Genomic DNA, 129,972 nt, shown 5'->3' on the forward strand with positions numbered 1-129,972 from the left:
TAGATGAATAAATGTTGGTTAAAGTTTCCTCTTAAGAGAGCTAGTCAAACCTGTCTTCTGAACTTCACCTAGTCAGTCCCAGAAACGGGAGCCAGGGATGAGCAAAGCAGGGCCCTAAGCAGAGTGAGCTACTAAGTAGTCGGCTTGACCTTTGCCATGAACACATATGTCATTGCATAAAAGGGGGGAATATAAAATACATACCACATTGTTGAGGCTAGTTGAATAGTGGGGAGAACTAGGAATGGTGTTTGCAGAACAAGAGAACTTATATTTTGCTCTTTTTACACCTGTATTACTCAATATTTTAAAATGAAAGTTCATTTATCTATTACTTGTATAACTCTTTAATAAAAAACATAAAGGACTACATTTATGATGTTTTGTGCAACATGAAACCTCAGTGTTCCAGACTAGGAGAATTAGTCTCACTTCTGTCACAATTTTTGAATATCAATTCCTTCATCAGAAACAGGAACAGGAGAGATTCTGTACCCAATTTATAGGACTGTTCTGAGGAAAAAATGAGATAAAGAAAATAAAAGTTCTTTGAGGACGTCCCTAGTGGTCCAGTGGTTAAGAATCTACCTGCCAATGCAGGGGACACGGGTTCAAGCCCTGGTCTGGGATGATTCCACATGCCGCGGAGCAACTAAGCCTGTGCGCTACAACTACTGAAGCCCACGCGCCTAGAGCCCATGCTCCACAAAAAGAGAAGCCACCACAATGACAAGCCCACGCACCACAACAAAGAGTAGCCCCCACTCGCCGCAACTAGAGAAAGCCCGCGTGCAGCTACGAAGACCCAGCGCAACCATAAATAAATAAATAAATAAATAAGTTCTTTGGGGAAAAAAATGGAACACCCTTGATAGATGTAAGATATCATTATTATACCCTAAAACTTGCCAGAATTCATTTATTCATTCAATAAATCTTTTCTTTTTTAGAGAATGCCACTGTTCTATGCACTGGGGTAAGATTTCATCACTGCTCTCAAGGAGGAACTCAGAGGCCACAACCACAGGGCATGATGATAAGAAAACAATCAAAAGACTTCCACTCTTCCCTGAAAATTTTGTGATGGAAATCAACTATATTAAGGATTTTTACCTAGTTTAACCAGAGAGAGCATCAACAAGACCACAAAAGGCTACCACGTTTATTGAGCCAAATTAAAAAATGGAAATTTTGATAAGAACAGGCATACCATCAAATATCAGTCTTTCTTAAGACAAAATTAAGTAAAGTTTGTCTGATTGCCATAAAATGGTTACAGAAGGATAGCTCTGTGACAAATGACACTTGGGACAGAATAAGTTATTATCTTGAGCTACCATCAAATTCACACTCTCTGGGTGAGTGGTAGTGGATTGGACACCATCATTTTCTTAAAATTATTTGTTAAGTAACTGACATGATAATGAGGCAAAAACTATAGAACAAGATATCAAACTACGGAGAGGTGATGGAGGAGGGGGGAACCTTTTTTTTACTAGACATACTTTTGTATATTAATTTTTATGAGCATTTAATTAAATAAAACTACAACAAAGAAAAACATAAGTTAAAATCAAGAAGATAGATAGATAGATAGATAGATCTCCAATAGGTGGCTTTTCCTAATTAACCTAAATCCCTAAACCTCAACCCACGGACAAAACATTTTCTCTCTGAGCTTACAATCAACAACTCGCTCGCTCATAGCCAAGAAAAACAAATGTCTAAGACAGTATTGGTTAAAGTTTCCTCTTAAGAGAGCTAGTCAACCTGTCTTCTGAACTTCACCTAGTCCCAAAAATGGGAGTCAGGGATGAGCAAAGCAGGACCCCCAAGCAGAATGAGCCACAGAGGAGTCAGCTTGACCTCTGCCATCAGCAACCTTAACTTGCCATGGCCAGGCAGGTCAGAAGAGGGCTTAGAGTCCTTGAGTCCACAACAATCAGAGACTGTGGGCAGGAGCGGAGAAAAGCCAAGCAGAGGAACAATCAGAGACTGTGGGCAGGAGCGGAGAAAAGCCAAGCAGAGGAGAGGAGAATGAGGGCAGACCCCACCCTGCATTCACTCCCCCGCCACCGCAAACATCACCAAAGAATGAAGGGGTGTATGATGATTTGTTTGTCCTTGCAACTGCCTCACATTTTCCCCCTGAAAGAGATGCATAATGGTTTAAAAGCAAAGTGGGAAAGAATGGGAACAATCTGATAGAACACATACTTCTCTCCCTACTTTGTTTCATCTCTAGCCCCCAACTACTAGGTGAGTGCTGGGACTGGGGAGTGATGGGCAGCCCCATCTGCAGCTATTCTGAGCTGCCTAACCTACTGGCAATCCCAGCTGGGTATAATCCAAGTCACCTAGTTTATTTCTTCTCCCTCTTTGTCTATTCCACATTCTCCTGATTTGTTACCCTCATTTTTTTCCCATAATGTCCTTGCACTTAGAAGAAGTGTTGACGAATTTATGGTTGCCAAAGGAGATACTGTGGTGGGAGGGATAAATTAGGAGTTTGGGACTAACGTATACACACTGCTATACGTAAAATAGATAAACAAAAGGGACCTACTGTATAGCACAGGGAACTATAGTCCATATATTGTAATGACCTATAATGGAAAAGAATCTGAAAAAATCTGAATCACTTTGCTATACACCTGAAACACAACATTGTAAATTAACCATACTTCAATTTTTTTAATGGTTTTTAAAAAAAAAAAGGGTCGGAGAAAGAAGACTTTGAGGAAAGAATAGTGGAGAGAAGAGTCATGAGATTTACAGGGTTGAGGTTAGCCTCTTCCTATTTTCTGGTTAATTTTCCCACTTAAACAGACTTTACCTTGGGGTAAGTATCCCTTTACTCCCAATGTGAGGCTCACAGAATGCAGTGGGGAGGCGTGGGGGGCTGGTTAGGACATCTAGAATCAACCTTCTAAGCCACCTTCCTGCCAAGTGTGTGCCTTTTTGCTCCAGACTGGCTCACTATCTTCCCAACAAGTTCACTGCTTCAACAGTGGGACCAAGACAGGGCACTTTCTGACTGGATGGGGGCATGTGTTTGGGGAGAGAGGGTGTTGAGTGTAACCCTGGAAAACTGGGGCCCTCACCTCTTTCAAAAACAATCAAATAGTGCTCATTGAGACCACAACAACAAAGTAATTGGCACACCCAGAAAGAGAGGAAGCACTGAAAGTCCCTCTCAGCCTTGGGACTCAGCGATCAGAATCATAGAAACATAGATGAGAGGGCCAAAGAGGGTCTCGAGGTCATTATTCAGTGCCCACCCTGCCCTGGGCCCCCCCTTCACAGGTGAGGACACCAAGGCTTCCCACTGAGACCTTCAGACTCCTGAAAACGCTCATCTGCACCAAAGCCAAACAAGCGAGTAGTTGCGTCCATCCATCGAAGTGTCAATGATCCTTTGCAGGTATCGGTAAAGTTTCCAAATCTAGTCCCTTGGAACCTTCAATACAGTGAATAAAACCACGAGGCACTACATCACTTTGTTTATTGCTTTTTTCACAGCTCATACTGGCATCTGTTCGCCCAGGATTATGTGAGGCCTAATGTTCATGGAGCTGGAGTGTACAGTGAAATAAATGGGGTTTCAGCTAATTAAGTGCTGGCGCAAAGCTGAGGTGTTTGAAAAATCTCAAAATCCATCTATTACCAGCCAGTCCCAGAGCCAAGAGCTGCTGCTGTTATATGACACAATAAAAGAGATGCTGTGTGAATTTTAAATATTATATTGAACATAAGTAATTAGAATATCTAGCTATTTTCTAAGGCAGAAATATCTAGCAGCTAATGTGCAGAAAGCTTTGCAGATGTTCGCAAACTGCAGAAATGTCAATTTGCTTTTAAGTTCCTTTTAAGCAATTTTTTTACTCTAAAGAAGTAAACATTTATAACTGTGAATAAATCGTTTGTGGTTTGGGCAAATGTTTAGGAATATTCAATAAGCCATCCATATAAATATTCAGTTATGGAGATAATTTGATTTAAATAGATGGTATTTTCAATAAATAAACATTGTTCAACATGAATAAACATTTTAAACAACCAGCAAGCATCAAAACCCAGCTGATGTTTCATGCAAATCTTTGGAAAACATTTTATTTAGCAGCTCTTCTTAGACACACCACACATTGTCGATGATTCTTTCAGACTCATTATCTGGACCATTTGCATGAAAGCAGCACCTTCTCTTTTACAGCACCATCATTTTATTATGATCTTTTCTTCTTTGCAAAATCACCGTGTCACACAGCTGGTGTGTTGTGTGGTGTGGTGATGTCCAAAGTTATGAGCACGACCACAGGAACCAGAGTGAATTCAAACTCTCTCCTCCATTTACAACTCTGTGACCTTGAATGGTTTAATCTTGCTCACCCTCCATATCATCATTTTTTAAATGGAAATAATACCCTCCTCAGAGGAATGAGGATTAAGTAAGTTCATATTAAGTAAAATGCCCAACAAACACTCTATAAACTTACATACTATCACTTTATATGATTTTATAGAAATTGAATATTCTCTCTGGATCATTTAAAACAGACTTTGCGCGCCCATCGTTTGAGCCTGCCACTATTTTCCTACGCTGATGTTGAGAATGCAGATCAGTGCAACATTCTTAGAGACCAATAGGGCAATAGCTATCAAAATTTGAAATGCACATTTCCTTTCAGCCAGCAGCCCTGCTCCTGGAAATTTATGAATCACTAGTTAATTAGCAAATGTATTACCAGGTCGATGTCCCAGGATGTTCACTGCTGCATTTTTGTAAGAACAAAATAAGGGAGCAACTGTAATGTCCATCAATAAATAAATTACCAGGAATGCCCACTTATAAGACTTGTCACAATGAAAATTTTACCTTTGTACATTTGATTATTGGATTATCATTGTCTTTCTTCCTGTGAGGAGAGAACACTTGTTCCCCCTTTTAAAGTTTCCTTCCAGGGACTGCCCTGGCAGTCCAGTGATTAAGACTTCCACTGCAGGGGGCATGGGTTCCATTGTTGGTCAGGAAACTAAGATCCCACGTGCCACTCAGTGCAGCCAAAAAAATAAAGTTTCCTTCCATAGGAGAGAGCCCCGTGAGTGATACACTGGTGACCTCTCTCTGCCCAACTATGCACTCAACTCAAGGAGGTAGAGTAACACATGCGATTGGTAAACCTGGGGAGAATAACCAGACATGCTCTGCTCAGCATCTCCCTTTTACCATGTGGAACAGGAACTCTCTTCTGCTCCTTCCCAGTGTTGTACTGTCCTCCAACACGGAAAGCCTACTCCAGACCAGCCCTGCCTATGACTGGATGCATACAGCTGGGTTTAGCATGGATTTTGCCAACCCCTATAATTTTTTTGTATATTTATTTATTTATTTTTGGCTGCACTGGGTCTTCGTTGCTGCATGCGCGCTTTCTCTAGTTGCGGCGAGTAGGGGCTACTCTTTGTTGCGGCGCGCGGACTTCTTATTGCGGTGGCCTCTCCCATTGCGGAGCATGGGTTCTAGGCGCACAGGCTCAGTAGTTGTGGCACGTGGGCTTCAGCAGTTGTGGCTCGCGGGCTCTAGAGCGCAGGCTCAGTAGTAGTGGCGCACGGGCTTAGTTGCTCTGCGGCACGTGGGATCTTCCCAGACCAGGGCTCAAACCCGTGTCCCCTGCATTGGCAGGCGGATTCTTGACCACTGCACCACCAGGGAAGCCCCATGCTCTTCCTTCTAATCAGGATGCCTCCCTGCCTCCCCAGTCACCAATTGTGCCATATGATTTTGGATAGATCACATAACTGCTTGGAACTTCAGTCTTCATACCTAGAAAATGAAGATTAGATGATCCTTCAGGTCTCTTTGAGATATAAAAGTCATATCTTTCTATCTTATCCCATTCATTTGATGACTTCCAACAACGATGCCAAAATCCATCAGCTCAGGTGAAGGCACTAACACAGGTGCCCTCAGGTTTTTACCTTACAACTGAGCCACTTAAGACGCAGCCTCTGGAAACACACTGAATCTAAAAGCAAAGCCTCCTACACTTAATAAATCCTTGTTGAACTTCAGCATGAGACCAAAGAGAGAGGTATTGATGCTGGAGCTGTAAAGTACCTAAAAAAATACAGATCTAGCCCATTATGTGTCCTCTTGTTCACATCTTCTCTTAGCTGTCACCCAGCCTGGTCAGATAAATATATCTCTTTTTATCTTTCCAAATACATCAATCCCTTTCTTTCCTGAATCATTTTTGTTGCTTTCCTCAGAGCCTTCCCCATTCTGTCTCTGCCCTTCCAATACTTAATGTCAAGGCCATTCACAGGGTAGGAAGTAGGGGGACCACGGAAGCAATAGAGGGGGTGGGCCCATAGAGACAAGTAGCAGTCAGTGAGGTGGCAACACTCCCTGAGCATTCACTGTGCCCTGAAGCCTGCAGGACACCCAGGAGTCAGATGGGCAGAGCTGGCAACTGCCGAAGAGATGGATTTGAGGGCCTGAAGTAAAGTCTCCTACTCACAAATAGCTAGCCCGGGTTCCAATCCCACCTTCATCATGAACTAAGTATGTGTAACCTTGTACAAATTATTCCTTAACCATTCCACTCTTCAGTTTCCTTGTTTAAAGAGTAATAATGAAATACTAAGTGAAGTAAGTCAGACAGAGAAAGACAAATGTCATATGATATCAATTATATGCAGAATCTTAAAAATGATACAAATGAACTTACTTACAAAACAGAAACAGACTCACAGACTTAGAGAACAAACTATGGTTACCAGCAGGGAAGGGTGGAGTGGGGGGAAAGATAGACTGGGAATTTGGGATTGACATGTACACACTGCTATATTTAAAATAGATAACCAACAAAGACCTACTGTACAGTACAGGGAACTCTGCTCAATATTCTGTAATAACCTAAATGGGAAAAAAAATTGAAGAAGAATAGATATGTGTATATGTGTAACTGAATCACTTTGCTGTGCACCTGAAACTAACACAACATTGTTAATCAACTATACTCCAATACGAATTTTAAATTTTTTTTAAAAATAAGGATAATGTAATACATCCTACTTCACAAGGCTGTTGTGAGGCTTAAATGAAATAATACACATGAAACGCTTTGAACAGTACCCAGCATGTAGAAAGTGCTCAATAAATGTGAGCTGTTGTCTATTATCTTCCATAGTGCCTGAAAGTCTACCACTAAAGACTTATTCTTTGGGATTAAGGAGGGAATCTGGTCTGGCTGCTAGTCCTATTCTTTTCATAGTCTCAGGTTAAGAAGTCCAGTTACACTCCTGCTTTGTTCTGTGAGGAGTGAGACTCCTGCCTTGGGCCTGTCGTTGTATCCCTGCCTTCGTAATCTATCCAATGTCCAATTCCATATCACCAACGCCATATCTTTAGTCACCTTCTCATGACTAAACTCCAGCTCCTGAAATGCAGACCCATGGATAGAGCTCTGCCAGGTATGAAGTAGCCATTCAATTCATATTAGTTGATTGACCAGCTACCTTCTGCTGGTCTCCTTGAAGCTGACCTGGAGTAGTGCCCTGTGTGCTCCCTCCACCTGCCCTCAGTTGTTGCTTGCTCACTCCCCACCCCAGAGCCCTCCTGCCATCCTCCATGAGCAGACTGGTCCAAAACATCAGCCAACCACTACTCTTTTTCCATTTTCTTGGCTGATTAAACCAGATTATTACATCTCTGAGGGTTCTCCTCCAGAGCACACAGTTCCATGATTGTCCTGCTCTAAAATGCCACCTCTCCAGGCTCAGGCAACAAGGATCCACTGGGTACACTTATCAATGTGTACCCAGCTTTCTCCACCCTCTGCACTACCTTCTGCAGAGCTCCGTCCCAAAGAGAGTCCCCCTCATTCCAGCCAGGACCTGGAATCCCAAACCAAGTCTCCTAGAATCACTGTCAAGTGCACGAGGAAAGTTAGGACTATGGGAAAGCAGGCCGCCTAGAGCAAAGGGTTCAAGACAAGAAAGGAGGGTAAAATTAGGCTGGAAAAGTAGGATGGGGCCAAATCAAGGAGGGCCTTAAAAGGAGGCAGGCAAGTCTAAACTGGAGACTGGCATGATGTGAATGGTGCTTCAGGAGGGGGTCATGGCCCAGGTACACTTGTGCTAGGATAAGAAAATTTGAAGGTGAGAGGACCAGGGAGGGGAACACAGATCCCTTTGAAAGTAAGCAGAAAGGTAGACCATTGTTCCAAGGGAAAAAGAAACCCACACATATTGAACAATTTGCATAATATTTCAGAGGGTTGCAGACCTTTAAAGACCATCCACAGGACTCTCTGGGGCATCCATGAACTCCAGGTTAAAATCTCTGGAATAGAATCTTACAGCCAACTAGAATCTGGCATACTCACTCAAATAGCGGTGTTTAAGGAAAAAAAAAAAAATCTTTAATTCCTGGTCAGAGAAAACAGGAACCTGGATAAGCATGGTACTAAAGGAAAGGACAACAGAGTGAATTCCAGCCCAGTTAAGAAGGGACAAAAATGTTTTTTTTGTTTTTTAGTTTTTAGATTTGGGAAATGAAGAAAAGGGAAGTTTGAACATTTCTAATCTACGTGATCAGGTGCATGATGGTATATCCAAATGAGAGAGGGTGTCAGTTTTTTGTTGATTTGATTTTTTCCATTGCGGGGGAGGGTAGTGAAGTTTGATTTGTTCATTCAACACACGTTAATAAAGTGCCCAAGATGTGCTTGGCCCTGGGAACATCAACAAGGCAGAGTCCTGCTCTCATGGAGCTTACACTGCAATGGGAAGACAGGCCCAGAACAATGGCACCACGGAGGTTGCTGGAGGGCCCGGGCAGCTTGCACAAAGTGAGGGGAGCATGTGGGGCCCACAGTCTGCTTGGGGAAATCAGGTGCTTGAGATGAAACCTGAAGAGAGCTTAGAGCTTTACCAAATTGAATGAGGGCTGGTATTAGACAGCCCTAAAGTTTCAACAGGAAGAACTACACGTTACGCTTTCCCACGACCCAACAGCCCACATGTCCTTTCTTTTACCTTCTTGGCCAGGTGTTGCCTATAGGAGATGGGAGGGAAAGAGTCTGATTAAATATAAGAAAGATCACTTGGCAGCTGAGGGGAGGAGCGGATAGCAGGAAAAGATCTGAGATACCAAGGGGGTGGGGGCAGGAACAGTAAGGAAGTTGTATTCCTGAACCTACATTCCAAGCTGTTTCCTTCACTGATGAGATAGAGGAAAATAACAAAATCTGCAAATCCAGACTAGCACAGCCAGGGCTCCAAATGGATCTACCTTTGGGGAATAGTAAAATCACCCTGCAGGGAGCCCAAGGAGCTGGAGCCTTTGAACTGGGTTTAACAGCAATGAAGCCAGATTTTCTTCTGTTCTGCAGCTGTGTTAGCCTCTGTGATCTCTGAATAAATCAAAGAATTTTTCCTCAAGAAGGAAGCCTTCCACGGCTGGTTTCTTGGGAGCCTTGAATGCTGTGCTTTGGCAGGTATGTGACAGCCCAGCAGGGAATCCTGGAGCTTTGAGCAGGCCTGACAGTCACTCACGAGGCAGGCCACAGAGCTTTAGAAATCTTCTAGATACGAATGAACTTAGTTACAAAACAGAGATAGACTCACAGACATAGAAAACAAAGTTATGGTTATCAAAGGGGATAGTGGGGGCCTGGGGAGGGAGGGATAAATTAGGAGTTTGGGATTAACATGTACACACTACTATATATAAAACAGATTAAAAAAAAGGACCTACTGTATAGCAAGGGAACTATATTCAATATCTTGTAATAACCTATCTATAATGGAAAAGAATCAGAAAAAAATAGAAAAATATATATATAAATATACACACACACACACACACACACACAAATCTCCTTCTAAAGGAGAAAGCAGAGGGGCCTAAACTTAGAGACGAGAGGCAATGGATCTGGATGGGAGGTGATAAGTACCAGACATTTTTAGAAAATAGATAGACTGATTAATTGGGAGTGTAGAAGCAAAGTAAAAGAAGGAATTGAGAATGATGCCCAGATTTCTTACCCAGGGAACGCGGGCTTTGATAGTTCTCTTCACTGACATAACGAGTGGTGGGCATTCCAGGGAGGTGAGGTGGGGATGGGGGTTGCTGGAAGGAGAGAGAATGAGCTCAGTTCTGTTTTGAAGTACTGTTGTTTGTGTACCTTGGGACGATATAACAAAAATACATTGACTGTATAAGCCCAGAGTTCAGGAGAGTAGTTTAGTCTCGACACAGAGAGTTTGGGAACAACAGCACGTAAGTGGTAAGCAATATCATGAGCATAGATGAGACTGCCCAAAAAGAAGATATAGTATAAGAACACAGGAGGCTGAGAGGAGGCCCCTGGGGAAAACCATATTGAGGACTAACTGGAGGAGACTGAGTAAAAAGAAGACAGCTAGACTAACCAGGAGAATAGTGTCAAGGAAATTAAGGGAAGGATTTCAAGAATGGAGTGGTCCAAAAGGTCAAATGTCTCATAAAGGTCAAATAAAATGTCAACCAAAATGTGTCTATTGGATCTAACAACTGGGAAATCATTGGTAACCTTTTCAAGATGGGGGCGGAAAGCAGAGTACTGAGGATTGAAGAGTAATTGAAGGTGAGGCAGTGTAGACAGCCCCTTCATGAGACTAGACCGAGCAGGGAAGGAGAGAGATGGGGGTGGGGAGGGGAATATCTAGAAGTAGAGCTGGGTCATCAGCAGATGTTCTTTTGTTGTCAAAGTTCTCTAATGGGAAAGATTTGAAAGTGGTTTTATTCTGCAGGGAAGAGCCAATGAAGAGGAAGAGGACACAAATATGGAAAATAGAAGGTAAATTTGACAGATTAAAGTCTTGGAGGGGATCAGAGAGGTAGCACTTCAGCTCTCAGATGAGCCTTGGATAGGAACAACTCATCATCAAAGCATGATGACGGGAGATAAAGACTGTGCCCATGCAGACAAATGTGTACATGGGAGCAATTATTATCTGTCTTCTTCCTGGAACATATTAAATAAGACTGTCCACAGAAAATGAGGGAGTTGGAGTAGAGATGGGCGCCTAGGAAGAGTGGGAGAGGGTTGGAGGAAATGTTAAAGGATTGTACACTCCACTGATATTGGATGCTATAAACCTACATCTACACCAGTACCCATGTAGTGTGACCGTCTCCAGTATCTTTCAGAAACCCAAGTTCTGGAGAAGGAGAATCTCAGAAGTGAAAAAGATATGAGTTGGTGGTTTGCAGGCAAGATGTAGTAGATGGACATGGGGACAAAGGAAGCAAGGATGCCAGCAAGAGAGAGACTGAAGGATGAGACACATCATGGAATTTCATCAGGAAGGATAAAGAAATGAAACCATGAAGGGGCTAACAACTTGGGAGAAGAGTTGGGGAGTAAGCAACTGGAGATTACACAAAGAGAGAAAGCAGGTGGCATTTCATGTCCATGTTAAAGGAAATGTGAAAAGGTGGGTCTTATATTTAATGGTATGGGACATTACCAAAGTGTTCCAATTGTGATTATCCTACCTGGGGAAATGGAATAGAAGCAAAGGTCAAGAGTGTCTATGAACTGCAAATACTTTTTTTTTTTTTTTTTTGCGGTACGCGGGCCTCTCACTGTTGTGGCCTCTCCCGTTGCGGAGCACAGGCTCCGGATGCACAGGCTCAGCGGCCATGGCTCACAGGCCCAGCTGCTCCGCGGCATGTGGGATCTTCCCGGACCGGGGCACGAACCCGTGTCCCCTGCATCAGCAGGCGGACTCTCAACCACTGCGCCACCAGGGAAGCCTGCAAATACTGCTTTAAAAAAGTAAAAGCAACCTTGTATTCATCCAAAACTGCTAACTGCAAGAGATATGCCTGTTACTGGCATTGTTATATAAAAAGCTAGAGGCAGGAAGTGTGTCTGAAGTGACAATCTGGGGAAGACAGATCAATAAGAAGCAAAATCCTGCTTCAGACAAGAGTTGCAAGCAAGACCTCTGAGAAAAATTGCAACTTTTGTCATAGGTCTTGGTTGCAACTCTATAGCAAGACTGGTCAAGGACCATAGCTGCTGAGGTGTGGAGCTAGCTTTTTTGGATAACAGGTTGAAACATTACTCAATTCATAATTTCCTCAGTAATAGGCCAAAGTCATGGCCCAAGAAGGGTGATCTCTCTTAACACTGTGAGTGTAATCTACTTTGAGACCTCGCTCTCTTCCCTTCCTCCCCTTTCCCACCTGTGCCTTTCACTGGCCAAAAGCAGCCAGAAGCCAAATAGAAAGGCCATCGAGGAAGGACACACCAGTCAGCCTCCTAGGACAGAGATAAGGAAGGAGAGGCGTGAAGAGTGGATCTGGCGAAGAAATGAAAAACATCCAGCAGATTTAACAAGGATTAGGAACAGCTGTGGTAATACCCCAGCATGTGTCTTTAGCTCAAAGACACTGGTTTAAAGAAATAGGTCTGACTTAGCACGCAGACTGGGACTAGACTAGAAGCCAGAAACCAAACCACAGGAAATTCAACATGTAGACAGGTTTTGTTTGGCCAATAAAGCATGTGTATATATGTTTTCAAATCAAAGAAAGCACATGGGGGCTTCCCTGGTGGCGCAGTGGTTGAGAGTCCGCCTGCTGATGCAGGGGACACGGGTTCGTGCCCCGGCCAGGAAGATCCCACGTGCCGCGGCGCGGCTGGGCCCATGAGCCATGGCCGCTGAGCCTGTGCTTCCAGAGCCTGTGCTCCACAACGGGAGAGGCCACAACAGTGAGAGGCCCGCGTACCAAAAAAAAGAAAGCACACATTTCCAAGTGTTTTCAAATCAGGAGATATCACATAGAAATATAATTTCTGGCTTTTCTTTAAAAATTGGAAGATCCAGCAACATCAGACCCATTTCCTAGATGGTAACACTCAGCTGGAGCTAACTGCAGCCCCTTTAGACAGGGCATGCCTTTTCCAAATTTCCTCAGGCATCACCACCTTCTCTTCCATGCCTAACACTGAGATCCAAGGCAAGTTTTCAGCCTGGAGGTGTCAATCAGTATTAGGCTTGCAGGGGTGTCTTCTTTCTTTGTTTTAACTTTGCAATATTTTTTTCTTCCAGCTTTATTGATACAACAGACATACAAAAAGATAAAAATTAAACTTAAGAGGCTTCCCTGGTGGTGCAGTGGTTAAAAATCCACCTGCCAATGCAGAGGACATAGAGCTCATGCTCGGCAACAAGAGATGCCACCGCAATGAGCAGCCCGCGCACCACAACGAAGAGTAGCCCCCGCTCGCCGCAACTAGAGAAAGCCCATGCGCAGCAACGAAGACCCAACGCAGCCAAAAATAAATAAATAAATTTAAACTTGAGATATAACTGACACAGAGCACTGTGTAAGTTTAAGGTAAACAGGGGTGTTTACTTATAGTAGAAAAGCACTTTTCTGGATTTACAGGCATCCCCTGCTTTTCAAAAGTTCGCTTTTCACCAATTCACTTTATGAAAGACCTACGTTAGTACCTGTTTCACCAACCGAAAGAAATCAGAAAAGGATTTTCGCTTTTACAAAAAAAAGACAAAAAGCAAAAATAGTGTTCAGCATTTGTTTTGCAGCAAGCTTTTACAGATCAGCGCGCAGCCCAAGCAGCAAGAATGGCCCCACCAAACTCCCTCCCCAGGAACTACATTCAGCATCTCAGCATTAGGCCACCATAGCTTTGAGCTGTGTCTGTAAGAATCGGTGTTTTCTCTCCATTTATTTTGTGCATCCGTTAGCAAAGTGTGTCCTAAGGTAATTGCTTCTTTACGTCTTTCAGCTTACAAAAGGTTTCATAGGAACTCTCTACTTTTGGATAGGGGGGAAAACCTGTAAGTCTATACCAAAGTAGGAAAACAAAAGATACACCAAGAGGGCAGAAGTTTTCCTGAAAAATGGAAGAGAACACTTTCCTTATGGAAGGGAAGAGGGTTCCTACAGTGTTTTAATATGCACACAAAGCGTTTCTGCATCAAAAAAAACCATAAATCAACAGACCATTTTTCTTTCATCCTGCCCACTTCACTCAATTATGTTACCTGCCTGGAACTATGTAGGCAATGCAGCTTGAGATTCTGGACTAGAGCCATGCAGGTGGAAAGCAGAAAAATCATCTAAATTTCATGTCACTAACCCACAATATTCTTTATACTTATTGCTATTCCCTACCACTGATGTTCAATCTCCAAATATCTCTGAGCCAATAAGCTTCCCACCATCACCTCTGTCCTCCGAGTAACTAGGGGCATCTTGATCTCAAAGGTTTTGCAGCATTGCAAGGTGGGGACATCCTCTAGGCAGGTAGAAAAATGGTACCAGTGAGGTGAAGATAATGGTTGAAGATATGAGAGTACATGAGTTCACTTAGTTAAAGCAGTGTGGAAAGAAAAGTGCAGAGGTCAAGATGTAAGAGGCACAAATAACTAAAAAGTGAGGAGAGGCAATTCAAGTAGAGGAAATTCCGTACAAGTAACTGGTTAACCAAGTGATGGAAGAGCTGAGAAGCTAAATGGGCAATGAGGCAACACAGAGATTAGCAATGCCACGAAGTTTTTGCCACCCCTGGGCCTGACAGAACAAAAGAAGGAGATGGTGATGCCAGAAACCAGGACTTCTGGTGGGAAGGAGAACAGTGGCAGAGGCTGCCTTCCCGAGCTGGGACTACAGGAAAAGGGCACAGTCCACCGAGCCGGAAATGACAGAGACTGAACCACTGCCCAAGAAACCACCTTAGCCTCCTGCCAGTTCCTTCCATGGACCAGACCTACTCAGAAAGGTAGGTCTGATACAGACAGAGCAGGGAAAGAGTAGAGAATGAATCTGGGAGCAACCACAAATAACTAGGCGGAAATCAGACTATGGAGGATTCAAAAGGAATTGAGGAATAAGAAACAGAAGCAGCAAATGTAGACCACACATTTGTCGTTTGTGCTGTTTCAGTGTTAACTTTGTCCTGTTTACATTCTTATATTCCTGAGATTTGGGGGAAACTAAATATTCCTAAAAGCTGACTTTAAAAGCTCCATTTCAAGTTATTTTTCCCCAGATGGAATAGCTTTTCCTCAGGTTTCTCCTTCCTCCTTTTCTGCTGAAACTTATAACCGCTTTGTTAACTTGTAATTCCTTTTCTTCAAGAATATTAATGAAGATAATAAATAATTGTATGATTCTCTCCAATAACATCCTGAGTTGCCTCTGTGTATAAGCTATTTTTACACAATTTTTAACTCTTCTGCAATCAAGAATTCAGCAGCAGGATGCTGTTCTTGTTACTTTGCAATTACAAAGGAGTAAATCCACTCATCTGAGAGCCAGCCAGCCTGTGATTTAAAATAACATCTCAGTAGAAGCTAGGGCCCCTCCCCTATTGGTGAGATGAGGTTTTCCATTTCAATCGTATGAATAGCTTATAGATACTCTATACCCATCAAGTTATATGTTCCTAAATCAGGTGATTACTGTTTTAATCATATGGTCAGTGAAACAAACTCTGGTTGATTTAAGAGAGCAAGACATTACAGGGAGACAGAATAAGACCATGACCTAGAGCTTTTTTTTTTTTTTTTTTTTTTTTGCAGTACCTGGGCCTCTCACTGTTGTGGCATCTCCCATTGCGGAGCACAGGCTCCAGACACGCAGGCTCAGCGGCCATGGCTCACGGGCCCAGCTGCTCCGTGGCATGTGGGATCTTCTCGGACCAGGTCACGAACCCGTGTCCCCTGCATCGGCAGGCGGATTCTCAACCACCGCGCCACCAGGGAAGCCCCCGTAGAGCTTTTTAAAAACCTAGATCTGACTTCGGATTTCCTCATCTGAAAATTTAGAATAATCATTGATGCTCCAACTACCTCAGAGAGGTTTTGGAAAGTCAAATGAGATTAGTTGAGTATTCCTTAAAAAGTGCAAAATAAAAATATATCCACAGAGCCAGAATGCCTGGGGTCCTAATACAATCCCACCACTTCCTGGTCATGTGAACTTGAGCAAATTATTCAACTTCTCTGTGTCTCAATTTTCTCATCTATAAAATGGAAAAAGTAGGAGGGCTCTCATCATGGCTTGTAACTAATGACTGGCTGAGGTGAGGGTACAAAAGCTCTGCTCCCTTCCTAACAATGAGACAAGGTACCGTTTACACTCCAGAGCCCGCAGGCATCAGTCTGAGACCACACTTCACCTGAAATCCCATTCGTGTGTAGCACTTTCTCTTTTCTTATTCTGCTTCCCTCTCTCCCTTACCAGTTTTCCTTAGAACATGCTCTTAATAAATCTCATGCACACAGATTGCTTCTGCAGGCTCTGCTTTTATAGAACCCAAACTAAGTCAGTACTACTCAAACAGAGTAGTTGGTAATACAAGTAGAGCACTTGAAACAGTGCCTGGCATGTAGCAATTTCTCAATAAGACTGAGCAGAAAATGGGCCAGGAAACATGGTGATATGATGATTGCAATAATGACGTTACAAAACCCCTGGCTTGCAGTTAACATGTATGGAAATTAAAAGTCATCCCTCTTGCAGTAATGCCATTTGCAGCAACATGGATGGATCTGGAGATTATCATAGTAAGTGAAGTAAGTCAGGAAGAGAAAGACAAATCATATAGGATAGACGTAGAGAACAGACTTGTGGCTGTGGGGCAGGGTGGGGAAGGGATGGATTGGGAGTTTGGAAAAGAATATGTATGAATATATGAAAAAGAATATATATATGTACATATAACTGAATCACTTTGCTGTACAGCAGAAATTAACACAGCATTATAAATCAACTATACTTCAATAAAATTTTTTTAAAGAAAAGACATCCCTCTATCCTAACAACAAATAAAAAGCTGAACAAACGGAAAAAATCAACAACTCAACTAAGATCTGTCAGAAGTGAGGTCACAAGGTAACACCCCTAAAACTGGAGAGACAGACAGATATAGAGAATTACACCTTTTTGGAGCAGAAACCCACAAGCAGAAAGCTCCATAGAAAGCAGTGCTGAGGGAAGAAAACCAGACCTGTAATTGACAAATTGCTGGAGGCTCAGTGTGGACAAATCTGAGAGATAAAAACTCCAGGAGGACCCAGTTATGGTGCGGGGGTTGGGGGGAGCGGTGGAGGGGAGAGGGGAATTTTGTGAGTTTTACCTCCAGGAGCTCTACCAGGTTCTCACAGTGAAGACAGGGGGGGAAAAAAATCCCGTTGTGCGGCGGCTTCCCTGGTGGCGCAGTGGTTGGGAGTCCGCCTGCCAATGCAGGGGACACAGGTTCGTGCCCCGGTTTGGGAAGATCCCACATGCCGCGGAGCGGCTGGGCCCATGAGCCATGGCCGCTGAGCTTGCGCGTCCTGAGCCTGTGCTCCGCGACGGGAGAGGCCACAACAGTGAGAAGCCCGCGTACCGCAAAACAAAAAAACAAAACAAAACAAAAAAAAACAGTTAAAAAATCCCCTGGTGCTTCCTGCAAGGGGAGGGGAAAAGTAACCATTCTGAAATAACCAGAGCATCCTGATCTGCTTAACAGGGCCTGCCCTCAAGACAGACTTTTACCGGATCCTAAATTATTGGGGTTTTATCAGAGCCTAACTAACCCTGCAGAAGGGAGATGCCCAACTCTACTCCCCTCTGCCCATCCGGTCCCACCTAAGGTAGTGAGAGTGGAGGCACTTGTGAAGTTCACAGTCCTTGAGGCACAGGCTCACTAAAAACTGATGCATAGTCAGAGGACTATAGAACACTTCCTCTCCCCTTCCCTCACACCTGACCAACACATCACTGAAGGACTGCTTACTGGAATTCCTTTTACCCAATACATCACATCCAACTTTCAATAAAAAGTTACAAGGCATGGACCTAGAGATTGTCAGACTGAGTGAAGTAAGTCAGAGAAAGAGAAATATCATATGATATCACTTATATGCGGAATTTAAAAAAAATGATACAAATGAACTTATTTACAAAACAGAAACAGACTCAGAGAACAAACTTATGGTTACCTGGGGGGAAGGGTAGGGGGAAAGGATAGTTAGGGAGCTTGGGATTGACAAAAAAAAATTGTATATCACTATATTGTACACCTGTGACATATAATATTGTACATCAACTGTACATCAATAAAAAAGAAAGAAAAAAGTTACAAGGCATACTAAAAGGCAAAAAACACAGTTTGAAGAGAGAAAGCAAGTATTAGAACCAAACTTAGATATGGCAAAGATGTTGGAATGATTAAGTGGGAACTTAAAACAACTATGATTGGGAATTCCCTGGTGGTCCAGACTCGGTGCTTTCACTCCTGGGGCCCAGGTTCGATCCCTGGTCAGGGAACTAAGATCCTGCAAGCTGTGTGGCCCCTGGTGGAAAAAAAAAAAATTAATATATCAAGGGCTCTAATGGAGATTGAGTTTAATTTCTCTCTGGGTGTGGACTGGACTTATTGGATCACATCTATTGAATAGATTAAAGCAAAAGTGATAGGATGTCTCTTCCAAGAGTAGGTTATACAAAGACTGGAGTTTCCATCTGGGGTGCTCTCACTCCCTCCCTCTTCGTCCTGGGTCCCTTACTATGGGGGAAGCCCTATGAAAAGGCTCACATGACAAGGAGCTGTAGCTCCTGCCAACAGCCCCGAGACACCTTGGAAGTGGACCCTCCAGCCCTCCACATGGTTACAGCCCTGGCTGACCACTTAAGTGCAACCTCACAAGAGACCGCAAGCCAGTGTCTGGATTCCTGACCCACAGAAACTGTGACCTAAGAAATGTGTGTTGTTTTAAGCTGCCAAATCTAAAGCAATTTGTTACACAATAATCGATAACAATGTGGAAAGATAATAAAATTCCAGATATCAATGGTTTGGTTTTAGAATAAGGGAGAAACCCCAAGACTATGAACAAAATGGGATGGACTGGAAATGGGGTTACCTGTGTGTATGCAGGGCATCAGAAAACAAAACTGCAGAACTAAAATGTCACCATGCTGATATGGAAAAAGCCAAAATAAGTATCATGAACTACAGCAAACTCAGTGATGAAACCAGATCCCTAAGCTCACTGAGGTGGCTCTGTTCCTGAGGGAGCATTGCCAGTAGAAACTCAGTCTCTTTAAAACAAATGCAAAGTGCCATTATGAAGGAGAGAGTGAAAACAGAAAGGCCTTTCCTTGGGGAAAGAGAGCAAAGGCAAATAATCAGGTTTTTTTGTGTTTTTTTTTTTAAAGAATCAAGAATGAATGCTTTACTCTTCTGCTAGTACAAGGGGTATCAGATAATTCAAACTCTTTGTATTCAGAGTTGCTCTTTCTGGTCACCTGAATATATATTAATAAGATGTTCATGTGAATTCAGTCTTAACTGGAAGGATTTCAAAAAAACTTTCCAAAGTCATTATACATGAATAGAGTCCCCAGAAATTTTTCCACAGAGTTCAGCTTTTCCAAGGCAGCTCTGTAGCTTCTTTCCCGAAGTTTCCTTTACTGTAAAGTGCTGCACAAATAGAAAAGGGGAATTCCTTTCAGCAGCCACATTTCCCAAAGAAGACTGTCTCTCAGCCACTGTCAACTCCTCAGTCATGTCAGACCTTTTATTAGTAGGAAATGCTTCTCTCCAACATTTGCCGTCTCTGATTATAACAATAACAATATCCCCATGCTTTCAACACACCAGCCCACCTCCTTTCCTCACCTGTGGCTTGCATTATTATTTCTGCCTTCTCTCGGGCTGCTCTCAGAGTTTCCTTTTACTCCCTCTCTGCCTCCTTTCACCTGGGACATATTTCCCCCCAGTAAACGCTTCAGCCATGTTTTTGAGGAAACCACCATGGAGTCATTCTGTTTTCATTTTCCCAAGAATAGCTGCCTGCTGAGTGAGAACTCATCCTCCACTGGGCTGTGGCCCTACAAGTCGGCTCTGAATTGTCTGGGCCAGTGCAGTCCGGGACTACCCATGGACCAGGGATACGGGAATTCTGAACACCTTCTCCTTTTCCTAAGGCACTGGCTTCCTCAGTTTTCTAAATCCAGGATGTTTTATCTCCCGCGAACCTGGCCTGCACCCCTTTTCCATGGAGGGACTGTTGGTGGTTCAGAACATGGACTTCAGAACCAGTTGGGTCACCCAGAGTAAGTGACCCAACCTCTGTCATGAGAGCTTCATTTCTCATGAGGATCATGTTAGCTGCCTGCCAAGGTCACAGGTCAGCGTGAAATGAGACCACGTACAGAGTGTTTACAAGTGTGCCAGGCACACAGCAGGGCTTCAGCAATGCAGACTGTTAAGCTACCATTGCTATTCACAAGGTTTCATTCAATTCCTCTTCCAAGCTATCCTAGCCTCTTGTCCCCAACAGCCCTTTCCTCTCCTCACCCCCACTTCCTTCCTTCCTGCTGATCCCAGTAGGACCCAGCAGGGCCTCCCTCCTCTGCAAAGTAACCCTGCTACACCGTCCTACGATGCTGTCTTCCTCATTGAGTGCCCACAGCCCTTGTCTCTGCCCCTCGTGGGGAAGCGGTCCTGTGCTTCCTTGTGCTGTTCATTACCTTTCTATGTGTGGTGTCATTTAACCCAAGCAGGCTTTATTTGCTGACACGGTGGATTGTTATAAATATTTTACCAGACCTCCAGCCAGGCCCAGTAATGGAGATGCTGAATTTTAAAACAAGGTAAGTAAATACCAATGAATAACACTGCAAAGGGAAAGGTTGGCCAAATTTAGGGTCCAACAGTGAGCCTAGTTTTCCTCACAGCTTCTTTTATACCTTCTAGAGCTGTTCTTATTAATAAAGATATAGTTCCTACACAGATTTATCAGTAAAATTATCAGTAATGGAAATAACATAGACTTGTGTTCTGCAAAGGTGGTGAGAGGATTCTACAGTTTAAAAAAGTGATTAAAGTCACTAGATTCTAATTAAGGTAAGGTCAACTGGCTGGAAATTACAAAATGTACACCTGGGAGTCTCGATCTTTAAAAGCAGAGAAAGATTGGGGGAAAGTTAGTAAAGTTGCTGAAAAAGAGAGCTGTCTATAAACATCAAGGAGGGGTAGCCAGAAAGAGAGAGAGAGAAGCCCCACCATGTAATCTGTGCCCAAGATCCAGGAATGGATTTCCATCAGCCCTTACAATCTGGGGGCACCCTCTAGAGAGGAGACACATCCCTTTGTCTCTCTTCCTGGCCCTGACCAAAGAGATTAATACGGGGTGTTCTCAAAGTCAATATTAAAAGGAGACCAAGGGTGATTTCATGGGTCACCCAAGGAAATCTCTCCCCACTTGTTTGCTAATTCCCGAAAAGTCCTTTCTGCTATAAGTAGAGATTGAGGCTGAATATGTGAACACTGTTCCACACATTGATGAATAATCCACAGATGCAAACAATGCTAAGCCATGCTTTCTGGGTTTTATTGAGAAGGAAGGAATCAAAAAGACCAGTGAGAAATGAGACCCCAAAAGTGCGTCAACTAGCTTTGAACTTCAAACAAAGCCAAAGAGAATTTGTGTACCAGCATCGTCTCCACCAGGTATACTGGTATGTTTGCAGGAAGTTTTGTTGGCTAAGATATTTTGTGACTCTAGTAAAGTTGTGGACCCATGTGGGCCAGCCCTGGAACTATACCACCATCAAACAAGTACTGTGTTTAGTAGTAAAAATAAGTTTAAAGGGATTTCCTCCAATTCCTCAAATAGTATGGACTGAATTGTATTCCCCCCACAAAATTCATAGGTTGAAGCCCTGAGCCCCAATAGGATTGTATTTGGAGAAAGGGCCTTTAAGGAGGTAATTAAGGTTAAATGAGGTCGTAAGGGTGGGGCTCCAATCCAACAGGACTGGTGGCCTCCTAAGAAAAAGGGACACCAGGAGTGCAGGCACACACAGAGAAAAGGACAGGTGAGGGCACAACAGGGAGGCACCGTTTGCAAGCCAGGAGGAGAGACCTCCCCGCAAACCAACCCTGCTGGCTCCTTGATCTAGGGATTCCAGCCTCCAGAACTGTGAAAAAATAAATTTTTCTTGTTGAAGCCACCAGTCTGAGGTATTGTTATGGCAATCCAAGCAGACGAATACAAGGGTCTAGTTTATAAACACACACACACACACACACACACACACACACACACACACACACACACACACACACACACACACACACACACACACACACACACACACACACACACACACACACACACACACCCTCCCCAGGGAGGTGGATACAGAACCCAAGCTGACCCTTGCAGAATTCTTTTGATGGGCTCCAGGATGCAGGATGGAAAGTCCACAGATACTCTCACATTAGTAATGTTTGCCCCATCCCAACACAGTCATTAAAATAGAAAGAAGATTTCTTCCTGGGGCATTCATACATACAGGTTAACAAACACTTATTATGCACCCACGATGCCACACCCTAGGACCTGGGATACAAAGATGGAAGATGTCTGCCTTCAAGGATCTCACAGCAGGCTCACCAAGCACCGGAACTGAGGCCACTGGAACTGACTGCTCCTTCCTGGTCACCCTCTGCCCACCCTGGCACGGGGATGCAGACTGTGCCCCGGAACTCTGGTCTTACAGACCCCAGCTCTCTGGATGGATTGGGCCTGGGCAACTTTTCTATCTTGTCTACCCCTAAAATATTATTACCTCTGCGAGTGTTTAGATTTGCCTATATTTCAAAGGGATCCCCCAGGCTCCTCATTTGCAGTTTTTTGTATTTTCAGAAAACGGAATGGTGACTGGGAAGAGCCCAGTTCCAGGCTCCCCACTTCAAATCGAGGACACTGCCTGTCCCAGTCTCCACTGTAGATAAATGGAGACGACAATGCCTCAACATTCTGTGAGGATTTAAAGAAACGTGTATATTTAAGTGCAAAGCTATGTAAATAAAAGGTAGTAATAATAACTGTCATGTATGAACTGTTTGCTAGGCACCAGAGACTGAGGTCAATCCTCACAATAACCATAACAATAGCAACTCTGTGACGTGAGTTCCATTGTAATCTTCATTTTTACTAATAAGGAAAGTGAGACTTAATGAAGCTCTATATGTAGGCTAAGGTCATAGGGGTGATGATTGGAAGCTTGGTGACTGAAGAGTTCTACGCACCCATTACCCTATTACATTCTCCCGTGGTTGCAGAACTTTTAATCAATTGTCTTAGGTATTTAAGTCATTTGCATTTGCAACTTAGTATCATAATTTAAAGGAGTTCATGCACACTTTACAGGTGGGACCATGAGGAGGTGAAGCCTAAGTAACAGGATAACCATTAGAAGGGCTGGGAAGACACTCCTCATCCAGGCTTCTGCCAACTCCATGCTTCTAATACACCTCCCACCCTGCATCACTCTTTAAAGACTAATGCATGAAGTTGGTCACAATAATTGAGTTTCTGGCATAAGGGATATTTTCCTGATTTTTTTAACCTTAAAAATTGTTCCTCTTACGAACTAGTGGTTACCAGTGGGGAGAGGGAAGAGGGGAGGGGCAATATAAGGATGGGGATTAAAAAGCACAAACTGTTACGTATAAAATAAGCTACAAGGATATACTGATCAACAGGAAATATACCCAATATTTTATAATAACTATAAATGGAGTATAACCTTCAAAAATTGTGAATCACTATATTGCACACCTGTAACTTATTTAATATTGTATAGCAACTCTACTTCAATAAAAGAAAAAAATTTTTCCTCTTAAAAAACAGAGTAGACTGGTGGTTACCAGGAAGTGGGAGTGGGAGAAATGGAGAGATATTGGCTAAAGGGTACAAACTCTCAGTTATAATATTAACAAGTTCTGGGGATGGTGATGCATGGATGGTACAGCATGGTGATCATACATTGAATGTTGTTAAGAAAGTAGACCTTAAGTGATCTCACCACCAAAAAAGGGGGTAATTACGTGACGGGGTGTTTCTGAGATGGAGGTGTTAGCTCATGCTATGGTAAGTGGTAATCATTTTGTATTCATATCAATACACTGCAAACAAACATACACAATGTTATATGTCAATTATATATCAATAAAGCTGGAAAAAAATTGTTCCTCTTAAACCATCACATTCAACTACCTCTTTTCTACCATTCAGACAGGTAAACAGGAATTTCACTTTTTTAAAATTGAAGACAGGGTTTAGCTTCTCTCTGCAACTCCACATAAAGCCTTTTAACTGTGAGATTACTCTGCCATCTAGCTACCTAAGCCTATACAGCTGTTCATGATACTCTCCTGGGGCATATTAGGGCTAAACACTGCTTTGTTTTAAAATGCATTGTTTTAGATCACTTAACAACTGTTCAATCATCACACACACACACACACACACACACACACACACACACACGGCAGTAACAGGAAACATGATGTCTCCTCAACAGGAAGAAGTCCTTGTCAGAAAGATCAATCTACAATGTGGTGAGAGAGAACTGAGCCACTTGAGATTTCTGCTTAAAAAAAAAAAAAAAATTAATGGAACAGCATTCCTTCTTTTCAAGCATCTAGAATGCAGATTTTAAGACTTAAAGTGAGTGAAGTTAACGTGAAAGGCCAACATATAAAACACCAAGCATCCATCTGTTGACTAAATCTTATAAATTTAGTTGAAAAGAGAATGTGTTTTCTGTAGTCTGTGTATGTTCTATAACAGCATTTTCTATAAACTTGCTACCCATAAGCTACTATAGGGGAACAGAATTTGCCACCCCAAAATGTATCCCTTCGGAATATTTTAAGCTGGTTATTTTGTAAAAGACAGCAGATGTGGGAAACACTCTGAAAACCAAGTAGGAGTTAATCTTTTGTAAGAAACATTTACATTTGCAAGGGAAATCTCCAGTTGTAAGGCTATCTCCCTCTCCATATACCTAGTGGAGGAGGAGTGCTGGGCTGCACCCCACAGGCCTGCAAGCCTTATAGCTGCCCAGCCACAAGACCAAAGAAAGAGCCCAAAGACAGCAGCAGAGACGTCAATGGTTTAGTGGATAGGGAATCTTACAAGTCTGAAGCAAAAGGTCCTGGAGCGACACTACTGCAGACAGAAGACAGGACATACCCAGCAATCTTCACTACTCAGAGGAGAAGGAGGCTACCGTTTATAGGGGATATTGACCTCAGGTTGGTTCATCAGTTACCAGGGAAACCAGTGGCTAGGGCAGGAAGCAACCACGGAGGCAATTATTGATTAAGCTCTGTAATTAAGAGGATTGGATAGTCATGTGAATGAAGCAGGGACTGGTTGAACAGGAGCTGTACAGACAGCAAGACAACAGCCACCTTGAGTGGCCTGACCATACGAGGAGGATGGCCAAATCTCTAGAAATTCTTATCAATGGAGAAGGCAGTGACTTCAATCTGCATCATAACTTACCCTTGTTTACTGTGCTTTTCCAGGGAACCTCTCGTAACTGACTGTCCCCACCCTCAACATCCTCCTTTGTCTTTAGCTGAGGAAGGTGTTTAGGGTGAGGGCTTCAGCCATTTTGATGAGTTACTCAGTTTTCCTGGATCTCTCCCAGGTATACATGTTATTAAACTTTTGTTTGATTTCTCCTGTTAATCTGTCCCATGTCAATTTTAATTCTTACACCAGTCAGAAGATCCTGTAAGGGTAGAGGAAAATTTCTTCCTCCCCAAGAAGTTGGCGACTCTGGTGTGATACAACTTTACTGGCTGGACACTACTTGCCCCAAAGCTGTTGCAGTTAAGAGATCCAGAGACACCTGACAAAAGCCAGCAGAAGGTGAAAATTCTTACCATGTCACTCAGTCTCCCAAATCTTTGCCTTAGGGTCTGTTGGAAATGAGAGTGGTAAGAGTTTTTCACTCTTCTAAAATTAGATTAGCAGAAGAAAATATTTGTGGGGCTAGCTCCTTGGACTCAGCAACTCTTGGTTTAAAATTTGGAAGAGTGCTCTTGGTTTGTTGTTCTTTTCGTCCCAGAGATGGTCACCATTTTTCTTCATCTCTGTCTTTTGTGTCCTTTGTCATAAGGAGGAAAACCGTTGATCTGATTAGGTTTTTCTTTTACCCCATTCTGTCCTGAGAGCTTGGCTTATTGACCAGTGAGAAAACTCCCTCTCATCTCTGCCATCCTGAAGGTGCACACAGATACCAGTGTGCATTTGGCAGCCAGTTCAATGGACTGGAATTCGGAACATCTCTTTGTCTGGCAATGCCAGCTCTCAGGGAAGTTCGTTACAAGGAGATTCAGTCCATAAGCATCCTTTGTCATCTCAACCTTCATTGCTCTATTAGTGATACAACGAAAATTTTTACTTTTGTAACCAAACCAAACTTACATCCACTAGCCCACCACGTAGCAAAGCCAGTTAACTGACACCAGGTTGGGTGAAGTAAAGTACAGCATTTATTGCAGGGCCCAGAAAGGAGTACAAGCATCTCATGCTCAAAAGACCCAAACTCCCTGATGGCTTTCAGGGAAGGGTTTTTAAAGGCAACATTTGTAGGGAGTGCTGCACGGTGCATGACCTTCTTCTGATTGGTTAGTGCTGAGGTAACAGGGTGATTTTCAGGAATCTTAATCATCTGGGGACTCCCTGCTTGTATGCTTTTGGTCAGCATGTTGTCACCATACTCCATCTAGGTGGGGTCTTAGTTCCTGCAGAACAACTCAAAGATATATGTCAGATTGTTACATATATCCCTGAGGGGGAACTAGGATTCTGTTATGTTGCTGAACTATTATCATTACTTTTCTTGCTTAACTGCTCTTCCTTTCTTTCTGCATTCCCTCACTTTCCTAATTAGTAACTACTTATGCCTGCTCTTTAGAACTCAGGGAAGGTCTAGAAGACTAAAGCCTTTTTCTATAAACAAAAAACATGGGACATGGAGAGGCTTTTGGATCTGGGAGGGCCCCGAAGGATCCTCCTCAGTTTCATTTTCTTAGATAACTTTTGGGAGTGAACTCTCTGGATCTTGTGAAGGCTACACCCTTTGCACTCTCCTGTGGGGATGCCTCTTGCGTCTTACTGGTTTGAGTCCCTATTAAGATCCTACTAGTAGTCAATCTAGTAGCCAATCGTCAGATGATGGATCCTATAAATTGGAAAAACTTCTAAATTGGTAAAATTTTTAGAGAACTCTCATCATAAACAGCTGTTTTATTGGTACTTAGGGAAAGATCAAGTTAAAAGGTAAATACAAAGAAATATAACAGCTAACCCTAAGAAATCCCTCGGTTTAAAAAAAAAAGAGTTTGTGAAGGCTTATTGAATTTGCAGTCTCAGCCTCCCCTCATGGGTCTCACAGATGCTAATAAAAATATTAGGTTAATTAACAAGAGAATAGGAAGAAGCTGAGGAGAAAATCAAGCGACTCTTCCCAACAAGGTGGAAATTTTTTAAAAGGGTAGTAAGAAATAAGATCAGTAAAGCAAATATTAAAAGTGGTGGAATAAAGGAGAATAGAAAGGGAAGAGTCACAGGACTCATTCCAGCAGGACAGCAATCTTTAGATGGTTATTAAGAAATGGAGTAAATAAAATGGACATTGATGGGATTAAAACAAAGGTTTTAATACAGCACTACCTAAGATTGGATGAGCCAAAGGTATGCCATTTTGTCCCCCAACATTAAAGGGCCCCCTAACAATTCGACCCTATTTAGCCTAGTTTGGAGAAATTTTAAAAGCTGAAGACAAAAATTACTCTAAGAAACCTGACCAGCAATTGCTTGGGACAACAGACCAAATAATCAGGTTAAAAACTGACAAAAGGGGCTTACCTGGTGGCACAGTGGTTAAAAATCCGCCCGCCAATGCAGGGGACACAGGTTTGAGCCCTGGTCCAGGAAGATCCCACATGCCGCGGAGCAACTAAGCCCGTGCGCCACAACTATTCAGCCTGTGCTCTAGAGCCTGTGAGCCACAACTACTGAGCCCACGTGCTGCAACTACTGAAGTCTGAGCTCCTAGAGCCCATGCTCCCCAACAAGAGAAGCCACTGCAACGAGAAGCCCGCGCACCACAACGAAAAGGAGCCCCCGCTCGCCGCAACTAGAGAAAGCCCGTGCACAGCAACGAAGATGCAACGCAGCCAATAAATAAATAAATACAGATAAATTTTAAAAGATGAAACAAAATAAAATTCACTCACACACACACACACACACACACACACACACAGATTGACAAAAGGGCCTGATCCCTTGGCTTGACCCCTCAAGGATAGAATGGCTTAGGGATTAAGAGGAAAAGTTTCTGGGACCCCTTGTAAGGCTGAGACTTGTTGATGGAGTCCTAATGGAGACTATGGTTAGAGGTGTAAGAGTTCATGCAACTGAGGTGAAAGTTTATAAGAAAATTGGTGTGTTTGAATGGGCTTCATGTAAGGTGGTTGCATCTCTTTTGCCTGATTGTATTGCGGGAATAGACATTGTGTCTAGCTGGTATTGCCTGGTATTGTAAGACGGCATATAAATCCACCCTTCAGGCATTGTTAATTAAACATGCTAAAAGGAGCCAGTAGGGTCACCTGAAACCACAGAATGTGAGGTTGAAAGTGGGGCCTGATATTCGGGGACTAATAGAAGCAATAATGGAAGGTTTTTGCCCCTAAGATAGATTGGTCTGGGGTTAATTTATGCACTCAGAAAGAGGCCCTTTGCCAAATTTTCATTTAGGAAGTAGACTTACTATAACAATGCTTATGCTGTTTCCGAGAGTAAGTTATCTTTCATTAGAAGATGAAAGAGTGAGTGCATTTTAAGTTTAATTCTTTATAGCTAAAAGCACAAACTTAACTGGTCTCACTGGTCAGATTTCCTTAGAAGGTAGTTTTGTGTGACTAAGAACTGGCCAGAGTATTTTCAGGCTGGTATGATTTCTCTCTTTCTTTTAGAACTAAGTATTTTATCTTTAAATTGACATTTTTGTTTATATATGCTGAAGTTGGAAAAACTAATCTATGTGTATGTAATGTTTATTTTTTACTTGAAAAAAGTTTGAAAGGATGAAGACCAAAGCCAATTTATTAAAGTGTTTTTGGTCATTAAAAAAAAAAAAAGAGGGCCTTTGTTGAACACCTTGTGCAGGCTTTTGAAAGACATGATAGATTAAACCCTGAAGTTCTAGAACATAGAAATCTTTTTATTTCCATTTAACTTGGAAATCTCCCTGATATAAAGAAGCAAATTAAAGAACATGTAGTTGGACAGATCAGCCTGTTTATATCATTTAGATGGCAACCCTAAGGAATTAAAAACAGCTGTCCTTGTTTTACTACTCTAGTCTTTACTGGACCAGAGGTATGGCCTCCTAAACCAATTCAAAGCTCACCAATCCTTTCTACCACTCCCAACCTTCCCTATTTATCTTAAGATGCTTGTAAGTACTGAAAAAAAAAAAAAAAAAAATCTGCCCTTACAGGAACAGAAGTCCTGGGAGGAACTTGAATTTCTTTCCCCATGCCTTTGATATGTAAATGTTCTACCTAGTCTTCTCCAGGAACTCTTACCTACACAATCCCTTTAAAATGCAAATTTCATAAAGATAACTTATCAAAAGGAAAAACACAAGGGCTTCACTGGTGGCGCAGTGGTTGAGAGTCCGCCTGCCGATGCAGAAGACACGGGTTCGTGCCCTGGTCCGGGAGGATCCCACATGCCGCGGAGCGGCTGGGCCCGTGAGCCCTGGCCGCTGAGCCTGCGCGTCCGGAGCCTGTGCTCTGCAACGAGAGAGGCCACAACAGTGAGAGGCCCGCATACCGAAAAAAAAAAAAAAAAAAAAAGGAAAAACACAAAAGGGGAAAAAGTCATTTGGAACTTGGCTTGTCAAACAAATATAAATCTCAAGTGTCTTCCCCACAAATAGTAATAAAAAGGGTGTTAGCTATCTGAACAGGTGACCTTGTTTTGTTCTATCTGTCAGAAACCCAATTTGAATCCAACCTCTTTTGTAACTGCTAGGTTTGGTGTTTTTGTACCTGATTCATGGCCAAAATGTTAGAATGGGAGCTATGGTGTTTCTGTGTCTGTGTGTTTGTATGCGTCTATGTATTGTGTCTATATATTGTGTCCAACATATGTGTGTGTTGTGGATGTGTGGTATTGCTAAAATTAATTTGTAAAAGAGCTGTATCTAATTGGCTTAAAGAAAATTAAGCACTTATATAAATTCTCAGAAATATAATAGAAACTGACCCAAACGAATTTCAGATTCACTTGATCTGAGAAAATGTATTAAACTAGTTTAAGTTTGTTGGCTTAATTAATACAGAGATGTCTTTAGAGTCATCAACATTAAGTGTAATACTTTTATTATACCTAAGTTTACTGAAAATCAAGTAAGTTCATGTTATCTGTTACAAAATTTTTCAGCAAGAAAAATAACCTTGTATGATGAAACTTTCATAAGTAAATAAATGTCAATGGGATAAGAGTTTTTAGGTGAACTCATTAAGAGTAACTATGTTTTATGGTATGTCTACTTAAAATCGTTTCTCTAAGTCTTTTTGGTAACTTGAAACTTCAGAGTTTTGCTAAGTTAAATGATGGAAATTCATTGAATGTTTAGATCATTTACAAATAAGGTAAAATACTGAAACATTAATTTAATTGCTAAACAAGTCTAAGTTACCTACTTTTGACTTTTTATTAGAGAAAAGCTAAAGATATTTAGGTTTATTAAATACATGTCATGTACCACATTGAAAAAAAAATTATGCTATGAGGAAATGTATGTTTCTAGAAGTTATGTACCCGTAAGTTTGACAACCAAAAAAAATACTGGTATAACAAAGTTCACAATTGGCTTCTTAGTTTTCACTAGATATTAAGGTTTTTAAAGGTTAAGAATTCTAATTAACATATGTAACTAAAACTACTAAAATTAATAAGGAAAACATCTTTGTATGCAGGAGATGTTTTTAAGGTACAAGAAATGGAAATGCATTTTGTTAAGGCAAAAGAAAGTAATTTTGTCCTAAAAAGAGGTTGGGGGTGAAGGGAGAGAGAGAGAGAGAACATGCATAGGACAAAATCTGAATGTAAAAAGGGAAGTTATAGAAGGTTTGTGGAAAAGCAACACTGAGAAGAGTTTTATGTGTGGTCAGGACTGGCTAGGATTAGAATGAGTTTAATTGGTTGGATGAATCCTAATATTAAAAGTAAGCTGGGGCTTCCCTGGTGGCACAGTGGTTGGGAGTCCGCCTGCCGATGCAGGGGACGCGGGTTCTTGCCCTGGTCCGGGAAGATCCCACATGCCGCAGAGCTGCTGGGCCCGTGCATGGCCGCTGAGCCTGCGCGTCCGGAGCCTGTGCTCCGCAATGGGAGAGGCCACAGCGGTGAGAGGCCCACGTACCGCGAAAAAAAAAAAAAGCTGGTGCAAAATTAGAATTTAGTTAAGAGGGCAGAGTTTTCTTGAAATATTGATCTGCTTTTGATAACAGATTGTAAAGTTTCTTTCCCTTTTAAACCTGTTTTAACTTTCTGCATTTGCCTTGGAAATCTTAGTAACACTTTGGTTAAGAGAATAAGTATTGTTTCACAGTGACCTATAATATTTGGTATGTTAAATTACATGGAAAGCATTGTCAAATGAATGATGATAAACCTTCTCAGATTATACTGTATGGGTAAATATTATTAATAAAATGTTCTAGAAATTATATGAAATTCCTAAAATTTGGATATGTCCTGGTATAATATGTCATAATTCTAGTTATTATCTTAAAATGCTGTATGTTGCAGAAATAACCAAATTTCGTTATCAACTGCATTCTAATCAGATCTTTAACCATGCCATTTTAAGACTTCATCATTTATAAACAGTTATTGTTTTACTCTGATGCTTCTGCAAAAATGTGTCATCTTCAAGAAGATTCATAGAACTTTTTGACAAATATAGGCTTCTGATAACCTTTAGGGCATACCACCCAACTGGGTAAGATATTACAGAACTTTAATGGAAAATCTGATGACTTCATAAAACTGCTAACAAAAGTTCAAGATCAACAAGAATTAATCATATGGGACTGAATAAACTGATGAGGATGATTATAATTTTTATGACTTTTTGTTTGAAACATTGCTGATGTTTCCAGATTTAAGGAAAATTTTTTCTTCTCTCTTGAGCTAACTATAACTTAGAGCAATTTGGTAAAGTATACCCTTGTGAACAAATATGAAACAATTATCTTTTTTCTCCCTACCTGATCCCTCCAAAATTCTTATTTTCATGGGAATATAGTTATTTGCATAAGTTCAATCAGAATCTATTCTCCTTATAAGAGCATACAATTGGAAACATTAGCTATAATACCAAGGCTTTGACTGGAATGTCATATTTGAGAGAGACGTGTGTCAACTAAAAAAATAAAATAAAAAAAGCATAACAAAAATTTGAGAATTCTTTTTTATTCAAGGACATTACTGAGGACTATAGCCCAGGAAGGCAGCCTCTCAGAGGCTTACCTCTGAGGAACAGTTCCAAAGAGGCAAGGGAGGAGCTAGGATATATAGGAGTTTACTTAACATCCCTTTGTTCTTTGTCTGCAGGGCAGTATAATTAAGACCTTAAACTTTGAAGTCAGATAGCCTAAATTCAAATCCCAACTCTACCTCTAAGCAATTGATCTAACTTGTCTGAGCCTCAAATTTCCTTATGTGTAAAATGGAAAAATAAGCTATTCCCTCTCAGAGATTTTGTGAGGAGTTAAAAGTTTTTGGCAGAGAAAAATGGATACTAAACCCTCAACAAATGATCATGTTATTATTATCATCTAAATTTATTTTATATAAAACATAATATCTTACAATAATAAATAGGGTAAGAATTGAACCTGAAGACATTGTGATTCAAGATACAAAAAAAAAAAAAAAAAAGCTGTCATTACATTTGAGACCCACACTGCCCCTCATTCATAAGGTTTCCTCTAAGGTCTAAGCATCACTTCTTATTGTTGCTATTCCCAAGAGCACTGAAACCTTACTGTCACCATAGAAAGAAAAAATTAAGAATACCAGAATTCCAGCTCCATTTCCCACCAAGAGACTGAATTCACAAGGACTACTGGCTCAGAGCTACTGGCTACCAGATCATCTCTGAAGGAACTATAAAGGGAAAAACATCAAAATACAGATAATATTTTGAGAAACCCTTGGGGAGATAGAGGGATGCCTTGAAATGGGGGTGGGGAGGTGGGCAGAGACAGCTTATACAAAGGGAGAAAGTAGTCCCATTCAGCTGTAAGAAGGATAAATAGAGAAAGAGCTGTTGGAGTTTATAGAAGAAGGGAAAAAGAACTCTCCTACTCTCCTAGGTTCAGTGGCAGGGACCTGCAATCAAACTGATAAAAGATGTATTAAGAAGAGGAAAAAAACAGGTTAATTATATACATACACCCAGGAGTTCATGAAGAAGAATGTGGCTCAAGGAAATGGCCAAAATTTGGGGGCTTATGTATTACCTTCAGCTATTTTTGTTTTTGTTTGTTTGTTTTTTTGCCCACACCACACGGCTTGTGGGATTTTAGTTCCCCAACCAGGGATCGAACCCAGGCCCTTGGCACTGAGAGTGTGCAGTCTTAACCACTGGATTGCCAGGGAATCCCGAAAATGTATTTTTTGACTTGGAGGAAAGTTGGGGGGTAAATTATAGGATGGTGATCAGGAAATGTATATTAAGTCAGGGTTTTCTCATACTCTTGGATTGGAAGAATTAATATTGTTAAAATGGCCACTCTACTAAAAGCAATCTACAGGTTTAATGTGATCCCTATCAAATTACCCATGACATTTTTCACGGAACTAGAACAAATAGTCCTAAAATTTATATGGAACAATAAAAGACCCAGAATTGCCAAATCCTGAGGAAAAAGAACAAAGCAGGAGGCATAACCCTCCCAGACTTCAGACAATATTACAAAGCTACAATAATCAAAACAGCATGGTATTGGCACAAAAACAGACATACGGATCAATGGAACAGAACAGAGAGCCCAGAAATAAACCCACACACCTATGGTCAATTAATCTTCAACAAAGGAGGCAAGAATATACAATGGGAAAAAGACAGTCTTTTCAGCAAGTGTTGCTGGGAAAGTTGGAGAGCCACATGAAAATTAATGAAGTTAGAACACATCTTCACACCATGCACAAATATAAACTCAAAATGGCTTAAAGATTTAAATATAAGACATGACACAACAAAACTCCTAGAAGAGAACATAGGCAAAACATTCTCTGACATAAATTGTACCAATGTATCCTTAGGTCAGTCTCCCAAGGCAATAGAAATAAAAGCAAACATAAACAAATCCCTAATCAAACTTGTAAGTTTTGCACAGCAAAGGAAACCATAAGCAAAATGACAAGACAACCTATGGACTGGGAGAAAATATTTGCAAATGATACGACTGACAAGGGCTTAATTTCCAAAATATACAAACAGCCCATACAACCCAACTGAAAAATGGGCAGAAGACCTAAATAGACATTTCTCCAAAAAAGACATACAGTTGGCCAATAGGCACATGAAAAGATACTCAACATCGCTAATTACCAGAGAAATGCAAATCAAAACTACAATGAGGTACCACCTCACACCAGTCAGAATGGCCATCATTAAAATGTCTACAAATAATAAATGTTAGGGAGGGTGTGGAGAAAAGGGAACCCTCCTACACTGTTGGTGGGAATGTAAATTGCTGCAGCCACTATGAAAACACTATGCAGGTTCCTCAAAAAACTAAAAACAAGAGTTGCTATATGATCCACCAATCCCACTCTTGGGCATATGCCCAAAACTATAATTCAAAAAGATACATGCACCCCTACATTCATAGCAGCACTACTTACAATAGCCAAGACATGGAAACAACCTAAATGTCCATTGACTGATGAATGGATAAAGAAGATATGGTACATATGTATATACACACACACACACACACACACACACATATATATATATACCATATATATACACACACACATAAATATATATATACCATACTTATGGTATCCATTATATCACATACACACACACACACACACACACACACACACATATACACACACTGGAATACTACTCAGCCATAAAAAAGAATAAAATAATGCAGTTTGCAGCAACATGGATGGACCTAGAGATTATCATCCTAAGCGAAGTCAGAAAGAGAAAGACAAATACCATATGATATCACATATATGTGGAATCTAAAATACAACACAAATGAACCTATCTACAAAACAAAAGCAGACTCACAGACATAAAGAACAGACTTGTGGTTGCCAAGGGAAGGGGCGGGGAGGGAAGGATTGGGAGTTTGGGATTAGCAGATACAAACTATTATATATCCAACGGATAGACAACAAGGTCCTATTGTATGGCACAGGGAACTATATTCAATATCCTGTGATGAACCATATGGAAAAGAATATGAAAAAGAATATATATATATATATATATATATGGCTGAATCACTTTGCTGTACAGAAGAAATTAACACAACATTGTAAAGCAGCTATACTTCAATAAAAATTTTTTAAATATAAAGTAGATTAAATTCCTGAAAACATAAAAAATTTAAAAATAAAGTAAAGGGCTTCCCTGGTGGCACAGTGGTTAAGAATCCGCCTGTCAATGCAGGGGACACGGGTTCAAACCCTGGCCCGGGAAGATCCCACATGCCGCAGAGCAACTAAGCCCGTGCGCCATAACTACTGAGCCTGCACTCTAGAGCCCGCGAGCCACAACTACTGAGGCCACGTGCCACATCTACTGAAGCCCGTGTGCCTAGAGCCCCTGCTCCGCAACAATAGAAGCCACCGCAATGGGAAGCCCGCACACCGCAACGAAGAGCGGCCCCTGCTCGCTGCAACTAGAGAAAGCCGTGCACAGCAACGAAGAACCAAAGCAGCCAAAAATAAATAAAATAAATAAATTTATAAAAATAAAAATAAAGTAAAATATAACACAAATGAACTTATCTACAAAACAGAAACAGATTCACAGACATAGAGAACAGGCTTGTGGTGGCCAAGGGGCGGGGGGGAGGGGGGGGAAAGGATTGGGAGTTTGGGTTTAGCAGATGCAATTACATATAGAATGGATAAACAGCAAAGTCCTACTGTGTAGCACAGGGAACTATATTCAATATCCTGTAATAAACCATAATGGGAAAAAAAAAAAAAAAACCAAGTGCTTTTCTTTTTATTTATTTATTTGGCTGCGTCGGGTCTTAGTTGTGGCACGCAGGATCTTTGTTGTAGTGCACAGGCTCTTCGTTGAGGCACACAGGCTTCTCTCTAGTTGTGGCGCGCGGGCTCCAGAGCGTGCAGTTTCAGTAGTTGCGGCGCGTGGGCTTAGTTGCCCCGCTGCATGTGGGATCTTAGTTTCCCGGCCAGGGATTGAACCTGTGTCCCCTGCATTGGAAGGCAGATTCTTAACCACTGAACCACCATGGAAGCCTCAAAAAAACCAAGGGTTTTTAAGTAAGGTGTGTTATGCAGATTTAAGTCAATGCCTTGGCCATTGATTAAGAGTTGTTAAGAGTCTTCCTCCTCCTTCCTAGTATGAGAAAGGGAGATACCTTTACAAATAGAAATTTCCTCTGTAAGTGTAAATTTTCCTTACAAAAGGGAAACTTATGCTCTCTTTTCAGAGCTTCTCCTGTGTCTGCTGTTTCTCAAGATAATCAGCTCAAAATAATCCTTACGCCAAAGAAGCATATTCTGGGTGGCATATTCTGGTCCCTTTTGAATTCTATTCTTGCTTCCACACCCACCTCCGTGGAAACCTAGAGGCCAGGATGCAGGTATCCTCAGAGTTAGAATCAGGTGGCACAGAAGTCCCACATAAGTCCGGAGCTGAGAAAAATGGGTAGAGCCTCACCAGCTTTGGTGAGTCTGTATATGCATGTATATTACACCATACTACAATATGGTGGTGTGTTAGCCACTTAACTCTAGTATAAAGGTTACATGACAAGAATATCCAAAATAACTATAGCTACAATAAGTTGCTAATGAATACACAATAAAAATGAAGTAAACTGTGAAATTAAAAACAAAAAGTGGGGAGAGTAAAAGGGTAGAGGTTTTAGATGGGACTGTAGTTGTCAGCTTAAGATAGACTGTTAGATCTATAAGATATTTTGTGTAAGCCTCGCAGTAACCACAAAGCAAAAACCTATAATAGATTCATGAAAGATAAAGAGAAGGGAGGGACTTCCTTGGTGGCACAGTGGTTAAGAATCCGCCTGCCAATGCAGAGGACACAGGTTCGATCCCTGGTCTGGGAAGATCCTACATGCTGTGGAGCAACTAACCCCATGCGCCACAACTACTGAGCCTGTGTTCTAGAGCCTGCGAGTCACAACTATTGAGCCCATGTCCCACAGTACTGAGCCTACGCTCTAGAGCCCACAAGTCACAACTACTGAGCCCACACACTGCAACTACTGAAGCCCGTGCACTCTAGGGTACATGTGCCGTAACTACTGAGCCTGCACACTGCAACTACTGAAGCCTGTGCACCTAGAGCCCATGCTCCACAACAAGAGAAGCCACCGCAATAAGAAGCTGGTGCACCGCAACGAAGAGTAACCCCCACTCACCGCAAATAGAGAAAGCCTGCACAGAGCAAAGAAGACCCAATGCAGCCCAAAAAATATATATATAAAGAAAAGGGAATCAAAGCCTACCACTATGGAAAATCATCAATTCACAAAGGAACACAGTAAGAGAGGATGAAAGAAACAAGGGAGCTACAAAACAGGCAGAAAACCATTAAGATGGCATTAGTAACTTCTTACCTATCAATAAATAATGTAAATGAGTTAAATTCTCTTATCAAAAGGCATTGAGTGACTGGATGGAGCATAAAACAAGATGCAACTATATGTTGCCTACAGGTGACTCATTTCAGCTTTAAGGACACACAAAGGCTCAAAATGAAGAAATGGAAAAAGATATTCCATGCAAGTAGAAACTAAAATAGAACAGGGGTAGCTATACTTATATCATACAAAATTGACTTTAAGCCAAAAACAGTAACGAGACAAAGGTTTGGATTGTGGAGAGAGAGCTCTGTCGGCCCTCAGGTTCCCACAGGAGCTCTCCCTCCAGGCCGTGAAGATCAACCAGCACTCTCTCTGCAGCTCTTCTTGTCTTTGTAAGCACCTGCCAGCAGCCAGTGGAATGAAACCAGAACCCCTTCGGAAGCCCCACTGCCTGTCTCCTGCATAGAGCCTCCCTTCTGGGACACTACAGTTCCCTGAAAATCAAGTGCATCCTCAATACCAGCTCCAGGCTCTGTGAGACCTTAGAGTATGTATGGCAGCTGCAGAGTGAAGAACTACTTCTTAGAGAAGTGCACCACGATCTGCAGTGGAAAGGAACCAGGACCTGGGGCCTGAGAGGGCCTGGCACCTGTGCTTTTCCGAGATGCTGAAGTCCAAGGAAGCCCCACATAGGGATAGGCTATGGCTGCTTTCTGAAATAGCTCAGCCTCCTCCTCTGCTCTCTTTTCAACACTACCCTCCTCAGAGGAACTCTGCCTCTGTCATTCTCCCCATGGGCTTACTTGTTTTAGCTCTGTCTTATCCAGTAGACTCTAAGCATCATGACAGCAAGAACTGTGTACATTCATTTTTTTCATCACTATATCCCTAGTACTTAGCACAGTTACTGGCACAAGTGAGACAGTTCATAAATATTTGTGAAATGAATGAATGAATGCATGAGCATATCTTCTCTTCACTGGACTATAGAGTTATAGATTTGAAGCCAGGACTCTCTAACCCTAGCACTCATCCTCACTGCATCCTCCATCCCACCATCACTAGGTTCTTTGGGGGTGTCAGCAGTGGAATTTTTGGCAACCAGTTCTGAGCATCAGTGGTGACAGGGGTATTTTCACTAAAGAAGCTCCCCACCCCACAGTAACATAAGACATTTTCTTATCTGTAGCTTCAGACTCTCTGACCTTATATATAAATAAAATAATCTTTTAATTTAAAAAAGAGAAATACAAAGGTCATTATATAATGATAAAGGAGTCAATTCATCAAGTATAACAGTATTAAATATATACACACCCAACACTGGAGCATCTAAATATATTAAGCAAATACTAACAGATCTGAAAGGAGAAATAGACAACAATACAATAATAGTAAGAGACTTCAATACCCCACTTTCAACAATGGATAGATAATCCAGACAGAAAATCAACAAGGAAACATTGGACTTGAACCATACTGTAGACCAAATAGACCTAACAGATATATCCAGAACATTTCATTCAACAGCAACAGAACATACATTCTTCTCAAACACACAGAACAATGAAAATAGGATGCTGGTCTCCAGAAAAAGCATGACCTGTTCAGCTGCACAAGGCACTCATTCCATAGTGCTTTGATATTGTGCTCCCTAGAGCAGCAGTGCTCACAGAGCCAAAACACTCTTCAAGCCCCTGGAGCCATGGCCATTCCAACTCTGGGTGACTCTTCGATGGACCAACAGAAATGAGATGTGTGCTCCTAGTGTGTCCAGCCTCCTCTTGAGTCCTCAGATGCCTAGACTTGTATCAAGTCCCCAGTCTTTAAGGGCCCTGTACCACCCAAAACCATGCACAGTCAACTATCTGTGCACTTTTACACGTTAACTCATTGGATACTTGCAATACTTCTTTAAAGTAAATATAATCATTGTTTATTTTCTAGATGAAGTTATTGTCTTCTAGAATGACCCACATTTCACTGACATTTTATTATAAAAACAACTGCCCCATTAGTGTGTTTAAATGTAAGAGTGGGAATCTTTCACTAGGACAGTAAGGATTATTTTGGGTGATTAGACAACAGTATAAACCAGCTATTCTCCTCATAAATATAAATCAAAGAAAGAGAAGCTGAACTTCCAAGACCAAGAAAGGAGAGATTTTGAGAATATTCTTGCCAGGAGGTTGCCAAAGCTAGATAAGATGCTGATCTATCCTATTTTACAGGCTCTCAAGAAATGAGCCTCACAAACTGTACCTCCCAACTCCTCTCTCTCTCCACCTCTCTCCATCTCTGCCTCTCTCTCTTCCTCACCTCTTGGGAGGGCTCAGCTTCAGTTTTGCCCAAAGGCGGAGGAATTATATGACCTAGTAGCTCCAGGCAGGCCCAAGGATTCTTCTCTTGGCTCAGGCATCCAAATGGTACAATTAGGCCTCAAAACCTAGCACCCTATTCAATTATAACAAGGCAGAGGCTACGCACTTAAGGGCCAATTTCTATCAAGAAGTTTTACAGACGTTGCCTCATTTTCCCACATAGCATTGCACTAAAAAAGGTAGGAAGTAAACAGTATCTGGCAGGTGGCCTGGGGACTCCCCTAGTGTGGCTAGCATCTGAAATGAGGGCAGCCTAGTTGTGGACTATGACTTTTAACTTCTGGGGTCTGTGCTAACTCCAGTAGTTAGTGCCAGAATTAAATTTCAGCACACCAGTCGGTAACAGAATACTTTCAAATTATTGTTTATTACTTTTATAAGCTTTTTTTCCACTGCTTAATTGGTATATTTTTGTGTTTGTGAAAATTACTTGAGTAACTTGTGGGGCAATGGAACACACCATAAATATTTTCTAATAAAACTAATGAAAAATTTTTTTCATTTAACAGCCTTTAACCTAGTGACAGGGTTTTCAGGAACAAATTTAAGTCATTAAAAAGGGATAAGGTTATTTAGAAAATCTATAATGAAGGACCCACATGATTTGCTCCCTTGGTAATAAAGAAGCTAGGATACTCAGGAATCAGATAATAAAGACTCCTGTCCAAGGAGAAAACTTTAAAGGAAATTGTGTTTAAGGAGATTACCTACCCCAAAAGTTCCAAATATGAATTCATTTTCCCCTTTCCTTTCATGACTGACTGAATACATCATCTGTGCTAGATGTCCCCAGTTAATCTTTGTGAATGGTAATACAAGTTAATTAGCATCAAAGGAAAAACAGATACACGTTATCAAAAATGGGCTTTATGGTTTGTGAAAAAGAGAACGCAAGGTAAGCCAGGCTCAGTCTATGAAATTCAACTAACTAGATTGCCAAGAAACAGGTTCCATTTCTTATTTTATGCCTTTATTGATTTGCCTGTGCTGCCATGAATGATATCACTCTGTCAACTAGTCCTTTATTATGTAATCTTTTTATTATTTAGGAAATAAAACAAAACCTCCTTTAGCATTAACATATTGGGATATTATTCTTTATGGGCAACTGTTAATAATTTTAGTAACCTACATATCTTTGGTTCCCTGGATAAAGGCTTATTGATTTTTCTAGCTCCTGCTATTAATTCTTGATGTTTGGCAGTGGAGGCTCAGGTAGTCCACACAGGGGAGCTGTTTACACAATCAGCATAATTATTATTGGGTTGTATAATGTGCATGAGGCTACTGGTACTTAACACTCTTTACAACTTTATTAAGCAAAGCTGTTTTTTCCTTTCATTGCTGCAACGTCTAAAACCATAAACATACCTACAATGATCCTATTCTGAAACCTGGATTATACACAGCAAGAAGTTACAAAGCAGCTTCTGAACATGTACCTGTCCTAAAATGTGTTCAAAGAGACTACTGTTATCCTGCATTACTGGCCTTGGAACCACTGTCATATATAAGGAGAAAGAAGGCATGATTTTTCTCTTAACACTAGCTTCTCTCCCCCACTCTCCAGGTACCTCTTCACTCTCCTCCCTTTCGTTAGGATCTTAGCAACTCTAGTCACAGTCCTTGTCAATAGAAATTCACTCCTCCCTTTCCTTTTGTTAACACTGTTATGTTCTAGGGTTAACTGAATTAGTAAAGGTTTTACAGTAATACAGCTGAGTGGCAGTCTGAGCAACAAAGTGAGTTGACCAAGGACATCAAAGCACTGATCAGGAGTCACTCAGAAAAGCTCAAAAAAGGTCAACATCATCACCCCTTAGATTCCAGTTGAATCTCATGGTTGAGCACCTAAGGGGGTATTTAAATTCTGCAAAATAGTTCAAGACAGTGCTTTAGGCTAGTCTTTACCATTGAAACAGAATTGGGAGACTTTACAACTAATTTGTTATCTTTGCTATTGTTACTCCTCTTGCCTGACAAGTTTGTCCTTTTGTTCTCCTAAGATCATTATTACTGAGACCTGTTCAAGGACAAGCACTGTGGCCAGGCTTAGATCACAAAATGGTTTAAGCCAAAAATGGCTTCTCTTATGTCAAGAAAGCCGATTGGTGCTCTTTCTCTGGGGATCCCCCTACCCTACCTGCTTACAAAATGAGTCCAGGAAAGTGACCAATGGTAGACATCCCAAGGTGAAGGGAATGTTGGTCATTTTCACCAAGAGCATAGCTTCTTTTTTTTTTTTTTTTTTTTTTTTTGTGGTACGCGGGCCTCTCACTGTTGTGGCCTCTCCCGTTGCGGAGCACAGGCTCTGGACGAGCAGGCTCAGCGGCCACGGCTCACGGGCCCAGCCGTTCCGCGGCTTGTGGGATCTTCACGGACCGGGGCATGAACCCGTGTCCCCTGCATCGGCAGGCGGACTCTCAACCACTTGTGCCACCAGGGAAGCCCAGAGCATAGCTTCTTGAAATGCATCCTTTGAACTCTTAGGATGGGGTTCAGTTGAGGACCACGGCAGCCATTTCCAGAGCCAGAGATGTTTTAGTCCTTGCCCAAAGATCAGTGGTTCTGAAACAATTCAGGCAGGTAGGGATCTCTTCGTAAACAAATAAGGTGTTTAGGGGATAAGGGGACTAATAGGAACAATGTGGGGGGTTAGGGGGTGAAGGGAAAGGGGGGCACTGTGGTTCTACAGGTCTTCAATTCATCTGTCAGGGAATCCAGCATTTGTTTATAGGACTCAGAAGGTCAAGTCTGGAATCAGCTCAAGGGAGTGGTCACCATTGACATACATAATAGGCTGAATTTAACTTGTTTGAATTATTTTCTCATTAACCAAATGACTTTAAATTTAAATTATATAATTAGCCCATCTAGATTAAACTTTTCACTTCCAATCTCAATTCCTTTAAAGCTCTTATAGACAGAGGACACCTGGAACTAGCACAGCCAATAGTCTAATCTAGTCTAATATTTGGCCCCTATATAGCTTTGATTGCTACACACATATATACTCAGCAATATCAAAAAACTGAGCCTTTAATTTTCTAGATTAACCCTTGAGAAACATCTAGCAGCTCAGCCTTACCTTCCTTTTTTTCCCTTTTTCAATTTTTGTGGATACTGAGGAAATTCAAACACCTTGTTTTACCCTTCTTAGTCACACCACTAGAAGGTGTGACTACCTCCTACCTTTTGCTCTGCCTGCCCCAAAGCCCAATTCTCTAAGGCACCAATTATTAAAGATAGTTTTCAACAAGAACTACATCTCAGACAGAGCAGGTTGATTTAAAATTGTCAGGGGCATTAGCCATGTAGATAGCTGTTGAAGGCCAGGGTCTCTGGTCTTTCTGAAATGGTAAAAGAGGGCTCATAAAAAGTGAAGAAGCACTGATGCCCAAACAAATTAAAGACATTACCAAATCTGTTCATTCATTCATTATGTTTTTACCATGTGCCTGCCTTATGAAACATGCTATGCCAGGCACTGTCAGGATCTAGATGGAGTGGAATTCAGAGAACACCAGAGATGGCTCTTAAATCAGGTCCTATAAGGAACAGTTGAAATAATCAGTAATGGTTAGCCTGAAATAAGAAAATTCCAGAAGAACATGACAGTCCTCATGCCTAAATAACCTTTTTTCTTGCAGAAAAGAGATTAGACTTGTTTTGTATAGGACCACATAGAATTAATATCAATGGATAGAAATCAGTGGAAGGAAATAGCAAGAAGAACTTGCTATCAGAGCAATCTAAAAATAGAATGAGCTGTGTGGGGAAGAGCAGAAACCTAATTAGCAAAGTTGGTACCTGGGTCACTATACACTGCATCACTGGATATCCCACCCCTAAACAAATCTTAATCTGACTGTTTCAAAGCAAATCATCTGTAATTCTATTACCCAAAGGTAATCACTGATGACATACTGGCATGTTTCCTTGTTTCTTCTGTGCACTTTTTTAACATAGTGAAATTGTACCATATATACAATTTCCCATTTTTATTGAAAATTATTTCTCTGGGCTATTTTGTAGACTACCAATATTTACCAAAGCTTTCTCTAATTGTTGTACATTTAGAATTTAATGGTAGGAGCAGTTCTCAAGACATTCTACTTGGTGGTTTGAATCTCAATTACTGTGCTTTCTTTTTAAAGTTATTCTTTGTGTCTCAGGTGCCTCATCTGTAAATGGGGATTATACCTCAGAGTCGTATTAAAGGAGCTAATTCAAGTAAAACACTGTAACGGGGAAGAGCCAAATCTGACATGTTGGATCTGTTTCTTCCACTTTAATCTTTGCTTTCCTTTGCTTTTGTTCACTAAAAGGATACTGTCTATACACAGTGGCCTGCCTTGGGGAACACTGCCCTCTGCCTGAACGTTAAGCCAAAGTGCCTTTGTTCGGGGAAACATCCTGACCCTGTCCACCTGTGGATGGCTGCAAGAAAGAAGAAATGAACACATCCCCTCCCCGGGGCTGGGCATTCCAGGGGACATTGCAAATCTTATGGCCTTTTTACTTTACTTCCTCATCTCCTCCCCTCTCTGTTCTATAAAAGAAACTGGCACCCAAACCCAAAAAAACTACACGATGGTTTTTTGGAGACATTAGTCTGCCATCTTCTCGTTCTGCCGGCTTTCCGAAGAAAGTTCGTCTCCCGATTTACTGGCCTGTCGTGCAGCGAGCAGAGCGAGCTTGGACTCCGTAATAGCACTAAGAAAGTGCCTGACATACAGCATTCACTCAAAAATTTTACCAACTACAGGTAAAAGACTAAAAGTCTGTAAAGAAAAATTGTGAAAGACTTCAAAATGGACCAAAAGGTTACTGGCTATTTTTCATGAAACTTAAAGCTGTCTAGTAGAATCTTGGGGTGAGGAAACCTGAGCCTTTTGTTTGAGCTATTTTACAACTCTCCAAGTTATACATAAATGGTACTTGTCCATGGACACGCAAATTCTGTCTGGTGGATAACTTGACTTCCCTCCCCTGCTGAAAAAGCCAGTTTTACATTTATTTATAAATTCATTTCAATATCCTTGATTCACCTATTAAATGTGATGTTTTGAATTCTCCCTTGAACTGGTAGAAAAATCTTACTGGTTTCATGAATGAGCTAAATAAAATCTCAACAGGTCCTTTAACAGGTCCCATTCAGCCCTAATTCAGTAAGTCAACCTAAGACTATACACTCTATGCTTCAAAGGTTGTTTAAACCTCTTATAAAATCTATCATATTTTGCCATCAACATTATTGAGCTTGAGATTCCCTGGTGGTGCAGTGGTTAAGAATCCACCTGCCAACACAGGGGTCCAAGCCCTGGTCCCGGAAGATCCCACATGCCCATCAACTAAGCCCATGCACCACAACTACTGAACCTGTGCTCTAGAGCCTGTGAGCCACAACTACTGAAGCCCGCACCCCTAGAGCCTCTGCTCTGCAACAAGAGAAGCCACCGCGATGAGAAACCCATGCACTGCAACAAAGAGTAGCCCCCGCACGCCACAGCTAGAGAAAGTCCATGCACAGCAAATAAGACCCAACACAGCCAAAAGTAAAATAAATTTATAAAAAACAAAACATTATTGAGCTTTACTAGGGAATTTAATTCAGCTCTTCAACAATTCAGGACCTACTATTAATATACAAGGTATCATGCTACATGCTGTGGTAATTATGAAAATAGTAGTGCTTGCCATCATGTAATTATCTTTGGGGACAAGACGTACAGTGTTCCAACCTTACAGTGTGTTGTGGGTATTAAGAATATTAGCATTGACGTCAGACTCGAGTTCCAGTCTAGTTTCTAACTTGTAAAGACTGCAGAAATTGCTTAATCTCTAAGCCTTAGTTTCCTCAGCTATGTAATGAGGATAATATCCATAGAAAAGCACTGAGACTTAAAAAAGATAATACACATAACACACTTAGCAAAACGTCTGGCACATACATTTTAAAATAGAATCTTTAGCAGTAAGTTATTCAGCCACTAATAGGGAAGACCAACTGTACACACCAGCCTTCATACCCACCACACACACACGCACGCGCGCGGAAGGGACTGGCTAGGGAATTCCACACATTCCCTCAACCAATGCATAATTCTTACAGGTGCATTTACCCAGGACTATCCCACTAGAGCAGTGTCCATCTCTTCCCCAAAACTCTCAAACACATACCAGACCTTATTTTCCTAAACCATTATGAGTAAGCCTCTTTTTTTCACCTAAAAAACTTTTACAACTGCTCAGCTGGCACCGCTTCTCACCCACCCACTCTTAACTACATCAGAAAACTCCCACATCCTCAACCTCCTCTACCAAAATTCTATCCATCTCCTCTTCCTGTTTAAAACCTAGCTGTTCCCTAAAGACACTTCCCCAGCAACACTATGTTAAAAAAACAAAAAAACAGCAACTTCATGGGAGGTCCACCATAGAATTATCATGTACTCCTGGGATTCAGGGTCAGTAGAGGTGAATTTACCATGAAGCTCTTGAGACCTAAGCTTCAGTGTCCCTAGCTTTCATGAGCTCCTTTTAAGGTTCTTAAACTAGCAATGTGTTGCACTGTTTTTGAAAATTTCGCAGCTAATTTAACCAGTCAGTTAAGATGCTTTTTTTCCACTCCAGCTTCCATTGGCACACTTTCTCTCCTGTTGGATGACATTGTAACCACCAATTTTAAGAGGCAGTTACAGTTGATCACGTCCTGCTTGGCTTCTAGTATGCCACTTTTTGGTCCTCCTTCTTGTCTACTTTGTTGAATCCTCATCTTCCCACCTGTCCCTGGAATAACCCAGAACAGTCTTCTCCATGTATTATTCAATCCTTAGACTTTAGGGCTTAGATCTCATCCAGTCACAAGGATGAGATCCACAAATAGCAGCTATTATTCATACTGAGGACAACCAGTTGAATCTCCAGTCCCAAGCTCCTGTCAACTCCAGATAAATGCCTACTTCACAGCTCCACGTGAATGTCTAATAAGCATTTTGAATTTAATATGCCATAAGCTGAACTTTTTCTTTCCTAAAACAACTTCTCAGTCCTAGCTCAAGAGTAACTCTACCCTTCCAGTTGCTCAGGCCAAAACCCTTGGAGTCATCCTTTGCTCTCCCACAACTAATCTTTCAGCAAATCCGGTCTTCTTCCTCTTCAAGAGGTCACTGTGACTACCTCAACTACTCTTATCCTAGCCCAAGCCAAGATCATTTGCCTAAAATATTCCAATGTTTCCCTGTCTCTACCCTTGACCCACTAAGATCTACTTTTGCTCACAAGACCCATTTTACTTTTAATCACTCCCCACCCCACCCCTTCCACATACAAATAATTGAGAAATTTACAAGTTTTACTAATTATACCAAAAGCTAGGACTGCCACCACCAGGTAAATGCTCAGAGCAGGTTTTAGTGCTAGCCTTCTTTCTCAAAATCAATTTTCAATAGTTTTAATTTCACTGCCCAGCTCACTGTAGCCAGTCAACTACTCAAAAGACAATCTGTCTCAGGTTATATGCTGGATGCTCCTATATATAGTGGGCACTTCATGGAACAGAAGATGTTAAGTATAAAAATAAAACTGGGATTTATCAGAGTCCAGCAAGAATACTTTTATATACCTTAAGGAAAATAAGACACATACTGTGAAGACGAATCCACTGAAGATAATTTTTAAAAGATTTCTATGAACAATGGGCTATTACATTCACATGAAAAACATTCATAACTGAAGTTTTAAAATTTTTATTTTATATACAAAGAGTTAGTATTGTTTCTGAGGAAGGTAGATATGCGTGATGACCCATTCAAGAAGTTCACACTTAGTCCAACTGCAAAAAAAAAAAGGCAGATAGGAAATGAATTAATGCATAATGCTTTAAATATCCATTTCATTCTCAGGGAAAAAAATGGTTCATTATAGAATGAGGTTTACACTGGAAATCTGACCACCCCAACTAGTTAGGGAGATCTAAAGAACTTAAATATTTACCAAAATCTCAACAATTATATTTTAGACAGTGAATTTTAATACTGGTATACCCACTTCTACCATCAAAGACATTTCCCGCTAGAAAAACACTGCTACATAAAATGATCTTTACCAAAAGCTCAGGATGGTCATTAAGTAGGCAGCAAATTCTAACACTATTCTAAGGAGCCGTTCACAAATGAACTCATTTAATCTTAACCTCTGAAAAATGGGACACAAAATTACCGGGCTTAGGGCCATTGTCTGATCTACTACCTCCAACTAAGTTATTTGAACTTCCACAAAGTAACACTGAACATACTCTTAACTATTTGGTCAAAGCCAAAAGTTTAAGATACTTTGCTCCTGTCACAGAAACCTCACGTTAAACAACTTATATCCACTGTAACACTAAAACATAAGGACACCTAATTTTAACAGATACGTTCTACCCGATATTTTTGAGCTCTAACTATGAATAAAAAGGTAGTGACTGTTATTTTGTATCTCAAAAGGCCAGTAAGAAATTAGTTTTCACTTCTAGCATTTAAGCGATTTTTAGGAGCCAAGAAAGCTTCATATATACATTAATTTCTACAACAACCCTGCCATTTATTTTTCACAGGCAAAAACTTAGCTTTAAGTGACTTGACCAAAGTCACACGACTAGGATTCAGATCTCTGAATCCTAAAAAGGTCTACCTGGCCCCAAACCTCAAACTCATTCCACTGCACGGCCCTATCCAACATTTCAGGGCAGCGGACAACGTATGTATTCTGCTAAAATTAGCTAGATACGATTAGAGATTTAGTACTTAATTGTTCCTGAAAAGTAATTTTATGCAACATTATACATAGCACCTAAAACTGTCAGAAGTGGGTAAAAAGGAATGAGAAAGTCTACTTTTAAGGCCTTCACCTCCCCCCATTCTATTAACGTGACTGCCAAAACTCTCAACAGTGTCATCCGCTACCAAGGAAGGGCCCTGCTAACTACAAGAGGAAAGCGGCGTTGGTCAAATGCCCACACCACGAACTACCCGCTCGTCGACCCGTCACGGACACAGGAGAGCACGGCGTCGGCGGCCGTACCTTAATGAAGCCGATGTCCTTCGCGTACTGGCGGAAACACTGGCGGCACATATTGAGGCCGTATTTCCGGATCAGACCGTGCCGGTTTGAGCAGACGCGGCTGCAAGGAAAGAGATGGCGTTACCGCAAGTCGCAGAAAGCAAAGTATTCGGCACTCGGGAGGCCACCATCCGCACTGCCTGCCGGTCTCCACAGACCCATCACAGGCCTGTAATGGCGGCAGACACAACTACGATTCCGTCTCCCCACGCCGCGCCGCCCGCGGGCTCCTCCACGGTACATTTCAAGCAGCGTCGCGCCCCAGAGCAACCCTTCCCTGAAGCTACATTCTGTTTCTCACCAAGAACGAGAACCCTGGCCGAATTTTCTCGGATGGCTCCAGTAAAGCTGCTGGTGCCCCATGTTGCTTTCTCGGCTGCAACAAGGCAAAAGGAAAGACGGAACGCACGCAGGCGCTCTTCAAAATTTTGAGACAGCTTACCCAGAAGGCAGTGCTGACAAAGGACGCGTGCGCAGTGTGGCTACGCTGTTTCGCGGCTGTGAAGAGGAAGCTTGGAAATAATCTAGGCGGGCACAGCCGATGACGTCACCACACCTCAGCCTCTAGTTTTCTCTTTCGCGGTCTGCGCTCGCCGGGCGCGGTGGCGCGCGCCTGTAGTCCCAGCTACTCGGGAGGCTGAGGCAGGAGGATCGCTTGAGCCCAGGAGTTCTGGGCTGTAGTGCGCTATGCCGATCGGGTGTCCGCACTAAGTTCGGCATCAATATGGTGACCTCCCGGGAGCGGGGGACCACCAGGTTGCCTAAGGAGGGGTGAACCGGCCCAGGTCGGAAACGGAGCAGGTCAAAACTCCCGTGCTGATCAGTAGTGGGATCGCGCCTGTGAATAGCCACTGCACTCCAGCCTGGGCAACATAGCGAGACCCCGTCTCTTTTGAACCCCCCAGAAATGAATGAGTTTTGAACCCTCTAGAAATAAATGATGTCACTAACAGTCTCTTCATCATCGTCTGAACGTTTTACAGTCTTTTAATTAAAATTTTACACTTGGAAAAAGGACTTTTGCCTTAACTCAGTACTGACACCTACTGGGGTAAAATTACAAAATAACTTAAAATCAACTGTAATAACTAGGAGCCAACGGTAGGAGTTCCCGTTTTGTGAGACAAAATACGTTTTCAAACTTTTTTTAATTGACACACTGCTCCTAGAAATGCACCTACACCATTCCAGAAGAATGACACGAGACTTAGTGTGTTTAATTTAATATTTAAATGTAGTTAGTTAAGTTTAAAGTAAGAAACAAGTAAATGCCCAATATATGTTGCTTTGACCAGATGATTTGGTAATAAAATAACTAGTGAAAACCAAATGCCATCTAATAATCTGAAAAATGTCCCTAAAATCCACATGGTTATTTATAATGTCTTTAGATAAACCTAAAATTGTACATGGCTCTGATATCAAAGCTTTAACTAGATCTATAAAATGTACCACAGGGTGCAATAATGCAGGAAACTTTACACAGGAACTCTTCTTTGTTGTTGTTTTTTGTTTTTGATTGTTTTTGGTCGAAAACAAGATGATGAAGGAAGGAGTCAAGCCAGAGATTTAAAAACCAGATATGACTTGATGCTGCCCTCAAAACAAATATAGTGAGGAAAATAGGATTATCTCAGAGCCCTGCCTTCCAGTTTCAACTTTTACGACTCAGTGATATGTATACAACTAAGTTAGTAGGACAATTGCATTAGATGATACATGTGCTCATAGAACACAAAAGGAGCAAAGAAGAAAGAGATTAATTCCAGTGTGATGTTCATTTGAGGGGCCTTTGAAATAGACCTTAAGTGAAGAGTGGGGTTTTTACAGGCAGCACTTGATGGAAGGGAATGCATAGTGAGAGGAAGAGTTTGAGCCCAAGAATGGAGTTGGAAAAAGCTTGGAGAGGATGAACAACCTTGTGTAACTAGAGAGGAGGATGCACAAAAGACCTAGTGATAGATGACTGAAAGGGTATTTTAAATTAAAGCCTGATTGTGAAGGGTCCAATGTCAAGCTTCTACAGTTTGCCTGGAATTTATATCAGTCGTAGATGTGTAGTTTCCAAAATCCATGTGCTTCTCCAAAGCTAATCAAACATTTGCCCACCTATAGCCTTCTCAGGCCTTTCCCAACTGGTCTCCGTAATTTTTAAAAGATTACAATGGTTCTGAGATCAATTCCATAAATATTTTCAATCCTCTGGGCCAAAAGAAGTGAACTCATTTAAAAGTGGGGGGAAGAAAAGACAAACAAGAAGCAATTAGTTACACTTGAACAGTAACAATCTCTTAAACTATCTTGACATTCAAGTACTTCTTAATGTTTATTCTGGTCTTGAAAGTTACTCTTCTTGACGGAGATATTACAAAACTGCAGTTGAGAAGCTGTACTTCCTGCTCAGTCCTAAGATAATGTAGCACTATCTATCTCCACCAACGGAATTTTCAATTTCTTTTTCAGTAAAAAATATGAGCATACAATTTTAAAAGTCCATTTTAACCCAATGTTTGTAAAGAGCTTTTAGCTTAATCCTATACTCTTCTTACAGATTCCTATTACTCTTCTGCATTTGGCTTTTAAATTCTTCTTTTAAAACATATTTCCCTCTAATATAATACATACTGAGTTCTCTTTCTTTCTTTCTTTTCCTTCTTTCTGTCTTTCTTTCTTTTTTTCTTTCTTAAATACAATGAAATACAAAGAAGAAGAAATGTGCTATAATCTCCTAGCCCAGATAACCCCTATTAATATTTTCTTTTGGAAAAAAATAAAAGTAATACTTATAAGACTGAAACATTCTAATGGGACAGAGTATAGATATTATTTTTGAATTTAAGCACATTGGAATGATCTGCATGTTAAGACACCATTATTCAGATATCTCCTATTTTCTTCCTTAAATTATTCTCAAAATTATTTGTGATTCTACATCCATAATTTGTCATCTAAAGACCTACATCTCTCTTGAGCTATCTTCAATTTCAGAACATATACATATATATCCATTTCAACAGATGTTGATATTTTAATTAATTGTATACTCTAAAGCAAAACACAGATACATAAAGTATATTTTTTAACTTTTTATTTTATATTGGAGTACAGTTGATTAACAATGTTGTTATACATAAAGTATATTTTTAAAAGTAAGTTTTTATCCAACCCAGACCCCTATTTCTCCAGTCTCCTTGTCCAAACCCACATGTTATCAGGATCTTTAAAGAAATAAGTGTAGCTATCTATTTACCTATCTACTCATCCACTCACAGAAGTATATGTGCATATCTATGCATGTATACATACATACGTATAAATGTGTCCATATACATACATTTGTATTTATATATAGTTACTACATCTCTTTTCATTTATACAAACAGAAGCATACCATACCCAATGGTATGATTCTGTTCGTACAGATAGATCATATCTGTTTGTACAGATAAATCATACAAGTAGATCATAAAGCATCTTAGAAGAGTATAAATGCTATGGAGAAATATATAGCAAAAATAGGGAATGAAGTGAAATTGGAACATCTTTGAACATTCCTTTGCATACTTAAATTATATCTATATCTATATAGTATATCTATATTATAAAGTATGTCTGTAAAATAAAATTCTGGAAATGGGACTGTGAGGCAAAAGAACGTGAACTTTTAAATTTTTGATAGAGATTACCAATTTGCAGTCTATAGAAATCATAACAATTCAACCAAATACCCATAGAAAATATCTGTTTTTCCACACTCCCCCAACAGTGTGAATTAGCAAACTTTTTTATATTTGTCCTTCTGATAGCCTAAAAATGGCAAGTGTTGTTTCAACTTGAATTTCGATGCTGCAGAACATGTTTTGCTATGTTTATAAGCCAGCCAGGTATCTTTATCTGAGAACTTCTCCTTCCAGTCTACAACCCGCTTTGGTAATGTGTTGCTGGGCTGTAGTTTGTATATTTGTAAATATTTACATGGAAGAAAATTAGCCCTTTGACTTTTCATGTTGGTTGCAAAGTTATTCTAGTCACTACAATACCAGATTCTTATTAATTTCTATGTTTATGTTCCATGTATTCTTCCATGCAAAAAGTTTTAAAGTTTATGTATGAAAATTTATCAAATTGTTAGGTCACTACTTTTAGGTTTTCTGTCAAAATTCTAAACACGTTCTACTGTGTTTTCTTGTTGTACTGTTACATTTTTGGTTTTCATTTTAAATCTTGAATCCACCTAAAATTTATATCACCGTCCCCCAGGAGTAAGGGAGAAATCCAGTTTCCCTCCCTCCCAAATGGCTAGCTACTCACTCTAACTCAAGAAATATTAACCAAATGCATAATCATAGGTAAACTTACTCTATTCTGGCACAATGTAGGCTCTCATAAACATTTGTTGAATGAATATTTAGATAGTCATTTACTCATTCGTTCTTTCTACAAATATGCATTGAGTACCTACTATATGTGAACACTATGCTAGATCTTGCATGTAACAGTAGTGACTCAGAACGTGTCCAGGAAGCTTGCAGTCTAGAGGTAAAGACAGGCATTAAATAAGTAATCATATAGCGATTATTCTGGACAAGATAACCTAAGATTCCTCTTGCTGTGAACACCCAAACTTGCTAGAAGAAATGTGGTATGTTTTAAAATGCAGAGTTGGCGGCTGAGGGGCGGGGCGGGGGCAAGCGTGGCTTCTTTGCTTCATTGTGCCCTAGCGACGCCCGGGCACCGCGCGGGCCGCCGGCACCATGAAGATCTGGGCTTCGGAGCACGTCTTTGACCACCCATGGGAAACTGTTAAAACAGCTGCAATGCAGAAATACCCAAACCCTGTGAACCCGAGTGTGGTTGGAGTCGATGCATTGGACAGACACACAGATCCCTCTGGAAAGCTGCACAACCATAGACTTCTCAGCACAGAGTGGGGACAGCCTTCCATTGTGAAATCTCTTATTGGTGCAGCAAGAACCAAAACATATGTGCAAGAACATTCTGTAGTGGATCCCGTAGAGAAAACAATGGAAATTAAATCTACTAATATCTCATTTACAAATATGGTTTCAGTAGATGAGAGACATACAAACCACTGCCTCAAGACCCAGAAAAAAACTGTTTTTACTCAAGAAGCCATAATTACCGTGAAAGGAGTCAGTCTCGGCAGTTAACCTCGAAGCACTGATGGCAAGTACGATACCGTTAAATGCTAATAAAGGCTGAGAAGCAATGGAGTGGGTAATACATAAATTAAATGCTGAAATTGAGGGATTGACGGCTTCGGCAAGAGGGAGCATAAGGACACCAACAGCGGCAGCAGCATTTGTGAAGAAATGATAATGAAAGTTGATAAACAACACCCAGTTCCCCAGGTCTCTACAAGCTGGCAGTATACTTATTTGTTATTTTAAAAAATTACAGGGCTTCCCTGGTTGCGCAGTGGTTGAGAGTCCGCCTGCCGATGCAGGGGACACGGGTTCGAGCCCTGGTCCGGGAAGATCCCACATGCCGCAGAGCAACTAAACCCGGGCGCCACAAGTACTGATCCTGCCCTCTAGGGCCCGCGAGCCACAGCTACTGAGCCCACGCGCCCCCAACTACTGAAGCCTGTGCGCGTAGAGCCGGTGCTCCGCAACAAGAGAAGCCACCGCAATGAGAAGCTGGTCGACACAACTAGAGAAAGCCTGCGCGCAGCAACGAAGACCCAACGCAGCCAAAAATAAATAAAATATATAAATTTTTAAGAATAAATAAATAAATAAAAATACAACTATATTTTCGGTAGAATTTTTTTTTTGGATAAGCTGAAGAAAGACTATGTGACTTGATCAAAACCAAGAGGTGCAGTGTTTCTAAATAAAAGGGATCGGCTGAAATTAGTGTTGTTTGAAATGACTGCCTGATTTTGAGGATTCCAGTATTTATGTGAAAATTTAACAGTTTTTGAAAAGTACTTGAAAATTGATATTGGCTGATTAAACCTCCTTAAGGTAGAATTTTAAAGCTTTTCACGCATTGGAACTCTACCTAGTTTTGGGCCAACCCCAGAACCAAGCAGAGCCACCTCTTACATACCCACGACTCCCCTGCTGCAATAAACTTGTAGACCTTGCATGAGGGAACTCACTTTTAAAGGAGAAACTGTATAGTTTTAAAAAGACATTGATTGTATAAAATAATTTGCTCTGCTATAAACCACCATTAAAATCACAATATTTTAATTTGGTACTTAACATTTTTGGAGTAAAAACTATCACGAAAGTAATAAATGACACCAACAAAAATATACTTTATTGTGTTAAAGAGTACTGTATTGATTTGCCAAAGTTTTGTAACTTAGGAAAGGTATTACCTTCCTTGGATTCGTACTTTATGACTTAGTATGCTGTATCGTTGGCTGGTTATGTTAACTAAAAAAGTCATTGCCAGAATTTTGCAGCACTCTAAAGTTAAACAGAAGAACAGCTGTTCACATCTTTTAGCATTTCACATTTGCCTAACTTATAAATTGCCATGTGTCAAAATCATGGTTCTGAAATTGCTAAAGCATGATATGCCAGGTTATTTGAATCTAATTACTTTTTGAAGTTAATTACGACCACAAAACATCTTTTTTTACGTGAAGAGCTGTACATCATTTGAAATTACTCAAATGATGTCTTGCTCTGAAGCATAAATTCCAGGGACTTGATGTTTTTAATAATACTGTGTCACTGCGGGGATGGGGGCCGTGGAGAAGAAAAAAGAATAATAGGGTGAAAAAAAGCATTGACCTAAACTAACCAGTAGGTGAATTGCTTTGCAGCTTTTATTTATGGGAAATCCTTGCTTTGGATGCCAGAGGGCAGCTGCAATCTGAAAACTAATCCAGTAAATGTATTTTGTTTTGTATTTTGTAGCAGGCAATTAATTATCCACCACTAAATAAATAAGAATATATTTGATACTGGGAATTGTTGCATACAGAGTATTTTTGTTAGAAGGTGATGAGCTCTTGCCTTTATTTCACAGTACTTAAAGTGATAAACTTCTAGTCAGGTTTCCTATAAAAGAAACCAGTTAATATATGTACATAAACCACAAAAATAGTATAACAAACTATTGGAAAATTATTGTTTTTCTACTTAAAATATTGTTTAGCTTGAGACTTCTTAGGACATTAGTAAAAGCAAGTTAAAGCCAATAAGATTTTTGATTTTTTTGGTAACCGGAGATGGTTTTTACAATTAAAATAACATTTCAACTAAACAAAACATTGCTAAATATTGATATTTAATAAGTTGCCTTGTATAATTTCTGAAAATTATACTTGTTCTGAAAAGTGTAAGAATATCCTAATGATAAAGATTTCTAAACAAAATTTTATCCTGTTTGATTTTTTACTCTGATCTAATGACAAAATTCTATAAATTTTCATTTTCCAGTGTAGTTACTTTTAGTTAAGTAGCTAGTAGTTAATGGCTTTTACCTGTTAAAATATAAATAACATAGCAAGCATGTGAGAGGACTAAACTGGAATAAAGTGTTCATGGGTTAGAATTAGACTCGGACTATGGAGTATATTATCCTATTTAATATTAAAGATGGATCTTATATGAATTAAGAAAAACCTTCCTGTTAATAAAAGCTTCCTTTTAACTAAAAATAAATAAATAAAATGCAGAGTTGAGCTCCAGGGAATCCCAAAGATCAGGAACTAAGAGGGAACTGAAAACCATAGAGACTCCTCTGGGGAGATTTGTCCATCTAGGTAATAGGACCTGGATTCTGAGGGGAAAAGAGACAAGGCTTTGGGTAACTGTATTTAATTAAATTGTGGAGTGGAAATCCATGAAGATTTTGGGGAAGAATTAAGCACAACATATGAGACTTAAGTTCTAGCACTATTTGTTCGAACAATGACTATCTATGAGGTCACAGGCAAATCCCTTTACTCTTTTCAGCTTCCATTCCCCTCGTATAAAATGAGAGAACTAAATTAGAATATCTGTAAGTTATGTTTCAGCTCAACATTTTAGGGTTCTGTGAAGAGAGACACCTTTGAAAATTTAATTTGGCAACAGTGTGGATGGTGGATTATTGTATTAGCCTCGTAACTGGTATTGCTGCCTCTAGGCTTTCTTTAACTGCAAATTAATCCCTTCACTGACCTTTCTTAAACAGGTCTAAATTTTATCCCCTGCTTGAACATTTTCAATCGTGTTCCAGAATTTTCAGGATAATGTTAAAAAGCCTTATTTTAGCAAAAAAATTGTTTTCATCATCTGGCTGCTTTATACTCATCTAATGTTCTCATCTAACATTTCTCCCATTATGGTATAATTATTGGTTTATTTGTCTCTTCTAAACAATGTAAACTCATCTTTGCCTTTTTTTTTTGAACAAGGAGTTTATTTAAACAACAAGACGCTTGACTTGAAGGGAAAACTGCCTAGGATTCATTTCTTTTAGAGTAATTTAAAGACATTGCCCTACTTGTAACAGCTACATACAAAAGTTATAAAATTGTCCTTGGTTTTACAGTGATAAATGAAAAGCATTAAAATTCTCCCATCAAACAAGGTATGCAAGGATTTTTATGTTGTTCTTTTTTCGTTAAACAGTGAGAGCAAAATAACTTACTGAAATATAAAAGCAAGAGCTGAATGAGCATGCCACTAATGGAGAAAACGGGGTATTTTCATAGAAACAGTATTTTTCCCCAACCCATCTCCATTTGATGTCGGTCAAAACATACCATTGGCTATTTACTTTAAAAAAAATGCACTATGCTTGTGCATGTACACCAGTACAATAAAGGAAGGGGGAAGGGGAAAATGAAAGAATAGAGAAAACTATACTGTAGTAGTCAGGATGTGGTGGAACCAAATTGCGGTTTTCTAATTGAGAATGTCTTCTTGGTCTGGAGGAACAGAATTCTGGAGTAAAGTAGCAGGTTCCCTTTTTAGTAGACACCTCCTGTCTGCTGCTGGAACACACCAATTGTATCTTCAGCCTCCATTTCCAACTGTGCAGGTGTGTCTGTTTCATTGATTGGCTGCCCATCAAATTGGAATCTGATCTGCCTCATTGACATACCCTGTCGTCCACAATAGGCTTTCAATAGTTTACTAAGTGGTATATGACTCTTAATCTTAAACTGCACCACAGAACCGTCCTGCCCCGCCACCTTCAAATTAATATGATCATTGTTCTCAGTCTTGACTCCTTCCTTGGGCTTTTCATCAGCCATGGCGAGTGCCAGAGTCTCCTCAGCTGCCGCTTCACTAAAGAGGTGCCAGGTCCGCATCAAAAGAGCACACAAGCAGCACCAGGAGTGGCAGAAGAAGGAGGCGGCAGCGTGGAGGAGGGAGAGCACCTTTGCCTTTTAAACATCTAGCACAGGTGTTGGCATACAGCAAGAACACCATAAATATTAAATGAATGAATAAGTGTACTGAAGTAAGAAGACCTGGTAGGTTTAGAAATAATTCTGGAGGGAAGTAATGCAGCTCTGAACTGACATGACAATACTAAGAAGAGGCAGTTGGGTATTAATTAGGAAATCATAGTGGAAACACAACCTATAAAACATGATCAAAGAGTGTCAACAGGGAAAAGGGAAACCACACTCCATCTCAGATGGGACTTGAACCCACGACCCCTGACTTTAGGAGGGACCTCGAACCCACTGTCTTTTAATTGAAACCACTCACCTAGTATAGGACTTACTGAAGCTCAGGTTCTTTTGTCTCTTTGCAGAAAAGGCAAAGTGGCAGGCAAAGAGTGAGTTTATTAGCATACATAGGACGCTTGTGAGAGATACAAACAGGCAGGCAAGGCAGCCCCAAGAACAAAGAGGGCTATATTTTTATAATCAAACAAAACGTAGGGAGGGGAGAAGACCACCTTCTTCCTCACTATTTGGTAGATGTCAAGGTGATAGGGACAGAGTAAAGGAGCAAAGTAGGTAATTAAATAGTTAATCCCACTAGGGGATTGTAAGTAGATAAAAAAGTATCGGAGACCCCTGTAAGTTAATGATTACTCAAGAAAGCAGGTTTGCTTAACCACAAAACCAAGCAGACTTGCTTAGCAATAAAACCATACAACAGGAGCATGAGACATCCCCAAGACAATAAAACAATGGTGATATGAGACCCACATCCTGTCCAGTGAGCTCAGTAAGTTATTGGTTCCTAGGACATGCTCCTCTGGGCACATTAAAAACAAAAATATAAAGAAAGGGTGACATTATACTGAAACCTGAAATGATTTAACCATTTTTAGCATATGTTACTGCCTTTTTGCTTATTTCCATTGTGCCATGACAGTCCTGGCTTGACCATGTAGGGACAAGAAAAGTCCCCCAGCCGACATGGAGGAGGAACTGATGATGAAAGTGTGACGTCTACTCAGGAATGAGGAAGATGGTGGTCTTCCCCACCCCCAACTTTTCCTTTGATTATAAAACCATAGCCCACTAAGTTCTCGGGGTGCAGCACCCTCTCTCCCTCTTGCTTATAAGCCTCACAAGGGCTTCCCTGGTGGCGCAGTGGTTGAGAGTCCGCCTGCCGATGCAGCGGACACGAGTTCGTGCCCCGGTCCGGAAGGATCCCACATGCCGCGGAGCGGCTGGGCCCGTGAGCCATGGCCGCTGAGCCTGCGCGTCCGGAGCCTGTGCTACGCAACGGGAGAGGCCACAACAGTAAGAGGCCCGCGTACCACAAAAAAAAAAAAAAAAAAGCCTCACAAGCATCCTATTCTAATAAATCACTTCTTATCTACCACTTTGCCTTTCTCTGAATTCTTTCTTCCATGAGACATAAAGAACTGGAGCTCCTCGGAGCCCCCTAGCGGTTTCGAAGGCTTACATCATAAGTTCCTCCTTTGACCCTATATGGTCTAATTGGGTTGGTCATGGAACTATTTAAGTCAAATATATATTAGCAAAAGGGTGGTAATGTATACTAAAATATGGTCATTCATCTCAGGTTTTGGTATAATGTCCCCTTTCAACTAGTTTCTTTCCCCTTTCACCTATATTCCTGTCTTGGCTACATGCAGAAATGCAACCCTTTAAGGACCACTAACTCCCTGACTTCATGTGACAAGATTCAGACTCCATATCTATCACCTTGTGTTTTAACTATCAGGGTTTGTGGCTTGAGTGTGCCTGGCACTTGGACGCATCTGGTCTTCTTTCAAGTTGAGAGTAGATTGTTGCTAGATAAATGGATTCTTTTCTTTTTTTTTTTTTTCTTTTTGCGGTATGCGGGCCTCTCACTGTTGTGGCCTCTCCCGTTGCGGAGCACAGGCTCCGGATGCGCAGGCCCAGCGGCCATGGCTCACGGGCCCAGCCGCTCCGCGGCATATGGGATCCTCCCAGACCGGGGCACGAACCCGTATCCCCTGCATCGGCAGGCGGACTCTCAACCACTGCGCCACCAGGGAGGCCCGGATTCTTTTCTTGAGTGGTCATTAGCTGACAACAGTCTCCCAAACTCTGTTAAAATTTCCTTTCTGTCTTTAATCCTCTGGTGAGATTTCTAAACTATTTAATTATTCTACTCTATCCCTATCAAAAGCAGCACTATAAAGGTCTAATTCTTAGGTGTATATTTGTTAACTATACAGCTTTATTTAGTTTTTTAAAATTTTATTTATTTATTTATGTCTGCATTGGGTCTTTGTCTCTGTGCGCGGGCTTTCTCCAGTTGCGGCGAGCGGGGGCTACTCTTCGTTGCGGTGCGCAGGCTTCTCATTCTGGTGGCTTCTCTTGTTGCAGAGCATGGGCTCCAGGTGTGAGGGCTTCAGTAGTTGTGGCATGCAGGCTCTAGAGCACAGGTTCAGTATTTGTGGCACAGGGGCTCAGCAGCTCCTCGTCATGTGGGATCTTCCCTGACCAGGGTTCAAACCCCGTGTCCCCTGCATGGTCAGGCGGATTCTAAACCACTGCGCCACCAGGGAAGTCCCAGCTTTATTTAGTTTAGATGAAATTTACCATTAAAAATACCAGCTCCAAGATCTGGTCCCAACGTGCCAGGGCAGACAAGTCTACACTGTCCATAGATAGTGACCTCTTTCTTTAAGAACATGATGACATTTGATTTTACTAGCTTGAACACAGCTGAGCTACAAACCTGAGTAGAGTTTACTGTGGGCACAAATTCGGGAAGTCCGAGATATTCAATTATCTGTTGAATGCCTGGTATGCACGGAAACCTGGAGAAATAATATAAATGAAAAGCAATTTTAGGGAATTCCCTGGCAGTCCAGTGGTTAGGACTCAGGTGCTCTCAGGGGTTTGATCCCTGGTCGGGGAACTCCCATAAGCCATGCAGTGTGGCCAAAAAATAAATAAATAAAATAAAATTACAACAGTTTGTCCAACATTTAAAATGTTCCCAGCTCCCAACTTTTTCTACAGGTTCGGAGGTATACTTTAACATACTTGTTTACGCAGGTGTTTTATTTTTTATTATTTATTATTATTATTTATTGTTTTATTTAAAAAACAAAACAAAACACCAGCCCATCAGCGCCGGGAAATGTCGCATCCCAATTGGTACTAGGCAACTCGCAAAGGGCCGAGGGTATGTAGGCAAAAAGGCTTCCCCGGTAACAGAGGAGCTGATGCATTTCCTTAGGAAACTCAAGGACCCCACGTGTGCGTGCAGCGCATTAAGGGTCAACAGCGGAAACTAGGACTCTGCCCCAAACTATAATAGCTGCGGCCGTCAGCGCGCGCTCCCGGGAAAGGACTTGGCGCCCCCGCCGATCGCCGGTTTCGGGAGACGCGCGCCGGGTCCTCAGGTGGTCGGTGTCCGCCCTCCGCGGGCCGCAGCCTCAGTGCGGACTTGACCCTGCAAGGGAGAGGGGACGCCGTCCGTCCCCACAGGACTCGTGGAGCCGCTGTACAAAGAAACCGGAGACGTCGGCACCACGAGCAGGCAGGCAGATCCCCGGACAGCCGCGTACTCGAGGACCCCGGCGGCGGCGCGGCGCGGCGAGGCGGGAAAGGGGAAGTTTCAAAACCGAGAGGTGGCGGTTGGTTGCCGGATCTCCGGCGAGATGAAGCTGCACTGCGAGGTGGAGGTGGTTAGTCGGCACTTGCCGGCCTTGGGGCTGAGGAACCGGGGCAAGGGCGTCCGGGCGGTGTTGAGCCTCTGTCAGCAGGCGCCCAGGACTCAGCCGCAGCCCCGAGCGGGGGGCGAGCGGGGCGGCCGGCACCCCGCCTGCCTGTTCATTTCCACCCTGAAGGACAAGCTTGGGACCCGCTATGAGGTGCGTGAAGCAGGCAGGTCAGGGGTGGCAGCCGGGCGCTCTTGCCCTAAGCGCCCGACTGTTCCCGAGGCTGGACTCCGTCTTAGGGGTTCCTGAGCGCCCGGCCCCCGAACCCCATGACCACCCGGACCCCGGCGTCTCCCTACGGACCCCGAGGAGGAAAGATTTTGAGAGTGCACTTCTTATTTTTCTTGCCCATTTCTGCGACTTTGTATTGACAGCCTTGCTGTTTAGTAGTAGATAGCAGCCCCGCCCCTTTAAAGCCTTGGAAATTTCGGCCTGCCGGATTAAACTGTAAATGAAGCATCAGTCCAGTTTGGGGGAACTGTAAAATGACTACACTTTGGTTCAGTAGATTCTGTTTCTCCACGGGCTTTTCGCTAGTTTTGTCTGTTTATTGGTTTGTTTGTTTTAAGGCTTTGTGGGGTGTAATCTAAGGTCATTAGGCCAGATTAGTACAGTAGTAAAACAGTAATGCTTGGGTTGCATCTTGATATTTTTATTAAAGTTATTGGTTACTGCATCTCTCTCTCTCTTGTTTTTTTTCTCAAATGTTTGATTTCCTAAGTCTTGATTTGTTAGGTCCAAGACTTTTTCGTATCTACCTAGCAGTAGTAAACCCTCCAGAAGAAGTTGGAAGTTGAAGTAGAATTTTTTTAAATAGAATTTTTAAAGCGCAAGTTTTATAAAATCCTTTTACGTTGATTACAGAGCACGTTATTTTGTGAAAATGACTGGAATACCCTTGTGCCTACTATAATAAAATTGAGGGGACAGTTCATCACCCACCATTGTATCTGACTCTTGATTGGATTTTATACAATTTCTGGGATTATTTCCCTTACAGTGTTTTACTCCTCAGTGAATACTCATAGTTGAGGAAAGGAGTTATTGCTGTTTCATTCAGAGCCACGTAAATGTTTGATGTGAGTAGTTGAAAGTCTAAATAATCCCCCTTTCCATGGAATCAATTCGTATAATTTTTCGAATTAAAAAGACTTTAGAAATCACCCAAATTTTAAAGGTTAGAAAACTGTTAGGTGACAAAAGCAAACTCATAACCAGAATTGGGTCTCCCTTTTCTCCCTGTTGTCTTCCCTAAAACCTATCTTTTCATGCCCAGCTTAGGTACTGCCTATTTTCAGTCTGTTATGATCTCTCCTTTAAAACTTTTACTGCACTAATAGTCAGTAGCTGACCTAACCAAAATTTTATTGTAAACTGCTAGTTGAAGACTTACTGTGTGCAGGGTGCAGTGCTAGATACTGTGGGAAATAAAACTGATTTAGTCACTGTTTTTCCAAGACTAGAAAGGGAGAAACAGAAACCACCACTTATAAAGGTGGGTTATGATAAGTGCTGTAATAAAGGTAGAAGCAGAGTAGTGTAATACCAAAAATGAGATCAATTCTGATTAAAGGTCTTGAGAAAGTTTTGTAGAAGAGGTGGTGCCACAGGGCTTGGGACATAGTAGGTGTCAAGTAAACATTTATTGGTTGAATTAAGGTGGTTTTGTCCTGGGCCTTGAAGAGTAGGTATTAGTGCTCAGTATGGAAGTATCTTGGGCTCTTTCTTACAACCCTCTACTCTTCTGTCCTGACTTCAGCTGTCATCCATTTGACTGTGATGTCCAAATATGTTCTTTAGCCAGTCCTCTCGGTTAACTTCCAACTTGAGCCAGCTACCTACTGGAAATCTTCACTTGGATGTGTAGCAGTATTTCAAATTCAAAATATCCCCAGATTAATTTTCCTTGCCACCCCTAACCCAGCTTTTCTGACAGTCTTCTGCAACCCTTTAAGTAGTATTCTGCCCCATCCAGGCACCTTAAAGCCTTTCCCTCCCCACATCCAATATATTATTGAATTCTTTTAATTCTACTTCCTAGGTAGCTTTCATATTTTCATACCTCCTTCCATCCCAGCTGTAATCTAAATCACCATTGTCCCTTGCCTGGCTAGTTTCTTAAAGGATCTCCCTGCTTCTACCATTGTCTTTTTCCATTCCATTCTCCCCGTCTCAAAGTTCATTCTTACACTATAGTTAAAGGAAGCTTTTCCAAATGTAGACCTAATCATGTTCCTATCTTAAAGTCAGTCAGTGGATATCACTGTTCCTAGGATAAAATCCAAAATTCTTAATATGGTTTACAAAATCTTTCACCATCTAATCTCTGTTTACCTCTCCAGGCTCACCTGCCTCTTTTCACTGGATCTTTCAGGCGCACTGAACATCTTTCAGCTCCTCACAGCTACCAAGCTCTCTTACCTTCAAGGCTTTGAACACACTGTTCCATCTTCTTGGTATGCCACTCCCTGTGTCTTCCCCCAGTATCTTCAGTTGCCTAACATCTCTTAATACTTCATTCTTACCTTTAAGGTCACTTTCATACCCCTTTGCTAATAAGGTCTTACAGCAGCCTGTACTTCCCTTCTTTTAATATTTGTTATGCTTGTAATTACTTGTTTAATAACTGTCTCTTATGAGATTGCTGACTTGATTAGTGTAATTACCATGGTGGTCTTATTTACCACTGTTGTCCCAAGCCCCCTGTCATAGTACCTGGTACATAGTGGCTTCTCAATAAATAGTTGCTGCATTGAAGTCTGAAGCAGAAGCAATATTAGTCATTAAAAATTTTTGAGCAGCTGTTATGTGTCAGTCACTTTTCTGGCTCCAGGGAAATAAAGGTGAACAAAGGAGACAAGATTCCTGCTTTCACTGAGTTTATATCTTGTGGGAGGCATGCCCACCCCAGACTAATGGGCTGAAGTTAAGAAGGCAAGTAACTGCTGTTGGCAATGGGAGAAAAGAAGCATTCTCCTCAAGCACAGGAGTTTCTGTTTTTGAAGAAGAGTTACTGGACAGGTAGAACAATTACGTCTTTTTTTGTGGCTGCATCGGGTCTTCGTTGCAGTGTGCCGGCTTCTCATTGCGGTGGCTTCTATTGTTGCAGAGCACGGGCTCTAGGTGCGTGGGCTCCAGTAATTGTGGCTCGCGGGCTCTAGAGCGCAGGCTCAGTAGTTGTGGCGCACGGGCTTAGTTGCTCCATGGCATGCGGGATCTTCCAGGACCAGGGCTCAAACCCGTGTCCCCTGCACTGGCAGGCGGATTCTTAACCACTGCGCCACCAAGGAAGGCCCAGAACAATTATATCTTACCAGAAGCTAGATAAGGAGTGTAAATACCCCAAAAACCAACCAAACAGAAACCTTTAAATCTTAAAACCACAAAACACCCAGACTTAAGGACTAAAGGCCAAACCAAACCTGGCAAAGTGACTGGCACATTCTAGTTGTAATATTGAATAACAGTACCTGGTTTTGTCCTTTTTTTCCCATTGGTTTTAAGCAGCTAAAGGAGAACATTGAGCAGTTCTTCACCAAATTTGTGGATGAGGGGAAAGCCACTGTTCGATTAAAGGAGCCTCCCGTGGATATCTGTCTAAGTAAGGTATGGTATTAAAAACGTTAATGCTTAGATTGGTTGACTGTAAAGAGAATAGAGGCTCTTTTAGGATCCTGATACCCACATAGCTGAACAGAGACAGTCACTTGCTGGTATGTTTGAAGAACTGACGGCAGTTCCCCTGGCATGCATGTCTCTAAAACGGCAGAGTCAGTCTAAGGAAAGTTGCCCAGCATGGGAAGGAAAACTGGGTTTGCTTCTGTGCCCAAGATAGAGCCTCAGGGTGTTCTTAGACAGAACTCTATAAGGCAGGTGGCACAGGTCTACATTTTGCCAGCTGAATCACAGGTGATGAATCTAAATTTGGTGTTAAAAAAAAAGAATGAAATACAATTAGAAACACTTCAGGGGGTATTTTACTTACTATAATCACTTTAAAATACATAAACCGTTAGAATAAAAAACTGTTTTCTTCTTTGCCTTACCTCACTTTTTCCTTTTCCCCCTTCCCAGAGGGTAGGAGCAGTGATTTGTTCAACCTCGCAGTATCCTTAACCCCAAGGCACGTGCTTTGTAAACATTAAAAGTTTAATAACTGTTTAAGGTATTTGTATTGAATGGAGGTGTTTTGTCCTACCTCCTCCTGTTCTTGTGGTTTTTCATTTTCTCTTATATTCAGCCTATCTTTCCACTAACTCCTTCTACCTAAAAGCAAGCTGAGAGGTCTTACCAATTAAGAAAGTAGAATAGACAAATTTCTGGAAAATCAAGGCTAAATCTATTAGCTCCACTTTCTTTTTTTTTTTTTTTTTTTTGCCGTACGCGGGCCTCTCACTGCTGTGGCCTCTCCCGTTGCGGAGCACAGGCTCCGGACGCGCAGGCTTAGCGGCCATGGCTCACGGGCCCAGCTGCTCCGTGGCATGTGGGATCTTCCCGGACCCGGGCACGAACCCGTGTCCCCTGCATCGGCAGGCGGACTCTCAACCACTGCGCCACCTGGCAAGCCCGGCTCCACTTTCTTGCTATCTCTTTTGACCTCTGCTTTCACTGGTTACTCACAAAACACTGCCTCAGAGATCAGTGATCTCCTTCCTACTTTCCAATCACATTGCCATTATTTCTTATCCTTTTTGAGCTCTGTAGAACTTGACACTGATGATCAACTCTGGACCTACTTGCTGGACTACTTCACCCAGGTCACCAGACTTTCCTCACTGCACTTCACTGTGTATACTGCTGCCAAAATAGCTCTTGTCATGTAATTCTCAACTCAAAATTCTTCAGTGATTTCCCACAGCCTGATCATTCCATCCTCCTTACCTTGGCGTCAAGCTCATCTGTAATCTATCCCCGTACTATATTTCTCCTCTTTTACTGCTCTGCAAAGCTCCTACATTCCAACCAAATAGGATCATATGTTTAGTTTCCCAAACTTGCTGAAAGTTCACTAGTCCTTCACATATAAACTTTACGAACTTCTAAAGTATCCTGCAAGTATTATTTTTATTGATGACTTAGTTCACATACCACTTTATTAGTGATTTCTATGTCCAGCTGGAAGCAGTCTCTTGCTTTTGAGGTTTTCTAGTACTTTTGGCATTGAGTGCTACCTGGCCTTGCTTTTGACAGGGCCATTGCTTTTCACAATTCCTAGTGTTTGTGAATAATCCCCCCTAGGTGTTTTGCAGTGCACCGCACTACCTCATTCTATCTCAGAGGCACTGGAGATTTGGGTCAGTCCATCTTTTCTTTTTTTTTTTTTTGACTTTGGTTACTAAGGTTAAGTAACTTTTTTTTTTTTTTGGATTATAGTTGATGGGTCAGTTCATCTTAAACCCAAATCTTAAGTGGAATCTTTTCATGCTTTCCTGTTTTATTTTATACTCTTATCGTTCCCCCCTGTGAACAGTTTTATTTAGCATATGTCTCTCAATATACTTTTTTCAAAAACTTTTAAAGTTTTTTGTATCTGTATTGAAATTTAGTGAAAATAGAATACTAAAAAACATTTGTACAGCCATTTTCAATAAATGATTGCATGATTTCATATATAACTTTACAGACTTTGTTTAGGATGGATTAGCATGGATGCATTATCTAAAATGGAATTTATAATTGTACAACTTATTTTTATGTATTCAGGCCAATTCCAGCAGTCTAAAGTGTTTCCTTTCAGCTATGAGACTGGCTCACAGAGGCTGTGATGTTGAGGCACCACTTTTAACCCTCACACCAGTGAAGACTTCAGAATTTGAAAAATTTAAAACTAAAATGGTTATCACATCCAAAAAGGACTATCCTCTAAGCAAGAACTTCCCCTATTCTCTGGAACATCTTCAGACTTCTTATTGTGGGCTTGTCCGAGTTGATATGCGTATGCTTTCCTTAAAAAACCTTAGAAAATTAGACTTGAGTCACAACCATATAAAAAAGCTTCCAGCTACAATTGGAGACCTCATCCATCTTCAAGAACTTAACCTGAATGATAATCACTTGGAGTCATTTAGTGTAGCCTTGTGTCAGTCTACACTCCAGAAGTCACTTCGGAGTTTGGATCTCAGCAAGAACAAAATTAAGGCACTCCCTGTGCAGTTTTGCCAGTTCCAAGAACTTACAGATTTAAAACTTGATGATAATGAATTGATTCAACTTCCTTTCAAGATAGGACAACTGACAAACCTGCGTTTTTTGTCAGCGGCTCGAAATAAGCTTCCGTTTTTGCCTAGTGAATTTAAAAATTTATCCCTTGAGTACTTGGATCTTTTTGGAAATATTTTTGAACAACCAAAAGTCCTTCCAGTTATAAAGCTGCAAATGCCATTAACTTTATTGGAATCTTCTGCACGAACCGTACTATATAATAGGTAAGCCTTTGATAGCATCCTGGTATTCTCATCATCCTCAGAGTAACAAAGTCTTTAACATAGCTTATGATGCTGTGCACAATGACACTTTGCTCCAGTGGCCGTCTTGCTGTTCCTTACGTCTGCTTAGAATGCTTTTCCTCCCGAAAGTCTCATAGCTTACTTTCTCACTTCAGTTCTCTGCGCAAGTGGCACCCCAGAAAGGTCTTTCCTGACTACTCTATCTAAAGTTTTATCCCCCACCCCCTTACATTGCTTGATTTTTTTGTCATAGGATTTATTACTTGGAATGATATATATTTTTTAACATTTGTTCGTTTTCTGTCAGATATTCTCACTAGAATGTAAGATCCATGAGGGCATGGACTTTGCCTTATTCTCCACTATTTCCCTTGGGTCTAAAATGTGATATCTATCCCCCATACCTGCAATATGTTAGGGAATGAATGAATGAAGAATGAGTGAGTGAGTGAGTGAATGAATCAATGAATGACATTGTTTCTCAGAGTCTGGTTCCCTGACCAGCAGCATCAGCATCACCTAGGAATTTGTTAGAGGTGCAAGTTCTTGAGCTTCACCCCACACCGGCTGAATCAGAAATTCTGAGGGTGGGGTCCGGCTATCTGTGTTTTAACAAGTCCTCCAGGTATCTCTGATAACAGTCTAAAAGTTTGAGAACTCCAATCTGGCATAGTGGTAAAGTGTGGTCTTTAGAGTCAGACTTATGTGTGATTCCTGGCTTCACCCCTTAGTGTGGCTTTCACAAGTTATTTAACCTCTTTGATTGAATCTCATCTGTGAAGCAGGAACAATAATACCCACTTTACAGAGTTGTGAAGATAAATGATCTAATGTAATGGCAAAGCATTTGGCATATAGGAAGACTCAATAGCTCCTGGTTCTCTTCCCTTGTCTTTGAACACTAACTGCAGTTGGTCATGAGACACCAAACTCCAGTTATTCATTTTATTCAGGCTTCTCTCATATAGGAGTGGAAGCTAAGATGTGAACCAAATTACTATTGAGTGCTTATAAAATGGTAGGAACACCATATTTCGAAGAAGAGATTCTTAACTTTTTTTTAGTGGGGAGAGACTTAAAAAAAAATGACAAGTTTTGGGCCTAGAAAAACGCACACATGAATAAACACAGACTTTTGCATACAACTTTATAATGCTTATAGACACCACTGAAACCCAAGCCAGTCTTTCCTCTTCACCATCCCTAGCTTAAAAGCTCTTATCCTAAACCAGTGGTTCTCAAATTTTACTTCACATTTAGAATCACCTGAGGAGCTTCAAAAAATTCTGATGGTTAGTCCCCACCCCTGACTTATTAAATCAGAATGTTTGGGAGGGGACTTCCCTGGTGGCGCAGTGGTTAAGAATCAGCCTGCCAATGCAGGGGACACGGGTTAGAACCCTGTTCCGGGAAGGTCCCACATGCCGTGGAACAACTAAGCCTGTGCGCCACAACTACTGAGCCTGCACTCTAGAGCCCAGGAGCCACAACTACGGAGCCCGCATGCTGCAACTACTGAAGCCCGGGCACCCTAGAGCCTGTGCTCCGCAACAAGAGAAGCCTGCGCACCGCCACGAAGAGTAGCCCCCGCTCACCACAACTAGAGAAAGCCTGTGTGCAGCAACGAAGACCCAACTCAGCCAAAAATAAATAAATGAAATATAAATAAATTTGAAAAAAAAAAAGAATGGGAGTAGGACCCAGTATTTTTTTTAACTCCCCAGGTATTCTAATGTATGGCCAGCTAGGATTAAGAACCGCTGCTTGCTTCTCAAACTTTAAGTGCATTCACATCACCTGGGAGTCTTGTTTAGCAGATTCTGTTTTAGAGTTCTGCGGTAGAGATGTGCTTTTTTTTTTAATTTATTGTTTTTTTAACATCTTTATTGGAGTATAATTGCTTTACAATGGTTTTAGTTTCTGCTTTATAACAAAGTGAATCAATTATACATATGTTCCCATATCTCTTCCCTCTTGCATCTCCCTCCCACCCTCCCTATCCCACCCCTCTAGGTGGTCACAAACCACCTAGCTGATCTCCCTGCGCTGTGCGGCTGCTTCCCACTAGCTATCTATTTTACATTTGGTAGTGTATATATGTCCATGCCACTCTCTCACTTTGTCATAGCTTACCCTTCCCCCTCCCCACATCCTCAAGTCCATTCTCTAGTAGGTCTGTGTCTTTATTCCCATCTTACCCCTAGGTTCTTCATGACATTTTTTTTTCTTAGATTCCATATATATGTATTAGCATACGGTATTTGTTTTTTTCTTTCTGACTTACTTCACTCTGTATGACAGACTCTAGGTCTATCCACCTCACTACAAATAACTCAATTTCGTTTCTTTTTATGGCTGAGTAATATTCCTTTGTATATGTGCCACATCTTCTTCATCCACTCATCTGTCAATGGACACTTAGGTTGCTTCCATGTCCTGGCTATTGTAAATAGAGCTGCAATGAACATTTTGGTACATGACTCTTTTTGAATTATGGTTTTCTCATGGTATATGCCCAGTAGTGGGATTGCTGGGTCATGTGGTAGTTCTATTTGTAGTTTTTTAAGGAACCTCCATACTGTTCTCCATAGTGGCTGTATCAATTTACATTCCCACCAACAGTGCAAGAGTGTTCCCTTTTCTCCACACCCTCTCCAGCATTTATTGTTGCTAGATTTTTTGATGATGGCCATTCTGACCAGTGTGAGGTGATATCTCATTGTAGTTTTGATTTGCATTTCTCTACTGATTAATGATGTTGAGCATTCTTTCATGTGTTTGTTGGCAATCTGTATATCTTCTTTGGAGAAATGTCTGTTTAGGTCTTCTGCCCATTTTTGGATGGCCTACATTCCAGGCGAGGCTGCTAGTCCATGAACTACACTTTGAATACAGAGGCTCTAAAAGTAACTAAGGGCTCATTATTGTTTTAAGGCAGTGATCCTCAGAAGTTGAGAGTGCATCACAATCATGCTTATTGTAACACAGTACTTACTAAAGCAGATTGCTGGTCCCCACCCTCAGAGATTCTTACTCAGTAAATTTGGAGTGGGGATGAAACTGCATCTATAACAAGTTCCAAGGGAATGTTGATGCTGCAGCTCAGGGGACCACACTTTGAGAACCACTGGTTTAAGGCATTGACTCTTAACTAGGAGCTGAGAATTACCTATTAAGTGACAATACATGTAAGTACCTAGAACAGTGCCTTGTTCATAATAGGTCCCAATAAATACTTACTGGATGTATAAATACAAGTAATTTGCTTCTCTGGCAATTAAAAACCAATGTTGTTATCATTAGTTGTGGAGGAGTTCCTAAATAATATAGATGAGAAATATGTATCTAGATTTTCTGGTAATATAGGTCCTAGATTCTACCTCAGACCAACTAGTTCAGAATCTCCAGAGATGGACCCCTATTGTATGTCATATATTTTTTAAAATCTCCAGAAGTGATACTGATGATTCAGGTTAAGACCACTGATTTGTGAGAAATCTAAATGGTGTCTTTTGGAAATGTACTGCTCCCAAGTTTCTTGTTCTGTGCTTTCTCTGAGACTTACATATGAAAAAAAAATAATATATTGTACTTATTCAAATTTGAAAATTATGTCCAAATGAGAAATACTATAAATGGTTACTGATGATTTGAAAAGATCATAACAGCTTGGCTAAGATGACTCTAATCTTTACTAAAGTATAATTTTGCATGTTTTGAGCTCCCTTGTTTTAAAAAGAATATAGATCCAAAGCCATGAGAACAGCATCTGTTATCTAGCTATTGATAAACTGTCCTAACTGGGACTTCCCTGGAGGCACAGTGGTTAAGAATCTGCCTGCCAATGCAGGGGACGTGGGTTCAATCCCTGGTCCGGGAAGATCCCACGTGCCGCGGAGCAGCTAAACCCGTGCGCCACAACTACTGAGCCTGCACTCTAGAGCCCGCGAGCCACAACTACTGAAGCCCAAACGCCTAGAGCCCACACACCAAGAGAAGCCACTGCAATGAGAAGCCCACGCACCACAACAAAGAGTAGCCCCCACTCATCTCAACTAGAGAAAGCCCTCGTGCAGCAACAAAGACCCAGTGCAGCCAAAAATAAATAAATTTATTTTTTTAATTGTCCTAACTACTGGTTATAAACATAAAGTTATAGTCTATTAGAAAAATATGTGGTAACTTAAGTTTTGCTGGATAGAAAGTACAGTTTTTAACTGTTTCCTGTTTCTTTAGACTATAACCAATAGCCTGGAATGTAAACATGTGGTTTTTAAAAAAATTGTTACTTACACAAGTAATAAATTCATACATGTGAAAAAATTAAAAATTGCAAACAAGGCCAATACCAAATCCCTTAGGAAAAGTAGGCCACTATTTTTGATTTGATGTATATCTTTTCAGACTTTTCTAATAGGGTTTTAAACTCCAGTTTTAATTATAATACTAGGTTTTATTTATTTGTTGAAAAAGATGTGAACACCTGTTATGTGCCAGCCTAGGTACTAGAGAAACAACAAAGAGAACAGTGTGGGGGAGACGCAAAGTGACGGCGGTATGGTTGTGTTTAGGGTGGAGTAGCGAGCTGGGCTGTGGGCAGGCAACCTCAAGAGACTGCCTCTTAGTGTCTTGTAGATGAGGGTTTTGAGTTTGACTTGATTTTTTTTTTTTTGACTTAGTTGGATTTTAATTGTATTGGCCGCCATTGAAATTTTAAGCAAGAGGGTGAATGACTTAATTTAAGCAAGGTTAAATTGCTTACTTGGCTACTAAAGTAAAACTAATGTCCCAAACAACATGTGTTTTAAATTTGTTTCACACAGTTTAAAATTCCCTTTTAAACATTTGATGCCTATGAGAGCATATGGATTGATTGATTGATTTTTAAATTAATTTATTTTTGGCTGCGTTGGGTCTTCGTTGCAGTGTGCGGGCTTCTCATTGGGGTGGCTTCTCGTTGCGGAGCATGGGCTCTAGGCGCACGGGCTTCAGTAGTTGTGGCTCGCGGGCTGTAAAGCACAGGCTCGGTAGTTGTGGCACATGGGCCTTAGTTGCTCCGCGGCATGTGGGATCTTCCCAGACCAGGGCTCGAACCCGTGTCCCCTGCATTGGCAGGCGGATTTTTAACCACTGTGCCACCAGGGAAGCCCCTACATGGATTTATTTAAATAAATGTTTCTTCACAGATAGAACTGAGTAATTCTCTCATTACCATTTATAAGAATTGTATGACAGAGCCATACGTTTAAATTATGTTACACTGGTCATACAGTATAATTATATAAAGGACAGATGGCTCTTTCATTGTATTCAGTGGGTTATGCTGTTAAGTGGCGGTGCTAATATTTACTTTATGTAGTGGTATAGATGCTCTTAGGTTTACAAAATATGTCATATGCTGTTACTTAGTATATTTTCCCCATTTGTACCAGTTAGGAAAATAAAACAATATACTGAGTTAATTAATAGAGTAATTTTATTTTTCCATGGTTATAATTTCAGTGTCCAGTAATTCATGTCCTAATACATGAAGTTTTGAATCTAGTAACACATTAAAAAATATTTTTAAAATATTTTTTTCCAATAGGATTCCATATGGCTCTCATATCATTCCTTTCCATCTTTGCCAAGATTTGGATACTGCAAAAACCTGTGTTTGTGGAAGATTCTGTCTAAGTTGTTTTATTCAAGGAACTACTACCATGAACCTACACTCTGTTGCTCACACTGTGGTCTTAGTAGATAATATGGGTGGTACTGAAGCACCTATTGTCTCTTACTTCTGTTCTCTAGCCTGTTATGTAAATTCCTGTGATATGTTAAAGTAATAAGTGATACCACAAAAAGAAATTCCATTTAGTTACAGGCCAATTTGGGACTCACTTATTGTTTAAATGTCAAATTGGAGAAAGGGAAGCTTTTCGTGGGTTTTGTATACTTGCTTGAGGGGAAGAATGTGTGTTAGTGTAACATTTTCGATCATTTGGCTGTAATATCTTAATTTCATTAAAACCTAATTTTATTGTGGTGTTAACTTTTATCAGCTTATTGCACTTGTGTTATTTCAGCCTAGTGTTTCCAGAATGGGCTGTGGGGTTATTTTTTTAATGTTAAAACAGATACTGATCCCAACCACTCTGGTCATAGAATTTTCTTATCAATTTTCGTCTTGCGTTTCAGTTAAAGAAATTGAATTTCTGGGACTTCCCTGGTGGTCCAGTGGCTAAGACTCTGCTCCCAGTGCAGGGGGCCCAGGTTCAATCCCGGGTCAGGGAACTAGATCCCATATGCCACAACTAAGACCCAGTGCAGCCAAATAAATAAATATTTTTAAAAAAATGAGTTTCTGTATGCAGAAAATATACTTTGCACTAATATAGTCTAAACTGTACTGAGAACTTGTTTGATATGAAACTACATATAAATTTTTAAGCACTTTTGTATTTTTCAGGTATATTATTCTAAATATATATGGAATTTTATATTCACCATAAAGTAGGAGTTGCTTTGGACAGACTTAAGCTTTTACAAGTTTTATAATATTAATTCCATAATCTTTGTTGTGATTTCTAAGTTTTTTAATTTTTAGGGCTGGAATGAGGTTTTGGGGTTGGGTGGGAGTAGCAGAAAATTGCTACGTTTACTAAGTTCTGTATTATATGAGGGTGGTTCTTTTTGTTTTAGTCACTTAATGTTTTTTTTTTAATTAAAAAACTGATAGCAATATATCAGCCACAATATACCAGCTAAAGGATGATTAGGATCTGAACTAGGGCAGAGGATATATAAAAGGAACCAACTTAAAAGAATCTTGGAAAATGGAAGCACAACTGTTTCATTCTCCTCATTCCCACTGCCTTTCAAATCAGCCTCCCTCCTAGATCACTGCAACAGTGTCAGAACTAGCTTCTGGGAACAAAGGAGGGGAAAGAGTGAAAGTAACTGGAGAAAATCCTCTCTGTGAACCTAGATCGGGGATTTCCAGACCAGGCTTTATACTGCCTTCTAAAGTTAATTCACTTTTGCTCCTTAAAACTAAGAATTCTGTAATTAAGTATCTTAGGATTTTCTGAACTCATAAATTGGTGAGACATTGCCTGAAAATATTATAAAACAACTATATTAAAACATGGTTCTTTAAAAAGTGAAGTTTTGTGGCATAGTTAAAAGTAATTTAGTGTATATCTTGATTTTTACATGTTCCTGTAGAAAGACAATTATTTCTTCATCAATAAATGTAGATATAAGTCTGTGTTGGGGGTCTTCCCTGGTGGTGCAGTGGTTGAGAGTCCGTCTGCCGATGCAGGGGACACAGGTTCGTGCCCCGGTCCGGGAAGATCCCACATGCCGTGGAGCGGCTGGGCCCGTAAGCCATGGCCGCTGAGCCTGCGCGTACGGAGCCTATGCTCCACAACGGGAAAGGCAAAAAAAAAAGTCTGTGTTGGGACTAAGTGCCCACCATGTTATTCCTACACCCTAGCCCTTTGCATTCTTGCTCATCTACAAGCCATCCCCATTGTAAGCATCTTAGCCTAAAATTCATATACAAAAAGCAGGGTCTTTATTTTTGGCTGCATTGGGTCTTTGTTGTTGCGTGCGCGGCTTTCTCTAGTCGCGGTGCATGGGCTTCTCATTGGATGGCTTCTCTTGTTGCGGAGCTCGGGCTCTATGTGTGTGGGCTTCAGTAGTTGTGGCTCGCGGGCTCTAGAGCGCAGGCTCAGTAGTTGTGGCGCACGGGCTTAGTTGCTCCGCGGCATGTGGGATCTTCCCGGACCAGGGCTTGAATCTGTGTCCCCTGCATCAGCAGGTGGATTCTTTTTTTTTTTTTTTTTTTTTTTCCTTTTTGCGGTATGCGGGCCTCTCACTGTTGTGGCCTCTCCCGTTGCGGAGCACAGGCTCCGGATGCGCAGGCCCAGCGGCCGTGGCTCACGGGCCCAGCCGCTCCGCGGCATATGGGATCCTCCCAGACCGGGGCACGAACCCGTATCGGCAGGCGGACTCTCAACCACTGCGCCACCAGGGAGGCCCAGCAGGTGGATTCTTAACCACTGCACCACCAGGGAAGTCCACTTTCTTTTTATATAAATACAAGATGCCAATTCTTGTGGAACTAAATTTAAATAATGAACTTGATAAGAGGATGAACCTTAATTCACTTACAAATAATTTACCATTATTTCTTTAATTTAGAGCCAAATTAGGCCTGCGATTTTACTTATATTTTAAAAAATACAAAAGATTTGATTAAGAATATCACTGTATTTATTCTCATACAGGCAATTTTTCTATAACTTAAACATTTTGCTCTCAAAAATAGAAGAACAAAAGATTCCCAAAGCTTAGAACTGGATCACTTGGCCCTTTCTCTTCTTATCTCCTCCGAGTTCAAAATGCTTGCATCTCTTAATGGCCAGCATCCTCTTGGACCTGCAGTTGGGCTCAACACATTCAAGCCTCAGTACGATCTTCTTTGTGGTTTTAGCCTTCTTCCGGAAAATAGGCTTTGTTTGCCCACCATAGCCACTCTGCTTCCGATCATAGCGCCTCTTTCCCTGGGCATACAGGGAATCTTTGCCCTTCTTATACTGGGTCACTTTGTGAGGCTGATGCTTTCCACACTTCTTACAGAAAGTCCTTCGGGTTTTAGGTACATTGACCATCTTTGCAGTAGAGGTGTCTTCACAATGAAAACTGTTGTAAAATATTTAAAATATGGCAGCAAACGTTAAACATTTTGAAAATTCAAGTGTTTTATTAATATTTATAGGAAAATAACATTACATAAGTCAGTAACGTATAATTGCGCCAAGTATTCATTTTCCGTATGAGTAAATGCACATATACGTGCACAGCTTTTTGGAATCCTTAAATTATTGGAGCATTTATAGAATGAGACTCACTGAAAAACAAGAGCAGCAGCACAGGGACGCCCAGTACAGTTTCCCCCACAAAGGGGGTTCCTTTAGGGCTTAATTTACCGTGGTTGCCCAACAACTAAAGCGTAGTGGTGTGATACCTAATTTTCTTCGGCAGAGAAAGAAGGCCGAGGCTAGAATTTATTTTCGCCTCTCCGCGCACCCTCTCCCTCCATGTTCTAGCTCCCGGGCATGCCCGACTCGGGGCGCGGTGTAGAGCCACCTCCACGGCCCGCCCCGTCCCTTCTCCGAGGACCTTATCAGCCTGGTTTCACTTTTCCCTCCGAAGCATCGTCATCCTTTCCTCAGCAGCCCTGAAGGCTGACGTGTCCCTAATGAGTGCCTCCCGGCCCAGCAGCCGCCATGCGGGAGCCCCTTTCCGGAAGGGAGAAGCCCGTTTTTGAAATCCACCAACCAAGGCGGCGGGCCTCGCCCTCCCTCTCCTACCAGGGCCCACACGGCCCAGCCCTGGATCCTGAGCACTGGGGACTCCAGCCGGGATCGCCACCGCCCCGCACCCCGCTTACCTGGAAAACCAGAGTCCACGTTCCTGCTTCGTTCTCCTCACGCCTCACCGGAAAGGGAGGAACGCGCCGGATGTAGGAACTGAGCCTGAGCGACAGCGCTGCGGCCCAATAGGCAGCGGGCGGCGACGGCTGTGCGTCTCCAGACTCGACCGGGAAGCGCCAACCGACGGCCCGAGGGGCGGGGCGGAGGGGTGTGGGCCCGGGGACCGCGGCGCCCGGCGGGCCAGTAGCTGGTTGTCAGAACAGTCGCCGCCGGAGTGGGGCGAGGGTGCGTCCCTCGGTCTGGGACGTCCGGGGCCGCGTAAAGATGAGAGCACAGAGGACGCAGGGCCGCTGGAGGCGCAGGTAACGGAGCCGGGGTGCAGTGGGGCCGCGACAGGCTTCTTCCCGGACCCGTGCTGGATGGAGAGGACCGAGGCGACGCCGTGCTGCGGCTCCTAGCGGCGGGGCCGGTGCCCGAGCTGCAGCTGCCAGGCGAGGATGTGTGGAGCCCGGGCGGCGCGGGGGAGCTGAGAGCCTTCGGGCCCCAGGACCCCCGGGGCCCGGGATGAGTTAGCGAGGACAACTGCGGGGGCCAGTTCCGACTGCTACAGGCCACGGCCGCCGCCCGCCCGCCCCTTCCGCGCCGGAGCCGCTAGCTCTTTTCCGCGCCCGTCCGCCTGCCTGCGCTCCCGGCGCCGGAGACCATGAGGTTCCGCATCTACAAGCGGAAGGTGCTGATCTTGACGCTCGTGGTGGCCGCTTGCGGCTTCGTCCTCTGGAGCAGCAATGGGCGACAAAGGAAGAACGAGGCCCTCGCCCCGCCGCTGCTGGACGCCGAGCCCGCGCGGGGTGCAGGCGCCCGGGCCGGGGACCATCCCGCCGTGTCCGTGGGCATCCGCCGGGGCTCCAACGAGTCGGCGGCTCCGCTAGTCGCGGCGGCCCCGCACACCGAGGTGGACAACCTGACGCTGCGGTACCGGTCCTTAGTGTACCAGCTGAACTTTGACCAGACGGTGAGGAATGTAGGTAAGGCCGGCTCCTGGGCCCCCCGAGAGCTGGTGCTGGTGGTCCAGGTGCACAACCGGCCTGAATACCTCAAACTGCTGCTGGACTCACTTCGAAAAGCCCAGGGAATCGATAACGTCTTCGTCATCTTTAGCCATGACTTCTGGTCGACCGAGATCAATCAGCTGATTGCTGGGGTGGATTTCTGTCCGGTTCTGCAGGTGTTCTTTCCTTTTAGTATTCAGTTGTACCCCAACGAGTTTCCGGGCACTGACCCCAGAGATTGCCCCAGAGACGTGGAGAAGAATGCAGCTTTGCAGATGGGATGCATTAATGCTGAATATCCCGACTCCTTCGGCCATTATAGAGAGGCCAAATTCTCCCAAACCAAACACCACTGGTGGTGGAAGCTGCATTTTGTATGGGAGAGGGTCAAAGTCCTTCGAGACTATGCTGGCCTCATACTTTTCCTAGAAGAGGATCACTACTTAGCCCCAGACTTTTACCATGTCTTCAAAAAGATGTGGCAATTAAAGCAGCAAGAGTGTCCTGAGTGTGATGTTCTCTCCCTGGGGACCTATACTGCCATTCGCAGTTTCTATGGCGTTGCTGACAAGGTAGATGTGAAAACGTGGAAATCCACAGAGCACAATATGGGTCTGGCCTTGACCCGGGATGTGTATCAGAAGCTGATTGAGTGCACAGATACTTTCTGTACTTACGATGATTATAACTGGGACTGGACCCTTCAGTATTTGACTGTATCTTGCCTTCCAAAATTCTGGAAAGTGCTGGTTCCTCAAGTTCCTAGGATTTTTCATGCTGGAGACTGTGGTATGCACCACCAGAAAACCTGTAGACCATCCACCCAGAGTGCCCAAATTGAGTCACTCTTAAATAATAACAAACAGTACCTGTTTCCAGAAACTCTAACTATCAGTGAGAAGTTTATGGCAGCCCTTTCCCCACCTAGGAAAAATGGAGGGTGGGGAGATATTAGGGACCATGAACTCTGTAAAAGTTATAGAAGACTGCAGTAAAAAATTACAATTACAAAAGCAAAAGTAGTGACAGTCTTCTATTTTTGATATTTGTCCAAACAGTATATATAATTGAATAAAAGGGTTTAGGAACTGGTTTCTGCTTTAGTACAACAACAGAATTCTTGTAAAAGGTGTCCCAATATAGTAATCTTTTCCTTTTATGTCTAAGATTTAAAACACAAGTTTTCATTTTGAGAATTGGGTTTTAAAGCTCAATGTGTATCTGCTAAAGGTAATCATTATTGTTAATTGATAAGAAAGAAGGGGAAATTTTATTTAAATTGCATCTATTAATCTTTTTATCCGTAACTTTGTACACTTTTCCAGGTTCAAGACTTCTTTTAAGTACAGCAAAATTTATTTAAAATTGTCATATTAGTAAAAAGTATTACAATGAAATTGTTAAGAGTATTAACGGAACAAGCCCAGCTTCACTCTTGACACAGTTACGAGGAAGGGATTGCTTCACTGGTTTTATAACTCGAAAGTTATGTTTGTTAAACACCCTGTCAGAACAGAGTCATTTTCAGTATTAAAGATTCCTGTATTATTGTGTTAAGATTTGCCTGTGCTCTGGAACCTTCATAGAACACACTTTCTTTTGGAATGTATTTGATTGATAAGAAAGTTTAAACACTGTTTTCACCTCAATGTAGAAATACAGTGGGTTTTTTTTTTCTTTTAGTGCTGCCAAAATAAAATACTCATTTTTGCATAAAAAGATTCCTAATCATTTTGCAGAATAAATTTTTACACCAAAATCCAGTAAAGACATTCTACAAGGTTTAAAGTTAGCATTACATATTATCTGTACATTGTATAACTGAGTTTGAAATAAAGAAAACCCAGCTCTTGAGAGTGCATCCCTTTGGAAGAAACTGGCTTTCAAATTAGCCAGGCATAGATAATGAGCAGTAAAAAGCTGCTGTGTTAAGTGAAGTACAGCCAGAAATGATACAAAGTTCAGTCCTGCCAAAGTGAAACATGTTCTAGTGCCAGCTTTATTTTAACAGAAATCATACTTTTTAAAAGGACAGACACAGTAGATAGTAGGAAGCAGGCTTAAAATTTACTCCATATTTAACATGAAAGTTTCCCTTAACAGTATATAATTGTATTCAACCACAAATATAGACTACTTTCTGTGTAGGTACTGCAATAGTCATTTCAATCTAAGAAAACTGTGTACCTAATGGACAGTCTCAAAACTATTATTCCATCAAATTAAGATTCCTATGATGGTTGAAAAATGTATATGGTCATCTACAATGGAGCAAATAGTTCTCTTGCTTTATGAGCTACCTTTATACTGCCCTCAGCCCTCTGGTTCCAGGTTTTACTGGGGTTAAAAATGTAAATCAGAATGAACTGCTAGGCTTCGTACCAGTTTTTGGTGCTCTGACCCGACCTCCCTAGTTCAAAGGACTAAAGAAATTAAGTAGTTTCCAGGACTAAGGTAAGGCCAGAGGTTTGAATTAGTAGCTGTTTTTGGAACAGAAATAGATCAGCTCAAGGCCTTGGGGTCAGTGATTAGATCAACAAATATTTTCCTTTCTATATTGTCTTTCATGTTGTCCTAAAATTTTTTGTGAGGAAAAAAAAATCTGTTGGGATTTTCTCCTGGCCTCAAATAAAAATACTATTCCACAAAATTCATAACTTAGCCACTGTTAGATAAATTATCTGCTGCCCTCTTTTAGGTGTTATAAAAGAAATTGATTAGAAAACACTAGCTCTTGTTATTTTCATGTAATAATATAATGAAGACAATTTTCCTATTGGAGCAAATTCTTAGATTATTTTAACTGTCCTGTTCTAAAATTTGTAAATTAATTGTATAAAACCAAGGGATGTTTGAATAATTTCCAAAAAATTCTTTTAAAATTTTGAATTTTCAAGGTCATTAACAAATAACCTGTTATTTATATATATATATGTATACACACACACACATATATATATATATATATATACATGGTGACATATATGAGAAGAGTAAAATACAGAGTTGAAGCAAAAATACTAAATTTCAGTGTATTTGTATTGTTTGGATCGTTTAATATTGGTTAGTAAAGTTCTTTCCTCTCAGAATCTCTATGACAAGCATAAGTACATCCTATTTAGTGAGACTTATAAATGCGTAGTTTTGAGATTCTCCTCCCACCAACACGTGCACTCTAGTGTGCTTCTAGTTAATTGCATTCTTTAGAAATACTCTTTGTGACAGACACAACTTAATGAATATTTTGAAACTTTATTAAAGTAATGGCAAACAAAAACCAAAAACAACACAGAAGTAAATATAAATAGGTTGTATTAAAACTAAATGTTTACTATTAGAAAAAAATATACATCAGAGGAATCACAAAACTTATTTCCATAACTAAGGAAGCTTTGTATAAACTCTCTACATGCAAAAAAATAAATAGCTTCAGTTTCCCCATGAGAATAAAAATTGCAAATTTTAATTTTATACTTTCTTGAATACCTTTGGTTTTAAGATAGTAAACAGAGAATCTATTTTTAGTCCATAAGTTTTTACTCAACCTTTAAATTCTAAGATGATACAGAATTAATCCAAGTCATAAAGCAAAGAATTCTGAAAACTGAATGAGCAATGAGTCACATGATCTTTAATAATCTGCACACGACCATCCTGCATATTGGTTTCCTTTATGTTGTCAAAACCAGGTGTATTGTGAACTTCAGTTTTGTTCAGTAATGAAGATGGGTGATCTCCATCTAATTCTTTCTCTTCAGTTATTACGGGTTCTTTTAAATTATCTTTTTCATCATTTGAGTGAACAGAACTTTTGTCTTTTATAAATTCAGGTTCCATTTTTGACTCAGGTTGCTGAGACTTTGCAAACGGCTTCTGAGAAACATCGAGGGCCCCTTGTAGCAAGCATGCAACTGAACCACAACTGTCTGTTTCTAGTACTTTGACTGCTACGGATGAATTGGAATCAGCTGAGGTAGCAGCATGTTGTAGACTTTCTTTTTCAGTTAGATGACTTCCTTCATTGACTCTTTCTTCCTTCTCATGAAGCTGCTCAGAGTTACTACATTCTTGCAACTATGTCAGGAGAAACAGCAAATTAATAATTCTTTGAAACAAATAGAAAAGTAAATTGTACCCGCTGGAAACTTTTTTAAGTTGTGAAGGAATAACCCAGTAGACTTACAGATAGGCCCTCTGGCTTCCCCCTCAAGGTCATTCTCCAAATGCTGCCAGTCATATTTTAATCATGCAAACCTGGCATTGATTCTGATTAAATACTTTCATTGACCCTTCATCTCTTTCAGGATAAAATAATCCTGGCCTACAAACCTTTTAACATGGCCTATAAAACCCATTAGCAGTCATTCTTATAAGGGCATTCTTGAATTTCTTGAATTTTCTTGTATTTCTGTGATTCTTTAGAGCCTCTTTCCCCTGAATTCACATTACGAGTCTATTGTGCTAGTTACTCATTTGTGTCCAATACTGAAGACTATAAAAATAACCAAACTTAAGTTCAACTAGAAAGAATGAACAAACTGGATGACATAGTTCCCACGGTTTGAGAGTCAAAAAAAAGCTGTTTGTCCCTGGACTAATACTCATAATTCCCAAATGTTAGTTTCTCTCCATTCCTCACTGAACAGTTATTTTGGGATTAAAGGAGATAACATAAGTGAAAATGAACTGCTGATGTTTAATAGTAAAATACATATAAAAAAGTCTTTATTCCTCTTAACATCACTCTTCCCAGCCATCATGTCCACTTAGTTTAAAGTTATGATATAAAGAAATCAAGAATTAAGTTATTTGTTAGGCTTCAACCTTGTCCCAAATCACTACTCTATAGAGCCCACCAAAATCCTTACCTTTGCATGTATTTCAATCTTACTATCAGTAACCTGAAGAACTTCAATTAATGGTGGGGTTAGGGGCATCGTCTGTTTGAATGGAGGGCTCAGGACCCCTTCAAGAAACTCATTAACGTTTTCTTCACTGACAAATAACCTTTCCTAAAATAAAAAGAGAAAAAATATTCTACCTTATTGGTCATACTTGACAGAGTTGTATCTAAAAACAGCTCATAAAAGTTCTCACACAGTTCAGAATTGCACTTTTAAAATGTTTATTTTAATGTTATTCCTATGCTGTATTGGCAAAAGAAAACTGAGTATTGTACAGAGCAATAAGAACAGCAAGAGTATATAGATATATAGGAAAAGACCCTAAAAGAAGTGTCTTAGTTCCTTTTCTAGGTCTCTATTAAATCTGAGGTATGTTTTCCCTCCAAGTAATCTTACTTACAAATTACCTTCCTTTATTTTTCCCCTCTATTTTGTAAGAATAACATCACCTCTAGAGTTATAAATGCAGTCCAAGCTAGAAAATGTAATTTAATTTTAGAACACTTCCTAATGAGTCAGCGAAAGATACACAGACAGGATCTATTTAAATTTTGTGTGACCAGTTAGCCTTCTAGTTCTTGGCTAGGTAAGAAAATATATTCTTTAGTATTCTCTCAAATGCTTGTCGATATAGTTTTTTTTCCCACATTGTGAGTTATTTTCACATTTATTAAAACAATTACAGGAAAACGACTGCCCCTTCCTAAATTTCCCCTTCTGGTGACATAAACAGATAGTCGATTTCATATTTTATATTCTCACAAAGTATCTTACCTAGCCCTGGCTATTTACTTTACCATTTTTGGAGGGTTTCAAATTAACCACTTCTCACAGAAGATACACCTCATAAAGTAAAAATTTAACTCATTAGCAAATTTCTAGAAAAACACAGGAAGAAGTAAAACTTCCCGGCAGGTTAAAGCCCAAGGCCCCAAACTTAATTTTTAATATATAATCTGTGCAACTAGTGTTGTGAATTTGGGAATTTAACCCTTGAATATCTTAAAAGAGCTAAAAAAAATTACATGTAACATTGATACAAACCTCAATCAAAAATACCAATTAATTGTTCACTTATGAGTTTAAAAATTTCTACAGAATGTCAAACTTTTTTTCCCCCAGTATTTGCCAATAGTACTGGAATACTGAATCTCAAGATCCTCAATAATCTGAAAGGTATAGTAGCAACTACGAAATGATATCCTAGGTAAACCTGATAATGCACAGCCCCAGTTTTTGCCCAAAAGAGATGTAGCTGATGTGATGTTGGTACCAACAAAGGCTTATATTACACTTTGTTAAATGCCAGCCATTGTGCCAAGTACTAGCAGGGAACAGATTAAAACAGATGTAAAAAGAGGTAATTTCAATGTAATATAACGCCCACCAGAAGACAACCCCACCAGTATCAGCGACTGAAATTAAGCAGTACCATATGGCCGAGAGGGCAAGGGATTTAGATTCACACCTGCAAGTTGGTTTTCCTACAAAAGAACTGTGTGGCACAGGCTGAGTTACTTTTGCTCTCTGGAAGTAAACTATTATTTACTTTCTAAGGCTGGAAAAAGCTATTTACCAACTTAAAATATGGCCATAATAGAATGCCTCTTAAACCTATTTGTGTCACAACCCCTTTGAGAATATGACTAAAGTTACAGCCCTTCTCAAGGGCAACTGTGAAGATTTGAAACCCATCCACCAGAGAGAATGCGTTAAGTTTTTTTCGTTGTTTTCAATATGCGTTTAAGTGTACTTAACATCTTTCATCAGGTGCATCAATTTCAAGTCATCAGGAGAGAAGTTATAATGGGAAATCCTTTGTTTAGGATAAACTGAGAGTGTGCCTGTGATAGCAAGTGGAACAGAATATTTCAAATATTAGGACTCTAGAAAGAACTGTTACCTGCAAAGAATCTTTGTTTAAACCAAAATACCACTCTCTCCACTGTCCATGGCACTCTGGAGATTTGGCCAGTTCTATCACTGCATTGTTTGAAGAAATGCTAATCACTGGTTCTTTGGTATTCAACTTATTCTCTGGAGTAAACTGCAAAACGAAGGAATAATAAACTAAGTCTTGGGTGGAGAAGGACAGTTTGTACCAGAGGGGAGTCACTTCCCCTTGAAGACTTTGAGGCTGGATCCAAGGCACTTGAATGAGCAGAGTCAGGGATTCTTCATCCTGATTACACTGCAAAGGCGGACACAGAGGTTCCCCGCGGTCGGTCCCGGGACCACCCATGGCTCGATCAGCTGGCTCCCTGCGGGTGCCTTCCCGGGCCTCCAGCGCCTCCACGCCGAGAGTTCGGCGCGCGCTCACTTTTCCTGCAGAAGACCCCCTGTCAAGGTCCCCGGATGAAGTACTAGGAGCGCCTCCGCCACCGTCCCCAGGTGAGTTCCCAGCTCCGGGAGGCGGCTCCTCCCGGATGCCTGTTGTTGATCTCTCTTGCCCGCTGAAATCCCGCTCCTCGGGTTCTGAGACGCGCTCCTCCCCGGCGGCGTCCGGGGTGGTGATCCCGGCGTCCGCAGTCCAGCCTCGGCTGGGATCCGGGCCTCCGTCCGCCCCACCAACCCCCGCCGGGCTCGCCTGCTCCTGGTGAGCGGAAGCGCAGGGCGCGCCGTCAGTTCCGGGCCGGTCGGCGGCCTCTTCCGGGGTCGCGGCGGGCTCCGGGTGCGTGGCGGTCAGCGCCACAGGTAGCGTGACCACCAGCTGCCGCCGGGCCTTGTTGAATTGCGCCTTGCCGCAGCTGTCATCCACCGGGTACGGGAGCGAGAGCCGCAGCCGGTAGTCGGGTTTCCTCGAGTCGAGGCACAGCAGCTTTCCCGTCACCTCCAGCGCCGCCTGCTCGGCCGAGCGCAGTAGTGGCAGCTCGATGGTGACCACCAGCTCCTGGGGCACAGTACTGGGGGCCGAGTCCCGAGAGCAGCGGTAATCCTGGAGGTCCACGTGGTGGCGCTGCACCACGCTGTAGCTAGGCTCGGTGGGGGCGGGCTGTAGGACGGCCTCTGGAGGGGAGGGCGCCTGGGGCCTGGGGATCGCAGCGCTCCCGGCGGCCTCCGGGTGCCGGTAGGGGTAGGGAAAATCGGGGAGAGGGCTCTCCGGCTCCCCCTCGGGCCGGGCCTGGGAGCCCCCGGGCAAGGGCGTGCGTAGCACGGCGGCCTCCGGGATACCCTTGTACTTGACCTTCAGGATCTTGGCATTCCTGCGGTCCAACTTTACGCCGAACTGCTTCTCCACGGCCTCCAGGGCCGTGGCGTCCAGCATCTGGCGGAAGCGCTCATGGCGTCGGGCCAGCGCGAGCGCGTCTGGGTGGAAGACCACGTCGTAGACAGTGTAGCGGCTTCCGCGGCCCCCAGCGTACTCGCGGCCCGGCGCCAGGCTGTAGGGCAGGGACCACTGGCCGCCGGATGCCGCGCCCCTGGAGCCGGGCCGGCTGCTGGGCGCGCACACCAGCGCGTTGCTGCACACGTTCACGAAGCAGCGCCGGGTCCCATCCAGGCTGGTGCGCAACACGTGGCCCGGTTCCGGGTGCACGAACCGCACCTCCACTCCTCGCTCACGCTCCAGGGCCGTGATCTCCTCCTCGTAGCGCCGCCGGTTCTCGGGGTCCGTAATCTCCTCGGCGTACTCGGAGAACATTCGCCGGAACTCCGGGTCCCGGAAGGCGGAGGTGAGCTGCTGGACCTCCTCTCCGCTCAGGTCCAAGTCTTCCAGCGGCGAAGAGGCTGCCGCCTTGGCCATGCTGCCCCTCGGCTCCTTGCCCAGGGGCCAAGGGAGATGAATCTGAGACCGAGTGGGAAGAACGCGTCGTAGAGTCGCCGGTCTGGGGAGAGTGAGGCGGCGGAGGCCTGTAACCGTCAGAGAATTGAGCCTCGGGCAGCGCGTGCTTGTTGCCATAGTGACACCACCACCATCCGGGAGGAGGGGCAGGAATAGGGGCGACGGAAATAAATCAGAAATAGCCTTAGTTTCTTCAAACCAACATTATGCATTTTTTAGATTCCTGTGCCATGGTGCAGTTACCTCTGCAAAATAACCATCTGAATAATTATCATAATTAACAGCATCATGTACGTTATCCATTGTTCACAACACTTCAAGGTAGACCTAATCCCCATTTCACAGATGAGAAGATAGGACCTGAGAAGTTACCTGACGAAAGTTACAAAGCTAATACATTCACAAACTGTGCTTCTAACAACTTTATATGCTTTATTCACTTCGCTAAACCAGCATTTCAGTCTCCTAGATATTTCACCAATTTGCCGTTTACAACTCTCATTTGGTGCAAGAGATATTATGGGCAGGCTATTCATAAATAGCCAATGATCAGTAAACATATGACTTCTTTAATAATAAAAATGCAAATATAAGATACTACATATCACCTATCAAAATGGAAAAGGCTTTTTTTTAAAAAACAATTACTCTATTTCCTTGGGGTGGTAGAATTATATTAATAAAACCTTTCTAGAGAGAGTTTGGTAGCTGTATAAAAAGCCTTTAGAATGTGCATACTTTTTTTGATCCAGCAATTCCAACTTTGAGAGCATGCTCAAGAAACCATGATTCTAAAAGTTTGGGAAGAAGCTAAGAATTCAACAGTGGGACTAGTTGAGCAGATTTTGGTACAGCCATGCAATGGGATTCTATGCAGCCATTCAAATAGATATTATAGAAGAATATTTATTGATTGGGGTAGTTATTAATTGGTAGTTGTTAAATCCAGTGATCATTTTTCTGTTCTCATTTTATTGAAACTCTCAGCAACATTTAACACAATGTTGGCATTACCTCAATGTCGAGACACCATCCAGGTTTCTCTCCTACCTCATCACGTGCACTGGCACTTCCTGTGGTTTCCCCACACTGAGACCAAGTGTTGGCTTTTCTCATAGCAGAGAAATCTCAACCTACTCCCGTCTTGTGTGATCTACCTGGCCCCTAAGGCATAATGTCACATGACGGTGCCTCATACCCAGATTTCTGCGGTGCGGTCAGCCGTGCTTCGGCTGATTAAACACCAGGTCGGGGAGCACACCACCTCTCTGTTCCCCAGAGTATTAGCCCTGGATACCCTTGCAGTGCTGTTCCTCTGCTAGCCCATTTTTCAGACCTCTACTTCCTTTTCATTTCCAGACAATGTCCACTTCCACCTGATTCTAGTCCCTCTTATTCTAATAATTATTGCCTGATTCTGGCAACTTATCGGCTCGTACATAGTTAACTGCTCTGCTTCATCTTACATCACCTTGCTAACCCGTAAACATACCCTATCTTTTTAGGCGTTAAATGTGTTCCTAACGAAAGCTTTCGTATTTAGCTCTATGGTTCTTGTAACTGGACCAACAACCTTGCAGTTTCTATTTCACTTTCAAGGCCCAAATTGTAAATTTTCCCAAGTAATCTAGTAGCTTTTGAACTTGTGCCTTGATTTCACCTTTAGTCAAAATTTCCAGGCTATTCTTGAAATTAAAGCCAGTCTTGCTCCTCTAACATCAGACCTCTTCTAATACTCTGAAATTTTACACCCTTAAACCACATCTCAAATTGCCACTTCATCCTTAACCAGAATTCACTTATCACAACATTCAGATTAAATTTCTTGAGGAATTTTCTTTCAGTGTCATTTTAATTTTTTTATCAGTATCTCTTCCCCAAAAAGCTTTGAAAGAAATATCTTCCATTCCAGGCTTTCTGTAATATTAAGATTATTCCTACATTTGAAATACTCTTTGTACGTTTAACAACTTCCTGTCATTCAGATTCATTTCTGGGCCATCACCATAGTCCCACCCTGCCCCATAAACTAATAGATAAGGGCATGGTGTTGAGTTATTATACCCAAAATAGCAAAAGTCTGCTTCAAAGTGAATATTATTCCTTTCAAATGTAAAAACTATGGGGACAGCGTGTTTTTAAATTTTCAGTGCCAAAAGGTAATTATGTAATGAATATCATAGTAATATCCTGAAACAAAGATTTTCACTATCATTAGAATAGATTCTGTGACTTGAAATTTAAACAATTTGCAATTCTTGAATATACTATTAAGACTCTTATGGTGAACATTAGCGTGTAACTAGTACAGAAATAATGAAACTTACATTTTTAAACACAAATGTATACTTGGATTATATATTTTTACACATTTTCATATTTTTCCTAACAGATTATGCAGAAAATATTTTTCCTATAAAACTCTGTAAAGTATACCATCATGTTTATTTTATTTTATTTATTTTAAAAAATATTTACTTATTTATTTGGCTGTGCCGGGTATTAGTTGCCGCATGTGGGATCTTCGTTACCGCGTGCAGGATCTCCATGGCGGTGTGCGTTTAGTTGCCGCGTGCGGGATCTAGTTCCCTGACCAGGGATTGAACCCGGGCCCCCTGCAGCACGGAGTCTTAACCACTGGACCACCAGGGAAGTCCCCATCGTGTTTACTTTAATATTTCATAAAATAGAAATTTAAGCAGAACATCCTAAAGTTTACCATAATTTTATTGTAACAATATCAAAATTACATAAAATATAAAATTAAGCAGAAAATTGATGAATTCTATTTCTTCAGATGGTCTTTAAGAATCTCAAAACCCTTGGAGTTTGCTGAAAAAAGAAAATATTCATAAAATTAAACATTTTGGAAACCTAAGTTATTGTACATTTCCTAATATTTAGTTTTAGTTAATTTTAAAAATAGGTCAATACATGCATATTGTTCCAAATTTAAAAGGGGACACAGTGAAAAATAAGTCTGTCTCACCCTCTATTTCTGCTCTCAGAAGCAACAGTATATCTTATAAAGATTGTCTAATCATATACAAGCATGTGTGTGGGGTAAATGCTTTAAAAACACACAAGTGGTAGAATACAATGAACACTATTCTACCCCTTTTTTTCAATTAGTAATAAACACATATTTATAATTTTTAACTAATCCCTTCCTCTATGGCTTTGAAATTTAATATAAATTAGAAAAGTTCTGAATAACTTTTAAATAGATACACATTTAAGTTATTTGTTTTGCAATTTTATAAAAACTACAGTAAAAACAGCTGTACCCAATGTTATGCATAAACCAAGTATACCTGTAGGATAAATTCCTAGAAATGGAATTGCTGATATATGCAGTTGAGGTCTTAAGAAAAAAGTTTTTACCACTTTTTATTCTGACCAACTCTGTGTGAGAATGGGTGTTTTTCCCCTACATCACCAACATTGTGTTTTGAAATAAAACAACTGTATTTGAGAGCACATGTTGAAACAGGGTTACACCTTATCTACTTTGGCTACAGTTCTGTGGTTAACTCTACAATATGATTTCACAAATATTCTAAGAAAAAAATTCTTTTTAGGAGAAACTAAGTAGCAGTAAAACCAAATTATTTCACTATATCATGAAAACTTTTTCTCTCTCAAAAAAGAAAAAACCAAAAAAGTCACATCAACTTGTTTGATCCAGCACTGAAAAAACTCCTCAAATTATCACTACTAAATTATAGTTTGGGGCTTCCCTGCTGGCGCAGTGGTAGAGAGTCCTCCTGCCGATGCAGGGGACACGGGTTTGTGTCCCCGTCCGGGAGGATCCCACATGCCGCGGAGCGGCTGGGCCTGTGAGCCATGGCCGCTGGGCCTGCGCGTCCGGAGCCTGTGCTCCGCAACGGGAGAGGCTACAACAGTGAGAGGCCCGCGTACCGCAAAAAAAATAAAAATAAAAAAAATAAATTATAGTTTGGAAATTATGTCAAGGGTTTTCAGCATCTGACTCCACAGATGATAAAGGGACCAACTATTTCAACTCAACAGTGAATGTCAACTGCAAGTCAAGGACTGTTCTAGAAACTTTTAAGAGGGACAGGCACATAAGTGACTAAAACAGTGTGTTAGAACTTTCATAGAAGTCTGTATACAGTGCTTAGATTCTAAGCACTGTACTTAGATTAACAATTCTGCATGGCAATCAGGGAGCATTACAAGAAATGTAACAAGTGTCTTGTGCTATCATAATAAATCGGTTAATTTCCTATTGTGGTTTATTTGCTTATCTCCCAACTCATTAAAAAAAGAATATTAATTGGTTTGCCAAGATAAATATAATAAAAAGATAAAAGTAAGGAAATCAGGAAATTCAGGTAAGAGAAAAATACAGATCAGAAAAGAAGAGGAAGCCAGAGCCACAGCCAACATTTATACTAGTAATTCCTCTGCTGCTGTAGAGGTGGGCTGCATGTTTGGCCGTGCTTCCTGGCAGCTAACACAAAGGGAGTCTATTAGTAGATTTACAGTCTCCCCAAGATGAAAATAAACAGTTGCTTGGGACAGACACCGATTTCTCTTGTCCTGAGATCTGTTGAAAGTGCCCACTATTGGTTTTCATAGCAGAAGAAGTTTTATATGTCTGTGAATTTATACCAAATCTCAGTTCAGTAAAAGTCAATGTAAAGACGGACAAAATAGGGAATTCCCTGGTGGTCCAGTGGTTAGGACTCTGCACTTTCACTGCCGAGGGCCTGGGTTCAATCCCTCGTTGGGGAACTAAGATCCCACAAGCTGAATGATGTGGCCAAGAAAAAATTTTAAAAAGGTGGACAAAATATGCTCCAGAGGTGACCTAATCCTGGGGTCACAAAATCACTGTCAACAACAGCAAGTGGTTGAGACAGGTAAGAGCGTTGCCTTTACCTAAAGGCATTCCAAGTCAAAAACAAATTTGTTTAAGGATTCATTGTGGGCTAGGTGAAGTCAAACACATGTTCAGCTTATGGAATAGAGGCTAGAATATCAATGACTTTTTTTTGTGTGTGTGCTACGCGAGCCTCTCACTGTTGTGGCCTCTCCCATTGCGGAGCACAGGTTCCGGACGCGCAGGCTCAGCAGCCATGGCTTACGGGCCCAGCCGCTCGGCGGCATGTGGGATCTTCCCGGACCAGGGCACGAACCCATGTCCCCTGCATCGACAGGCAGACTCTCAACCACTGCGCCACCAGGGAAGCCCCTCAGTGACGTTTATAAGAGTATCTGTCTGGTTATATTCCAAAAACTAAGCAGTGCCTGGAATACAGTAAGATTCAAGTACACATCAAATGAGTGAATCCAAGAATAAAATTTAGAATATCCCAAAGTGAACGGACTTTAATCCTCCATGAATACTGAGCAGCAAAAATAATGCAGAAATTTTTTTTCAAGAAATATATGTAAGAAGCTGTTAATCATGGTTTCAGGGTTAGGAAACGGAGCTACTTTTTCCTTTCAATTTTATACTTTTAAGCATTATTTGAAATTTTTATCATGTACTTGTGTTTTTATTTAAATAAAGATGTTAATTACAAAATAAAAAAAAGACAATTGGGTTGGGTGTTCAAGATTATATTCTCTGAGAACCTGGAGGTATTTGGTTACTGTTCTTAACTGGAGGTGGGAAACAAAATATAATTAACCAAGAAATCACATGTTAGGATGCCTGAATCTAAGGGAAACCGTTAAAATGCAGATTTCTGGGCCCTACAACTGGAGAGAGACATTTGATACGTTTGGGGTGGGATCCCGGAACTTAACATTTTTAACAAGGACCCCAGAGGATTCTGATGCACGTGGTCTACAGGACACCCTCTGAAAACCACTACCCACCAAGTGATTATTCTTTTTTCCCCAAGACCTCCCCCTAACTCCAACCCCTCACCATCATCACACTCAACCCAGCTCCCCTACAATTCTTTGCTGCCAATTTAAGGCAGATTACCTAGGTTTTGAGAACCAACCATGTGGACGGCAAGGCTTACCTCTTGGAATAATAACATCATCAGGAGTCTGCCTGTAAAAGAACTAGCCCACCTCCACAGCCAGCTTGAGATTTCCCTCAGAAAACAGTTCTTGGTCTATTTCATACAAATGTGCCATCAAGTACATACAATTCTGTGTCTCCCAGCATGAACACAGTAAGTTCAGCCTAGAACATTTCCAATGAGCTACTGTAGACTTTTAAAAACTTCAGCACACCTACAGAACATCTGAATTTTAGCAATATTACACCAAGAGACAGCTGTTTCTTGCTGTTTCTGAGGGCACACTTACCTATCTTCTACTGTCTTACTGGAAGGATAAAAAACTTTGAATGAAAATCCACTTCTTGGAAAAGAGCCCTTTGGAGAGAAAAATGCCCATAAGTGAATACTCAACTTTTAAAAAAGAATCCCTATTTTTAAAATCAAACTCCTTGCTCCTAAATTAAAAATAAAGTTACAAGATGTGACTATAAAGTAATGAGACAAAGTTTTATATGCTCTTTATAGAGAAAAAATATTACTATAAAATACCTCCACTTGAAGCAAAAAGTCAAGTTGACTAGAACAGTTAATGCTAACAAATGTGACTAGAAATGCTTAGGAGGGGTTCTACTTAGTATAAGAAATAAACAGTACTGGGTGATGCTAAATAAGCATATAAGACACTCAAACATCATGTTCGAGAAGTCTTTCCTGCCCCTCTCCCCAGTAAAAATCTGGGTTTGATGCCCTGCCATTGTGCCCCCTAAACAACTGAGCAGTAGTCGCACATACAATTGTCTGTCCATTACTAAACTCTAAAGTTATTGAGCAGACTCTGTCTTTTCAGTCTTTGTGACCCTGGCACTAGCTCAATGTCTGGCCCATTGCAGGCATTCATTAATGGGAATAAGTATCAAGAAAGGATGAAGCAATGTCAAAACCAAGTTTTGGGCTTGCCCAAAAGGTTAAAAAGATATAATGATGGTGTAGGAACTGGTTGTTTACTCATTTACAGTATGAAAAAGTGGAAAAATTCAGAAATAAAGTGGTTTCAAATAGAGCGTTAACTATGAGAATGCCCAAAGAGTTCCATTTAAATAAGGAAATAGCCTCATTGTGACAAGAATATTGAAATGTGAATAAAGATTCTACAAAAATTAGGGCCACAAATTTCAAACAATGAAACCAAATCAGCTGACTGTGCTCATCCTTAGAGCAGTAGTTCCCAACTAGGAGACATTTGGCAAGTATCTGAGGACATTTTCAATAGTTAAAACTGGGGGCTGCTACAGGCATCTAGTGGATGGAGGTCAGGGATGCTGCTAAACACCCTGCAATGCACAGGATGGTGCCCCAGAACAAAGAATTATCTGGTCCAAAATGTCAATAGTTCTGTGGTTGCAGAAGCCAGACAAAATAAATGTGTGTGTGAGAAAAGCAGTAAGGGATGATGTTTCTAGAAATGACCTAGATGAAATAAAAAAGTACTAAAGTTTAAAATTCACAAAAATCAAGGAAACATACAGATTAAAAATCACTAGTGAAGGGCTTCCCTGGTGGCACAGTGGTTGAGAGTCCGCCTGCCGATGCAGGGGACACGGGTTCGTGCCCCAGTCCGGGAGGATCCCACATGCCGCGGAGCAGCTGGGCCTGTGAGCCATGGCCACTGAGCCTGCGCGTCCGGAGCCTGTGATCCACAACAGGAGAGACCACAACAGTGAGACGCCCGCGTACCGCAAAAAAAAAAAAAAAAAAAAAAAATCACTAGTGAAGATATTTGACATAAAAAGCAACATTATGCAGCATTTAGTCCCCAAGTTCAAAAAGTCAATCATACTTTTATAGAAATTCAGAAGCAACTCGTAGACTCTGAAGCAATTTCAAGGTTCTGCATAAAAATGAAATATTAAACTGTGTCCCAGTAGGAATTTCCACATTTATCAGTCTTAGATTTTTGGGACTTGGACAATTTCCAACAACAACAATAACAACAACAAAAAATCCCCCTCAAAGGACAAGTACCATTAACATGTTTAAAGGGAACAGAATACATGCTCTGAAAGTAATTTCCAGAAAGGAATCCCAAGGAATCCCAAGGCAAGTTACTTTGAAGGGGAAAATATTCATCTGGATTTATAAGCTTTGGTGCATTTTTTTTCTTTTTTAAGAAAAGTCACGTTACTTTATAGTCACATACTCTTTTGAAAGTTTAAGAACTTTCTGTTTAAACCAAATTAATTCAGTGTTTCATTTATAGTATATTTTTACTCCAACAGTAATTGATTAAACATATATTTTAAATTTAAAGAAGTAACACTCTAATCTTGACAAATTATGACTACATAATGTTAACTACGTTCTTACAGGGTTTATGCAGAGGCATTCAGTATTGGTCAAAGTAAAAGGATCGTATTTGTCTGCGATGACAAGTAGGTCAGGCACAGGGTACACTCTCAGAGCATAGTCATACGCCCAATACACCGGGCAGACATAAAGAGGGAGAGGAGTCAGGTGTCCTTGGGATAAGATAGTCTTTACAAACTACAAAAGAATGACACAAAACAAACTTCAGTGCATTTGCAAAAGCTAAAAGAGCAACAAAGAATTTCAAATTAAATAGTAATTACCAAAGTGACTTAGAAAATTTGAGAAACAGCTGGGAAAACTGAATTACAAAACCTTGGGAAAACTGATATAAAATGAAATCAACTATCCTGTATTTTAGGAGAAATTTATGAGTTTTCATTCAACACCATAAAAGCTACTCCCCCAAATAGTCATTTTGGAGCAGTTGTATTTTTAGCTGTATAATAAACTCATTTACTAATTCTGTTCATCTAAAAATAATTCCACAGCTTGAGTAATGCCAAGAATATATACTTAGCCTACATACACTTTAAATGTTATAAAATACATACTAAAAATGCTCTGTATGATCTACTTCCATACTTCCAAATGAGGGTACATGTAACCAGTGATTGACAACTGGGAATCTTGAAGCTACAAGATAAACACTACACATCCTCCTGATGTGGGCAAATCATAGGAAATACTTAATAAACATGATAAACATAAACATTTTATTTAAACAAATATATATATATTGAAGTACAATGTAAGATTTATGAGTTCTAAAGGCAAAACAGGAACCTCCAAAGAAATTTCCTGCTACTTCGGGGCTTTCTTCTGCCCATTAGGGGATACGTCAGTAAGAAAATTGAGAAACACTGATTTAGGAACAAAAATTTCCTTACTGACAAAAGTGTGCTGAAATTATTTTGAACTATAAATAAAAACAACAAAAGGGCAAGTGATTAAGTGGCTTAACAAAATTTTATATAAAGCCACATGTAATTAAGATACCTTAATAAAGAAGACACAACTTACATGATTAGGAATATCCAAATTGCTACTGGGAAAACGGACACAGTTTCTGCACATTTTATTCACTAAGTCTTCACGAAAGACAATAATTTCTTGTGTACAATACTGAATTCTGAAATAAAAACAGTAGTTGAATGTGACTTCCTTAGAACGAAATATGAGGTAACTTTAAAGGCAAGATGTTTTATAGTACAAAGCCATTCCCACTTCCCATTGTTCACCAATGGGAAGAAATGCAACCAGAATCTATTCACCCATTCATTTGACAGTAATTTATTGAGCTCTTAATATGTGTCTGGCACTATTCTAGGAATGAGAATAAACAACAGATACAATAATTACACAGCATGTTGGAAGATGATTAAGTGCATGGCAAAAAGGAAAAGGCTAACAGGAATCATTTAGGGGAAGGGAAGGTCTAGAAGGCTGGAGTAGTAAATAGGAGTATTGGAACAGGTAGGGCTCATAACGAAGTTTGATCTGAGCACAGACTTGAAGGAGGTGAGAGAGTCAAGCACACATGCAGAGGAAGAACACTGCAGGCAGAGGGAACAGGCAGAGCAGAGGCCCTAAGATGAAACATGCCTGGCACATTTGAAGAACAAAAGGAGCTGGAGTGGCTGGAATAAATGAGGAGAAGAAAGTCGGAGAGGAAATCACGGAGGAAACTGGAGGCCAGATCATGCAGGCCATGACTACCATTGCAAAAGATATGGGCTGTTACGGAATAACATGAGGGGCCCATCTTTCTGAATCAGTAGGGTGGATGTGACATGCCTTACCGTTTAAAGGATCACTCTGACATCGTTAAGGACAGACTACAGAGGAGCAGGGGTAGAAGCTAGAGAACAATGAGGAGGCTATTACAGTGATCAAGGCTAAAGAAGATGGTAGAGGGTTGTAGAGGGGGAGGTATAGAGAGGTGGCCAGATTCTGGATATATTTTGAAGTCCTTCTTCAAATTTTTGAAGGACTTCCTAAAAGCTTACATGTGAGGAAGAATCCCAAAGGTTGGTCTGAACGACTGGAAGGATAAAGGCGTCAGGAACTACGATGAGGAAAGCTATGGAACAGGGTTGGGGACTGATGAGGGAAGAAGATCAGAAGTTCAATCTGAAGTTGTCTATTAGACCTCCAAGGGGAGATGATGAGTACGCAACCAGATATGTAAGTGTGGAATCTGGTAGAAGGTTTGAGCTATCAAAGATATCAATGTGGCAGCTGTCAATATACAGAGGGTAATTAAAGCCCTTGGACTGGAAAGGTCACTGAAGGAGTGAATGTAGGTAGAAAAGAGAGGAGAAACAACGACTGAGGGCATTCCCTCAGTAAGAGCCTATGGTCACAGTGAGTAGCACATACAGTAAATGTGTAATCCTTTCAGTCTTCCATTGTAACTTTTCTTAAAGGATGTGTAATTGGAATATCTATTTTTAAATCTCCATCCATTATTTAAGCTTCTAAATTCAGTGTTAGTGAATTATTTAAATATAGTTAAAACATTTTTTTTTTTTTTTTTTTTTTCCTTTTTGCGGTATGCGGGCCTCTCACTGCTGTGGCCTCCCCCGTTGCGGAGCACAGGCTCCGGACGCGCAGGCCCAGCGGCCACGGCCCACGGGCCCAGCCGCTCCGCGGCACACGGGATCCCCCCAGACCGGGGCACGAACCCGCACCCCCTGCATCGGCAGGCGGACTCCCAACCACTTGCGCCACCAGGGAGGCCCTAGTTAAAACATTTTTAAAGTTTTGAGAAACCTAAAATAGAAAGAAATTTTCTTTTCATTTTTATCCCATAACAATCAAAACTCAGAGACAAATTTTAAGAAACAGGTTAATTTTTTCCCCACTTTTTGTTTTTGTTTTTTTTTTGGCCACGCCTCCCATGGCATGCGGGATCTTAGTTCCCCAACCAGGGATCGAACCCACGCCCCCTGCTGTGGAAGCGCAGAGTCCTAACCACTGGACCACCAGGGAATTCCCAAGAAATAGGTTAATTGTTAAATGAAAGGAAAAAACCGCAACACAAAAATACTAATATTTACCTGCAAGGATTAGTAGTAAAAACTGAAAATGGTACTCTTTGTCTGAATTCATTAGTGATGCTTTCAGCAAATGGTGGCCTATAAAAACAATTTATGAGATATAGTATACATTTTTAAATTTTATAGAATTTTCTTTACTGTTGCAAATATCTGAATAAAACTTACCTTGGTAAGATGGAACCAAATCCAGGATCCTCTGGACCAGGTACAAACACAAATCGACTACTGTAGCAAAATTCAACATAATTCATTCTAAAAATATTGCACCACTATCCCATAGTCCAAAACCAAATTATTGCCTTTAATTAAATTACAAATTTTAAAAAATTAAATTTCATGCATTTTAATAAATGAACTACTAAAAGGCTCCAGACCAATACTGTCCAATAGATCTTTTTGCAATGACAGAAATGTTCTAGACCTGTACTGTCCAATTATTGAGTGCTTGAACTGTGGCCAGAGTGACTGAATTTTATTTTTATTTATTTTATTTTTTTATTTTTGGCCACGCCCTGCAGCTTATGGGATTGTTTTAGTTCCCCGACCAGGGATGGAACCCGGTCACCACACCACACCCCCACTCGCCTGCAGTGAAAGCACCGAGTCCTAACCACTGGACTGCCAGGGAATTCCCTTAAATAATTTAAATTTAAAGAGACAAAAAAAAAAAAAGAGAGATGCACGTGGGCAGTGACTATCATATTGAAGAGTGTAGCTCTAGACCCTTAGGGTAATGTCACCAAGAAATTTGGAATATGGTGGAAATTATCACTCTTCCTTTTAATACTTTTCATTATAAATCTCTACTAGAGTGTAACATACATTATCATGATAGAAGGTTAATTTTATCTCTTAACTGTACTAATTTTCTCAACTTTTTCTTCCATCCATTTCTTAACTTAGGATTCATTTTTTGTGTTTCTTAAATAACACTTTAAATAAAAAATATAGCAATAGAAATCATTACCTTTGGTGAATATTGGGGTATTCACATATTATATCTGCCAAAGTCTTTAGGGAATCTAAAATTTTAAAGGGATATTGAATTTAACTTGCATATGATATACATAAATCAAATTTTATTTTATTAGCTACAACTCTACATATTTTGAATGAAATTAAAATATTATAGATTATTTCTTATCAATTTAGTTTATGTAAATGTAGAAACACTTATTAAACAGATCCTCAATACCTTTCAAAGCTTGAACCTGATTTTTTCCATATGGTACAGATGAAAAATTGCCACACAGAATAAAGCAGGTTGGAGGTGCTGGTGAATAACCTAAAAATAAAAGAAGAAATGAACATATGGAGTGTAGAAATCATATTAAAATCTTTTAACCATGAGTTTTTAAATAATGAAACCGTACTGTTTTAAAAATAATACCTTATTTAATAACATTATTATAAAAAATAGTAATAATAGTGCCCATTTATTGAGCACTTATTTTGTGCCAGGCCCTGCAATGGCTTGATTAATCCTCACAACATCCCTGTAAACTGAGAGAGAGATTAAGTAACCTGCCCAAGGTATTAGGCTGCAGCTTAAACCCAGTTCTGTCAAATTCCAAAGCCTAAGCTGTCCTCCACTCTTGTACTATTCTTAGGACTAATTCTCATTTATCATGAATACACAGACAGACAGACACACAACAGAGTTATTTTTCAAATGTAAAAATGTAAGTCTTTAAGATGAATTCACTTAAAATATTTCACCACTGAATCAATGTCTTTTAAAAACTAGACTACTCAAAAAGATACATTTTTTTAAGAATTTAGTTTTAAGACATGAATTATCATTAGAGTTCAAAAAAGAATAGAAAAAATGACACCTACCAGAAAACATGGTGTGAAGTTTTTCTAATACTTCTACTTGGTCCAACCAAACATCAGATATAAACACAAACATGGCATCTTTATTCTCATCCTCTAGTTGTTTTAGTTTTGCAGAAGTCTTCACAGATGTATTAGAAGGTCCTCCAAAAAAATTAACATTTCCATAGTATGCCCTAGGTAATTATAACACAATTATTACCTTCTATCCTATATTCTGTTGGAGATTTCTGATATTCTACAAATTTAGCTTCTGTCTATCTAATGAGGTAATTGTCTCATCATGTAAATTGGACCATGAAAATGTATTATTTGGGGCTTCCCTGGTGGCGCAGTGGTTGAGAGTCCGCCTGCCGATGCAGGGGACACGGGTTCGTGCCCCAGTCTGGGAGGATCCCACATGCCGCGGTGCGGCTGGGCCCGTGAGCCTATGGCCGCTGAGCCTGCGCGTCCGGAGCCCGTGCTCCGCAACGGGAGAGGCCACAACAGTGAGAGGCCCGCGTACCGCAAAAAAAAAAAAAAAGTAATAAACAAGTTTATTTAAGTGTTCTAAAATTAGAAAGGAAGCAATATGGAAGCAGTAAACAAAGTACAGATATAGTATACCTGTACCTTTTAAAACTTACTACAGCAAATATTAAAATAAATCACAATTTCCTATGTAGTTGAAAGTAGGAGAAATAGATACTCAATTTGAATAAGTAATAAAAGTCTCAGAAAAAGTGCTAGCCATTTGACCAAGCAATTCCACTTCTAGAAATCTGTTCTAAGAAATTAAGGATGTCTACAAAGACTAACGTACATTCCAGAATTGGAAAATCTGGAAGGAACACTAAAGCTTGCAAAAAAGGGTCAGTAGGAAATTGGGGTGATCTTCTGGACTCTCAGCCTCTACTGCTTTGCCACCCACCCTTCACTGGCTGCCATCCTACAGTTCCCAGCTTAAATGTACTACCCCCAGAGAAGCCTCCCCTGAGGATCCCAAGAGAAGTTAGATTTCCCCATTACACACACTTGTAGGACCCTGCACTTCTCTTTTGTAGAACTTATCAAATTTGTAATCAGCGAATTATTTGGGTGACAGTTTAATGTCTATCTCCCCAATCCAACACCTAGCACAGAGCCTGGCAATATAGTATGTGCTCAAAATACACTGCTGAATATAACAAATCATGTAATTTAAAAAGTATTTCATGGTAATGGAAAATGTTGACTGCATATTAAATGAAGCAGGTTGCAAAGCAGTGTACAGCATGTATCCATTTTTAGTGTCCAAAAAAAGGGAATAGATATAGACCTATGTATTCATTCATAAAAAGAAACTCTCTATGTAATGTGTGTGTGTGTGTGTATATATATATATATATATATATATATATATATATATATATATCTTTTTAAGTTGCTGTAATTATATCCTATAAAGTCACTGCAAACACTGCATTAGGGAATACTGAACCCTTGCTCCTAAGGAAAATATGTACATATCAGATAGATTGTAATATTAAATCCTAAAAACAAAAACAAAAACAAAAAAACCCCTCATGTTGGTAGATTCTATTTTCTTTATTTTACAAAAGAGAAAGCGAGGTTCAGGTTCAGAAGTGTTAAGTTCTCTCCCGAGGCCATCCCAATAGCAGGTGCCAGTGTTAGGTTACAATCTTGCAGTTATCAGAGGAATGAAATAAGGTGAAATTGTATGAAATAATTGTATGATGATTTCAATTATATACCCAAACATAAACCAGAGCATCACAGACAGAAATACCTATTAAGCTGATTCTTGAGAAATTAAAGCTTAGAAAAGCCTCACTAACACCTTCCATCCTTGGTACATGGAATACAGGAAGTCCCCTACATATGAACCTTCAAGTTGCAAACTTTCAAAGATGTAAACGTGCCCCTGTATGCCAGCTGTTGTACTGTACTACTGTACTTTTCAAAGTACTGTACTGTAAGATTAAGAACGTTTTCTTTATTTTTTTTTTGTTTTTTATGTATTATTTGTGTGAAAAATATTATAAACCAATTACAGTACAGTACTATATAGCCGATTGTGTTAGTTGGGTACCTAGGCTAACTCTGTTGGACTTACAAACAAGTTGGACTTACAAACAATTTGGACTTACGAACGTGCTCTCAGAATGGAACTCATTCTTATGTAGGGGACTTACTGTATAATGTGCAAAGACAGGAGCAAGAGGAAGGCCTATTTTCCCAAGAAATATTCTACGAATTCTAGGAACTCTAACAACACGTTGAGCTCAGAAAACACAAGTCACATGCTCTGTACCAGTGAAAGAGAGCAGCATGGAAATGAAATCCCAGCAAATCTGTACCTAAAAAAATTATATGGTAGACTAGGCAATGGTGGGAAGGCATTAGGTCAGTTCAGATCCTTTTGAGATGGGACCACGTTGTAGACATATTTGTATTCATTTATCCTTTTTTTTTTTTTATAGATTGTATTTATTTATTTATTTTTTGGCTGCGTTGGGTGTTCCGTTGCTGTGCGCAGGCTTTCTCTACTTGTGGCGAGCGGGGGCTACTCTTCGTTGTGGAGTGAGGGCTTCTCATTGCGGTGGCTTCTCTTGTTGAGCACAGGCTCTAGGCGCACAGGCTTCAGTAGTTGTGGCACGTGGGCTCTAGAGCGCAGGCTCAGTAGTTGTGACACACGGGCTTCGGTAGTTGTGGCTCGTGGGCTCTAGAGCGCAGGCTCAGTAGTTGTGGCACAGGGGCTTAGTTGCTCCACAGCATGTGGGATCTTCCCGGATCAGGGCTCTAACCCGTGTCACCTGCATTAGCAGGCGGATTCTTAACCACTGCGCCACCAGGGGAGCCCCTCATTTACCCTTAAAACAGCATTTTACACATAGAAAGAACTCAATAAAATATCTATTGTTGAATTCACTGACTGCCACCAGCATACAGCCCTCTGAATTTTACTTTGGAGGTATTTTAAGAGAAAAGTAATTTATAATCCTAACTGGAATAAAATGATTATTTTACTTTAACATACTTTATGACACCTCATACCAGTCCATTGGTGTACTAAACACACACAAAACAGTTTAATTTAGAGAAAATGAGACAATTTAAATGGAAGATTATTTGAGACATTTTGGCTAAACTGAAACGAATGGTAATACTCATGGCCAGCTTCCTCAATTACTCGTCTCATTCAGACGTAGTAATTCTGAGGCTTGTATGAAACTAAAACACCAAAACAACAGCAATTATGCCTTAAATATAGTCCAAAAAAACCCTACAATGATCTAAACCTAGCCACAAACTAGCACTAAAAACATTCACTTAAAAGTGAGCTGGCTTGATGAGGGCTTGTATTCTCTGTGGCGTGAGCAGCATTTTCCCCCAGATTATGTACTTCAACAGGAAGAGAAGATGAACAGCAAAAGCTGCCTGCCAGTGACTGCCAGCCAGCAAATGTGGCCTTGGCACCTGATTTATACAGGCATACTGGACCTAAAATCCTAATCCTCATACTTCTTCTTGAAATCATCACCATTGTCATGGAATCTCAAGATTTAATTCCCCCAGATGCTTACAGGCTCCAGGAAGGTAATACTAAATATCAAAGCAGCAGCCAGTTGAGGCTGACTAGGTGTGAGTGAGGGAGCACACACATACCCTGCCCAAAGTGGGCAATCACTGCAGTATAGATGTTCCAGGTGAGAATTCAGGTACAAAGTATGGCTAGATCTGATTGTTCAAGAGAACTCAGAAATCTAGACCATTATGAGAAATCTCCTAATTTTTAAATATTGCAAACTAATTCAAAATGTGTTTTAACACCTCAAAGGGGAAAAAAGAAATTTCTATAGCCTATATTCAACCCACAGGCCAACAGCTTCAACTTCTATTCAGCCTCTGCTCAAATACCTTGAGTGACAGGGAACTCACTCCTCTCAGAGAAGGCCCTTTTGGAACCACTCTAATATTATAATGATTTTGCATATATTAAAGAACTATATAATCTGCCTCTTGTAACTTTCACTCAGTAAAATACAAAAATAAGAACTTTCTATTAACATGGGAATTATATTCTTCTAAGTGTTTTCCTATCTCTTATCTCAGTTGAACTTCTCATCAATCCTATAGATAAATAAGACCGAAAGACTGGAAGTCTTTCCATTAAAGCCAAAGTACAGAGATGCTATTGCAACCAATCTGAAGTCAACCAGAAGTTTTCAGTTTCATATAAAGCCCAGTCTTTAACTCTCATTTTCCGTTGCTCTTCGCCTTCTGACACAAAGCCTGAGGACTTGTAATAACTGAGATATGATATACTATCTTACATTCATTACTGCCAGTATTATAAAATTCCTATAGAGTTTAAGTCAAACATTTTTATACCTAGTAGTACTAGAGGGTTCAGTGGGTGGAAATCCAAAGGCATTGACATGAAACACCTGATCTTCAAACCAACCTGAAAAAAGATAAGTAACAAATCACTTCCGTTTGTCCAATTCTCCTTCTTGTTTGAAAGGACAAAACTATGGAACACAAAGCAGTAACGCTAGGCTATCATCTCATCCCCTGTCGACTAACAACAGAATTTATCAGTCCCACTGCGCTACAAAACAGCTTCAGGTTCAGAGACTGTCTCAGTTTTTTTTTTTTTTTTTTTTTTTTTGGCCACACCATGCAGCTTGTGGGATCTTAGTTCCCTGACCAAGGATTGAACCCGGTCTATGGCAGTGAAAGAGCCAAGTCCTAACCACGGGACCGCCAGGGAATTCCAGACAGTCTCAGTTCTTTAAAACAAAAAATTCATGAAATACTAACAGATTTAGAAATAAAACTTTTCTCTTTTTTTATTTCACAATACATGTTAGAGTACAGACAGACAAGGTACACAGATTTTAAAATGTCTCATTTTGTGACTCTATGTACAATCTGTTTTTTCAACTTGATTGAGATATAATTCATATATCATACAACCCTTTAAAAGTGTATACTTCAGTGGTTTTTAGTATATTCACAAGTTGTACAGCCATCACCACTAATTTCAGAATATTTTCATCACCCCAGAAAGGAACCCCTCTCCCATGAGTCTGAGAGTTATTTATGTTGTCAAAAGTATGCTCTCATAATCAGTGTTGTCCCGAGTTACATCATGTTAACATATTTTAACCAATGTAGAAAGGGTTTTATGGTAGAATGATGATGGGGAGAGGGAAAAAAGTATACTGACTTACCCTCTGCTAAGACAAAGCATGACTCTGTGTATAAACCGCTATGGAACTGGTACACAATAATTGAGGAAAATAATTCTACTTCTATGCTTGAGATGGTGATAAAGTCAACATACATTTTGGGCTCAACAGGACTTCCAAATAATAAATTCAAAGACTTCACATTTAAAACTCTGAATAGATCATAGCTTAAAAAACTTTAGGTTTAAGTATCCCCATATCTGATTCTAAGATGTAATATTGACAGTATAGACCATTCTTAGCATGTTATAAACTTCCTCAGTGATTTGTCTGGATTCTCCAAATAAGGGGGAATTACAGGTTTTTTGTCTCTGGTTAGGATTATGTCTCCAGATTCCTACACCACCGTATGGAAGTTACACTAAGAACCCAAATAGGTAAATGTGAGAATGATATATGATCAATTTCCCCAACTCATGTAACACAGATTTAAAAAAATATAAGTGAAGGATATAGCTTTACTAAGATCCAGTTGTACTGTTCCTGTAGGATCTTCCAGAAAAAATTTTCCCTAAAAAAAATTAAAAGAAGTATGTCCACATTTATGTAAAAATGAATACTATGACAAAAGAATTAAAATACTGACAATTTTGACAACAGAATATAGTAGACAGTACAGTGGATTTTTAAAAAATCAGTAATTCCTAGTCTAGGCTTTTCCATTTACTAGTCTGGTGACCACAAACTAATCAATTAATTGAGACTCGGAGTCCTCATAGGTACCTAGACAATGACCACTGCCAACCAAGAGATGACAGGAGGGATACTCGCTGGCTGCCGTACGAGGGGCCTCAGAGAGCCAACAACAACTCCCAGGGAGCAGGATATGGTCTGCTGCTTTGATTGTTTAGAAACCCAGTACTCTCTGTTCAACCAGAGGTCACTGGGGGACTAATTTCAGGCTATGCAAACTGGTGGCCTGTATAAGACACTCCTTCCTGATGTCTACTCAGGAAACCAAATGCAAAAGGCAAGGTTACTTGGTGACTGAGGTAGCCACTTTCAATGAAGAATACGCTCCCATGCTCTCTGTAAAAATCCTATATGCAACTGACATTTCATTAATCTGAAGGCTGAAAATAAAAGTTGGATGCTTATCAAGTTCAACTTACCTCTTTTAACTGGGTTATCATTCCAAGAATAATCACATCTCTGATCTTGGCTGTACTGCCCAATAGGGTTTCTACTGTCTTAAGCTAAAGAAAACAAAAAATTCTTAAGGACTGAAAATATGTTCTTTTAAGAAACTAATCTTTTTACAAGTAAGTAAATTTTGAGTGCACATTTTAGTATTTACAACTATTTTACAGTAGAAAATCAAATAAAATTTAGAAAATATAATTTTATCCTACAAAAAGCTAAAATATTAACTGATGATGGCTTGGAAGAATTGTGCCTAAAGAAACACCATACAACACAGGCCCTAACCAATGACTGAAGTTTCATACCATATTATTTTGAATAATAAGTATATTTATCTTTAAAATGTAAAAAAAGAATATAAATTTTATTTATTTTATTTGGTCAGTACCTCTTCAGTACCTGAAAATTAGTGGGCTATTTAAAAAGTTATATTCTACTTTTATTTAGTATTTTGAAAGGCTGTCATTATTTACATTCTCAATCTGATCCTTATTTTTTATAAGAAAGTTAAAGGTAGTAATAATTGGGGCATTATTTTAAAAAATCCTTTCTGACCCTTTTCTATACATATAATCCTAAGTATATGTTAATACACACATATATAATTTATAAACACATAGCCATACAGTTTGTTTTATTGCAAAGATGAAATCATATTATTTGTATTATTCTTCAACTTAACTTTTTAAGTTTAATATATCTTAAACATTGTTCCATTTAACTATATATAGATACACTTCATTCTTTTTAATGGGTAGAGATATCTATAGTATATATACAACAATTTACCAGACAACTTAAAGGACATGATCACATCATCCCATAATAATCACTGTTAACATTTGATATTGAAGTTCCTCTTTAAAAACGTGAACCTCAAGCAACACAGGAATACAATGTTCATTTTAAACAGTTTTTAAAAATGAAATACTTAGGGATAAATCTGAAGAAAAGATATGTAAGACATGTATTCTAAAAACTTGCTTAGGTAAAGATTTCTTAGAAACAATACCAAAAATATGAGCCATAAAAGAAAAATTGATAAGTTGGACTTTAACAAAATTAAGAACTTACGTACTTCAAAAACACTGTTAAGAGAATAAAAAGACAACTTACAGACTGGGAAAAATATTGCAATTTGCAATCAATCAATTAAAGCAACACAGAAGTAAAAGCTGTAACAAAGTATTCATGAGGACACCATATTTGCAGTTTGCAAAGGGAGAATGCCATAGAGGGACTATAGATGGTGGTTTAAATAGATAATATACCAGCAGGGATACAGAATTAAACAGCTTGGCAAGATAACAAGAACAATAAATTATTTAGCTAAGCCCTAAAGTTACTTTGGCAAAGAGGAGAGGTGAAATAATGCTTCTGGGTTGTGGGTATCTGAGTTGCCATAGGAAACCTAATATATTCAAGAAAACACATAGACAGTCCTTTGTAGAGAAATATAAATAAGGTCAATTTCCAAAACTTAATACAATTTTTTTCTCCAACAAAAGTTAAAAGCAGAAACTATCAAACTCTATAAATGTTTTCTCCTTATGGTGCTGCCATCAAACATTAATTTAAGCGTTATCTAGTATTATCGTTTTAGTATCTATCAGACTGCTCATCACCATGAATTTGGATCTAACATGGTAGAGGACTGAAAGAACCTTAGCAGAGGCTGGGCCTCTTCAAAAGCTATTTGGAACACCACAGAAATGGTGGGTCCTAGCCAGAAGGAGCTAAGGACTATCCCCCAGCAGGGCTCTGTGTGCTGGAGGGGGAAAAAAGCCACAGATGCACTGACAGTGACCAGGTGTGTTGCTGGAACAAAAGTGATGGTGCTGTTTGGTAACCACTTTCTGAAGTATTACAGTGGAAAGAGCACACACAGCAGAAAACATTCTTCCTCTCCCCAGACAACCCTGTGGCCTGTCTGTGCTCTCTCATGCATTCTATAAATGTGGTTTCCTTAGTGCCTTCAGTAAAATTTTCATTCCAACTATATAACATGTCTCAGCTAAACAAGTGTATGGGGGTCACTAGAGGGCTGGACTGGGCAAGGAGCAGGATTTCAGAGTATGAGTGAGGGTAGGAAGGGTAGTGTTGAGGGTTGGTCAGAAAGCCAGTGTATCATCCAGCAAATGGACCAGGAGGACTAGGGTTCTGTCTTGGTGGCCAGAGACCCAGCACACAGGACATGGACTTTACCAACAGTGGGCATGCACAGGTCAGTTAGCTAATTAAACTGTTATCAGTCGTTAATTTTCATTTAAAATTCAATAAATTAGAATTAAGCAATAAACATTAAACTTGTATACATATACCCCCTAAATAACTAGGATAACGTCCTAACCTGGAATTTGCTTCCGCTTTCATCAGGGTGAGAACCTATCACTGGAGGAGTAAATAATTCATGTCTGTGGGTCCTCTAGAAAAAAGAAAGATTCATATGAATTACTGAGGCAAACATTTAAAACTAAGATTCATTAAAATAGTGCCCTGACAAAGCACTGTCCTTAAACTAACGTTACTATTATTTATTCTCAACAAATTTGAAAATCTACATAGTTTAATGTACAAATATCTAGGAATGTAATTTGTTTAAAAAATCATTTTAAGACTTTTTTTTAAAAAAGGTCTATCATGTACCTGGCAGTAGTGCACTCTGGGCTGAGGATATGAAGACAACAAACCAAGGTGTCAACCTCAGAGTACAGGGGTCAGTGAGAAAGAAGTGTCAACAGGTCACAATACAACAAAGGACCCTGAGCAGAAGGGGCCATTTAACGAGATCCTAAATGATAAAAAAGACTTTGCTAGTAAGAAACAAAAGGAGGCTGAGACAAGACATTTCGGGCAGAGGAAGGGATGTGTCACAAGAAAGAGTTATTAAGAGTAAAGGAGGGGGCTTCCCTGGTGGCGCAGTGGTTGGGAGTCCACCTGCCGATGCAGGGGACACGGGTTCGTGCCCCGGTCTGGGAAGATCCCACATGCCATGGAGCGGCTGGGCCCGTGCGCGTCCGGAGCCTGTGCTCCGCAACGGGAGAGGCCACAACAGTGAGAGGCCCGCGTACCGCAAAAAAAAAAAGAGTAAAGGAGGGGCTTCTCTGGTGGCGCAGTGGTTGAGAATCTGCCTGCCAATGCAGGGGACACCGGTTCGAGCCCGGGTCTAGGGAAGATCCCACATGCCGCGGAGCAACTGGGCCCATGAGCCACAATTACTGAGCCTGCGCGTCTGGAGCCTGTGCTCTGCAACAAGAGAGGCCACAATAGTGAGAGGCCCGCGCACCGCGATGAAGAGTGGCCCCCGCTTGCCACAACTAAAGAAAGCCCTCGCACAGAAACGAAGACCCAACATAACCATAAATAAATAATTTTTTTTACAAAGAGTAAAGGAGTATTCAGGAAGTGATGTGAAGCTTAGTACAGGTGGATCATGTAGTGCACAAGGCAGCACGTGCGACAATGCAAGAGATGGGTTGGAACCTCTATTTGGGAAAACGTCCCTCCCCCACTGTGGTCCACATAGTTTAGGTAGGGTTGGTGCCCTTCTCCCTCCAGACAGACCACCAAGGCCTAGCAAATCAAAGTACTCCATCCCCTTGGCCAATGATTGTTTCAGGGTTGAGCAAGTGCCTAAAGCCTGGCCAATAGGAGACAGCTGCTAGAACTATTGGAAAAGAAGAACTCTCTACAAGTTTCCAAGGCTACTAATGAGTGGCCATCTCGGTCACCTAATAGGGAGAACTTGTTTGAAAGTAAGATCAATTTTTTAAAATGGCTGGGAGATGGAAAGAGGTAGATGCCTCATGACATTGTGTGAGCACCTTGATCCAGCCATGCTTGACACAGCTGGACCTCCAGACTTCTCCACAAGCCAAGAAGTTCCTCTTTCTGTTTTAGCCAGTTTGAGTTTTTGTAAGCTCTAATAAAAGCGTCCCAACAATACAGATTTTGTATGCCAAACCAAGGAGTCTGTCTTATAGACAATGGAAAACAACAATTTTGAAGTAGGATGATAAAATCAGATTTGCTTTCAGGAAGATAATTGCAATAAAAATATGCATGGACTAAAATTCAACCCTTTTAATGAGGCTCGGGAGGGTTTAGTGATACCCCCAAATAATATCATAGGCTTTAACACATAATTTTTATTTTTTTTATTTTTTTTATTTTTTATTTTTATTTATGGCTGTGTTGGGTCTTCGTTTCTGTGCGAGGGCTTTCTCTAGTTGTGGCAAGTGGGGGCCACTCTTCATCGCAGTGCGCGGGCCTCTCACTATCGCGGCCTCTCTTGTTGCGGAGCACAGGCTCCAGACGCGCAGGCTCAGTAATTGTAACACATAATTTTTAAAAAGAAAGTGGTATTTACTGAGCATCTTCTCTGTGAAAAGCACTACACCAAAGGTGGCAGAGGAAATAAACAAGGAGTGTGCAGTCTGACAACAGGGACACACACCCCATGCAAGGCAGAGCCAACTCTAGTTAAGTGTCGTAGGAGACCCACTGAGTAGTCAGTGGGTTGAAAGCAGGAAGAGGACTTCCCTGGTGGTCCAGTGGGTAAAACTCCACGCTCCCAATGCAGGGGGGCCCGGGTTCGATCACTGGTTGGGGAACTAGATCCCACATGCATGCCGCAACTAAGAAGTCCACATGCCGCAATGAAGATCCCGTGTGCTGCAACTAAGACCCGATGCAACCAAAATAAATAATTAATTAATTTAATTAATTAACTAAAAAATTTAGAAAGCAGGAAGAGACTGTATCCAACTGCAGATCAGGAAGGGCTTCAGAAAAGAGGAGGAATATGAGAAGGCCCTTCCAGAATTAGGAGGGTTTCAAGGGCAGAGATAAGAGGGAAGAGCATCAAGAGAGTGAATAGTATAAGCAAAGTCACAGAAGAAGTGGAAGAAACAGACACAATATTTCCATGTTTCAGTTTTGGCTCCTCTACTTTTCAGAGGGAAAAGTACAGATTAGGCCAAAAACGTGTGACAGGAAGATTTGTATTTTTAAAAAAGATTTATTTATTTGGCTGCTCTGGGTCTTAGTTGTGGCATGCAGGATCTTTAGTTGTGGCATGTGGGATCTTTTAGTTGTGGCATGTGAACTCTTAGTTGCAGCATGTGGGATCTAGTTCCCTGACCAGGGTTCAAACCCAGGCCCCCTGCATTGGGAGCGTGGAGTCTTAGCCACTGGACCACCAGGAAAGTCCCAGAAGATCTGTATTTAATCCAGTAGGTGGTAAACTTCCTTGAAAGACTTGTGAGCAAAATCATGGCGTGATCAGTGCTAAACTTCTGGAAGATTAACCTGGCAACATTATGTAGGCGATGGAGGCAGAAGAGAATAGACATCCTCAGGGCTCATTCTCCTCAACCTTTGTTCAGTGCTTATTCCTGCTGACCACCCTCTCCTCATTGAAACCTCCCTGTGCTTCTGCTATATAACACCACCCTGGCCTAGCCCCCAAACTCTATCATTCCCTTTTCCATCATCTCTCAGGGGCTCATCTCTGCAGTCCCATCTATTACTCTAGTCAGATGCCTCCTAAATCTCTCTCTACCCAGATCTCTTTCTTTAGCTCCAGATGTACATCTCACCTGATATCCTACTGGCAACCTTAACTCAAATGTTTGAAACAGAACCTGCCATCATCTTCCCCATTCTCTTTTTCCTATTTGTTAATATATTACCATTATTCTACCTGTCCACTCTCTCAGGCTCAAAACCTTAATCATCTTTCAGTCTTCACTCTCTCCCTTCTCTTTCATGTCCAATCAGTCACCATGAACTACGGCTTCCACTGCCAGGACTGTCCCCTCTTTCTGCTCCCCTTACCTTCCTTCATTCAGACTATCATTTAATCCAGGACTAATACCACAGACTCCTGTATAAGTCTTCTCTCATACTCTAATTCATCCCAAAATCAGCTGAGAGAGGAAGTCCTCAGGGAACTGCTGTAAGTGAGTTGCTCTGGTATTTTAAGGCTCCTTGTACCAAGAGAACAGAGTCCAACTCCGAAGAGTGGCATCCAAGGCAATCGCATGATTTAGTTGCCACTTGACTTTCCAAACTTATCCTATGCTACTCCTCTTCACAAGCCTTCCTCTCCAAGGCTTGTAATAAGAAGAAGGCTGATTGCTCATCATTTCCTGCATGGAGTCCACTTTTTCCTTTTGCTCTGTCTTTGTTCACACTGTTCACCACCTTCTCCCCATTTCCACAAGATCAGAGCAATCAAGGCCCATGTCAAATGCCATCATTTCCTTGAAGGCTTCTCTGATTTTTCTATAGAAAGCATTCTCTTTGTATTATATTTCTTCCATAGCATGTATAAAATTCTACTTCATATTTTATCTATGCAGATGTCTTTAACTTCACAGACTATAAGTTGCTTGAAAGTAGTATAGTACAGGAGGCAAAGGTTGGGCTCCAGAGTCAGACTGACTGGATACAAATCCTGTCCCTACTTACTAGATGTAACCTCTGGGCTAGTGACTAAACTTCTCCAGGTCTCAGTTTTCCCCATCTGTAAAATGGGAATAACAGCATTTATACATACATTGATGTTATGATAATCAAATGAGGTAATGTCTGTAAAGTGATAAACAATGCCTGGCCTATCAAAAGCATTTTTAAAATGTTAGCTACTATTTTTATCATCATCATGATTGTTAAAGTACAAAAGTCCATCCTTTAATTATCTCTGAGTCTTACCTAAGCTGAAACAGTCTCTTTTTCCCCCTCCAACTTACCTGGTGCAAAATTGTGTATCGTTCACGAAACAGCTCTGCTTTATCTCTTGCTGTCCCAAATAAATTTGGTGCAGGGTGGTTGGTCATTAATAAACTAGGAAAAAAGGAATGCCTATTTATGACTATCATAATACACAAAGGTAGGTCAAAAATGAAACAAGAGACTATATACCTTCCAAAAAAATATACATTTAAAATTAGCTTAACATCAATAGATGGCATACTTACGGAAGAAATTTTTTTCTTTCTGAATTGTACACAAGGCGTGGGATATCAAATGCTCCTATGATATTGAAAATATGTTCTCTGAAAAACAACCCACAAAAACAGACCTGATTTACTAAAACATAAGTATTCCAAGTGAACATGAAAACTTGCATTATAACCTTATGTCATGTCATATACACATACTTTTCACAGATCATGTACACAATTTATTGTAGTGTCAAAAATAATATGGGGGTAAAGTTTTTAGCCTGTGCATTTTCCTCTCAGAGATGAGAATGCACTGCCACTACTCTCAAGCTAACAAAAAATTTAATCAACTTCTAATTAAGAATGTTATCTGTTGATGGGCTTCCCTGGTGGCGCTGTGGTTGAGAGTCCGCTTGCCGATGCAGGGGACACAGGTTCGTGCCCCGGTCCGAGAAGATCCCACATGCCGCGGAGCGGCTGGGCCCGTGAGCCATGGCCGCTGAGCCTGCACGTCCGGAGCCTGTGCTCCGCAACGAGAGAGGCCACAACAGGGAGAGGCCCACGTACCACAAAAAAAAAAAAAAAAAAAAAAAGAATGTTATCTGTTGAAAAAGAACATTTACATATAAAATAGTCACATCTTAAAGAAATCTCTTCTAATATGTACTATTTTTATAATCTACAATGTTATTAAAAGGTATTATTCATTTCCAACAATTTTTTAATCCAAAATATGCAAAAGTGACCCAGGAAAAGATGTAAAACAGAAAAAGAACCCCCCAAATTCTGCCCATATCCTTGAAACCTATAGTGTTAGAGAAGGATAATTCATAAAATAATTTACCTTCAGATACTTTTAATATCATAACCATGTTTGAATGAGGTTAAAAAAAATTCACAGCACTATTGCATAAATATTCCAACCTAAAGAATCTTCCCTAAAACTATACCTATTTCCCAAAATGAAAACGGACAAAAAAATGTCATGCTAGTCTGTTGGTAGCACCTAGTACAGAGTAGCAGAGAACCAGTGAACTTGAAGTAAGCCTGCTTCTAGACACAGCTCCGTGATTTTCTAATGGGTCAATCTTGGAAAGTTATTTAACTTACCATGCTACTTATTCATCTATAAAAATGAGAGCCTCTCCCTTGTGCTATGATATAATGCCTTTCTGACAACTGGAGTTGCAAAGATCATTTACCATTCAGTCCCTACTCAACCTCTATATTGGCTGACTGTAGCATATGAATAGCTTGACAGAAACAACAGGTAACTTTAATGCCTATTTTAGGATTATAATCCTTACACTTTTGATATAATCATTTTGAATTTCTATTGATGGCTTTAGGAGCAAGTACTCCAGTATCTTAAACAATAAGTTGGCAAGGAAAAAATTTAAATACCTAAATTTCTCTATTTTTTAGCAGCTCTAGTAAGTTCTGACCGGAAAAAGATTAAAACTACTAACCAAAATGAGTAATGACTCCTTTCAATGATCTCCATTGCCCCAAATAGGAAAAAACTGTCAAAGTTAAGACTATCTCTATCCATTTTCCCAGATGTTTTCCTTTCAGTTAAACCCTGTGAATTTGGAAAGAAGTATCATATTCAAAGGAGGAAAGGAAAGAGGTTTATCTCAGGGAGATAAAACCCAGAAAAATTACTGCAACATAAATTCCTAAGCTCTAACAGCATGAGACAGGGTAAAAAGTCCTAAAGCTGAGGTTTTACCCTCCTTTACCATTCACCATGTGACCCAAGTTAAGTCACTGAACTTTCAGGACTCGGCACTTTCCTAGGAAAAAAAGTAAATTATACCTCTGAATAATCAGTTCAATCCACCTGCAGCATATAGAATATTAAATCAAATCAGTTGGGTAAGTGGCAAAAGTTTGTCATGGTACAAACAACACCGAAATCTCAAATTCTAGGATAAAAATAGTAAAGATGAGTCATTTAATATTGAGGTTTATAATGTAGGCTATCACTTTTTAAAAAAACCTAAGAAATAACCACTGTAGAAAGGTGACCACTGAGTATTTCCCGCAAGAAAATAATTTAAAATAACCACTCAACAACACTTCCAACATGGGGAAAAGGTGAATTTTTCCACATACACAGTTTCATCTACTGACTGACTGCATTCCTGGACTGCTGCTTCCACTACGGACCGTTCGATCATGTTTGATGACACTGAAAAGAGAAGTTCAAAGTTAAATTTTAAAAACAGGCATAAAAATTAGTTCTTTCCACACACAGCTTTTTTCCTGAAAATAATCTGCAAACACTAACCCCAAGATGCTCATTACATAGATTTTAGGAGGAAAAAAGTGTTAGAACAAAAGCCGTATTTCAAATACCTTAATATTCCACGCTCAAATACACTTACAATACCTTAATACACAGTCAAATGCCTTACTTTTCTAAATATTGTTAAGTAATATACATTCAGGTATACAAATATGCTTCTGTAAGCTCCTAGGTTTAATATGGTTACATTAGTATAACTTTTCATCACAACTGCTATGTTTCAGTAGGTATGATAGTGACAGTAATAACAATAACAGCCACCACTCATTAAGCCCTTAGTAAACGTGTGGCACCATGCTCAGTAGTTCACAAGCATTATTAGATAGATGTCCTATAAGACTGCTGTTCATAAGCCAGATGGGGAAAGTGCAGCTCCAAGAGGTCAAATAACCAAATCACCAACATAATTGGAAGGAGTAGAGAGCAATACAAACCCGAGCCTGATTCCAGACTGGGTGCCCTTAACCACTGTGGTATGCTCTCAGGCAAAATACCATGTACCATCTTAAATTAATGTATACTAATTTTCTAAATTTAATCACTTTCTAAATTTCTAACTGTAAGGAAATTTTTAAAGCAAAGGTATATTTAAAATTCTGCCTTTAGAAAAGTGAAAATGAGATATAATAGCAATTTCTCCTCTATTATAGAACGTGTTTCCTCCTGTTTACTGAAGAAACTAGCATCTGTACAACATATCAGAGCAAGCCACACCCACTTCTCTCCTTCAGTGCTCTAGAAACTGGACATTTTTTTCTAGAAGAGCATTTCTCTCTTGTAGGCCCATGCTTATGGTAAAAGGCTAAGTATTTAACAAAAAGATCCCTTAAGAAAGTCTGAAGCAGGAAGGGAAAGTTATTCTTGCTTACTTACTCTTTTTTCCCCCTCAAACATTTAAGAGTACCTAACTTAAGTAAGACAAAGTAGTAGGCAGAGAGAAAAAAGTGGCCATAAAGGAATCAGAGGGGAATTCACAAAGGGGAAGAACTGTAAAAGAGTCTCTGGGAATGCCCCAAGGTTCCAACAGGCATAAAAATTAGTTCTTTCCACACACAGCTTTTTTCCTGAAAATAATCTGCAAACACTAACCCCAAGATGCTCATTACATAGATTTTAGGAGGAAAAAAGTGTGATTAAATACCTTAATCTTCCACGCTCAAATACACTTACAATCCCTTAATACACAGTCAAATGCCTTACTTTTCTAAATATTGTTAAGTAATATACATTCAGGTATACAAATGCTTCTGTAAGCTCCTAGGTTTAATATGGTTACATTAGTATAACTTTTCATCACAACTGCTATGTTTCAGTAGGTATGATAGTGACAGTAATAACAGTAACAGCCACCCCTCATTAAGCCCTTAGTAAACGTGTGGCACCATGCCACACGTCTCTAGGAGAACTAGAGGTTACTCCTCGGCAAGAAGTGCTACTAGGGGTATGTCTCATACCACCGGGACATTCAATACTGAATCTCAACTTCAAATTAAATCTATAAATCTAACTGAGGACGCAGAACTATATGAACAAGTTAAGAGCTGTCAGAAAATGTTACTTACAGGGTTGCTTTTCAACTGCATCAATGATCTTTTCCAGTGCATCTTCAAGCTCTACTTCATTGATAGACTGAAGAGCTTCTGTGAGGTACTTAATAGCTTCACTGATAAGAGAGATTGGTAATTAAGGCTAAAAGTTTTATGCCAAAATCTGGCAAACACTCATCAATCTAGCATTGAAATTAAGATCCACTCACTCCTCCCTGCAAGCAGTACTCTCCTTTCCTGTGCTTTCTGAACAAATTCTTCCTCGTATCCCCTGCCAACATAATTGTTCTTAAAGCCCCAAATCACATCCTTCTTCTAGGAAGCCTTCCTAGACCAGTTCTACCTGCTGCAATCTCCCTTTCCTTCTGAAATTGTTAAAAAAAATCTCACTTATAGATACCTTAGATCTGCTGTATCACATTAGCCTTGTACTATTTATTACCTGACATTAATAAGCTCAGTCTGCTTCAATGTTCTGAACATAACAGACACTTAAATACATATTTATTAATTTGATAATGCATTTGCTTAAGTTCCAGTAATTTCATCAGTTTTCAACTGTAAAATAAGAAAAAAATTAGGCTAGAAAAAACTTTGACATTCGAATATAGTCATAAAAGTAATAACACTCACTAAATCACACGAATCCCTCTCACCCCTCAAAAATCAATAAAGCTGAAATTTTTTTTAAATCACACGAATTCCTGATTTAAATACCAATAATACTCAGAATGAACACTGTCTACTTAAACCATTTGCTAATTCCATGCCATTCTTTATTTGTAGACCACAGCTCTACACTTTGCATCAATATTATTGTTCTAGTCATCGCACTAACTGTTCTATATCTTGGGTTGCTTATTGTTTCATGTGTGGGTGTCACATCCCTCCAATTTATTATAGATGATGCTCCTTGAGAAGGGAACTGTGTCATCCTTTGGCAGACTGCTAAGCACACTGAAGGTGGTTCACAAATACTTGCTGATTGAGTCCCTAAAACCACACACATATTAGGTGAATCTTGGGAGAGCTCTTAGCATAGACCAAAGTCATACAGGATCTGGCTCCCACCAAGTCTCACTAGTCTCACCCAGTGTCTCTGGCTTTCCTGGTGCTCTCCTGCCTCAGGGTCTTTATATGGTCATTCCCCCCCACCGCCCCCGCCCCCGCCACTCTTCACCTAGTCAAGTCCTGCTCATCCTTTAACACTCAACGCAAACCATTCTTTTTTTTTTTTAAACCATTCTTTAATGAAGCCTTCTTTGATTCTAGAACTGTTTATACACCTGGTTATATGCTATCATAGCACTTCCTTCCTCAGATCCTTTTCATAATTGAAATTAAATAATTGTGAATTATTTAGTATCCATGGTAGACAGACTTCTAAGATGACCCCTAATAATCCACACCTCCTGGTATTCACATCCTTGTGCAATCACCTCCCCTTGAGTGTGCGTTGGACCTGGTGACTTGCTTCTAACAATAGAATATAGCAAAAGCGATGGAATATTTTACTATATTGTAGTTTTAAAAATAAAAATTTTAAAGCAGCAAGATGTCACTTTCTTACTTAGGTTACAGAAGACTGTGACTTCCACTAGCAGACTCTCTTGCTAGCTTTGATGAAGTAAGCTGCCATGCTGGGCAGGCCCAACAGCCAGCAAGGACTGAAGCCCTCAGTCCAACAATCTTGGGTGAACTGAATCCTGCCAATCACTGAATGAACTTGGAAGAAAATCCTGCCCAATTGACTCTGAGATGACCCCATCCGGACTGCAGCCTTGCGAGACACCCTGAAGCTAAGGACCCAGCTAAGCCTACCTGAATTCCTGACCCACAGAAAATGTGAGAATATAAGTGCCTGCTGTTTTTTGTTGTTGTTGTTGTTGTTGTTTTTTGGTACACGGGCCTCTCACTGTTGTGACCTCTTCCGTTGCGGAGCACAGTCTCCGGACGCGCAGGCTTAGCGGCCATGGCTCACGGGCCCAGCCGCTCCGCGGCATGTGGGATTTTCCTGGACCGGGGCACAAACCGGCGTCCCCTGCATCGGCAGGCGGACTCTCAACCACTGCGCCACCAGGGAAGCCCGTGCCTGCTGTTTTAAACTTCTAAGTTTGGGGGTAATTCGTTATGCAGCAATAAATATTAATACACTATCTGTCCCCCAACCTCCGCATTGTCTTACCCTCTCCTACTCCCTTGCCCCAGCAGTACTTCGCAGCTAATAGATTTCAGTGTATTTCTGATTGAATTAATGAAGGACAGCTCAATATTAGGTCAAATTCTAAGTGAAAATAAAGAAAAATTAACTGATCAATTGGTCGTATTTTCAAAATGTGGGGAATCAACTGAACAAAATTTATTGTCTCCTAGAGCTTATCCACTCTTGCACCTGTTCACCACTAACCCAAAAGTAACGTAAAAGTCCCATGAAACTTATTACAAAAACAAACAAAAAAACCTCTACACACACAAGAGCAATCAAAACATGGTACAGAGAAGTGTATCCCGTCCAGCAGGTTTTTACATATGTAAATACTGTATTCTTTATATATATAAAAAGCAGATTTAATGCGAAAAATCTTGGAAAGGATCATTCTACAAGTCGCAGAAAACACGGATATGGCCAGAGAAGCACAGAAGTTCTAAAGGAAATCTAAACAAACAAACAAAAAAAAACCCGTAAGACTTAAGAACATGCTTTAAACTACCCACTTCTTAACTCTCCAGGAATTCTCTCTCGTGAATAATACGTGATCCAAAATTGGGAAGGCTAGCAAGGCCCACAGTTTGTACAACATAATCTGACAGCTACCGACATGCAATGGGCTTTCCCAGGTCTCTCGTTCGCTGTCTCCGTAACCACGTGAGCAGCGCTGTTAGGATTCTCAATTAGCGGAGGCAGAGACTAAGCTGTCTGAGACGCGCCCAAACACAGTGATAATACACCGCTTCTGCGGCTGTCTGGCACGTGCAGGAGGAGACCCTCATCCCTTCCGGGAGAAACTTTTCGACTCCGCGCGAATGTCGGGGAACTTAAGAAGGCATCGCCAGGTCCCCCTTGCTTCTTAGAACTCTTTCAAGGTCTCTGTCATTTTAAAGGCCAAACCCCCTCCTGGCGCGCGGCGCGTCCCGATGCCCCGCACAGCGGCCTGGCCCTCCCCTCCTGTACCGCTCGCTGCCCAGCCGACTCACCCCCGGAGCAGCAAGCCGCGCAGCTTGAAGGCAGAGAGCACCCTACTCCGAAGCCTCTCCGGCGCCATGTTCGCTTTTTGGCGCCACGGCTGCGGCCCCGCCCCTTCCCGGGCGCGCCCCGCCCCGTCCCTGTCCTGGTCCCGCCCCAGACGCGCCGGTTCTCTCGGCCACCGCTCCTCCTCCCTCAGTGCGCGGAGACTTCGGTGTCGCACACCTGGAGAGCTGCAGTTCCGCACCCACTAGGCTGCAGAAGAATACGACCCTGCACTGCTCTGTTGCTCGGAGACTGAAGAGCGAGGGCGTCCTTCCCTGGTGTCTGGTTGGGAATGTGCTTCCCTATCTCAAATGCTTCGTTGAGCCACTTAGTACTCTCATCGCTACCCTCCACCTTCCGTGACTCCGGTCGGGCTCCTCCCGGACCCCGGGGCCCTTATGCTTTGTGTCACCACAGGGTTTTCACCCCGCTTTTTATTTAAGTTGCGGGCTTCCTATGTACCATGTACTATCATAAGCGTTTTAACGTATTAGTTGATGTATTGCTCCTAAAGCCTAATGAGTTGCGTGCTGTTTTTTCAACATCCTCATTTTACAGATTAGAAGAGTAAGACACAAAGATGGTAGATGGCTCACCGAAGATGAAACGTTCTGTAAGTAAGTGAGGGAGCCAGGGTTTGAACTCGGTCTGATTGCAGCAAGTGAGCTGTTAATGTGCCAGCTTCAAAACGGTTGCTTCAGTGAGTTAAATAAGACCGTGGAATGCTTATAAGTGAACGCTCCGTCTCATAAAACTTGAGGATGGTTTCTAAGAACTGATACATGGTGACCTCCAGGGTATCCGGATAACAACAACAACAAAAAGCAAAATATGGTAAAGGAGGGAACATAAGAATATATATACATATTTATTTACTTGAATTTGTATTTTAAAAAACCTCTTAAAGGTAACACTGGACACACCAAAAAATGGTTAACCTTTACGGCTGGAAGGGATAAAGATGGAAGTGAGACTTTTCTCTGTAGTGAGACTTTTAACTGTATATGTTTTTCATATTCAAAAAATAGAAAAGAAAAAAGTAAACAAAACTGAAAGCAGACCAAAACCAATATACCTGTATATTGAATTGGTAACGTAACATCACAGAGAAAAGTGATTATTTTTTTATTAAAGGGGGAGGGGAATCTGTCCCCTTCTTTTTTTTAATTTATTTTATTTATTCATTTTTGGCTGCATTGGGTCTTTGTTGCTGTGCGCTGGTTTTCTCTAGTTGCGGCGAGCGGGGGCCACTTTTCGTTGTGGTGTGCAGGCTTCTCATTGCGGTAGCTTCTCTTGTTGCAGAGCGCCGGCTCTAGGCGCGGGCTTCAGTCGTTGTGACTCGCGGGCTCTGGAGTGCAGGCTCAGTAGTTGTGGCGCACGGGCTTAGTTGCTCCGGCATGTGGGATCTTCCCAGACCAGGGTTGAACCTGTGTCCCCTGCATTGGCAGGCGGATTCTTAACCACAGCAACACCAGTGAAGCCCCAAAAAGTGATTTTTGAACACAGCTCTCTGTATATTTTCAGTGAAATACATTCCAGTTACATTTTCAATCCCCTTTTCTCTTTCTTCTCCTGGGATCCCTATTATGTGTAGATTGGCACACTTTATATTATCCCATAGGTCTCTTATATTGCTTTCAATTTTTTTTTCATTTGGCTTTCTGTCTGCTGTTCTGATTGGGTGATTTCCATTATTCTGTCTTCCAGATCACTTATTCGTTCTTCTGCATTATTCATTCTGCTATTCATTGTCTTTAGTTCAGGTTTCATCTCAGCAAATGAATTTCCTAATTTTTCTTGGCTCCTCCTTATGGTTTCTAGTTCCTTTTTACAGTGTTCTGCATTTCTGTTGATAAGCTTTCTTAATTCCTTCAGTATTTTCATTACTTCCTTTTTGAAGTCGGTATCTGTTAGACTGAAGAGGACTGTTTCATTGTTTGTTCCTTTAGGGGAATTCTCTTGATCTTCTAACTGGGAGTGGTTCCTCTGCTTCTTCATTTTACTTATATTTCTCTTACTCTGTGAAATTAGGAGAAACAATTATCTACTGTAGTCTTGGAAGGCTATTTATATGCAGGAGCATCCTTGTATAGCTTGTATTGGTTTAATATTTTTGGCCCTAGGGCTGCTTTTAGTTTGGATGCTTTCCACCTCCTTCCTAAGTGTGTGCTGGCCATTATCCCCTTGATGGGGGGGTGCAGGTAGGGCAGCTGGCACATGTTCCTGCGGGGGGCGGCAGAGGCAGTGATTGTCTCCTGCTCCCAAAATATATTCCAATGACAAAAAACTGCAATGAAGATTTGAACTTTTATGTAAGAAAGGATAGGAAATAAATATGGATAAATAAACAGTTGATTCTCATTATTCAAGGTGATTACGTTCTAGACTGTCACCACCAATACTGAATTAGCAAATACTCAATCATTGCTCCTAGGGTAAGTGGTAAGGCTCCTCTGAGCCTCTGGTCACAGCATTTTCATCAACTGATCAATACATAACTTTGCTTTATGTGTGTTTCTGTTTAAAGACATCTTTAATATATATTGTTGATTCATTAACATTGAACTCAGAGTCAGCAGCACTATCATTCATGCCTGATGGAAGCTTATCTAACACATGTGTTTTCTCCCTAAGGCACATGACAGCCTTCTTATACCTTGGAACACTAGAAAGCACTTCATCACTATGCTTGGAGTCCATTTTAAACAGCAAAATCACCCAAGATTCTCTTGGAGGAAACCAGCTGCCCTCAAGCAGCTGTTGGAAAGGTCCATGTGTTAAGAAATCAAGGCCTCCTGCAACAGCCAGCACCAACTTGCCATCCACATGCCAGCAACTGTGAACAATTTCAGAAGCAGGTCTTCCAGCCCTAGTGAAGTCTTCAGATGACCTCAACTCTCTCCAGTATCTTGACTGCAACCTCAGAGAGACGAGACTGAATCACCCAGCCAGGCTGTTCCTAAATTCCCAACCTACAGAAACTGTGTGAGGTGATAAATGTTTTTTATTTATTTATTCCCAATGAAATTTGGGAATCTTGAATATGGATTGGATATTAAATTATATTAAGTAATAACTGTTAATTATTACTTAAGTGTGATGATGATATTGTAGTTATATATATGAATGTCCCTATTTTTAGGAAATGAATGCTGAAGTGTAACTCAAATAATTCAGCAAAATGAAAAATGTAGACACACATATAAACAAATATAAAGCTATTATGGAAATAGTAACAATTATTAAACTTAAGTGGAGAGTACACAGGTATTCCTTGAACTATTTTTTTCAACTTTTCTTTATGTTTGATATTTTTCATGTTGAGAAGTTGAAGATAAAAGAATCTATCCCAATTTCCCAGCTTCCTCTCACAATCTGACAATGATTCCTTTTTCTCCCATAAATTTTCAATTTCTTTTCCCTATGACTCCCTCACCTGGCCATAAAGTCCTAATACTTCAATGAAAACTAAATGCTGATGACTCCAAAATCCATATTTTCTCAAGCTTCAAATTCAACTCAATATGTGCCCAAATGAACTTACCATCATCCCTCCAAAATCTGCTCCTCCTCCCAAGTTCACTACCCTGGTGAAGACCTCTACCCCTTTCACCCAGTGACTATGTTAGTAAACTAGGCGGCATCCTTGACACCTCCCTCTCCTTCATTCTCCATAAACCAATCAGCCAAGTCCCTTTGGTTCTACCTTTTAAGTATCTCTCAGACCTGACCATTTCTATCTCTATGGCTAGGGGCCTTACTAGGTTATCAGCCTCTCTAGCAGCAGGGACTGACCTGCCAACGGGTCTCTTTGTCTCCAACCTTGCCATCGGAATAAGCTTTCTAAAACATAATTCTTATTATGTCACCTCCCTACTTAAAACGTTTCCAAATCTCATATTAGGATAAAGTGAACAAGGCATCTCTTTCTTCCTCTCTTGTTCCATCGGCCAGGAACACTCCCCTTCCTCTTCCCCTCCATTTGCCTAAACAACTTCCATTCATCCTTCAGTTCTTAGCTTAGACTTTCTCTTGGGACCCTTCCCTGACTCTCCCAGATCTGAGTTAGGGGCCCTCTTATGTAGCCCCGAGGTGCCCTGGACTTTTGCTGTCATTACACTTACTGCAGAGCATGGTAGTTGTCTGTTTGCTGGTCTATAGCCCCAACCACACTTTAAGGTCCAGCAGGACAAGTGGATCATTTCAAAAATACAGTGCCGGGCTTCCCTGGTGGCACAGTGGTTGAGAGTCCACCTGCCGATGCAGGGGACATGGGTTCGTGCCCCGGTCCGGGAAGATCCCACATGCCGCGGAGCGGCTGGGCCCGTGAGCCATGGCCGCTGAGCCTGCGCGTCCGGGGCCTGTGCTCTGCAACGGGAAAGGCCACAACAGTGAGAGGCCCGTGTACCGCAAAAAAAAAAAAAAAGTACAGTGCCAGTGTTACTAGTAACAAGCAAATGATACAGTGGTAACTTTAAATATATGTATTTTTTTATTGAGGCATAATTTACATTGCACATACATAAAGAATACATATGAGTTTCAATAAATGTATAAACCTATGTAATTACCACCCTAATCATGATATAGAAAATTTCCATCACCCAGAATATTTCCCTGTACTCAATTCCATAAATCCCCTCTCCCTACCACAAACAACCATTCTTCTGCTTTCTATCACCATAAATTAATTTTGTATGTCTTGAATTTCATATAAATTAAATTATATAGCAGGTATTCTTTTGTGTCTGGTTTCTTTTTTTAAAATATTTATTTATTTATTTATTTGGTTGTGCTGGGTCTTAGTTTTGGCGGGCAGGCTCCTTAATTGTGGCAGGGGGACTCCTTAGTTGTGGCATGTGAACTCTTAGTTGTGGCATGCATATGGGATCTAGTTCCCTGATCAGGGATCAAACCCGGGCCCCCTGCATTGGGAGTGTGGAATCTTAACCACTGTGCCACCAGGGAAGTCCCACATCTGGTTTCTTTTTTTTCAACATTATGAAGAACGATTGGCAAATAAAAATTGTAAGTATTTAAGGTGCACATGTGATGTTTTGATATATGTTTACATTTGAAATGATTACCACAGTCAAGCTAATTAGCATATTCATCACCTCACATAGTTACCATTTTGTGTGTGTGTGGTGAAAACACTTCCGATCTATTCTCAGAAAATTTCAAGTATACGATACATTATTATTAGCTATAGTCACTTGTAATACATTGCGTCTCTAGTATTTATTCATTATATTACTGAAAGTTTGTACCCTTGACCAACATCTCCACATTTCTCCCATCCCTCAGCCACTGATAACCACCATTCTACTCTCTGTTTCTATGAATTGGACATTTTTAGATCCCACATTTAAGTCAGATCATGCAGGGACTTCCCTGGTGGTCCAGTGGTTAAGCCTCCACACTTCCACTGCAGAGGGTGTGGGTTCAATCCCTGGTTGGGGAACTAAGATCCTACATGCCATGCAGCATGTCCAATAAATAAATAAATAGATAAATAAATAAATAAAATAAGTGAGATCATGCAACATGTGCCTTTCTGTATCTGGCTTATTTCAATTAGCATAATGTCCTCCAGGTTCATTCATGTTGACACAAGTGTCAGGAATTCCTTTTTTTTGCGGTACGCGGGCCTCTCACTGCTGTGGCCTCTCCCGTTGTGGAGCACAGGCTCCGGACATGCAGGCTCAGCGGCCATGGCTCACGGGCCCAGCCGCTCCGCGGCATGTGGGATCTTCCCGGACCGGGGCACGAACCCGTGTCCCCTGCATCGGCAGGCGGACTCTCAACCACTGCGCCACCAGGGAAGCCCAGGAATTCCTTCTTTTTTAAGGCTGAATAATATTCCATTGTATATGTATACCACATTTTCTTTATCCATCCATCCACTGACAAACAGTTTGTTTCCATGTATTAACTATTGTGAATAATGCTGCAATGAACATGGCTTCAGGTCTTTAGGGCTTCAGGTCTTATGTTTTAAGTCTTTCATGCATTTTGAGCTGATTTTTGCATATGTTAAAAGGAGTGCTACTCCTAGGGGACAGTCTTGGAGGGGAGAATGTAGAGAGGAGTCAGCAGAGTGTCCTGAGGCTAGGGCCTAAGGAGAGAAGGCCAGTGGAAAGGTGATCAAGACTCTCTTCTTGACCAAACTCTAGTCAAGCTCCTCTGAGCCCTATTCTCAGCTAAGCCTCAACCTTAACTTGTAAAAACTGCAGACTCTTGGCACAAATGATTTCGTCCGCGCCCCTGCCATACTGAGACTTGAACAAGCACTAGCATAGTTTCTAACAGCTCAAGGCCACACCCCTAGAATGACTCCAGTGCCCCTTAGAGGGCCTGCCTGAAAAAGCTCAAGGCTGCCAAGAGAATTTCCTGTTTGTTCCAGCCCCAAACCTGGTGATAGGCAGATAGGCCCCTGAACCCTCCCTCCCACGCCCCCTTATAGCAGTTACTTTAAAAGCTTGCAATTATACATCCTTTCTCTGCCTTTGAGGTGTAAATTTACCAAAGAAAACTGTGTCTCCAAGCATCTGAGAACTCTTTGAAATGCAAACATATAGGGAGATAATTCTTACTCTTGCTCCCCAGCCCTGTGGGAAGATAAAGGCCTAATTTTACTGGGTGCCTTGCCTTAACTTGCATCACTGCCTCTAGTCATAAAGATAGAAGAAGTTTGTTTCTTCTCTGGATATGCTCCAATTAACAAGCCCAGATGGCCTAGCCACAGGGATCAACCCTCTTCAGCGCCCCTCAGTGCCTTCCCTCGGTACACTGAAAGCTTTAAAAAGTCTCCTGCCTTCAGTTTCCACAAAGTTCAGTTCAGTTCACAGTGCATCCTCTTCCCCATCACAATAGTTTGCTACTGAACAAAATCTATCCTTGCCTCTTTAACTAGTGTCTGACCTGGTTTGTCTCTGACAAGGCCAAAATGGTGGCATGGCTGACGAGGTTTTAGGAATGAGGGTAATCATGTTCTGTTTGAAATTATTTTCTTTCTGTGATATAAACCCCTTCTCTGTCATCTTTTTACTTTTACCTTTTACTTCAGTGAAATTTAGTAGAAATACAAATGACCTTTAAGAGTGGGTTTTGGGGCTTCCCTGGTGGCGCAGTGGTAGAGAGTCCGCCTGCCGATGCAGGGGACACGGGTTTGTGCCCCGGTCCGGGAGGATCCCACATGCCGCGGAGCGGCTGGGCCCGTGAGCCATGGCCGCTGGGCCTGCGCGTCCGGAGCCTGTGCTCCGCAACGGGAGAGGCCACAGCAGTGAGAGGCCCGCGTACCAAAAAAAAAAAAAAAAAGAGTGGGTTTTGAAAGAAAATAATGTGCTTCTATGTTTTTCATGTCTGGGGTGATGTGAAATAGCAAGTTCCATGGGGAGAAGATCCATAAACCTGTAAATGGAATTATTCCAGTAGCAGTAGGAGTTTAAAGCCAGAGGTGACTATGAGATTATAGCCCTAAGAATTCACAGAAATCTTGGAGAGGGCTTTGGCATTCCACTGCAGGTGGAAAGGGAGTTTCTGGGACAAAGGACCACCAGGTTCCATACGTTAATAACAACAATGAGAGCTGGTCTCAGCACCCCCAGAGCTAACGTGTCATTGCTAGGGACACAGGGTGCCATCTGGAGACGGACCCCCCCTCACCCCTGGAAATGGAGGTCAAGGCCAGTGCTCAAGAGGGGTTACTACTACTGCTACTACCATTGATGAGCACCCACTTTACACCAGAGCTGTCCTATGGGCCATGTGCCTTTATGCCTTCAGTCCTGATCGCCTCCACCCCACCCCCGTCAATCCAAAGTAAAAGTTCTAATAATCAAGTTACATTATTTACTCCCCTGCTTAAGACCCTTTGGGCTTACAGTTAAAGTTCAGACTCTAGCATGACAAACCTGCAAGATTGACTATTCCAGCTTTATCCTTGGCTGCTCCCTGCAAGCATTCTACACTCATAGGGAACTATTTATACAACTTGTATGAAAAACTTGTGTATCCCTTTGTGCGCCCCCCATGCCCAATAGATCGTGTATTTCCTTTCCGCTTTTCTGCTGTATTTTGTCCACGTTTCTACTATGCCGCTTTTCATCCCACACTGCATGTATTTCTTTACATCTCTTTCCCTCTAACTGGACTTTGGAGCCCCTGTGGTAGAACTAAGTCTTATTCATCTTAAAATTCATTTTGTTTATTCATTCAGTCAACAGATATTTATTATGTACATATTTAGTATTTCTTTGGTATCTACTACTACAAGGCTCTGAGGAATCAATTATACTTGATTCCTTCAGCGTTTGTGTTTAACAGGGCCTCAATAC

At 41.0% G+C, this 129,972-nt stretch overlaps 7 protein-coding genes and 1 pseudogene across 9 annotated transcripts; 3 read left to right on the forward strand and 5 right to left on the reverse strand.

Annotated features, from left to right (window-relative positions):
* Nucleotides 1-47,873: 47,873 nt before the first annotated feature.
* RPS29 (ribosomal protein S29) lies at nucleotides 47,874-49,690 on the reverse strand. The gene is made up of 3 exons (XM_082618925.1): nucleotides 49,548-49,690; nucleotides 49,208-49,307; nucleotides 47,874-47,975 (listed from the first exon to the last, which is right to left on the reverse strand). Exons 1-3 carry the CDS (start codon nucleotides 49,607-49,609, stop codon nucleotides 47,967-47,969), a joined length of 171 nt encoding a protein of 56 aa, XP_082475051.1. The 5' UTR covers nucleotides 49,610-49,690; the 3' UTR covers nucleotides 47,874-47,966.
* A 4,277-nt stretch (nucleotides 49,691-53,967) lies between these two features.
* Nucleotides 53,968-54,593, forward strand: LOC309802623 (PRELI domain containing protein 3B-like; annotated as a pseudogene). The gene has a single exon. The product of its transcript is annotated as a PRELI domain containing protein 3B-like (transcript).
* Nucleotides 54,594-58,055: 3,462 nt separating this feature from the next.
* LOC309803120 (small ubiquitin-related modifier 2-like) lies at nucleotides 58,056-58,549 on the reverse strand. The gene has a single exon (XM_082619024.1). The coding sequence runs from the start codon at nucleotides 58,533-58,535 to the stop codon at nucleotides 58,191-58,193; it is 345 nt and encodes a 114-aa protein (XP_082475150.1). The 5' UTR covers nucleotides 58,536-58,549; the 3' UTR covers nucleotides 58,056-58,190.
* Nucleotides 58,550-62,207: 3,658 nt separating this feature from the next.
* LRR1 (leucine rich repeat protein 1) lies at nucleotides 62,208-74,839 on the forward strand. 2 transcript variants are annotated; one of them, XM_082618189.1, is made up of 4 exons: nucleotides 62,208-62,512; nucleotides 65,867-65,965; nucleotides 68,063-68,784; nucleotides 74,393-74,839. In XM_082618189.1, the coding sequence occupies exons 1-4, from the start codon at nucleotides 62,300-62,302 to the stop codon at nucleotides 74,631-74,633; spliced, it is 1,275 nt and encodes a 424-aa protein (XP_082474315.1). In that variant the 5' UTR covers nucleotides 62,208-62,299; the 3' UTR covers nucleotides 74,634-74,839. The 2 variants fall into 2 exon arrangements, with proteins under 2 accessions (XP_082474315.1, XP_082474316.1); XM_082618190.1 differs by lacking the exon at nucleotides 68,063-68,784.
* A 2,214-nt stretch (nucleotides 74,840-77,053) lies between these two features.
* Nucleotides 77,054-78,330, reverse strand: RPL36AL (ribosomal protein L36a like). The gene is made up of 2 exons (XM_082616938.1): nucleotides 78,248-78,330; nucleotides 77,054-77,496 (listed from the first exon to the last, which is right to left on the reverse strand). Exon 2 carries the CDS (start codon nucleotides 77,463-77,465, stop codon nucleotides 77,145-77,147), a length of 321 nt encoding a protein of 106 aa, XP_082473064.1. The 5' UTR covers nucleotides 77,466-77,496; nucleotides 78,248-78,330; the 3' UTR covers nucleotides 77,054-77,144.
* A 99-nt stretch (nucleotides 78,331-78,429) lies between these two features.
* On the forward strand, nucleotides 78,430-80,992 carry MGAT2 (alpha-1,6-mannosyl-glycoprotein 2-beta-N-acetylglucosaminyltransferase). The gene has a single exon (XM_082616937.1). It carries the CDS (start codon nucleotides 78,934-78,936, stop codon nucleotides 80,272-80,274), a length of 1,341 nt encoding a protein of 446 aa, XP_082473063.1. The 5' UTR covers nucleotides 78,430-78,933; the 3' UTR covers nucleotides 80,275-80,992.
* Nucleotides 80,993-82,265: 1,273 nt separating this feature from the next.
* On the reverse strand, nucleotides 82,266-88,977 carry DNAAF2 (dynein axonemal assembly factor 2). The gene is made up of 3 exons (XM_082617178.1): nucleotides 86,087-88,977; nucleotides 84,148-84,291; nucleotides 82,266-83,353 (listed from the first exon to the last, which is right to left on the reverse strand). Exons 1-3 carry the CDS (start codon nucleotides 88,079-88,081, stop codon nucleotides 82,850-82,852), a joined length of 2,643 nt encoding a protein of 880 aa, XP_082473304.1. The 5' UTR covers nucleotides 88,082-88,977; the 3' UTR covers nucleotides 82,266-82,849.
* Nucleotides 88,978-90,677: 1,700 nt separating this feature from the next.
* Nucleotides 90,678-121,677, reverse strand: POLE2 (DNA polymerase epsilon 2, accessory subunit). The gene is made up of 19 exons (XM_082616738.1): nucleotides 121,600-121,677; nucleotides 118,420-118,520; nucleotides 116,665-116,740; nucleotides 114,580-114,657; nucleotides 114,352-114,445; nucleotides 109,947-110,021; nucleotides 107,566-107,649; nucleotides 106,908-106,964; nucleotides 106,436-106,484; nucleotides 105,591-105,663; nucleotides 101,220-101,392; nucleotides 100,576-100,665; nucleotides 100,348-100,402; nucleotides 99,546-99,605; nucleotides 99,381-99,458; nucleotides 97,342-97,450; nucleotides 96,319-96,495; nucleotides 94,262-94,329; nucleotides 90,678-90,796 (listed from the first exon to the last, which is right to left on the reverse strand). Exons 1-19 carry the CDS (start codon nucleotides 121,665-121,667, stop codon nucleotides 90,778-90,780), a joined length of 1,584 nt encoding a protein of 527 aa, XP_082472864.1. The 5' UTR covers nucleotides 121,668-121,677; the 3' UTR covers nucleotides 90,678-90,777.
* Between the last annotated feature and the right edge of the window lie 8,295 nt (nucleotides 121,678-129,972).

This window comes from Mesoplodon mirus (assembly GCF_964341445.2).
Source record: "Mesoplodon mirus genome assembly, chromosome: 4".
NCBI lineage: Eukaryota > Metazoa > Chordata > Mammalia > Artiodactyla > Ziphiidae > Mesoplodon > Mesoplodon mirus.

Coding starts and splice junctions, on each gene's coding strand:
- RPS29 (XM_082618925.1), bottom strand. CDS start 49,609: ATGGGGCACCAGCAGCTTTACTGGAGCCATCCGAGAAAATTCGGCCAG. Junction 49,308..49,547: donor GGCCAGGGTTCTCGTTCTTG/GTGAGAAACAGA, acceptor CTTTCCTTGCAG/CCGCGTCTGCTCAAACCGGC.
- LOC309803120 (XM_082619024.1), bottom strand. CDS start 58,535: ATGCGGACCTGGCACCTCTTTAGTGAAGCGGCAGCTGAGGAGACTCTG.
- LRR1 (XM_082618189.1), top strand. CDS start 62,300: ATGAAGCTGCACTGCGAGGTGGAGGTGGTTAGTCGGCACTTGCCGGCC. Junction 62,513..65,866: donor AGCTTGGGACCCGCTATGAG/GTGCGTGAAGCA, acceptor GGTTTTAAGCAG/CTAAAGGAGAACATTGAGCA. Junction 68,785..74,392: donor CGAACCGTACTATATAATAG/GTAAGCCTTTGA, acceptor TTTTTCCAATAG/GATTCCATATGGCTCTCATA.
- RPL36AL (XM_082616938.1), bottom strand. CDS start 77,465: ATGGTCAATGTACCTAAAACCCGAAGGACTTTCTGTAAGAAGTGTGGA.
- MGAT2 (XM_082616937.1), top strand. CDS start 78,934: ATGAGGTTCCGCATCTACAAGCGGAAGGTGCTGATCTTGACGCTCGTG.
- DNAAF2 (XM_082617178.1), bottom strand. CDS start 88,081: ATGGCAACAAGCACGCGCTGCCCGAGGCTCAATTCTCTGACGGTTACA. Junction 84,292..86,086: donor TAAACAAAGATTCTTTGCAG/GTAACAGTTCTT, acceptor TTTTTATTTTAG/GAAAGGTTATTTGTCAGTGA. Junction 83,354..84,147: donor AGATTGAAATACATGCAAAG/GTAAGGATTTTG, acceptor CTCCTGACATAG/TTGCAAGAATGTAGTAACTC.
- POLE2 (XM_082616738.1), bottom strand. CDS start 121,667: ATGGCGCCGGAGAGGCTTCGGAGTAGGGTGCTCTCTGCCTTCAAGCTG. Junction 114,658..116,664: donor CAGTCAGTAGATGAAACTGT/GTATGTGGAAAA, acceptor GTTGTTTTTCAG/AGAACATATTTTCAATATCA. Junction 97,451..99,380: donor TTTACTACTAATCCTTGCAG/GTAAATATTAGT, acceptor TTTTTATTTCAG/AATTCAGTATTGTACACAAG.